The sequence below is a fragment of the Gouania willdenowi genome, chromosome 9, assembly GCF_900634775.1.
Source record: "Gouania willdenowi chromosome 9, fGouWil2.1, whole genome shotgun sequence".
Classification (NCBI taxonomy): Eukaryota; Metazoa; Chordata; class Actinopteri; order Blenniiformes; family Gobiesocidae; genus Gouania; species Gouania willdenowi.
Window position 1 is genome coordinate 16,045,684 of NC_041052.1, and position 105,108 is coordinate 16,150,791.

The 105,108-nt window shown below is 38.0% G+C and overlaps 4 protein-coding genes across 6 annotated transcripts; 1 reads left to right on the forward strand and 3 right to left on the reverse strand.

The window, feature by feature from the left end:
* Window positions 1-1,931: 1,931 nt before the first annotated feature.
* Window positions 1,932-15,801, reverse strand: abcb9 (ATP-binding cassette, sub-family B (MDR/TAP), member 9). Its single transcript, XM_028457850.1, has 11 exons — window positions 14,206-15,801; window positions 11,544-11,658; window positions 9,812-9,942; window positions 9,532-9,737; window positions 8,524-8,721; window positions 8,315-8,443; window positions 6,328-6,516; window positions 5,402-5,575; window positions 5,148-5,307; window positions 4,349-4,485; window positions 1,932-2,466 (listed from the first exon to the last, which is right to left on the reverse strand). Exons 1-11 carry the CDS (start codon window positions 14,849-14,851, stop codon window positions 2,146-2,148), a joined length of 2,406 nt encoding a protein of 801 aa, XP_028313651.1. The 5' UTR covers window positions 14,852-15,801; the 3' UTR covers window positions 1,932-2,145.
* Window positions 15,802-26,284: 10,483 nt separating this feature from the next.
* Window positions 26,285-32,769, forward strand: ogfod2 (2-oxoglutarate and iron-dependent oxygenase domain containing 2). 2 transcript variants are annotated; one of them, XM_028457555.1, is made up of 8 exons: window positions 26,285-26,511; window positions 27,830-27,886; window positions 27,967-28,077; window positions 28,145-28,244; window positions 29,195-29,319; window positions 29,923-30,180; window positions 30,309-30,452; window positions 31,299-32,769. In XM_028457555.1, exons 1-8 carry the CDS (start codon window positions 26,383-26,385, stop codon window positions 31,413-31,415), a joined length of 1,041 nt encoding a protein of 346 aa, XP_028313356.1. In that variant the 5' UTR covers window positions 26,285-26,382; the 3' UTR covers window positions 31,416-32,769. The 2 variants fall into 2 exon arrangements, with proteins under 2 accessions (XP_028313356.1, XP_028313357.1); XM_028457556.1 differs by having other exon boundaries at window positions 28,148-28,244.
* A 1,791-nt stretch (window positions 32,770-34,560) lies between these two features.
* Window positions 34,561-65,344, reverse strand: slc4a5a (solute carrier family 4 member 5a). Its single transcript, XM_028456449.1, has 25 exons — window positions 65,287-65,344; window positions 61,001-61,207; window positions 58,923-59,052; window positions 58,518-58,678; window positions 57,215-57,364; window positions 56,198-56,335; window positions 55,252-55,307; window positions 52,646-52,803; window positions 52,472-52,559; window positions 50,909-51,063; window positions 49,726-49,854; window positions 49,314-49,488; window positions 47,589-47,722; window positions 46,208-46,479; window positions 45,460-45,494; window positions 45,050-45,241; window positions 43,884-43,997; window positions 43,626-43,787; window positions 42,981-43,159; window positions 42,798-42,870; window positions 41,766-41,834; window positions 41,369-41,542; window positions 38,020-38,199; window positions 37,842-37,900; window positions 34,561-34,756 (listed from the first exon to the last, which is right to left on the reverse strand). Exons 1-25 carry the CDS (start codon window positions 65,342-65,344, stop codon window positions 34,591-34,593), a joined length of 3,414 nt encoding a protein of 1,137 aa, XP_028312250.1. The 3' UTR covers window positions 34,561-34,590.
* A 9,063-nt stretch (window positions 65,345-74,407) lies between these two features.
* LOC114470389 (tetraspanin-15) lies at window positions 74,408-101,775 on the reverse strand. 2 transcript variants are annotated; one of them, XM_028458574.1, is made up of 8 exons: window positions 101,447-101,775; window positions 95,605-95,790; window positions 91,089-91,163; window positions 90,864-90,959; window positions 88,075-88,191; window positions 82,041-82,091; window positions 81,833-81,949; window positions 74,408-75,638 (listed from the first exon to the last, which is right to left on the reverse strand). In XM_028458574.1, the coding sequence occupies exons 1-8, from the start codon at window positions 101,531-101,533 to the stop codon at window positions 75,306-75,308; spliced, it is 1,062 nt and encodes a 353-aa protein (XP_028314375.1). In that variant the 5' UTR covers window positions 101,534-101,775; the 3' UTR covers window positions 74,408-75,305. The 2 variants fall into 2 exon arrangements, with proteins under 2 accessions (XP_028314375.1, XP_028314376.1); XM_028458575.1 differs by lacking the exon at window positions 91,089-91,163.
* Between the last annotated feature and the right edge of the window lie 3,333 nt (window positions 101,776-105,108).

Sequence of the window (105,108 nt, forward strand, 5' to 3'; positions counted from 1 at the left end):
TTTTAAAAAAAAATAAATAAATAAATAAAAAATGTTTAATGTTAATTCAATGCTAACATAGTGTGTTATCTATCAGATAACACCTTTTTCTAATATAAATACAATTGAAAAAAAAAAAATCAGCCCTAATGCAAAGCATGCTAAAATCATTAGTTTCATGTATCTTTTATTGGTCAGATGAATAACAATAAATAAATGGATTCCGTCAAAAATGTTGTCTCGTCATAAGTTCCACCGTTAGACCCTGAATGCAGCATTTATCACATTTGTTTCCCTTAAAAAGAACAACATACACTTTATATCACTGTTTATTTATCATTAGCTGTGCCAGTTTACAGTTTACATTTCTTATCAGTGCAAAAAGTTGATTGATAATGTAAACACTCACTAAAAACATTTGATTGCAGATAAAAGGCACTCGTCACATCTCAGTAACTAAAAAATTACAGCTTGGTTGATGTTTCTCAGAGATGTCCAACAAAAACACACGAAATGTCAATGAACTCGTGGAGTGTCTACAGTGGTACGTAATTATAGTTTAAGCTCAAATATCCTTTCATACAATCAACATCAGAATGATTTTGCACCAAGTGAAAATCAGAGCAGGGAAAAAAAACTATTATTGCAGTTCAGACATTTGTTACAGAACATTTTGCACCTTAGTTGATTATAAAGGTGATTTTACAAAGTAAGGTTCATTATTTGTTAGCAAATTGCTAGGATTGGTAAGACTTTTACCATTTGACACATTGGGGAACACTGGTGCCATATGAAACACATCCATCACCCTGCTTTAAACTATAGAGATGGTTGTAGGAGAAATATACATTTTTTTTTTTAGGTGTGCAGAACATCAAATTCCAAAATAAATGAATCAAAAACAGCCATTTTAAAAGACAAAATCAATATAAGTAGTTTATAAAACCTTTTTATTGTTATTTTTAAAACTGAATTCCTACTTTCAGAGGTGGGAAGTGAGAAATCAAAAGAAAAGCAGAAGGTTTTTCAATATTTGTTGCTTTTTGTCTGTGACCCAACTAAAAAAGACCCGTGACCCAATTTTGGGCCCAGAACTACAAGATGAGAAGTGGTTATTTGCTTTCTTTTCTTCACTGTGATTTATTTTTCTTTGCGTCATCTCCGACGCTGTCGCCAAACAAAATGGCTCCTTTAAAGGCTTCCTCCACACTGGTGAGTAAAACTTTTGTAATGACATCATACTGACTGTATAGTACAATATCTTAGTTTTCAGAAACTGTCGTTTTTTTAACTATAGGGCAAATATTGATGAAAATGCAGTAATTTAAAGTGCACCGTGACACAGTCAGTAGGAAACCTGGATGTTAACTTTTATCAGTCTATTTTGATTTTTAGAGAAATACAGGATAAAGTGAATCTTTTATCTGTTCAATACGGAAACAATACGAGAAATGTCAAAAAATGTCTTTGAAGTTTTTATAACAACTGTTAGCCTCAAACAGACATTATCCCTTTATATGTGAGCATCGCCATTTTGGAAATGGAAGCCAATCAGCTCACATGTTGTCGTCACGTCAGGCTAACTGTTCTTATTTCCACACCAATAGAAAGTCTATTGTGAAATCAAATATAATACAATTATATTTTTATTATATTTTGATGCCTTTAACCTCATAAAACCAGTGAGAGCTACGTGAATGGAGCTCTTCTTTGAGTAATCACTACATCACAGTTGGTCAAACATGTCCACTTCCACAAGTGTGCATTTAAAGTGCTTTTGTGTTGTTGTTTGCATCTGCAGCTTCTAAATCACCTCTCATTCCTACTAGTAAAATGTACACATAATAATCTTAAAGTGAAGCAGTCTTTGTCATTTGGGTTGAGGATTCTCCTTATTTGCATATTAGTTGTTTTCTTCTGTTTTAGTCTAAAATGGTGAGATTATGTTTTTGGTCTTTTTGTCGATTTTCATCTAAAGGGTCATACACACTTTGCAGCTTGTATTAAGCTACTGTATTACACAAGCTCCTCCCCTGTGTCTACTTTCATTCATTCAACATGCCACTTCATAAGCTGATAATAAGATGTTTGCACTGCAGTACCTAAAGAACTGGACGAGTGTTGTTTGTAACTAACTATAGTACTTCAGTTCCTCCCTGTTCTCCTTCAGTAGCGCATGTTGGACTCCGGTTCACTCTCGTTGCTCACGTTGCTGCTTATCCGTCTCCGCCGACCCTTGTAGGCTCCCAACGAGGCGTTTGGCTCCGGGTTAAGGATTTCCACTCCCGTTTCGATGCCGAGGACCTGCCTCTGCACCAGTTTGCAGTAAAGTCCACCGATGCTCATAAGCTGTGTGTGAGAGCCCTGCTCGGCCACACGGCCTCTGTCCAACACAATGATGTTGTCCGCCTTCTCCACCGTGCTGAGCCGATGAGCCACCACCAGCACCGTGTGCTCCTGCATGATGTTGTTCAGAGCCTGTTGGACCTACGAGAGCAGAAGAAGAAAAGTTAAACAACCCTCAATGGATGATGGTTGTAGTGGATCCACAAGAACAGAGATATTTAGAAACAGTGCAATTCATGAATCTCTGGACTTTGGTGATTTTCACTGAACAGTTTCACATTCAAACCAGATTAAAGGTGCGGTACTATGCTATTTTTGACCCATCTCCATTTGTTCTAAGAACCCCAAAAACATATTACTTGAGGTTTATTTTCCCAAACTCGCCTGTTTTCCAGAGTTTTAGCCCTCTGAAAAGTCACTTTCTGAGCATTTCTAACAACAGGCTGTTTTGGGGCCTACTTATGCATATTCATGAGTAGGCGTGTCTGTATATGCTGACTCCACACAACAGCTGATCACTAGCAATTTTATTTTGCTATGCACACATTATTGTTATTGTTTTCAGCCAAAAAACTAAAAAAACTGCACATTACAGTAAAACACATGGCTATTTAAGCGGCTATTGTGATTGTGAGTCGGACAAACACTGTTTCAGGGTGTGTGTGCGGCAGCAGCAGCGGAGTCAATCAGCTGCTTCAAACACTCACCAGAGCTGCTACATCAGGTTCTTCTCCTCCTCACCACCACTTATTACAAGAACAGTCTATCTAAGGTAATAGTCCACTGTTTTGTACAACCACTGCGTCGCATTGGGTCACAAATACGTCAGATCATCTCAAAGGCGAAATGAGACGGATACAAAAAATGAAACCGATTGGTACTGCTCCTCAGGGAGGGGTTAAATGCAGAGAACACATTTCGTGTATGTATTTTAAATATAATGTATATTCTACATTAAACCACAGTGTTTGTTTTACCTGTGAGATAGATTGAGAGGGAGGAGCTCACAGGAGGAGCCATGATTGTTAGGGGGAGGAGTTTCCGCTCGGTGACATCACCTAGCAAGAAAAATCCAACTTGCCCGTTTGGAGTTGGGAGCTTTAATTATTACCAATGAGTTGCATTCTGTGAAAGCACTGTAATAGTTTATTTACTCAGTTAACCCTTGGTACATTTTACATTTTTGGGTTAATTTCTTTTTTTTCTTTGGTATCATTTTGATCAATATTGATCAAAATTAACTGTGATTATCATTTTGGACATAATCGTGGAAGATGAACAAATAAAGTATCAGTCTTGGTTCCACCCCAGGCGTGAGATGACTGGAAATGATAAAAAACTATAGAAATACATCTATTCAGAAACCACTAAATTAGTGTTTTTAAACCTTGGGGTCAGGACCACATGTGGTGTCACCTGGAGTTTAAATGGGGTCACTTGAAATTTCTAAAAAAAAATAAAAAAATATTTTTTAAATTAAAAAAAAACACAATCTTAAATAACTGTATTATATACTTTCACTTTGAAAGTTCAACTAAAATGCAGTAAAAAAAAAAAAAAAAAAAAAAAAAGCTGAGCTCAAACATGATCAAAAACTAAATCTAGGGGAACCACTGCACGTCTTTTTTTAATTTTATTTTTTATGTCCGGTCTCAAATTACGAGCTGCGTTTTCCCTTTTGAAACATTGGAAAGTATGACACTCCGGTCCAGTAGGTGGCAGCAGTTCACCTGATTCCAGGTATTAGAAGAAGATGCAGTCAATGTAAAAACTAAAGTGTAAATTTGGCAGATGACATACGGTAGTTACAGTTGTGCTTAATGGTGAACACATTGGGTGTTGTACTGTAATTTGGAAAAAAACACAAAAATAAAAATGACGTTATATGAATCCAAACAGGCTTCTGGGTGGCTGTACTGTATAATAAATACGTTTAAATATACATTCACTGGGGGAACCATTCCCTCCAGTCCTCCTGGCAGAGTGATGTTAGGATTTGAAATGGGAACTTGAGTTTTCTCACCGTGTGTTCACTCTCTGCATCCAGAGCACTGGTGGCCTCATCTAGGATCAAGACCCGAGGGTTACGTATGAGCGCCCGGGCGATGGCCACCCTTTGTTTTTGGCCTCCTGACAGCTGTGTGCCCTTCTCACCTACACCTGAGGAAAAACCACAGAATGAAATCCATTTAAAGGCAAGAATGATCACTATTTTACTGCACGTCATTACAAACAATATAGTGAAGTTAATGTACTTTCCCCTCTTTTTAGTTAAACTCAACATGTGTTAATAATGTTGTATTATTTAAATGAGCCAATCAGAAGTAATCGACCTTGTCATACCTATAGCAGCTAATTCACTAAGTATATTTCAGTCTAATTAAACCGTTAAATTCATCATTACGTCAAAATATTATAAAAAGTCAAAGATTAAGCATTAAACCATCTAGTTGACTACATTTTTTTTTCTAGAAAAATAGATAAATTATTGAAGAAATATTGGAATTTATTTGGCAGGTCCTAGTAATTAAGTTTGGAAACTGAAGCAACAAATTAAAAAAGTTGGTTCTGAATTTTTTATCTTTATTTTTTAATTATGATGTTTAAAAGTAATTTAAATAAAGTTAAATACCTCAGGGTAAACACTGTTTTTGTTTTTTTTTAATACTGAAGCAAGATGTTTCTATAGTCTGCTTTATAACATTAATCTGGGGTTGTTTTTGTCCAAACCTAATATTTCCCACAAACAATCACATGATTTTAAAAAACATATTTGCATTAAAAAAACATGTAAAACTCATGAAGAACTGTTAAAGCAGTACTTGTCTGGTAGCCTTTGGGGAGAGCGCTGATGAAATCATGAGCGTTGGCCTTGATGGCGGCCTGAACCACCGTTTCCATGGTAACACCGGTCATTCCGTAAGTGATGTTCTCCTCCACGGTTCGGGCGAACAGCATCGGCTCCTGTCCCACCAGAGCCACCTATGAACACAATGCTGATAAATGTCACATCTATAGATCTGAGACCCCTGAAACCTTCAAATGATGAGAACTCATTGTTTGTGGTGTTTGTGACCTTAGAGTGGAGGAACTGGTGCTGGTAGCTGTGCACAGGCTGTCCGTCCAGCAGCACTCGGCCCCCCTGAGGAAGGTAGAAGTCCTCCAGCAGACTCACACACGAGCTCTTCCCACTGCCTGAAGGACCCACCAGGGCCGTCACTTCACCGGGACGCAGCGTGAAAGACACGTCCTGCAGGAGGAGTTCATCACTGTAAACACTCAGACACCCTCACAACAACCGTGTGTGTGTGTGTGTTGGTTTTTCTACCCTGGTGGGGTCCACCTCCTGAAATATCACTCACGCCGTGGGGACCGATTTTCCCGGGAAAATTAAGGTTTCAAGTGATTTGTGTGTTCCCTTAAATTTTTCATGATTTTAGAAGTTAAAATCAGATCTGAATGACCTTCAGAAAGGGTGGATCCCATAAGACACCATTCTGTCATTGGTCCTCACGGTGTGATAAAAACGGGTATGTGTGTGTGTGTGTAATCTATAAGTAATCTGTAATCTGAAGGAAAACAAAGAAAGACCACGAAAAAAAATGTATCTTAATGAGGACTTTTCTTTTACAATAGAACCCAAAGAACTTTACTGTAAATAAGAAGGAAAATACAGAGAAAATACAGAGAAAAGAACAGCTCTTCACAAACACACACATAAGCATTATACATTAATTCCAGCAAGTCAATTGTGTCTCTTTTTTTTTTTAAAAATATGTTCAGGTTTCATTTACTGACAACTTTTTTTTTTAGGAAATTTACTTTGATCTCCAAAGTAAATTTGGAGATCAATTTGACTTTTTATGAATAAAATTCTCTTCAACTGAACAACTGACAGATCGGGTGGAAAAAACCCTGTGATCTTCATGAATTCTCCTGTTATTTCACTACCAGTTCACACTGGTATTTAGTTTAGTTCCCACACTCCGTCCCAACACACACCTTAAGAATATCGGCCTCTGGTCGTGTCGGGTAAGCAAACGTGACGCTTTTGAACTCCACCAGTCCGCTGCAAGTCTCCGGAGCCTCTGTGCCATCGGCTGGGTGAACTGGTTTCCTGTCCAGGTACTCGAACACCTTCTCAGCGGCTCCCACTCCCTGCATGAGGCCGGTGTAGACCGAGGCGATGCTCTGTGATGCAAAACAGACGGAATGTGATCAGGTCTGGTCACTGGCACATACACAGTGATTAAAGCGCCACATATACTGTGTCAGACATGTGTGTGGAGGCTCATAACACGCTCATAAAAGGGTTATAATTTAGGGTTCCTCGCTCCATTAGCTTTTAACTTTACCTTTCTGCTAGCAGCTCCAAAAAGTAATGAAGAAAAAAAATGTAGGAGAGGGAAAAACTCATTTTTCTGCCTGTTACAGCTCCTACAATGTAATCACATTACATTACAACAAGTTACTCAATGTTTGACTTCATAGGTGAAGGATATGGTTCTAGCGTTAGCATGTTCATTATCATTTAAAAAAGTAAAAAAAATAAATAAATAAATAATAATAATAATAATAATAACAATAATAATAGTAATATGTAAGCACCAGGGTTGGAGTCAATTACAATTACATCTTCAATTGTCCATCTTCAACTACAATTTGATTAATATCACAGTGACAGGCATTTTTCTCAATTACAATGAAATGACAATTACAATTACGTTCTCAATTACTAAAGTTCTATTACTATTGTTGATGTGAAATATTATTAAGACATAGCCAATATACTTATATCAAATAACCCTAATATTAATCCACCTTATATTAAATACATCCAGGTCAACTTCACTCAGGCATATTTTCAGTGACAAAAAGTTTCAATCAAAGAATTTCCATACCAATTACAAATACAAAGTCAATTTTCTGAACTCAATTACAATTCAAATATGATTACAAAAGCCACAGATTTTTTTCAATTACAATTATAATTACACCATAATTGTAATTCATTATTCATTATACAATTACAATCAGAAGTTGGGGTAAATCATAATTGTAATCTCGTAATTGGTCATTAATTACAATTGAGGCGTACTTATTATTGTAATTTGAAAAATCTGTTGCTGTCGTAATCGTCATGAAATTACAATTGAATTTGGATAAATGACTTTGTAATTGTAATTGCCATGAAAATTCTATAAAAAATGATCAATTATAATTTAACAGTTACAGTTCTTTGTACAGTTCTACACATATGTAGTTAACAATGATTAAAATATGTTTCATATCAAGCTTCACCACATTGTACCATTTAAATATAAATACATCTGGGATAATGCTGACAGATAAAAGGCTCAGACTCCCACAATAAAAATATCAATACCAATATTTTAACTGATTAGGAAGCCTAACAATAGATAGGAAATAAATTCAATGATAGATATTTGTATTTAATGTATTTTACAGCTGATTTAGGACTCATTATCATATGAGATGCTAATAGAAAGCTAACACAAGAGGAAGGTTAACTTATATTAGGTTACCATATTTATTTTCAAACTCAGTAATTGTAATTAATTGTAATTGAGAACGTAATTGACTTTCTTAGGATAAAAAATATTTGTAATTTAATTGGAAAAATTGCTGGTCACTGTAATCATAATTGAACATGGGTAATTGAAGACGTAATTGTAACTGAAAAATGTAATTGACCCCAACCCTGGTAAGCACACAAGAAAACATCTTATTTAGAATCATATTTAGTGACACTGCATGGAGGCTCCTGACTGCTGCTCTACTTATATCCTAGTTTCCAATAGTGTCACACTGTTATTCATTTCTATTCACGTACCCCCATGACAATTTGCGTACCCCACTTTGGGAACCAAGAAAATACAGCTTTAAAAGGAAGTTGTGTTTGGTATTTTAGCTGGTTTGGAAGCAATGGATGGTTACACGTGGAAAAAGACGAGGGTAGATGAAATACCGAGAGACATTCTCCCATCTCCAGCATGTAGATGAAGAATGAGATGAGAGAGCCGCTGCTCAGCTGCCCGCTGACCACCAGGTGACCTCCGTAGTAGAGGACGGCGAGCTCCAGAGCTAGCTCAGAGATCTACACGCACACACACACACACACACACACAGCGTGTGTTATATCTGTGACTGCAGTGTTGTGTGCTGTCCTGTACTTACACAGCTGGACCACATGTAGCAGGCGTAGGCTAGCGCCTGCTTTTTATTGAGCTGGAACATGAACAGCAGTTTGGCGTAGTAAGAGTCCGCCTCTCCGCTCTCGTTAGCGAAGCTGCGCACCGTCCTCATGGAAGAGATGGTTTCTTCTGCGATTTTGTTCCCTTCTGCAAGAGTGGTTTGCACCTCTTTGGTCAGTTTCTGTAGAAGAAACATATTTCAGAACAAAACAACTTTTAATTTAGGAATTCCATCTATTTGATTCAATTACTCAAGCATTTTTCATTCACCTTGTAGTAATTTCTTATCGTATTTATAGGATGGTATTGTGACATTCATGAAAAAAAGGAGAAAAAACAGAAAAATGTCCAAAAAAAAAAAAACATAAAATAAAATACAAAATGACTCTTAAAGTATTATAATATAGTATTATAATACATATAAGGTAAATAATACATCATTATTAAATATACACTGATTGTTATATTAATAATACCTCATTAGTAAATATATATTATAGTATATTTATCATTATATTATACATAATATCCCTTACAGCAGTTTTTTCTCAACCTTGGGGTCATGAACCCATGTGGGGTCGCCTGAAATGTCTAATTGATAGAATTAATTACGCATAAAAATATATTTATTATTTAATTGAAAAAAATATATATTATTCTTTTTCAAATTAAAACAGAACACACAATGTTAAACAATGTATTTTGTACTTTCACTTTCTCAAATATAAATGTAGTTTAAATAAAATGCAGTATAAAGGAAAGAAGTAATGAAATAAATTAATAAATATATCAAACAGAATTTAAATATCTGAGCTACAAATGCTGGTTACTCTGTATTAGTAGTAAAACAGTATAACAAAAACTTTGGAGTTGCTAGAATTGCGTGATATAAAAATGGGGTCACCATCCAAAAAAGGTTGGGAACCACTTCCTTACAGTATATCCTTATATTAATTCCATAATAGTATTCTAGTATAGTTATTGTGTCTACCTTGTAGTATTCCCCGTAAAGCTTGGAGACGAGGCCGATGAAGGGAAACCCCATGACTGTCACCAGTGTGAGCTTCCAGGACATTCCCATCATAAAGATGAAGAAGCCGATGCCTTTGATGGTGCTGCGCAGGAAGATGTTGACGTTCTGGGAGATGAGGTCCCCCACCTGCGTGGTGTCGGCCGAGAGCCGTGAGAGGATGTCTCCTGAGGAGGATGTGGGGCGGCGTGAGGCAGAGGGACACACTCAGCTACGCAGTGTGGGAACGGCTGTGTGTTACCTGTGTGGTTTTCATCAAAGAAGCCGATCTCCTGCATCATCAGAGTCCTGAAGAGATGATTCCTGAGCCTCAGGTTTAACCTGGCAAAGGTCAGGGTGAAGACGCCGCCTCGTACTCCCATCGCCAGAGAGCTGTGGGAGAGGGAGGGGTCACGCTGAAAATATGAATCAGACTTATTTTTTTTGGACATGTGTGTGCATTCAAACATAGAATATAACTCTGGATAATGTATCCTCTGTACAGACCAGGAAAAATGTCAATTTAGGCCAGTTTTTCTCAAACTTGTTAGGCTCAAGTCCCCCCTTTCTAGTATTTCTGACTTTGTCCAACTACAACATTTTGCATACAAAACTATTTAAAAGCAACTATAGAGCACAATGATGGAATGAACGAGTGATACCACACATTTTAAAGAATCTCATTTTGTAAATAAGAGGAAAGAAACAGTATTTAGTGCAGTGGTTCCCAACCTTTTTTGGATCGTGACCCCATTTTGATATCAAGATTTTCTAGCAACCCCAAAGATTTTTTTTTTTTTTTTTTTTTAATCATGTTTGAGCTCAGATTTTGTTTGTAACTGCAAATTAGTTGAACTAGGTTTATATTTCACACGGTGAACGTACAGAAATACAGTTGTTTAAGATTGTGTATTGTTTTAATAATCAAAACATTTCAAGAACCTATTTTAATTTTTCAGAAATTTCAGTCGACCCCACATGGGGTCCTTACCCCAAGGTTGAAAAACACTGATTTGGTGGCTCCTGAATAGATTTGTTTCTATGGTTTTATTTGTTAATGTTCCACTCTTTCTCTCTATATATCAAGTACCCCCGCACATTTAAGTCTTCTGTGATAGTGCCAGTCCCTAACAAATAGGACAACAATGAACGACCTGAGACCAGTGGCACTAACATCAGCCGCCATGAAAGGTCTGGAAAAACTGGTTTTAAATCACATCAAACTCCCTATCAGTTTGTCTATCGTTCAAACAGGTCAGTAGACGATGCTGTGGCGCTGGCACTTCACTCCACCCTCCAACACCTACGCCCGCCTTGTATTCCTAAACTACAGCTCTACCTTCAATACCATCAGGCTGCTGAAGCTGACTGTTAAACTGGCTGACCTGGGAGTTCCAACCCCCACCCATAACTGGATCCTGGACTCCCTCACGAACAGACCACAGGTGGTAAGAATAGGAAAGGTCTGTGCTCACAGTTAGCACGGGTACACCACAGGTTTGTACATATGACAGTGTCTCCCCCACATGACAACAACACCCTCATTATTAAGTATGCAGACGACACCACCGTCTTTGGCTTAATCAGAGATTAATACTCCTGTATTTTCTCTATTTACCTTTATCGTTTGTAGTTTTTTTTTTTACTTTTGTAGTTGTTTTAACAACTATTATGTGTTTTTGAGTTTTTGAAAAGTGCTTATAAACAAAATGTATTGGTATTATTGATGGTAAAGCAAGATTTCCGAGTGTGAAAAGGACAGTACGAGTTCTCACTTTGAAAAGGTAAATTCACACAATTCACTAACCAGGTCCATGATTAGTTTTATTAAAGCTAAGGAAAAGCCAGGAAAAATTTGAATTTTAAGCTTGTGTGCAGCATTAGCATTAGCAGCTAGTTTATCCCTCTTGACCTTTGACCAGAACTGAACCAGAGCGAAAGTGTGAAAAGGCTTATTCCATTTATTTATTTATTGAATTAATTCAGAAACTCACCTCACAAAAGCCAGAGCTGCCAAAGTGATGACAGGTTTAGCAAAGTACTCCATGCTCTGGTGAACCACGATGCTGTCGATGGCTTTGCCGTAGTATAAAGGAATAAAGGCTTCACCTGTAGGTAAACATATACAGTATGTGGATATAGATACACAGACATATGTGTATATACTGAAGGTGGGATGATTATTCACACTGTGGGTCACTTCGTGTTAAAGTTTACATCGTGATATCAATAAATACAAATTGTACAAAAGTGCAAAATTGTATGAAATACAATTTATTTAATTTTATTTTTTTTTTTTTACTTTCGAGAACAAGTGAATGGTAACTGTCATTCAAGTACCAATATAAAAAAGTGGTATGTACTGTATTTCAAACTTTCAAATTACGTTTTTAAAAAACAGATTCTGATTCTGTTAAGTTCTTAACTTATTAAAAAAAAAAAATAAAAAAAAAAAGTAACCAGATAAAAGTGCCCAGTATGTTTTATGAAAATAAATTAAAGATTAGTCAAATATATGCATTGGTCATCGGTTTCTTGAAATCTGAAAAAATACTATTTTTTATTTTACTTGTATTTTAATTTTATAGTATACACATTACTCTTTCTTGGGATATAACGTTTTTTTTTTTTTTTTTCATGCAACTTAGACTATAAATAAATGGGGTTTTTTTCCCTGTATTTAAGGCTTTGGAAGGACACTAAATACTAGTGCAAAAAAAACAAAAAAAACCAAAGCAATTAATATGGGTTAGACTAAAATAAAGTAGAGAAAATGACAAAAATCTGAAAAGCGCCAAAAAAAAAAAAAAAAAAAAAAAAAAAAATGGCCGTACTGTTTTTTGCCACTTATAAGGCAAAAAATGTTGCATTTCTTTTTTCCCTGGATTTAAGGATTTGGAAAGACCTTAAATACTAGTGGAAAAATGACTATTAAACAGGGTTAAACTGAAGTAAAGTAGTTAATCTCCTTTGCTTTGAACTCTGTATACCAACATTTGGACAATGCTAAATCTCACGCAAGAATGTTGTTCATTGATGACAACTCTGCATTTAACTCTCTTGTACCAGGTAAACTGGTTGAAAAACTTACGTCTCATGGTCTGAGTGATGCTATGTGTAAGTGGATTTTTAGCTTTTTAACTGGTAGATCACAGAGAGTAAAAATCTATGTGTTTGTGAGTACTGGATCTCCTCAGGGGTGCATTTTAAGTCCTTTGCTTTTTACTCCGTACGCTCATGATTGTTCTTCTGACTCCAATCTGATCATCAAATATGCTGACGATACCACCATTATTGGTCTCATCAGTGAGAATGATCATTCATCCCACAGAGCAGAAATTGAAAATGTTGCTCAGTGGAGTAAAGAAAACAACCTTCTGCTGAACACATGCAAAACATGTGACCTTGTTTTGATTTAAGTCGTGAAAATTGTTGAGGAGCACAAGTTTCTGGGTTTAACTCTGTCTAATGACCTGAGATGAGACAAAAACACTCATCGCAATTGTCAAGAAAGCTCGTCAGCGTCTCTTCTTTCTGCGGAAACTTAGGGAATTTACAAATAACTCTAAGATTCTGCTTAACTTTTATCACTGCACCATAGAAAGTCTGCTTGCTAGCTCTACGAACGTGTGGTTCGGGAACATCACAGCCAAAGAAAGGAGAGCTCCGAACAAGGTGGTCCGCTCTGCAAAAAGAACTGTGGGCTGTGAGTTGCCTGTTCTAGAGGCTCTCTATGATTGCAGACTCTTAAATCGAGCTCAGAAAATCATTAATGACTCTTTTGGTACTGGCCAGCCTGGTAAAGCCATGTTCCAGCTCCTTCCCTCTGGGAGAAGATATCGTTCATTGAGATGCAGGACATCTCACCACGTTAACAGCTTCTTCCCACAAGATGTTATCAGGCTGAACAACGGTGTATCGCTTTATTGCTGGATTGTTTTTAAGTAGGTTATAAGTGTGTTTTTATTACCTCGCCTCATAGTGTGTAATGTTTCCCTTTGAACTTTTACCTTGTTCATTTATTTTGTCTATTTTGGTGTTTGTTGTTGCTGTCTCTGCTGCATACTGGTGTATTTTTGGACATATATTCCAATGTGGTTTCGTTTCAACGCAAATGGCAAATAAATTGAACTTGAACTACAGAATAATCTTAAAAGCACTAAAAATCCTTCACATGAAGCTATTGTAGCTAGCCTCTGTGTCTTATAATCATTTATATGATGTTTATTCTCAGATAATAGGTGGAGCTGTATTACTTTACCACATTTCAGTTTCCTATATGATGTAGTCCCTGAGATATTGGAAGCTGAAAATGGAAAAAAAAAAAAAAAGACACGCAAAAATTGACACATACCCCCCTCTCTCTAAATTGGCAATATCTCAAAAAGTATTAATCTTGTCAAACTAAAAAAAATATAATGTGACTATTGAATAATAAAGAAACACTTGTGAGTTTTTAGAGTCTGAAGTGCTTGGGGCCGTGGGCCATTTGTTGAAATGACATGGAATGACTCCTGAGCAGAGAAAGATAGTGATTAATAATATTTCCATCAGCGCACAGCCATGACCCCGCCCACTGAGCTAATATGTAACTTCCTATAAAGATCTCACCTTGAGATAAAATCATGAAGGTGTGTTAAGGTTAAGGACACTCACAGACTGCAGAGATGACGAGGAAGAGCACAGCCACAAAGAGCAGACCTCCATCCTTCCTGCAGTACGTCAGCAGACGTCCCAGTGTTGCACCAGAGCTGCTCTGCTTCTCTTCCTCCTCATTTTCACTCCTCACACCTCCAGCCGCCTCCTCCTCTCCCTCACCAACCGTATCCAGAAGCTTCTCAGCATCCTCAGACTGTCCTCCTCCTTCCTCGCTGCTGCTTGGCTCCGCCCCTAACCACGTCCACAGGCCCACCACCCCTAGCGAGGCTGCACAGGTCCAGCATACCAGACTGAGCAGCCACGGCTGTTGTTTCAGTGACACAGCTTCACTCAGCATCAGCAGCTTAGTCAGAGCATAGGTCAGCACCACCAGACAGGCAAAGAGGGCCAGGTCCAAGGATCTGGACACCCTCTGGGGGCCGTCCACTTTGTTCCAGCACAGGCCGATGGAGGCTCCCAGTAAGAGGCTGGCCCTGAAGAGCACCAACACCCAAATGTCCAGAGTCGAACGCAGGATGCTGAAGTGCAGGGCGTCGCTAGTGAAGGTGGACATGTGGGATCCATGCGTGTACAGGACAGTGGTGAGGATGACGTCCAGCAAGACATAAAACACTGTGCAGCTCACTTTCACTCTAAAATCCATGAAATAATCACTAAAAGTACAGCTACAACCACTAATAACTATCTGTGCCAATAACGAGTGCAGATGGTTTGCTTTATTAGTTCCTCCTCTTCTTATTTATTTGTGTTCTCACTTAAAACTCTAAAAACAATGGCAGAAAAATGGATGAATGTATGAATTTAACGTCAACGTTTAGCTTTAGTCAATATCTGATTTATCTAATTACCTTGGTAAAGCAAAAATGTAACATATCAAAGAGAATTCCAAAATGTAATAAAGAGTATTAACTATTTTCTTTGAAGCGATTTTTTTTTTTTTTTAAGCTACTTCAATGTTTTTGTATTAAAATATGTTTTCCAACTCTTATGGAATACAGGATGACTACAATAAACCTGAGATTGTATAAAAAATTAACAATAATAACAATAAAATAAAACAGAATATATAATTGTTAAATAAATATCAGCATAGGAAATTCTAGACATTAGAATGTAAAAAAGAAAAATGGTATTGCAGTAATTTTAAATCATAATTATTTATACTTAGATTTTTTTTTATTTTTTTTTAAAAAAGTAAAACTTGGACAATTGTAAAATATAACCTAAAAAACAAAAACAAGTATAATTTAGAAGTCTATTTAATACGTATTCTATCTTTTGGTCCTATTAGGTAAATAATGACGTCATAAACACGCGCCTGCAGTCATTTGCATTTGTAACTTCGCACACACTCACCGCAGGTGGATAATTTGTCTGTTTCTATTACACACAGCTCACCTATCGTCTCTATCGATACACAGAAAACATTTAGTCTCCTACTGCGGTATTGGTCGTTAGTAAATGTGTAAACGAACACAAAGAAAGATGAAGGTTTCTTCTTACAAACACACGATATCCGCGGCGGACAAACTCACGGTTTGCTTTGACACACCGAGCAGAGAATAACCTGAGCAACCGGTACACATAGAATGTCTAAATAACAGGAGTCTCACTCTGTTTCCGTTTCAAAAAGGCGAGTTCCTATTTGGTTTGTAAATATTTCATCTCCAAAAGACTAAACAAAGGAAGATTTTATTTCTGTCCAATATCTTTGAACTGCAGCGGCTCCTCCCACCAAATGTTACAGGAGACGTTCAAGAACAACAATTAGAAACACTTTTCACTAAACGCTCCTTTAACATACAGATATTATTCCAAGTTATATAACATCTACCCGTGCAATGATTTCTTATCAAAAGTGTAATTATATATAAGTAAATGTTCTTTTTGTCATTTGTAAATGTAGATATTTAAAAACGGAGCCATTTTTGTCACATTTTTCTAATTAATTTGCCTCTTTCAATATGAAACTGTTTTTTTTTTTTTATAGTTCCAGTGGATTTATTTTCTGTTGTGTATTGTGTTCTTATCAATCTTTGTAGATTTCGTTAATGTGGTTGACTCAAAATAAAACCAAAAATGTCATTCTTATGTTTGTTCTATTAATAATTCTTAGGTATAAGATTATGTTCACAAAGGTCTTTAAATAAAATAAATGTTTTAGTTTATTTTCAGCTTTTATAGAATGAAAAATAAAAATATTAAAATGAACACCATGAAGATTCCTTTCAAAGCTGACTATACTATTCACAAGATCATTATAAAAATATATATATATCGGGGAAAAAAAACGAGCAGCACTTTTATAAAAGCTTCACAAATTAAAAATTATCCACTTATTTTAAAATGGAAAAAAAATAAATAAAATAATACTTTTCCCTCATCAAATAAAGGTAATTATTTCTAAGTAACATAAAGCACGAATGTGTTGATAGTGTCCCCAGTGCATCTTTGTACATAATCATAAAAAAATAAAATGCTTTGTAGCCAAGGGGTTTCTCAGTGTAAAAAAAGATGCATCATTTTTTATGAAATGCTTTTTTATTAGAAAAGTATTACAATAAATTAAGTGGGAACAGTTTAAAATTATGTTGTATGAAAAGTAGAAACTGGTTTGAAGAAGAATTTAAAAAAGCAGATGAAGAACACACGCATACAGACTGAGGATTTGTTTGGTCGTTAAAAAAGTCGGCAGTGGCTATCCGTACGGTTACCGTATCAATATACCGACATTCTATCCGTACACAGTGCCCCTATTTGGCCAGTTTAGATAATAGGTCAGTCATTGGCCAGTTTAGGTTGTGTGACTAAGACTAAACCTTACTCTAAACCTAACCCTAAAAATTGTTGCCATATATGGTTATAACCTAAACCTAACCCTAAGACGCTACGTACTTTTACTTCGATAAATGTACCAATAGCAACGGGGGGTTGTCTGTACGGCAACTGTACAAATACACACTTTCTAAAAAATCTGCCTGTGAAGCCTGAGACACCGTCCACACGTAGCCGGGTATCTGAAAAAACAAATCTATTGTTCTATGGTTTGGCCTGTCATCCACACAAAAACGCAGGATAAAAACATTAAAAACAGGGCTTTTGGAAAACTCTAACCAGTGTGGACACTGATGGGGTAGAGGTTCCCAGTTGGGGGAGCTTGGGTACGCCTGCTTGTCAGTTTGTAGCTGGCGGGGTGAAGATAATGGCGTCCTCTCTCGGGGGGGGGGGGGCCGGGCCACCTGTTGCATCGTGGGGCTGTGCGGGCACTGGTGTCGCTCCCATATGCAACGGGGGTCACCCCCTGGGTCGTGTGGCTGGTGCCCTGCTGTGCCTGGGGAGTGGGGGGTGCCGCCGTGCTCCATAGGGTCGGTATGGTTCAGAGGGTGCCTCGGCACGTGCCGTCTGCGCCATCTACCCTCTCCGGTAGCCCGCTGTACGGACGCGACGAGCTCACACCAGACAGGCCTCCTACATGACCCGGATCTCAAACATTGTTAGGCAGGTGTGCAAAGCTATAACGGTGCATTTGGGACCCTAATACATGAAGCTGCAACAACAGAGTGATGTCTACTCACTTGTGGATAGCACATTTATGCGGTTTTGTGTGGATGGAATTTTTGCTTTTTTATTGGAAGAGGGTGAATATACGTTCATAAAAATACCAAACTACGTGTGGACAAGGCCTGAAGCTAAGATGAATGTCAAGCTTATTTTATCAGTACGTGGAGTTCCACCTTCACTCTGTGCTCTTATTACAAACTATACTCTAGAGTTTGTTAAATGATGCATTGGCCAAGTCTTTACAAAGTCTCATGTCGTATCTTCTGCCTCGTCAGAGTCCATTACATGTTACGCTGAGTCATTACAAAGCCTCTCTCATGTCGTATCCTCAACTTCATCAGTGCAGGATGTCAGGTGTTGTTGAATTGCCTCGTCACAGTTCATTAAATGATGAACTAACCAAGAGGTTACAAAGCGTCTCTTAAATGGTCAGTGCACGTCTGAGTCTGTTAGATGATACTCTAACTGAGTGTTTACCGACTCACTGAAGGACAGATACACACTACTTCGCTCTTTCTTTGGAGACGGCGAGTCTCCTTCTACGACCTCTGGGTTGGACATCTTCAAGGTCATCTGGGTCATGTGATGAGTTCTGCGTTTGGCGTTCTTCTGCTGTTTGTAGGCTGCGTTCATGTTTGCCACCACCTGCAACAGACGCATCACAAATGATGGAACGAAGGCAAACATTCGTCATGATGTCAGGCTTTAGAACTCCGTAATAAAAGTAAATCTAATCTAGCGACAAGAGAAACCAATGGGTATGCACCAGGGTTGGGCTCAATTACAATTTTTAATTACAATTACCTCTTTAATTTTCCATGTTCAATTACAACTCAATAACGATTATCAGCATTATTATTTTTCCCTTGAAAGTCAATTATAATTACGTTCTCGACTACTAAAGTTCAATTGTAATTTAAAAAAATAAATAAATAAAATGTAACCTTTCTCGTGTTAGCGTCTCAGTTTTGACCCATGACTTAAATCAGCTGTAAAATACACTAAAAAAATTTTTCTATCATCTTATTTGTTTTTCATCTCTAGGCTTTCTAATCAATGAACATATTGGTATTAATATTTTTGGTGTGGGCATCTGAGCCTTTTTTCTGTCAGTTTACCAATCGATTTCAATTCTTTTTAAACGGTAAAATTATTATCACATGAACTGACAGGTAAACTTAATATGAAACATGTTTTAATAATTGTTACCTACGTATGTGTAAGACACAGAACTGTAACATGGTTTGATTAAAATGTAATTGACATTTCCAATTCCAAAGTCAACTAGAATATTTGTACCCTGCATGAGGGAATTCAGAAGATCCATTTCACTCTAAAAATGGGATCAGAGCTGAAAAGTCACTGCAGTTGAAAGGCTGTGGGTCAAACACAGTTAAAAATAGTGAAAAGTGAAAGAAAACAGTTGAAAGAAAACAGATAACTGGATATTTTATAGGTTGAATGGTTGAAATCTGTTAAATAATGTCCTAACAGCTGAAGTTTAAAGTTGAATGGAAAAAGTTGAAAAGGGAGATTTTCCTATGGAACATTTAAAAAAAAAAAAAAAAAAAGATAAATCATATTTGTGACCAAAGTTACACATAACAAAAGTATAGGCACCCTGTGCCAAATTTTTGACACATCTTAATTGTCAAAATCGGCCAAACTCCTGCATCGGCACTAATTATCTGAACTTAATCACAATTCAATTATGATTACATCAATAACAATTGCAATTATATCCTAATTGTAATGAATTATGAATTTCACAATTATAATTAATGACCCCAACCCTGGTATGTGCCAACACATCTCACTGACCAGCTGTTTAACACAGTTCTGCTGCTCCTGCATGATGGACATGCACGTGGTGGAACAACCATCGCAATTTGATTCATTACGACTCAGCAGATTCAGCTGCATCTAAACAAAGAGAAATGACAGAATCAGTTCCTCACAATAAAAACAAAGCAGTGAATGGTCACACCTGGTTCCTGCTGAACACCAGCGAGTACGGGGTGAACTTGGTGGTTTCGTTGACAGACGTCCTGAAGCGGTAAAGGATGGAGTCCAGGAAGTCGTCCCAGTCGGCGTTCTTCTCCCTCACCATCTGCTCCACGGCCTCCTTCAGCAGGGGGAGGGTGGAGTCATGGAGGGGGTTCAGGTGAGGCTGATCCAGAGGAGAGACGTTCTGCGTCACGCTCCACCTCTCGCTGAGGAGCTTCGTCACCTGGAAAAACACGGTGGTCAGCACGAGGAGAAAGTCCATGGTTTTGAATAACTCTCAGTTCCCTTATACAGTAAACATCTCATATATAAACTTAAAAAGGAACTTTTAAACTTAATTTATTTCCACAAAGACATCTGTATAAAATAAAAGGTTGATCACAACACACAATCATTTTTAAATAAATTCACACCAATTAAATTAATTCAAAATAATAATTAGAATTCTCAGGCTCTAAGTATACTGTAGTTACATTTATGAACTTGCAAAATGTGCCATGTGAGTAACAACATACAGTAAAAGGTAAAAACCCAAACCTCAACCAAAGATCAGAAATGGCAAAGACTAAGAACATATGGATTATGTTTAATTTGCCATGAAACGAAAACAAAAAAAAAAAATTACAAAAAATAATAATTTACTCAGTTATGGTTGGGTGTAGGAATGTAATTCATTACTTTACTTCTTTAAAAATGTACTTAAGCGCAAGTAAAATTACTGATTTAGAAATATACTTAAAAAATTACAAGAACCATAAAAACAACTCAATTGCAGTAACACGAGTACTTGTAATCCCTTACTTTTACCTCTGTATAAATGAACACATCATCAGAGGTGAATCAAAGCAAAATGAGGCATCGTATTTATCTGACTTGACACAAATATAAATCTGCTCAACTATTTAAAAAAAAAAAAAAAAAAAAAAAAAACTTTGCTTGCCCTCCTGACTCATCCTTCTGCTTTTTACTTTTGATTTAGTTAATGGGTGGGAGTGGGACACAAGTGTTTGGCCACACCCATTTCTAAGGGTTTGTGCTGCTCGTCTCCTGTAGTCATGGTAGTTAATCCTAATGATGACCACCATATACACGTTCTCACCTCCTCACAGAAGTCAGCGTTCTGATTACACACAATTGTTTTTGGAGCACCGAACCTGTAAAACACAAACAACAAAGTGTTTAACCTGATGTGGAGGGAAATGGTGAAATAAACTCTTCCCACTAAAAAGGAATTTTCACAAAATGCTTGAATAGTAGTTAGATCAAAGGTGTTCAGTGTTGGTCCTGGAGGGCCGCTGTCCTGCAAAAAGTTTGACGTACCAAGTTGACAGTATTGAGTATATGTCTCAAACAACGAGCGTACGCACATAAGCCACTTTTTTAGAGACACCCGTTTACATATAAACACATATGATGCATCAGCAAATCATGGCAGCAACTCAATGTACATGTAATAAAAAAAGCATTTAAACACAGGCATGTTTAGTTGATTTATTACGTCTTTTGGAGATGATTCTGACATCTTCAAATGTGCTCACTATCCCTTTGAAAATAAACCAGATCCTGACAGTGTAGACGTAGGACTGACTCATGATGAACTATCATACAGCTTATAATGACATACAGTAAGATATTAATGGGATTTAAAGGCATAGAGGAGCTTTTTCCAGAAGTTTAGAAAAAAAACACCCTTTCCTATTTTTGAAAAAATGCACATGCGCATCACGAGTGCGAGAGAGCGTGCACGAGCCCAGTTTTCCACGTGCACAGCTCTATTTACAAGTTGGTGTCGGCATCGCTCATACAAAATTACTTACCCAGTGAAAACGACGAGCTGCAATAAATAACTACGAGACACAAACACTTGTAAAGGTGCATTTACACCGAACGCAACTGCAGTCACTTCAATCACCCGTGATGAGTCGCTTGAACACTCCATCGCTTCATCACTCCAGTGACGTGACCACCAGGGAACAGTGTGTGTGTGTGTGTGTTTTTCTGCCACTGACGGGGGAGAGAGAGAGTTAATCACTTCTTCTCCGACCGTATCATAGACGGCGCCGCTTTTACGGTTTAAATGATCAACTTACGGGGTTACTAAAGGATGAGTTCATGCAGAATGTAGGCAGACCCCTACTGCAGCCGTCTCACTGTGCCGGGAGGGAGGGGCTGCTGCCTCGGCTCTACAGACAGTGACGGCCGGGGGAGTTGTCGCTTGAAGCCGCTTGAAAAGTTCAAACTTTTCAACTTTAAGCGACTAGGTCGTGCTTGACCAAGTTGCTCAAATCACTCAAGTCACGTCACTTGAAATGAGATAACTTGAGGTTGCATCATTTATATTGATTTGAATGTAATCTAGTCGCTTCAGTCATTCCAGTCGCGTTCGGTGTGAACGCATCTTTAGTGCGCATGTGCAGCAAGTGAAAACTAGCTGGGGACGAGCACGTACAACGGCCTTACGTCAGAATGATTGACATTGAGGAGGACCAATAGTCCAGATGATCCACCCGGAATTGGAAGCCAAAATAACATCCTCCACAATACCTTTAATAAGCACGGAGCGGGGGAAGCAGAAGCATATAATCAATGCTCGGAAATGCCTGTATTGATCATAATCGATTGTCAGAATGATGATGCATTGAACTATCAATCAAAACATGTCCAGCCAATAGAAAGTGAGTGCGTACCGACTGCTGCTGTTACCTGTAGATACATTTAGAGATGCAGCGTGCGGCCGACAGAGCGTCTGCTCTCTGCACAGGAAACGCTTCAGGCCATTTAGTGAAATAATCCAAGGCCACAAACACACTTCTGTGGCTTTGCTGCGTCTCTGGGAAAGGTCCTGATGAATGGAGCAGAAACACAATGTGAGTCACACATGGAATGAAACACGTAATATTTATTCCACACGATAAAACCGTGAAGTGGTAAAAACCTAAGAAGTCGATCCCGATGATCTCCCAGGGAGCGTCCACTTTAATGGGCCTGATGGTCCGAGCCTGGTTCTTACTCCTCTCAGCGTGCTGGCAAGTGTCACACACTTTGATCTGAAACAGAGTCGACTAAAGCGTCAGGTGTAGTCACATGACCCTCAACCATCTTCTAAAGTCCACTGCTCTAGATTTACAGTGTTGAGTGATTAGATCAGGGAGTTATACATTGAGATTTTCTCACATGCTGTACATAGAATAAAATATGATTACTCTCTGCCTCACACACTAAACTCTTCTGCCACGCCCTCACTCGTGGTTTTACTCGCTCCTGCCCCAAAATAAGCCATGCTACACAATTACTCACTCACACATGCTGTCTCTTAGAGAGACACAGGCTGTGTTTGAAATGTCATACTTAAGTACTACTCGTACTAAGTCTGGCGTCAAAATGAATATGTAGTGTGTTTACATTAGATAATATGGAAAGATTGAAAGTTAAACATCCCCTTTTCAAAACAAAAGCATATCTCCTTGTTGTCTTCCATTCGTTTTTAACACTTTTGTAAATATGGCTCTTGTTTTGAAGTTAGCCAGTAGTTTATTCAGTAGCACAATGGCGTGTCTCTGAAATGTCGGCATGAAATGTGTTTCAGCTAATTTCATGGATCAAATGATCACATGTTGATATTTTACTTTTACACTTTCTCACTTAAAATGATTTCAGAACTTTCAAAGGTGGCGAATCAACTGAGATATTTAGCTTCAGTGTGCTTTAGGTTTTTGTCACTGTATGTTTGAAGAGCATCTTGGGAAACTTGTTATTAAAAATTAATTGCAGTGGTAACGTTGACCGAAAATCCTTTTTCTCGTAAAACTTTAATAAGAAATAATTAAATGGTTATAGGATTTTATGTTCATACTGCCCCACCCTACTAGCAATGCACTGAAATTACTTTTTGTAGAATTTGTTCATAGATTTTAGGGCTGAACGATTAATTACATTTGTGATATTATCCTATTATACTGTCCTGTTAAGTTCAGAGAGTGTTTAAGAAGTGCAGTCCACCTGTTCACATGTTTCATGAAACGTGAAGTTAGTAAGATATGTTGAAGAGGTAAAGCCACAGATTTGTGCTTTATTGTTGTAATTTGTGCTTTAAAATGTACATTTTATTTTTATTTAAAGTTTAAATAAATCCAAAAATGTTTATTATGAAACAGATTGATTTGTTGCTTGTGTTCATTGAACGATACACGACAAGAGGCCCTTGAAAAAATAATCGCATATTAAATCGCAATCGCAACATCGAGGAAAAAAAAAAACGCAATGTATCATGTGTTGTTCTTAGTCTTTTTGCTTCTATGCTGTTTAAAAGGCAAGGTTTTCTTACTTTGCTATGCTGATTTGAAATGATGATGGTTTTGCTACATTAATAAATAGAAGAATATGACAGTGATTATTACACAAGTATTTTAGTGCTGTACCCAATCCACAACATCCCTGATGATGCCCAGCCAGTAGTACTTGCTCTGGATCCTGTGCACCGTCTTCTTCTGTCCCAGGTGATGGCCGATGTCGTTGAAGTGGCAGTCGAGGAAAATCTGCCTCTTCCTCTCGGCCTCAATCACCACCTCCCTCTTCTCCTCTTTCTTGGTTCCCACATAGTAAAGTTTACCCTCTGGAAGTACAGAAAATACGATGATTATTTGAAATCCGATGACTGCTTGAACACCAACAAAAAACAGCAGATTGAATTCAGCTTTAAGTTGTCAAGTAATGACGATAAAACCTCCTTAAAGTCGTTCATGACGACTGACTAGAATTATGTCATTATAATTGATGAGTAGGTTTGATTGTTAGCCACGATTCAACCAAAAATCACCCACGGTGATAACAATGATAATAAATCAGTGGTTTACAGTCTGTTACAATGATGTTCCTTATAAAAGTACTTTTAATGATGCACAGGACTAATGCAATAAAGCTCTACTGATTAGTTTCCACAGTTAATTATTTATTCACATTTAAAGCCAGTCTTCAGTGATTCATTATAAATATTTACAACCAGTAGGCTGCTAACAGCACCCAGCAATGCTGAGCAATAATGACATATGTGTAATTTAGGTCTGATTAATACATCACAATGAAATATGTAGATAGCTAGATAGAATGAAAAAGTTGCACTTTGAAAATTCCAAATATCAGTTTAATTCGTGCGTTGTCAGCACTGCATAAAAATAAAAAAAATAAAAGTATCCCCTTCAAAATAAAATCACTTAATTGGGCCCAAACAAGAGTTCGTGACCAAAAAAGTTGAGAACATGTTTCATGGACAAATTTAGGTCGCAGGCAAACATGATTAATAAAATACACAGAATAAAAAGCGTTTTATCTCTTAAGCTGGTGTTGAGCTACTTCTGTGTCAGATTTGGCTCTGTTGATATTCATGTACAGTTGAGTTATTTCAGCGATGGCTGACGGTTGTACCGTGTTTATAATCGAACTGGTCCTACCATCGATGGTGAACTTGCGGGCGAACCTGCGGAGGTTCTTCCTCCGCAAAGGACTCGCGCTCTGAGGGAAGCTGCCTTTGGACACGAAGGAGTAAATGTCTCCCAGTTTGTTGGAGCTGGACTCCACCACCTCCTCCTCCGCCACCGGCAGCGTCTCCACGTTCAACATCTCAGTCACGGAGAAACGGTAAAGAAAGACCATGAGGTGACGTTCAACGACAGCCGGAGAGAGTCCGGCATGTTTGTCCGTAGGGCGGGTTTCGGGGCGGACGTGACGTCAACAAAACGCGACCTTTGTTATTTAATCATATGTGTTTATGTATTTATTTTTGATAGTGCAACATTTTAAGTACCTAAAATGCATATGTAGTTAAAAACAAACAGGTTCAACAATTTTACTTTTTTTTTTTAGAATAATAAAAAGTCAAAAATAATTGTAGTAATAATAGTATTAACAATAATCATATCTGCTAATCCCTAATTGTATTGTCATTTAAATAGTTATATCTATTCGGTTTATGCAAAATTTACTGCCGTAACTTTTTTATTTACAGTAATTTAATACCTTGAATTACCAAAGACTGAATTACTTACTGTTATGGTTCTTAATCTGCATGATTGTATGTTGATTGTTGGGTTTATCAAATGTATTTAGTATTTTTAAAATATTTCAAAAATACAGAAAAAAAAAATATTTAGAGTCTTCAAAATGTGTAAAAAAAAATACAATTTCACACCTTTCAGATAAATGTTACAATTAATACCTTTTAAAAAAATATATGAATAATTAATTTAATTTGTACTATTTTCTAATAGTATTGCCCTTCAGATATTCAGACGTTTGTATTTAGTCTGTTCATGCAAAATTTAAAGTCATATATTTTAATATTTACCCTAACATTTTATCCAAAAAATACTATACTCTGATGATGATATTTAGGTAACAGTTTAAATATTTTTGGGGTAGTGAGACTATTGATATTTTGTTGTGTATTGGCCAAATAGAAAGGAAATAAAACAGTCTGTGAACAACTCGTGCTTTTGTTCTGAAGGGCCACGAACCGGAAAACAAATGTATCCAATAGATTGTAGTCGAATGTTAATGGTGTAATATGTTGTGAATCGCTGTTGTGTCTGTGTCAGGTTGTCAGTGTCAGTTATGACGAACTATGAGCCTCCGAAGTTCTACAGCTGTGATTGTTTCAGGACGGATAACATCTTCCTCCACGATTATCGCCTCCATGTCCGCTTCGTATCAGAGGAGCAGTTCAGACTGGACTACCAGCCAGTGAGCAGAAGCTTTAGTATACATGTTTACAATTTGTTTAGCCTAAATATACATGACAATATCCGCTTAGTAAGTGCCTGCGTCACAGACAGTGTTATGGTTGAACTCGTTACCAGTCTACCTGATGGGCGGCTTCTGACAGTGTCTCGTGTTGCAGCTGTGAAGCCTGTCAGAGATTAGTAAACATATTATGTTCATATGTCAGCTATATTTGGGGAAACTATTCATATTATAAAGGGGCTGTAATAGTCCCTCAGAGTCCCCTTAAAAAGAATAGTTTAAAAATAAAGATTGGTTTTGTGCAAGTCAGGCTTATTGTGTTAAAATAACTTTAGATGTGTGACATACAAACCTTGTTTTCTATATTTTCGAAACGTTTGGAAAATGTTTGTAGCCAGTGTTTGATTTAACTGGTGACCAGTCTATCTGATGGCCAGCGTCGAAGGTTACAGTGTTGGAAGCCTCGATACTGCCACCCAGCGGTTGTCAGAAGTTATTCAAAAGTGTTTTTGTTATTTTTGGAAAGCAAAAAAAAAAAAAGGTCAATATTAAATAATAATAAATATAATAAATTTACTAAAACTGCAAGTTAGTTTTTCTTCAACTTTTGATTTATGTTCCATTCAGCCTAATTTAAAATGTTCAAGTAACTGATTACAAGTACTCGCATTACTGTAATTGAGTTGCTTTTTTTGGGTACTTGTCCATTTTTTTTTTTTGAGTATATTTCTAAATCAGTCATTTTACCTGTACATAAGTATGTTTTTAAAGAAGTCATTAGTTACATTTCTACACCTGTTACTGAGTAAATCATTATTTTTTTGTTTTAAAATGATCAAAGACATTGTAAAAATATAGAAACTGAAATGACCAGACAACAATCAAATGCATCACATCATAGCCGACCAATCAGATTAAACGTAATGCACCGCGCCAAAACAGCAGTTTATTTTCTCAGTTTTAGAGTTCATAAATGTATCTACTGTGTAATTATTTAAATTTTGAATTGAATCGATTAGTGGTTTTTTTTATTTAGAAGAAATAATTTTACATTTTGACACTTTTTATTTTAAACAGATGCCTTTGTGGAAAATAACTTGTGCAACATTTCATCTCTTCCTTTTTAAGTTGGGAGTGAAAGTAACGAGTAACTTATCTTTAATTGAGCTACGTTTTACTTGCACTTGAGTATTTTATGCATGAATTACTCGTACTTGTACTTGAGTAGGATATACCAGTACTCTTTACACCTCTGTCCACCATCGGTTTACTGTTGTTTTAGACCTTATGTTTAATATTTCTGTCTATCGTCACACAGGTGTTACAAAGTCTTGGCTGCATCACTGAACAACAGTTTGATGAAGTGCTGGAAAAGGTAACTTAACAATGTTATTGATGATTAAATTAATAATGGCAGTAGTGGCACAGTCCGTTAAAAGTTCCGTTTCCAAACAGATCTCTGAGGAGGTGGACCGACGAAGACGTCTAAGCGTGACCTCTGCGGAGAGAACGGCCGCCATCAGAGACTCGTACCAGCCTCTCCATCCTCACGTCTACAAGCTGCAGGTACTCACCACAGCTTTACAACCCCTCTCCTCCACATCCGGGCTTTAAAACCACTGCTCTTCCACAGCAGTCCTTCTTCGCTCCCAAGTTTAAAGACATCGTGGAATACTGTCGAACACCCAACGCCACCGAGAAAGGGCTGCTGGAGCTGCTGGAGGAGGAAGCAGGTGAGCTGAGAGCGAACATGTAGCTTTAAATGATGATGGAGGAGAGATCTGTGCGACAGGAAACACTGATTCCCAAAATCACTTTATCTTCCATTATTCAACTGGTATTGGTTTGTTTTACCTTCTCACACAGCGACTACTTCTGATCATGTTCCACCACTTCACACAAAAATAGATTTGAATTCATGAAAATGCAAAGCATTATTGTTGTCTTTGCATTTCATCTAGTTTTAGTCAGGTGATAAGGAACCTTGAACCTGAGGCTGTAATTGGGTTTTCAAAGATCAATTCTGGGTGAACTTACTGTTAACTGACCTAAAATCTGGTCCTGGACGATCGCAGCCCTGCACAGTTTAGATGTTTCCCACCTGAATCTAATATTTAATTTTCTACTCAGCAGTGGTGGCATAAAGGTTGGAGAAGCAGGCTACTTTATATTGTGCCAAAAAACAACATCTCATTGGACAAATTTAATGAAAAAAAATTTAAAAAAAATGAAAAATGCTCCCACCCTAATAGACTGGCCAAAAGCATCAACACATTTCATCTACTGTATATTTGTCAAAGATTATTCTGCAGCAGCTGCTCCATGTGATCAAGTTTGTTAGAGAGTTTGAGTTCAGGACGGTAACATTCAAAGTCAGGCTTTTTTTTACATTTTGTATTTTTTTTTTTTTTTTTTTTTTTTACAATCAAACGTTTTATTTTCAATGCTTCCAGTTTTTAACAAACGTAATTCCAAACGCAGTGTGTTTTTTTTTTTCCCAGAGCAACAACAGCCTGCAGTTATGGATGAAAGAAGTGAAAGGTTTTTTAACTGGAGCTTGAAAAAAAAAAACATTATTTTTGGATCTTTCGATTTGAGTTTCTGGTTGATATAACAGAATTGATCGTCTGTCTGTGATGTTTTAAGTAACTGGTGTTTAACTCTGTCTGTTGTTCTGTGGCAGCCCCGCGGGTTTACCGCCTCCCCGTGTTCCAGAAACGCTTCTGTGATGATCTGCTGGAGGAGTTGGAGCACTTTGAACGATCGGCTGCTCCCAAAGGAAGACCTAACTCCATGAACCACTATGGGGTAACAAAACAAGTCCAATCCTCAAACATTATTAAATAACCTGTCAGTGTGTGGAAATCTGGACTTCCACATTCTCTTTATACTCACTGAGGTTTCATTTATTCAGACAACTTTTTTTCAAGAAGTTTACTTTGATATCCTGACGTGTTTCAACTGTTAACTGCCAGTCTTCTTCAGAGGTGTCTGCTGATCGCTTTTGTCCATTACTTCAGCATATTAACTCCAGCAAGTTCATTTCATCTTCTTTTTTCAGGAAGTTTAGTTCGATCTTCTGACACAGAAGTCATGGACAAAACTGTTTCCAAGCATTGGACACATCAAAGTAATCAGCAAACACCTCTGAAGAACACTGGCAGTTGACATTCATAATTGACCCCAACCCTGAAGGGCATTCACTCAGACATTTTACAATTAAAAATGCTAAATTTAAAATGTAAAGAGTGGGACTACGATCAATAAACTACATTACTTTTTCTGCTGAATACGTTGATTCAGCAGAAAAAGTGGTTTTAGGGTGCTCTTACACTTTAACGTTGGTATTTGTTGCAGCTGAAGCCTCAGCGTCTCAAAGTTCGATTGAATGACTTCTCCTTTCTGTTCCAGGTTCTTCTCAATGAGCTGGGCTTTGACGAGGGCTTCATGACGCCTCTCCGTGAGCAGTACCTGCTCCCGCTCACCTCGCTGCTGTACCCAGACTGCGGGGGGCGCTGTCTGGACAGCCACAAGGCCTTCGTGGTCAAGTACGACCTGCACGAAGACCTGGAGCTCAGCTACCACTCTGACAACTCAGAGGTCACCCTTAACGTGTCGCTGGGGAAGGAGTTCACCCAGGGAAACCTTTACTTTGGAGATATGAGACAAGTGAGCGCTCGCTGTAAAACTCTAACACAGTACACGAGGAAAAGAAGAGTAACTGTATATTAAAAAAGAAAAGAAGTGAATAACTAAAGCAGACGTGGACCTTACTGTAGGTTTGTCGCACCCTGCAGGTGCCTTTAAGTGAGACAGAGTGTTCTGAGGTGACTCACCATGTGACCGAGGGTCTCCTTCACCGAGGCCAGCAGATGCACGGAGCTCTGCCCATCGCCTCTGGTCAGCGCTGGAACCTCATCGTGTGGATGAGAGCCTCACAGGTAGGAACAAGTCCCCATCACTGCTTTAGCTTTGTGACTCCACAAGTGATGTTATTGTTTCACAAAACCATCACTAACACGTCCCCGGTTTTATTTTCAAGGACGAGACCAAATCTCTATAAGTCAGACATGGACAACTGGTTCCCACACGAGACCCTCGGTTAAAATTTCTGTAGCTCCCAAAACGACGACACAAAGTGATTCCAGAAGCACACAAAAGGACAACAAAATGTACACAATAAGTCTGAAAACAAAAAAACAACATGAATACACAAAATGAATTGTGAATAATAATAATGAATTTAAGCAATTTCCCCCTGGGATTAATAAAGGAATTCTGAATCCAATAACACACAAAACCTGAAAAAATACACAGAACAACAAAAAGAACAACACTAAAACGCAATGACAGAAAAACACACAAGGAAAAAAAACCCCACAAAATAATGACAAAAAAATGAAAACAAAAACACACTCAATAAAAAACAAAACTAAACCAACTAAACAACCCATAAAATACAACATAAACATACAAAATTGTCAAAAGCCTTAGTCTTAGCCTTTCCTGTATAGTTATTATTATTGTGTTGATATTAATGTTGGAAATGTGACGCTCAGATCAAATGATCACATTGTTGTTGCTTCCTCTGTGATAAAAGTTGTCCATCTCTGATCTAAACTCTTTGTTCTTTCTGTGTATTTTTGAAAGACCAGAGCAACAGAATTGCCTTTACAGATTAATGACAACTTTCTATTAAGTGTTAGATAAACTCTATGTTGATTTCCTGATATTTCACATTGATCAGATGGTTCAGAATTCTTGGGTTTGTCTTTCACTGCTCACAGGTTCGCAACAGGCTGTGTCCGATGTGCAACAGGAAACCATCACTGGTCGAAGGCCAAGGATTTGCCGAAGGATTCACAAAAGAGTCACAGCCAGACGTTTGGTGTGTGCTGACGTGACGCTACGATCAGAGGGCATCCAAAAAAAGCTCATGTATTTCTAAGAATATGAGTAATCACTGTCATGATGATGTCAATGAGTTTTAAGAATAATAACTGACTTTTAGCCACTTGTGGTGTTTTACAACCCCTGGCAAAAATGATGGAATCACCAGTCTTGGAGGATGGTGAATGTGGAACTGTGCACGGAAACAAGGCCGCGCGTCACAACAGCAAACAGGTAATGATTTAGGCTCTTACCTGACCCATAGACCTATATCAATGAGACCTGATGTGACCGTGTCATGTTCCACAATGTGCGTGCAGAAAGGTAGAGGCGTGGCTTCTGGTAGATTGGCGGAGGAAGTGGAGCTGTTTAGGGCGTGACATCGAGACGTTTCTCAGAAACTCCGGATATCATTTTAAATGATATTTTTGTGGCATGTCTGTAATCTATTTTTTTTTTCCTACAAAATTAAACAACTGAATAAACATCATCCAAGACTGGTGATTCCATAACTTTTGCCAGGGGTTGTATCAGTAAAAGCAGTGGAAATTGCCAGACGAGGCCTTTGATGATGACATGTTTTATGTATGACCCAGTGGTGTTAACTGATTTTTTCAATATTGTTTTCTTAATGTGGTAAAAATGTACATTTTTTAAAAGTCCTAGGAGAAAAAAAGATGATTTTCAATCAAAAATGCACAGTTGCTTGGATGTTAAGATGCTTCAAATTGACTGCATTTAAATGTGCTACTTTTGAGACAAGACACGCTATTGGCTGAGTAAAGTGTCCATAATAACTGGGGGCGGACTTTATTTCCTGAACGTATCTCTGTGATAGTAAAGGTTCACTTTGTTTTGTGAGTGCCCCACATATACCCGTCAGTCCATTTACAGCATTTTGAGGTAATTTTTTAATTTTACATGTAAATACCAGAGTCTGCTTTTAATTTAATTCAGTGTAATGGAATTGATCAGACGTGTGAATAAAAAAACATTTTTTTCACATTGTACAATCTGGCCACAATATTATATATTTTAAACTTTTATTATGCTTTTTTTTTCTTCTAAATGTATATGAGATTACAAGACTAAATCTTTTCCACGTTTGGCACATATGTTTATTTTAAGAGTGAAATGCTCTCACTCTAGAGCCCTGTATTTTTTTTTGAAATTTTGCCACTTCCTCCTGCGCATCCCACCTTCATCCGTGCTGCAGTAAACTTACATTTGTGAAGATAAAACACAAACTAAAGTGTGGAATAATTGAGGTTTTAATCAAACATTGCTTTATATATATATATATATCATCGTCTGTACAAACACATTCTGTTGGACTTTAAAAAATAAAACTGCAGCTCATCAGAAACATTGCGGCTCTTTGGTTGTTTCTTTTTGTTTCAGGTCAAATGTTTCAGTGGGAAACAGGAAGCAATAATAAGGGAGAATTTGGTCCACATCATAACAAGTTAAACACACAACAACAAAAAAACAAAAGATACAGAAGACACACCTTATGGCACATAACTGTCAAGGAAACCAATCACTGTACACACCTGAGATCACTTTACAATAATGACAGTAATTACATGTATAGTACAATATTATTACATGGGCAGCAGTGACATGCGGTCAGGGGAGAAAGGTAAGGTTTTTGTTGGTGCTCTTTCCTCCTGTAGGGGGCACTCATTAGCATAAAGTTTCTTCTTCAACTCTTCTGCCTCATTGGTAAGAACGGCAAGCTACCGTTTTATTCTTTCGTTGGTCACAAGCAGCAATATATTTATCATTATGGATGTTTGTGACGGGGTTCGAACCACGACCATCCGTATGGCAAGTCGACTTTCATTTATTTTTCCAAAAATGGTGCCAGTGCTCAATATTTACAGTGGAACACAAATATTTACATCAAGAGAAAAAAAAAAAAAAAACACACAACCTGGTCCCAGCTCTACTTCCAGCTGAGAGGCTTTCAGAAATGTCCAGGTACATTGCTCCCACATGCACCTCCAGAGAAAGACTGCCCTCTATGCAGCTTCCTACACTGCTTTTAACAGGTTAGCCCCTCCCATGGGTGTGGTTTAAATTAAACCAAAAACAATTATTAAGGAATACAAACTAAAACAATATTCACATCCTTTTCAAATGATAACCGATTTTCTAATAAACAAATGCATACTCTAGCAACAGTTGGGGAAGAAGGAGATTAGTTAAATGCATGATGTGAGGAGAAATACGGAGGGGAGAAAGAGAATGTGTGTGCGCGTGCGTGCGCTGCTGCTCGGTTAGTGACGGCGCTGCTCCGTCACAGTTTTTTTTGACGTCACGGATGTTTTTTTTTTTTTTTTTTGTTGTAATGCACATTTTCGACTTAACGGATATTTGTGATGTAATTGTGTTTTATAGTACAGTGGTTCCCAACCAGGGGTATGCATACCCTTAGTGGTACTTTTTTTTTTTTTTTTTTTTTACATTTTTCAATTTAATTTCTAACTGTTGAAGACGATTGTTTTTACATGTACACAGACATTTTCCTCATCCATCGACAATGAACTGTGGCATAAAAAAGCGACATGAGATCGTGAAGTTCAAAATCTCTAATGGTCAAAACATTAGAAATAGATGAATAAAAGCCTTAAAGCTCAGGTTAATGTTGGACGAGACACAGGACAGGGTTTAGACGAACCAGCTGACACAAATACGGTACTACGGGGATACGGGGTACATGAGACAAAAAAACGCCAGGAAACATTGTTGTAATGGAAATTTTTTACATTCCTAATGTACACGTTTGTTTTGTAAATTTTTCTTTCGTGTTATTCCCCAAAAAAAATTATATGACCAAACATTTCTCTAAAAAAATAAATGTTTTCCTAAATGGATAAAGTATTCGCAATGGCATTTTTGTCATATTGAACATTTCGCTGTAATGGACTTTTCTCTTGTAACAAACCTATTTTCCATAATTTACTTTTCAATAATAATGGACTTATTTGTCGTAAAATATATATTTTTTTCTAGAGTGGTGGTGACTGGCCTTTAATTATAAATTCCTCACTTCCCGTAAACCTCACCGCATGACACTGGCCGACAGTTGACATTACATTTCCAATATAAATATATTTTACACAGCTTTTCCTCTTATATTATACAAACATGAATAAATAGTTCTTAAGGTATATTCGTCCCGTCTCATAGTGTGGTCTCGCTGCTCATGTCCCGGGATCGATGGCGGTCGATGTCTGAATCGTAGTCTGACTCCATCTCGATCTTGACCTGCGGCACGGGGCAGGACATCCCTCGACCAATGGGCACGGCCGGAGACGACGGGCAGGAGATCTTCAGGTGGAGGGTGATGCTGAAGAAGGGCGGAGCGCCGATTACGATACAGACGACGATACAGACAAACACCGAAGGGACACGGGTGGGGGAGGTTTAAAGGGAAACCCTCAGTGACTCAGCATTTAAGGGTGATTCTCATGAAATAATTGACAATGCGTTTGTGTACACTAAATTATATGGAAGCCCTTTTCCGCTACAAAAGAAACGTCACGGCAAGTCATAATTATGAGTTAGTAAAGTCATAATTATGAGATACAAACTGAGCATTTGTAGCAATCTACCGACACTGACTGTTACCACTCCTAATTACATAATAAATAATAATAATAATTTATTCCAAACACTTATTTTGGCTGTATATTCAGTTCTTAGAATTCAACACATTGTACTGAAGTACATAAAGTGCTATGTAAAAGCACTTTGAGCTGCATTTCTTTGTATGAAAAGCGCTTCTTATAAATTCAATTCAAACTTTATTTATACAGCGCAAATTACAACAAAAGTCATCTCAAGCACTATCAAAATATAAAATTTGTAATAAAACGGAAAAAAACCCAACAATCTCCACATGAACAAGCAATAAATATTGATTCACTGATAAATAAGTCTGTATTCCAAAATTATTCCGTCACATATTTGTAAGTTTCTTTGCAAATTTAACGGTTTAAAAAATAATAATAATTAATAATACTCATAGTTATGACTATTATTTTTTTTAGTGGCAGAAACAGGCTTCCATATTAAACATGCCTCCCATGGCTCCTTTATTTTGATATTATGACATTTTAAAATGATTTTATTTATTATTATTTACCATTTAATTTTTTAAAAAATATATTTATAAAAATAATAATGATGTCTTGACAGATTTCAGTCGTGATTTTTCTTTTCGGTTTAATATAAATATTATAAAGCTGTGAAAATATTCTCACCCTATCTATGGGAATTATCATGAACTAATAAAAAATAATAAATGGTTCTGTTTTTGCTTCATTAGAATCTACCTAAAGCTCAGCCCTTTAATCTATTCCTGGAGGACCGTGGTTCTGCATGTCTACAGTAAAGGCCTGCTTTATTACACCTGAATGGTGTCTCACAGCCTGAATGTAAGCCACTCCCCTCCTTCAAGTGTATTTATATCATTTAAGAGTGTAAACCATGCCTCTTTAGAGCAATGCAGACATAGTTGAGGTGCAGTAGCTACAGTGTGCTGAGGGTCTCATGCAGCAGGAGAGGAAAAAGAAACAACCAAAAGCAAAGCAATGTTTGCAGCGCCATCATCATCATCATCACACACAGGTCATACAGACGGTACTTAAATGTTCACACACTGTATATTTATATTTACTCCTATTCCCATAAGCCGAGCTGACTCAGAGAAAAACTACCCAGCATGCACTTCATTGAATCACATCGACTACTAAGAGGAGGAGTTTACTTCTCACTTTACAAGCATCTGCATTGCTTTAAGTGCATGGAGAGAAGACGGAGGGTCGACTGACACTCATTAGTATTCATTCATTAGATTACTAAACAATATCATTAAATTCATATATATTATTAAATAATTACTATTATCAAACAAACAAATGAGCTGGCATGGCCAAAATAAGCTGATTCATTTTAAACTGATTATATTGGAGGAGTTTACATCAAAGATGTACTTAATAAAGTAGCCAGTCAACAGTCATATTTATTATGGGTCTATTCTCCCGTCTGGACTTAAGCTCTTTTGCCGTTACGCACTTCTCTCCTACGCGTATTCTCTGGTCCAGGCTGCTGACACGCCCACTGCGCGTAAGGAGCCAAAAAGCGCGTATGTGTGAATGAAGGCGGACTGAAGGAAAGGAGGCGGTGATGTCATTTTTTTGGGGGCTGTCTAGAAATCCTGGAACATGGAGTTTTCCCAACGCTTGTAAATGTCAGTGAAATCATCATCATCATCGTTGTAAAGCGTTAAATGAGCTGGAGATATGAGGAAATAACACGGCCGCAGAGCGTCCTGCTTTAATACAGAGGGATGTTTGCAGTGAAACACAACTATTGGCTTCCATAATACGCAGTTTTAAATATAAATAGTTTAAAGCGACCTGAGGTGGGACTCATTAAAATATGTGTGGGAACAGTTTGTGGTCCATCCTCATCTCCATATGACAGCTTGTTTCACTCTATAGTGGATCAAACTGTGACTTTACGTTGGACATAGTATGAGAATAGCTGAATCACTGTGGCCAGCGTGGACAGAAATCTGCGTCTGTCAGAGTTTTAATTAATCGCGCAGCAGCAGGTGTGATCACTCAGCTGCTGCTGCCCGACGCACGAGTCCGTCTGACGAGTCCATATTTCTAGTGCAACATAATGTTTCACCTTATCGGGGCATTGCACTTATTCCAAGGCTAGAAGCGCGTAAGAGGAAAAGTATTTACGCACACCAGAGAATGCGCGTCAAGCCAGATTTGAATGGGAAAACCCACATTTCAGGGCTGCTCCACCCACAGTGCATAACTGGGATGACTTAAGTACAGGGGGAGAATAGCGCACAGCCAAAACCAGCACCGCTGCGCGACTTTTTGGACATAAACACATGAGAGAATAGAGCCCCAGATGTGGAAAAGGAACAAATGAAGTAAAATAAAGGCGATAGAGGAGATTTTCACTAATTCAGCATAAAGAGTTCCAGGGGTAACTCTGCACAGACGGCAGGCTCAGGGTTTGTATTACGGTGTAAAAAATATTCAATAAACGAACACTCTGTAAAGATTCAGTTCATCTTCATAACAGTGGGAACAATGTTAAAACCATCAAAGAGGATTCATATTCTGTAAATTAGAATGTTTTCAATGGTTTGTGTGGCTCCTAACTTAATTATTAGGATCAGCATCATGTGTAATTACTGATTGACTAGTTAACATTAGCACTGGGGGTCAGTCTAATTACAGGGTTATTTGGTAAGGGTTGGTCTAATGAGTTGTGTGTGTGTGTGTGTGTGTTACGAAGATGTGTGTTTGGCTGCAGGCTGGCAGTGCACTCCCCACTGGGACTCTACCACACCGGGGTAGACCAGGTCTTTGTAGGGGATGTGCAGTTTGAGGACACAGTACCTGCGGTCCAGGTCGGACTCTGAACTTGGCGAGTTGTTGGAGTAAGCGTGATACTTCTCCTGAAAGCAAACACACACACACGACATTCATCACTCAGAGGACCAACAGGTAGGTATAGGTGCATGCTGTAAAGCACCAGGCCTGCAGGGGGCAGAAGAGCTTCAATAAAAGAACCTACCTCTTCTTCACTGTCATCTCCTTTGGACTTCTTCTTGTCTTTGTCTTTGTCCTTTCCTTTCTTCTTGTCGTCTTCTTTCTTTTTCTTCTCCTTTTCGGGCAGGAGGTCGTCCAGCCAGGCCAAGTCATGCTGGGAGAAAACCATATCCAGCATCTTCCGGACCACCATCAGACCCAGGATCTGATGTGGGACACAGAAACCCTCAGAACATCACCTAGATAGCATTTGGACTCTGATAATAACATTGTCTAACCTATTATTTACACTACTGACAGTCAGGCAGGGAATAATGCTCATGCTAACATTCAGCTTAGTCAAGCTGAAGCAGATCAAACTGCTTTATAACGTTGACTTTATTTTATTTATTCATTTAATTAATTTGAGAAGCATATCAATAAAACGAAGATTACAGAAGGAAAATATAACAACGTTGCCTCTCAAAAGGAGTAGGTGGAAGTTCAAAGAACTTATAAGAAATCCTACCCCTCTTTCTTCATTTTATAGTGCTGTATTTATACAATTCATATCCACGAAACAAAAACAAAAAAACCCAAAAAAACAAAACAAAAAAAACAAAAACGGAGAAGTTATATTATCGTTTGTGGTCTTATAAAATAAAATATTTAAAAGGAAACTTGAGAACTATAGTATAATGCATTCGCGTTTATGGTTGTACAAACCAAAAAAAAAACAAAAAAACAAAAGGAACAAGGTATGTTATCATTAAGGGTTGTGCACGTAAGGTTAAAAAGCATATGTTTGCATGATTAATTAACCACTTTCTTCTTCTGAGCATTTTTGAAGAAGGAAGTTTTTTTAACTGTACCAAATTTTTATACACTTTAAAATTATCGTCTAAACTATTCCATGTATCCACTCCACATCTAGTCATCTAGTTTTGACTAGTTCGAGAGTACTGTTTTGTTTTTTTTCAGATTCTTATTGTCTCAGGTTGTAATTTCCTTTTCTCGAACAAAACATTTTTTGAATATTTGCTGGAAGTTGATTTTGTTTCACTTTAAAAATAAATTGATTTGTGCGGAATTTTACTAGTCCCCAAAATTTTAGTATTTTTGAATGGAGAAACAGTGCATTTGTATGTTCTCGATATATGGCAAAGTTAAAAATTCTCATTGCTTTTTTTTTGTATTTTACATAATACTTCGGTGTTACTTTTATACGTGTTCTCCCACACCTCAACATAGTACGTTAAATGGGGTAAAATAACGGTACAGTAAATAGTCTATAAAGTTTTCTTATCAAGGAGATTTTTAGATTTGTTCATTAATGCTACAAACTTTATGATCAAGAGTTACACCAAGAAATATGTGTCCGTAGACTATTTAGTTTCATATACAGTGAAAATAGCTGATAATGACATGGAAAATTTGGATGACCTTTGTACAGAACAAGTATGAATACTTTTTGTACTCACTAATACCCAGTACAGATGCGAGTACTTTTTGATGCATGTACAGTTCCTATAATTCAATAAATACAACTTTATTTTGCTGATTTTTTTTTTTTTTCAAATATTGTAATCCGTTTTCTTTTTCTAACTCTCAATGACTGACACAGTTGACATTGTTCTCTAACAACACAACAATGTAATGTTTTACCAGTAAACACCGATATTGGTATTGGTGCATCCCTACTGGAAAACAGCAAAAACATCAGCATGGGAATGATTATTTTTTACTAATTATCAATTAAATGAACTAAAGTTTAACTAATATTGAAGCAAAACTATCGACGAATGTAAAGTGTTGTTAAAGGAAATGATGATGATTATATATTTGACCATAATTCAAAAGGCACAAATATCTCTTTTTTAAATAATGAATGAAGTAAACGAATCACTGTTTTTATTTACAAGTTAGAGTCATTTAAAGCTTTTATGAGAGAGCTATTTTCTCTTAGGTTTTTGTTCCTACTTACTGTTTTTATAACTGTATTTCATTTTTTTTTTTATCGTTTTATTTGGAAAAACCCACTTGCTCAGACCTCACACTGTTTCTATGATAAAGTTGTTTTTGCCTTGTTGTGAGAGACCAGTACAGTTTCAGACTGATCGGCTCACATTTGAAGACAACCGCTAATGCTGACAGTACATTTGAGCCATAAAACTTCTGATACTAGGAACTTTAAAGAAAGATAATAACAATAGGCTTGATGAGAAACAAATGCGAATGCTAACAACTGTCAACGTAGTTTATCTTAGAAATGTCGATCACTTAATGCCGCTTAATGTACTGAACGGCTCCTGACACAAGATATTGCTCATACCAAATATTTAGCAGAGAAATACAAACTGTATTGACTCAAGGTTCTCCCCACAAAATACAGCTTCTTGCAAACATTTAGCTTTCATTTCAAGTTTCTTCTCTGCTTCCAAATGTAGCATGAATACATTATCTTTAAAGTTCAATAAGAACGACACAATTTGTTACTGATAAAAATGCTTTAACCCCACTAATGCTAATGCTCATTATCAGCCTGGACAACAGAGAGTGTAACTGCGGCTAGGGTTGCCAGTACTTTTCAGAAAACAAAATAAGGGACACCCTAGGGACCTTGAACACAATCCTCAAAAATAGAAACATTTTGACATTTGCCCCATGTACCCCTGAGCTCATGTTATACATTATTTATTTGCATAATGTGCCTATTTATATTGCTTAATACTACTGTAATAATAAATGATCTTTCATTTTACTTTAAAACCTCCACATCCTAAACATGAAATCAAATCCCAATAGTCTATTTAATCAATCCAACCATGATGTGCCTTACTGTATCCACCTCAGGAGATTCTTCTCAGATTCTACAGTGTTCTTCTCCTGAAGCAGTTTGATGTCAGACAGTCCATGCACCGTGTGACACTGAAAACTCTCTAAAGTTGGACATGTTTAGGGTTTGAGCAGCGCCGGTGTGTGTCGTCTTTGTCTCTCAAACAATCCGTAAAAGCACCAGAGCACACAGCCAGGTACACAGGACACACTATGACACACCACACAGAGTGGGCATCCTATGTAGATCCCACCACGACGATGTTGCTGGCCTTGGCATTTCTTGCGTTTTTGGGTGTGACAGTCTGTGTTCTGGTCCTTTATGCAAATATGGAACAAACAGCGCTCTGTTTTGGCTCAGTACGGGATGCACCATTTAATAGCTAAATAAGGAACGATTCCGTATTTTAAGGGACGGGTGACGACCCTAACTGCAGCTACACGTAACGTTTGAGTGAGTTACTTTAACTAGTGCCGTGACTGTTAGCTTTAGCATCAGTGTAAGTCAGTGGGAAACCATCAGTTTTTCACATCTTTGCAACAAAAAACAAGAAATGTACCATGACAGGGAAGATGATGGCAAGGAAGGTGGACTTGAGGATCCACAGCACAGTCAGGCAGAGGATCTGTATGAAGGTGAAGAGGTGGACCCGCCTCAGGGGGACGTGTCGGAGGTAGGAGAAGTCTGGCTGGTGTTTGGACGGCATCATGTACAACTTAATCCTGTCCCAGAACTATGAAGGACAAGAGGCGAGCTGAGAGTGGCAGGAGTTTAGGACTAAAGCAAGAAACCTGCTCTACAAGTGCATTCTGCAGTTCAGCCATGACATTAGGACCACTGATGCATTGGAGGTGAAGAGGAGAAATGCAGTGTTAAGCCAGTTAGGCCATTTGTTTTATCAAAACCTTTCGTAGTGTCAGAAAAACAATTTGTGAGACACATTAGGCTCATCATACCTGGATTCCACTGAGGGAAGCCACACCCATGTAGAGGAAGACACCATACAGCACAGGCATGGGGATGAACTGCAAGCACAGGTTAGTTTAGACAGACTGATAACAGTCACCACTGGGCATTGATTTAAGAGTAATGACATTGAATCGAACAGAACTTCCAATGAAGGCTGCACACTCCTGCATAATAGAGCCATGACTTTGTACCACTGAGCAATAAATGACAAAAACAGCCAAATATTGCTGTGGGTCTACTATGAGTTTTGCTAAATGAATGGAATAATCCAGATGGGCTGAAAGATTGAAACACTGTTAGTGTAAAAAAAAGCGATAAAGGGTTATCTAAAGTTACACATCCATCATAATTCTTCTTGTTTGAACAGAATTTTTCCAGATCACAAAATTATGTTTTGTTTATGAACACAGTCGCTTCCACCATGTAAGCATGAACTCTATTTACAAATGGCATGGTGCATTGTAGGTCACTTCATTCCTTTGGGTTGGTCAAAAATGGCCGCCATTTGAGAGTTTGTGTCTTAAAAAGTTGTTTTTTGCTTTTAGTTGAAGATTGGCATAGAACAACATGTGAAAATGTAGTCATATAACGTTCTTATAGTAAAAAGATTGTTTTTTAGGTTTTTTGTTTTTTTTTTAAACTTTAACAGCATGCTGCATTAGCAGGTGAGCAGGCATGCTGTTCTCAGGGTCCAAAACTACTAGTGGAGTGCTTTTGACATTTAGAGTCAAAGGAAATACTCCTACATGTCAGTAGGAGGCATAATTAACACAGTAAGGCAGCAAGAACTCAAATACTGATCTATATGCCCGACATGAGACAATGAGATCAAAGAGGAATAGAAATCAAGAATAGGGTTTAACAAATATTCCTGGAAGGAACATTGTTTCACATGTTTCGTCATTTATCTTCCTTTATTGTGTGGAGAGTCATTTTAATCTGGATAGCCTCAGTCACACAAAGAGCCATCATTACAAAGCTCACACAGGCAGGACAAAGCCCTTTTGGATTTTTCATACCTTCAGAATTGGAGCGAGGAAGATGGAGACTCCAGTCAGAACGAACACCAGAATGCCCGTCAGTCTTTGTTCTCTGAACGTAATGAACACAGTGAAAGATCACCTTTCCCAGCTTCTCATTTTAAACTACAAAGGCCAAAGTCAAGTGCTTCAAAGCTATTACTGTATCTGAATTATTCCAACCTGACTCCCAGGAACTGTGGTTGCTCGCCAGGAGCACTAGATTCGCTCTCCATCTTCAGCGAGTCGATGTGTGCGATGGAGATGACGGTGGCGGCCACATACCAGGGCAGACCCATGAAGGAACATGCTGCCATCAAGATGCCCACCCAGAATAAATCCAGGTGGTAGCCACAGCCTTTCTGTTGGAAACGAGCAGACAAACATTTATAAGGTGACGGTCAATCGGTTCATGTCTTTAGGTTTCTCGATTAGGTTTTTTCGTATGTCAGCGAGAAGACAACATCTATAATATGTTCTTTTAACCACTTTCTTTCCACATTCCTGTGTGGACCGACCCGATCGGTTGAGAACTGTTGCATCATTGTGTCAGAAACCTGATGTAAAAGTCATTATCCTGCCTTTGGGTCAATTGGAATACTAGATGTTTGCATGTTCAAGGAAAGGCGTGATCTTGTATGTTTTTCTCCATTAGCTGGAAAACTGGCTCGGTTGTTGTTATTAAAGCTCAGCTAGTGTCAGTGTTTTGTTAATGACTCTTAGGTTGAAGAGAGCTTCAACTCGGTCCTTGTTCAGTCTAACTTGATAAGAACATCGTGTAGATAAAATTAGTTGATAGCAGTTGTTTTGGCGAAGAAGCACACCCACCTTCAGCTTGTTCTCCTTGCGGTTGACAATGACGGCGCTGATCTGCTGGTCCATGAAGATGAGGATTGTGACGAGGAGAGCAGGGACAAAACTGGCCAAGTACACCCACCACGGATTTTTCCCAAAAGGCATCACGATCCAGCCGCGGTCCGGCCGTGTTGGCTGGAGAGAGAGGAGAAGTATCTTATAACCACTGTTGATACAACCTTGGTCATTAAAGTAGTGTTTTAACAGAAGTACAACAAACTCTGGATCTACCTTAAACTCTGTTGGTACGATCAGCTTCGGAGTCTTGAGTCCGATCAGCATGTCAAGCCCCACGAACGTCATGATGGACATGAAGATGGAGAAGTCGCTGATGAGTTTCCTCATCTGGTAACGAAAACAGACCACAGCAGTAGTCAGCAACCACTCAAAACCTTATAAGATGGCGGCGGCTTAATCGAGTATATCAGATACACAACCACATCACACAAATGACTTTTAATTTCCCTTTGATTTTTACCATCAAAGCAACATTTTTAAGGAAGGTCTTTCTCAACATCCCCTCTGTTAATCTAATCTCAGTAGACACAATCCACTACGATTTAACTCAACTAAATATTTTGAAGATTTTGTCTTCCACAAATTACTTGCATTCAGTTTTCTATCTGTATTATGCTCCTCCATGCAGAGTAGATAAGCCTTTTATATTTACTAAAAATCACATGCCTTACACTATGTGTGTCTCCACTTGAAAATGTAAAAAGGATTATAGGATTTGTTCTGCTGATGACACAATCATTATATTTTTCACACAACAACGAGAGCCACTACAGGGTGGAAATCCAGCTCTTGGTCAGCTGATGCTTGGGCATGCCCTGGTGATGATCGTAGACTTCAGGAGAGGGAGAAAAAAATGACCCCTTCACTTGTCAGTATAAATGCAGATAAGTTCCTGGGTCTTCTACAACGTCTACAGATGCAGGATTGACAGCAATTTTTGCTACTGCACCACCGAGAACAGGAGGCAGCTTAGCCCAGATCGGAAGGACCGCGCAGTGGATTGCAGGTTCACACTTCCAAAACTGAAGTTGGTCAATGCTATGCTAGCTGGCTCAGAAGAAAGGTCAGTAGCATAGCCAGAGACTTTCGTCATAGTTTCAGTTATCTTGGATTTCTCAACACCTAGTTGAGTTTTTGCAAGATAAAACAAGAGTTGCTGACAAGAACTATTATGTAAATCTGTCTTCTGGGGTGTCCCATCATGAATGCACATCTGTCATAGACCAACTATTAAATCTATGACACCATAAATGTGACACCAATAACAGAAAAGCAGCCCAACCTGTTACTAATGCCACACTCTGTATGTAACCCTTGACCTTATATGGCTATCAGTAACTCTAGGGCAGTGTGTGCCAATAGGACAGGGACTTCCTCACCTTTGTAGGAAAGTAGCGGCTGAATTTGAACTTCTTGAGCGTGATGGTCATGGAGTAGGTACCGAAGAAGAGGATGAAGGACATGAGGGCCAGGTCAGGAACATACTTGCAGGATCTTCCCACTAGAGAGCCACCATACTTGAGACACTCCTTCTTGCTGAGCTGGCTCCAGTCCAGAGCTGTCACATTTAACTGGATGACAGGTGGAAACAGATGGGGCAAAAAGAGAGTTTTTAAACAACACATGCACAGAATGAAAAACAAATCCAACAGAGGAAAGTGAGAGGTTAATCACAGATACAGGGCAACAGAACAACTTGTTTGTCAGATAGTTTAATTTGTACAGTAATCAATTGGCCCAAAAGCAGCAAATTAATTTCAAAATGTATTAAATTCAAACCACCTCTTACCCCAGAGACAGTCGAGCTGTTATCTGGCACTGGGACTAAACCATTGAAGATCAGTGCAGCCACTGTTGAGGGTGAGAACAGAAAGAATGAGACTAGTGTGTGGACACAGAAAAGTGGAAGCAAACACTTACAGACAGATACTTACTTGCAAGAGGCAGCAGCCAAAGTGTTTATGCATGACGAAAGCAAACAGGAGACAAATCAGTTACAGAAATCATTGTTTAAACCAATGACTGCAAATCACCAGGACAAACAGAGCATCCAGATCAATTGAAATGTACTTCATTTAGTGCCGATACTATCCAATAATTTCCAATTCCAATATCAACCAATACCAATATAGTTACGCATCCTTTTTTCATCCCTAAACAAAACTGGATTGGAGTGTGGAACTTTCCAATACTTCACTTTGGTTCCTAAAGTGGTTTGAACATGGGCCGGTTTACTGAAAAATCACCAAAGATAAGAAACGTCTGAAATAGAACTGTGCTGGTTTGAAGACAGCCTGGGACATTTCAGTTAGTAAACCACAAAAGCCAGTTGGTCAACAGAAGCTTTACCCCGTGTGGCTTATTTTGGGGTCTTTGGTTTTTATCAATGCTGACTTAGAATTTTCCAAGATTGATTTGTGAAAATTAAATATGGGCTCTCACTGAAAATCACTATGGTTCTTAGGTTTTCTGAATAGCTTCAAAACTCAAACTTCAACCAGAGCCCCTTGACCCCCTGAGTCAAGGGATGAACTCACTCGGGTCTGGCGCCAAGCACTCGCACTTGTAGGCGGTGACGTAGTCGGGCTTGAAGTCTGTGTTGATGGGGTAGTATTTGAAGGAGCCCACCATCTTCTTGATGGCGTCGGAGATGAAGATGAAGGAGATGAGACTGGAGAAGCCTTCCTCGGTGAAGCGTGTCATGTACTTGATGATGTAGCTGGCATCCGTGGCGACTAAGATGAAGCACTGCAGGCAGGAGTGGATACCAATCCACAGCCGCAGCTCCATGTAGTCAATATTGTTGTTTCTGTGAAGTAGGCAGGTGGAGCATCTTGATAAGTGTCCATATCTACACCATCTATTACTTTCTGGACAACACCGACACACCACTGTGAATGGTCCCAACACTTTAAACAGCCTGCTTTGAATGATCTAAGGGTCTGTCTTAGGTTTACCGTGGTATACAAAGCCTATATTGGAATTATAAAGACAGTTTGCTGCTTTTCGTTTGTTTACACTGAAAGGAAGAAAACCTGTCTTTGTGAAGCTTATATTTTAGCCCTTTCATATTTTTAAATGATCAGAGTATGTTTGTGTCCTAAAAATGTTAATTGTTTGAGCTAATATTGTATATGATAAACAACATGGCCATGACAACACGGTTAAAATCAGCATTCGTAATCACGTACTTTTAGTTGCAATTTTTGTGTCGTTTATGTATCAAGTGTCTGTCGTTCATTGGTCCGTAGAATGTTGAGGTGGAAATTGGACTATCACAGGAGCCACCATTTAAAACATCGTAAATACAAATTAGCTGCTTTCAAGCATTTTCTCTGATAATCTCTGATGTCATAATCTGATTGATGTGGCTCATTAGGATAACTTCACTCTTGTCATTTGTAGGTTGTGGGTTAAAGTTCCAATGGATCTCTTATTCAGTTGTTCTGTTAGGTTTTAGTCTTGATTAGATTGTTTAAATTCCCTGTCTTTGTTACTGGGTCTTAAATTCCTGTTGTGTCAACAAACCCTGTCTTGTCCATGTGTGAGAGCTAATAGAGTTTCTCTTCCCTCCCATTTCCACTCAGGTGTGCCTCATTTCCTAATTGCCCTCATCCACGACTTAAAGCAGGATGGTCATTGCCCAAGTCCAGTCCTAGAGTCTGTATCCTCCATGTTTTAGCTCTTTCCCAGCTTAGCTCTAATGATGGTGTTGTCATGCAGCCAAGACATTTATAACGTGACCAGGGTGGTCTATTGTCTCTGGATTGTCTTTCCCACATGTTCCCATCTCTGTTCCACATTTGTTTTTTGTCAGTGGGTTGTTATTTGAGTTCTGTGGATTTGTCTGTGAACAGAAAATGTGGTTTTGTCCAGTACATGTACATGTGTTGTCAACTGCGTAATGATTTGACTCACTTGCTGAAATCGAAAAGGAGCTTTTCAAAGATGAGGATTGGCCCAGTGGAGCTGAGAATGATTAGCGGCTGGCCTCCAAAAAGGCAAAAGACTGAGCCAGCCAAGGCGGTGCCCAGGAAACTCTCCATCACACCCTAATGGGAGAAGAGGAACATTGTTAACAGGTTATTTAACTTTCTTTCCTACAGCAGTGAAGATACAGAAATCTCTAGTTATCACCATCATCAACCATGAACTATCTGTGACAGCAGCAATGCTCTCATGATCATCCATTTATCACATCAGACTGAACAGAAAGATCCACTTAGTAATGCTCATTATGCTGCCAGCCAGTGGCTCGCTAACGATGGACGTATGGTTGTTAAATCAGTGCTGGAACAAACTCAAAGCTTTCTACTGCAGCTTGTTAAATTAACTATAATAACATCTTATAGAGGACTGAAGGGGTGTGTGTGTGTGTGTGTGTGTGTTCAAGGTACCACTCGTGTTGACTGACAGCTCATTACACATTGCAACAACCAATGAGCAGAGGTGAAAGGAACAGATTACAAGTACTGACATTAATTGAATTGCTTTCATGGGTACTTGAACTTTGTTGAGTATATTTCTAAATCAGTCATTTTACGTTTTAAAGTAAATACTTTGATACATTTCTACACCCAACCCTTGCAGAGTAAAATATTAATTTTTATTATATTAATTATTTAAAGGCACACTGTGTCATTTCTGGCCACTAGGGGCGCTCGGCACGGCAGCCGTGGCCAGAGCAGACGGGGGACCCGGCGTGCGTGGGGTAGTGGCCGGCGCCGGGCGGAAGGCGAGTCGTTGTCGGCGGCCGAGTCTAGGAGGCTGGGTCTCGGCGGCCTCCTCAAAGGCAGTTTTAAACGTTTTGCTTGCCTTACCATGACCAAGAGTCGATCAGGCAGAAAAATAGTAGCAAAAGCCTTAGCTTAGCTCCATGAGAATATCAGAGCCTGCGGTCACGTGACTGCATCAAAGTGAAATGTTCTCCAGGCATTCTCCAGGTCACATGACCTGGTGAAAAACGGTCAGTCTCCTACAAACTTACATAGTCGGTATTTCAAGAGGGAAGCTTCGCTCGGAGCATTGATACTGTCAAGCGCTGTATATTGGCCTGAGGAATCATTTAAAATAACTCATATGAGTCAACTCTTTAGGTCAAAAAGTCCACGGCATACCTTTAAATGTAGCTATACTTAGAGCCTGAGCATTTTTTTTTTGTTTGAATTGAATTCATTGGTGTTATTTTATTTAAAAACGAATTGTACATTTTAACAAACCTTTTATTTAATACAGATGCCTTTGTGGAAAATCAATTAAGTTCAAGTTCAAATTGTGGAATATTTGGTCTGTTCCATTTCAAATTTATACATGAGATGTTTACTGTATGCAAGGGAACCGTGGCAAGATTTATTATCAAAAATAAACGTGGGGGGTGAAAGTAACTAGTAGGTACTTTGAGTAAGTGGTTACTTTGCGTACTATTTAATTGAGCCACTTTTTACTTGTACTTAAGTGTTTTATGTATGACTTGTACTTGAGCACAATTTCAATCAAGTAACAGTACTTCTACTAGAGTACAATATATCAGTAGTCTTTACACCTCTGCCGATGAGCACTTTTTCCTGTGTGTCAGTGACCTGACTGTTTCTGTTTAGACGTTATAAAATGCTGCTTTGCTGTTATCAGATCTGTCTGTGTTACCTGGTAGTTGTCCGTTGCATCTCCCAGCAGGCCGCCAAATGTGATGGCATTGGTGATGCAGCCCAGATAGATAAAGAGAACAGCGGAGATGGTCTGAATGTGAAATCCTTCATAGAAATCACTGGGCAGCCACGGCAGTTTGCGCTTTATGTCCCGGTACAGACCGCCACAGAAACTACAGCACACAAAATGGATCATCACAGTAACTGCTTCTCAGCAGTGCTTCACGTTACAGAATTACATCTGGAGGGTCACAGGTTTTATTCTGTGGGCCCATGAGCAAGGGTCTTAACCCGCAACCACCCTGAGGTTGTACACTGTGGCTACCCACCGTTCCTCAGGGATGGATAAAAATGCAGAGAACAGATTACATGAATGTAGAAGTATCTGGAAATGAAGTAAGCCTACGCACCGTCCAGTGAATGCCAGCTCCTCTCCGAGCTCGTGCTGAACCGGCATCTCCTCGTCCTCGGCCAGGCCTCCTCCTCCTCCTGCTGTACCATTCATCTGGCCAAGCTCGTTCAGCGAGAACACTGATTTCCTGCAGGAGAGACTCAGACGTTTGAGGTACATCATCCATCCATCGTAGTCTAACACACACTTTTGTTCTGTTAAAGGATACTTTAAACTTGTCAATTGCCCAGCAGAGCTTCTCAACTGTTGGTTCAGGACCCAAAAGTGGGTCACAGACCTGTTTTCAGTGGATCATGAGCCAAAACTGAAAAGCTTTTAGAAAGCACAAAGCTTCAATCCATATATACTTCTGGAATAAAGCATGATATCATATTGAATATATCGTTTCTAATCTCTACATATTTTCATTGAATTGTTTGTTATCAAGGGGTGACTGTGGTTCCTGTAGTCAAATCTGCTGAGAATCACTGGACTATCATGCAATGTACAAATAACATAACACTGGCTGACAGTTTGGGGTGACCAGTGGTTTGCGCAGCATGTCCACCTTTCAGCAAGAGGGTCCTGGGTTCATGCATTGTTGGGGAGAATTGCAGCCTTTCTGTGTGGAGTTTGCATTTTCTCCCCGTGCTTGCGTGGGTTCTCTCCGGGAGGAAACTGTAAGGTTGATTAGAGTCTCTAAATTGCCCATAGGAGTGAATGTGAGTGGTTGTCTGTCTGTTCTGTTGCCCTACAATGGACTGGCACCCTGTACTGTGTGTACCCCCGTCTAGCGTCCAAAGAAAGCTGGAGCTCAATGGGTATACCCCTGTACCTGAAAGCGAGTTGGAAAATGGATGGATGGCCAATAGTTTGCAAAAAAGTCATGATTAATGCTTGAAAACCAATGGGGAACAAATAAATGTACAAAAAAGGCAACCTTGGCAGTGTGTGTGGAAGAAGTAAAGCATTCCCAGGTCATTCAAAAGATAAAATACAATTTTTTATTATCAATTTGTTTCCAAACAAACTGGACTTATGAGTCACCTTTAGGGTTTCTGAATAACTTTATGGGGCAAATAACACTTTATTTATTGAGTATTTATTCATGAAGATGGTTTTACTATTGCAGACGAACACTGCTAACATCAGGACAGCACTCCTCCAGGCTTTTGACTGAGCTGATTTGGTGAAATGTTTACCTTTTGTCCGCTGAGGTGACTTTCTTCGGAGGCTCGATGCGGATTTTGGGATCCCACTCCCCAGGCGGAAGCACAATCACTTCATCCAAGAATTCATCGATGCCAGCGATAAGGTCTTCCCGATCTCTGGCCTTGTACGCTACATCGCTGAAGAGCTGTGTGGGAAAAAGATAAAGAAAAACCACTTAGTGGCTTCATGGGCTGATAGTGATCAGTGAATGTGGTTGTAAGCCATCCTGAGGCGACTTACTTTGTAAACTGTGCATGATTTATCCTGGCATGAGCTGAAATTAATTCCTATTTGACTGACAGTCAGTAAGCAATCAAGCTTGGAAATGTGAGGCTAAATTCTGACAAAAGTGTATGATTTTAATCATTAGGGCAGAGACTTAATAATGTGAGGCTACAACTCATTAATGTAGGCCAGCCATATTTTTTTTTTTCAAAAAAGAGGACACTTAGTCCTACTTGATGTTAACTGAAACAGTTGTAAAACAGCAATCCTCAACCAACATCTATCTTATTTCATTGTATCGTGTGTTACCTGCATCCTCACCAACCAAAGCCTTACATTACGGTTATCAGTGATTAACACCTATTGGCCACCAGAACTCCCCTTTTAAAGGTCCTATATTATACATTTTTTTCTTTTTAAAGTTTTTTTTTCTAATATGTATCTTTGTAGGCTTATTATGAGGCTCCAAGCGGGAAAATGTGTGATTCCCCCCTCTCTTGCCTGCTCCACATTTTGTGAAATGTGTGCTAAGAAAGGCGAGTTTGAGTTTGCTCCGTTTGTGATGTCATAAGAGGAAAAACTCCTCTTACTGACCCTGTCTATGCTACAGGAGGTGAGCTCCACTCTCACAAACAACTTTATGCGTAAACGGACATAATGAAGGTAGGACAATGTTGTCAGCTGCATCGAGCAACACAAAAGCTTATTTTTTCTCCCCTCATCTGGCCTGTCATGACCCAGTGTGTGGATTTTATCTTTGCTGGTTGACTACAAAAAGACATTCCCAAACATTTATGTGTATGTTCAGCATTTCATGGAGGACTGCTTTGAAAACATAGGCCTGTACTGAGCAAGCTTGGCTCAAAGACTCTGGATAGAGCACAATGAGGTACTAACACTTAGTGACTCAAGCACAAACACGTAAGATGTAAGTTAGCACAGAAGCTAACACTGCTCATTTATGCTGCCAACATTGTGTCCATTAACACGCAAAGAGCAAATAATATCAGGAGACATTCAACATAAGATGACTAAACACGGACTTGCTAATGACAGCCGCATCCTCTCCCAGAGTGCGGCCATGGACATGGAGTGGGCGGGGCTAGACAGCTCATTTGCGTACCCGGATGATAGAACTTTTTAGACCACTGAAATTCGGGACCACGGATGCGTTAAAGACAATGCACTTCAAATATTATTTTGTTGGGCTTCTGAGACCAATGTGAAATGGTACAAAAAAACAGTATAATATGGAACCTTTAAAATTGCGGTGGATAAAATCCAAAAATGTACTTTGCTTTGTAAAAAAAAAAATGTATTTCACTCACATCATCCACCATTAGAGTCGCAATAGCCCGTCCGATCTCGTTGTAGGACTTGGCCTTTCCTTGAGGTCCAAGCAGAACGAAGAGGAACCTGACGGACAGGGAACATTCTGAATGAGAACCAGCAAGATGAGGCTCATTAGATGATTAAAATTTGAGTAGAAGTCTATAGGCTACCTGGTGGGGACTGGGACCTCCGTCAGACCTCCTAGCGTCGTGGCCTGGGCCAGACGCACAAAGGCCACAAAGGGTTTGTTGAGGAAGTCCACCTCGCCTATTAAGACGTTGGACGCCTCTGCATCTCTGGGAATCTTCTTCATGAACTTGTTTTTCAGCTGCAGAGAGAAAGACTGACAATGAAAGCTTTATTCATAGGTAATTGAGATCAAATGAATAGGGCTTTTGTTCTTCTAATAACCACTTTAATCTAGATATATAACAAAGCAGTCCACCCTGACCCATGTGACCGAACATTAAGGTGTGACAGGAAATTACAGCACAATAACACTCGAGCCATGGTCAATAACCATAACCCTGAACTGCAGCTCCATGTGAGGGCCCAGCACGCGGACTGGACGCTCTGATCCATGCTTTCCCCTGCTGTCAGCTCGATATCGATGCAGACAATGTGGCACTCACATACACACAGAAGCAATTGTCACATGTGACCTACTGCCGGCCTGCGAATAAAACTGAAACATGCAGACGACCCATCGCTGACTGGAGCCTCATTTCAGCGAACAAATAGAGTTTGTTGCACAAGCTCTCAAATATATAATATATTTATTTTTAATGGTTTTTACCCACACAATGACACTGAAGTACCAAACGGTTCACATCCACACACTGCCTCTTAGAAAACCCCACAAAAACACACACATGTAATCAATCAATCATCAATCAATGATACTTTGTTTCCGTGACACACGTCATACAAACGTGTTGCAACACAAAGTGCTTTCCCTACAATTAATGACCTAATTTCCAAAGACAATTCATAACACAACTCCTCTTGCCATACTGATTCAAATATGTTAAAATTCTGATTTTCTTTTTAATTTATTATTTTTTTCTTTTAAATGCGGAATTTTTAAGTACAAAAGCAAATTTGATTTATATATACATATACATCAAACAAAAGCTGAAAATGTATGTGTTACATACATAACAATATTTTTCATTTCATGCATATATACAGGTATGTATGTAGATACAAAGATAAGATCTTATGGATAGATATTTAGGTAGGTGTGCATCCAAAAACTTACTGCACCTCTGCAGGTGAACTAAGCACACTTTCCCATGCTCATATTTAAAGAACACACCCACTATCATTAGGATGTTTATTGAGTTTGTCTATAAACCATTTAACAATGGCGAACCTCCAAACGTTTTTTGCTGATTGCAGTCTTTTTCGTTTTTTACACTCTTGCTCTGTCACACAAAGAAACACTTTTAACACTCGGGACAGAAGCTCACCGCACTCAGGAAAAACATCCATTCAACCCAACAGGACGCCGCTGTGAGGCATGTGAGAGGTAATCTGTGCCATGATGGAGAGCAACTAAGTGGAAAATGAGTATTCACCCAGGAGATCGCATGTCCTACGATACAGATGTCCCTGCCATTAGTGCAGATTGAAACATGAATTCTGTCATTATCGCTCGCTCAGGGAACAAACTAAAGGCGGGCGACCATAAAACACATTTATTTCTATTACCTTACACACCATGAATATCTCTGCTGTTCAAGTATTCAGAGCACGTGAAGGACGAGAGTTAACACATTGATGGACAATCTGTGAGCAATCAGGGAAGGAAAAACATTATTTCCTGACTTTACCTTTTATTTACAACAAAAACTAAATAATCCTACAGTTTGTTTGTTGACAACTTTTTGCAATAATTGTTGACTACTCCTTACCATCTTTTACCACTTCCAAAAACACACAAACACTTGCTGTAAACTTTCAAAGGAAACCAATACAGTATATGCATGGTAATGGGGAATATAAAAACTCCGCATGGTGAGACCAGGAGTTTAAAATCATATAATACAATATTTTGAATTGTTACTTGTTTGAACCAAACACGTAATAAGTCAAATTATTTTATCACATTTGTAATACTCCTATAATAAAAGTATACATACATCTCCTGTTGCCATTCTGTACGCTGAGTTTTAGTAGCTCATATTTTGATTTAACATAAATACCTTGTGTGTGTATATTCATTGCACCTATCTGAAGTCCAATGGGGAAATAAGTAGGTCATCCAACATTATTGACCGGAAGAGTAACATAATTATCCATAGGTGCAGTGTTATAACAACACGTCCGACCTTTATAACAAACTAAACTGTTTGAAAGTCGGTAGAAACTTGAGCAAGTCATTGTTATTTACATAGTACATGCACCACTACTACACAATATTATGGGTGAGCGAGCTGACCGAGACAAGATGGCCGCCAGTCTGGACGTGCAACTCCATTGGCCAGCAGTGCAGATGAGACATCTAGCCTATGTATATAAGTCTATGGTTCCATATGCTTGTGTTAGCTTAGCACATAGCAGCGCTGGCTACTCTGGGTCGAAGGGTAAAAAGGTGGGACTAGGTTATCAAGTGCACTTAGTGGTTGATATTGTCTAATCAAGTCGATAAATAAAAATGGAAGAATTTTAGTATTTTCGCTGATAAATTGTCGGTTTGATCAATTGATCAATCAGTTGATAATCAATGTTTATTGTTGTCAATGTGTTGCTTGTGTGTGACGCTACAACTCACCTGGTCTGTGCTGGGGGAGTCTGCAATATCGTTCATACTCCTGCTCTGAGCGTGACCTGCAAGTTAAAATGTTGAATACATCAAATGTGTCTTCTATTGAAGCAATAAATAAATAGATGCCACATCATGGTACAGGGCTTGGTTTGTCTTCCATGTCTGACTTTCATTAAAAAAAAACAACCTACATACATTACGTGAACAATCAAGCGATTTATGATCACTTAATGAATGTAAAGCGCTGTAGAAGTGAGAAGAGAAGTGAGAAGAGAGTTCTCTTAACTATGAAAATGATCATCACTGAATCGGGCGAAATGTCTTAACACGTTAGTAGGGATTCTGTGCAATAATGCCATGGTGTTGTGTTGTGTTGTGTTGTTTTGCAGTTGTTTCTTTGCATATTTCTAAAGAAAAAAAGAGCCAGTTTTAAGAAAACGTATTCCATTTTTATTCTGAAAGTGCCAGGCAGCCACACCCACTTCCTTAGTGGGTGTGTCTGGTGATGCGGCCGTCTCTGCTCACTTCCTCGCCCCAGAGTTGGTCGAGCCAATTAAGAATAAAAACAATGTGAATAATCTGCGTTAAAATATAGCGAATGCGTTAATTTAGAACGATTAATCGCATTCATTAATGCGTTAAATTTATGTTATGTTATGTTACAGTATGTTATGCTATTTTCATGCCTTTCTTATCTTGCTGTATTTTATTCTTATTTATTGTCTGCATGTTCCTAATCTCTGTAGGTCCTGTGTAAAATAGGTATGTGAAATGGATGGATGTGTTAGCAGCTTATTTTTGCAGCTTGGAATCCAAAACCAATTTCCATCCTGGGACAATAACGAGTATCTTTTCGTATCGTAATCTGTAAATTAAATAAGGATTTTTGGGGTTGAGCAGAGGTGAGCACTGTCTGGGGTTGACGTGTAATGTACATAAGATGAAGACTCACGTAGACGTCCATAGTTTGCAGCCTGCTGTTTCGCTCGCAGGTCTTCTGTGGATCTGTTAAAGTTACTCGCAGGCCCTAAAGTGGGACCCGGGCCTTGACCTTGACCTCCAGCTCCTCCTCGAGGTCCTGCGTTCCGACCTGATAGTGAGGCAGACACAGATCAAACAGATTGTGGATGAGGTTTGATTCCCTGTGGAAATGCTATGATGATGATTAACTCATCAAACATTTATAAATCTATGTTGGTTTGTTTATTCGGCAGCCGAGGTTATGAACCTTTCACAGATATTCAATCAAACATTGGACAGCAGAGACACACCGTCCACAGGGAACACCTCCAGAGTGTTATTTCACATGATGGTTTGTCCTAATGTGTGCATTCCTGGAAAGAGCATCATTCATCAAGGAAACAACAGTGCAGAGGGTTGATGAGGACGATGATGGATGGATGCCATCTATCTTCCTCAGAGGAATAACATCCATGCACTCATGCATTATTCACACTCATGTATGATATGTTACAGGCAGTGACATTCAACACAACAGACTGAATTATTCAACATTTGATTGGTACTATTTCTGAAAAACAAAAATTGTTTTTTTCATTACTGTTTTATCTTTATTTATAATTAAAGTTAATGCACCAAAAAATAAACAATAATAAAATGTATTACATTTTCAAGATTTTCTTACAAATCTGTTTATTTTTCAAATAATTTTAACAGTTTATATATATTTTTTTAAACTAATTGATAGATTTTCACATTTCTCCATCAAATCCAGTCACTAACACTTTTTGCGTAATGGACATTTTTCTCGTAACTAAACCAACATTTTTTTTTTCCCCGTTTACGGTGCATAGACTTTGATTATATGTACAAAACAAACACAAAAACAAAAAACGCTGCATTTATTTTTACCTTTTAAAAGTAAACCAATCAAATGGTAAATGAGCTAATCTGTCACTGAAATGGTCAAACGTGGTTACCGAATCTGACAGGTAACAGAGACACTCACTGGCGGAGCTTGACTTGCCGATGTCGGCCAGCGAGCGGTGGATGGGCTTCTTGGTTTGGTGCCGATGTTTCCTTAGCAGTACAAAGCTGATCTTCTCCCTCAGGTCAGGAGAGATCATCCCCTCTTCAATCTGTCGCTCGATGATGTCGTCTGTGAGGGGACACGCTCAGATCAGCGTTCGATTTTTGACAATTATTGCCTGCGTGTGTAACACCAGTGCTTTTCAACTTTTTCAACAAACATGATCAAATATTTATATAGTAATACAATGCTACATTTGTGCTTTCTACTGCCACCTACTGTCATGGAGGGGTATTAAGTTAACCTGCATTTTGAGCCCATGACATCTCTCTAACAAATCAAGAAGTTCTGCGTGTGTGTGTTTGTGGAGCGAATTTCGTAATTGTCAGTCTGCTGGCTAATTTACGTCTGTTTGTATATTAATTACTAACCTTTGATGATAATCATCCATGCACTAAGAAATGTTAAATGCTAAATAAATAGTTTTATTTGTACAAATGTATGTCTTTTATCAGATTCTACCTAAACTTTATCAATTTATCATGCACATATCCCACCATATTTTACTTTGCACCCTCAAATAAACCCCTTTAGAACACTACAGAGTACAGTATGTACAACTCTTTGTACATCCAAACTTCAAACACATTCATTTGGTTAACTGACAACTCTACTCCAGCTCCTCCCACTATTTGAATACATACTTCTGACGGGCACTGTATTAGTAAAAAAAATACATAAATAAAAAATGTGACATGAGAGGGCGGGACATGAGCCAAAAATAATTGGGATGAATAAAATTTGATTAATTTACTAAATGAAAGTCACTAGAGTGAGACTAAATTAACTTATTTTCTTTCAAAATCCATAATTATCTCAATTATATTTTGTTTAGGAAGTAGGAAAAGTAATTTTAGTCAATTAAATAAGTGATGCTTCAATTCAACTGGGGCCGAGTGAGTCTGGGTGTTAGCTGGTTGTGCTCAAAAAGTTGAAATCAATACCATGTTTACTGTAACACCATTACAGCATTGACCTGCTCACTGTGAAAATTACAGAGCAAAAAATAAAAAAATAACAGTATGCCATACAACTGTTATAAGGTGCATCGCAATATATATAACAGATAAGTTATAACAGATTTATTTTACATCCAGTGTTAATGCAAACATTTCCATTTCATTTATATGTATTTTTTAAGTGATCATTTGTGTTAAATGTGGATAAAATAAGTGAATGCAGTCGTGAACAGCTGACTTGAGATGCTGAGCAAACATCTCACCGACTATTTGTGGCAGCGAGTATCCGTCCAGATCCAGCAGCACCGTCCCAGTCTGCAGACAAGTCCTCAGCTCAAAGAGGCTGTGCAGGGACAGCGTGGACACGTGTGGTTTGCTCCACCGCTCTCCTCCCTCCTCCACCTTCTCCTCGAACTTCACCCACCTGAAGGCAACACGGCACAGAAAGTCCTTATAAATAAACCAGACTTCAGACGAGCTCCTACAGGCTGCTAAACAGCAATCATGTGTTGGATATTATTACATATATTATGAATTCAATATAAATAATTTTCAACATGCATAATGATGTACTGTATTGCTCGCCAGGTAATCAGTCTCTTATTTGTGTGTGTGTTGTTTTTATTGATAAGTATACTGTTTGGTGGACGTGAAAGTGAGTTCTTCACCTGGCCGACTCCTTCCACTCCAGCTCGTCTCCTTCCCTCTGAAGTGTGTCCATCTCAGTAAAGAGCGTTGGTGTTGGCATGTCGTCGTCCTCATTCAGGATGTAACGCAGTCGCTCGGCCGCAGGAGACACTTCAGGAGATTCAAAAGCAGACTCGTGATTGAATGGATGTCATTGCTCACATTTGGGGGACTTTGCCGTGTCACAAATTCAACATTTCATTTGCTAATAATGGGGCGCACGGTGGCCTCACATCAAGTTGGTGCTGGGTTCAAGCCCTGGGGTGGACACCTGGGTCCTTTTTGTGTGGAGTTTGCATGTACTCCCCCCGTGCTGCGTGGGTTTTCTCCTGGTACTCCGGCTTCCTCCCACAATTCAAAAAACATGACCGTTAGGTTGATTGGACTCTACAAATCGCTCACTCGTGTGAGTGAGTAATTGTCTGTGTGTTGCCCTGCAATGGACTGGCGCCATGTTAAGGGTGTACCCCCACCTAGCGCCCAGTGTGAGCCAGATATAGGCACCCCGCGACCCTGAAATAGGATGGATGGATTTGCTAATTATAGTATTTGGTTACACTTTACGTAAAGTTTTATACATAAATGCTGTCATTATTTTGACATGACACATTTCATTAGCATGAATAAGGTGTCATGAAGGCTGTCATTAGGTGTCGTTTGTTACCCTAACCCATAACTCTTCATTACCTAACTATATCTAACCCCCTCCCTCCACCTAACCCAAAAAATGCCAAAATAGCACCAAAGGTCTAATAATTCAGCACACCACACTTAATGGAAGCCTTTATGACACATTATTCATGGTAATGAATCAATGACATAATGACAGCGTAATGTCAGCCTTATGTATAAAACTTCGAGTGAAGTGTTATCTAAAAAATGCTAATCCTCCTAATACTTTGGTCCAATTCTTCAAATTTCCTTATAAGCGGAATTAATTCACATCAAATTGAGGTCAGTGTCTCACAGTGGACTGAGTTTTTAATATTTTACTCATTCTTTACACAGGTTTTATTCTCAAAAGCCCTAAAATGTGTCCTGCTAGTTTCACTGAAACCACACTCAGTCCTGGGGGGTCACTGTCCTGCAGCTTTAAGCTATCTGCTCCTGCATTTGATGATATTAAACAGGAACTCAACTGTTGGGTCAGGACCAGCTCACATTAGATCACTGATTCTTATTGAGATCCATAGGAAGAGTCTGCAGAGGCTTCAATGCATCCCAAGCTCTGCTCCCAGATTCCTGATGATAGAGTGGAAATATGAGCTCATCACACCATTCTCCGCTCGCTTCTTTGGCTTCCCGTTTCCTCCAGGATTGAATATGACATTTCCCTGCTCACTCATCAATGCATCTATGGAAATTCTCCATTATAGCTCAAAGAACTGCACACCCCGCATGACACAGAACATATTTCCTTTAATGTAAAGTGCATTATAAAACAAGTGTATTATTATTTTTTATTCCATTGGGCGGAAGGCAGGGTACACGCTTTATGACCTTATAGACAAACAACCATTACGATTACAGAGAAAGGAGGAGTACCAGTACAGAACCCACTAAAGCATCGAGAGAACATCTAAACTACCAATAAAGGTGCCAGGACAGCTTCTGAACCCTGAAACGCTCAACACAAAAAACAAGAGGCTGGCTGTGGCCAAATGTATCAATTCAATCTAATATTTTAGCGCTTAGTTCAGTGTCTTCTAGTTCCTTAGATGTTATGACGATATTACTAAGAAGACCAGGAACTTTAGGGGGGAAGCATTTTTACGTTGCACTTACCAGGAAATGAGAACTCGAACTTTGAAAATGCCAATCGGTGCAGCATGTAGATGCTACTATCAGCTATCTTACTACAGATCCATGCATGCCTTCCTGAACAAGGATGACACCTTAAAACGAGTACGTCTAAGCTACCATGGGCACCATCAGATCCCTTTAACCTCATCAAACCAGTTGGAGTTACGTGAATGAAGCACTTCCTTGAGTAACCACTGTTTGTTAAACATGTCGACCTCCACAATGAATCTCTTCATGTGACTAAAGTCTGACTCACTTGTGCGGCTGATGTCCTGGAGACTCTGGTCTGCGGAGTCCACCATTCCCTCCTCCATGTCCATGTCTCTGTAGCGCTCGTGTTCATGGTGTCTTTGCTGGTTGTAGCGTCGCTCCACGTCCGAGGCCTCCCGACTCGAACGCCTTCGTCTTCTCTTGCGTCGGTACCCTTGAGGTACCGGGACGCCGATGTAGATGGACTGATGGTCTGTGGACACACACACAGATGTGTGAACGTGCACTAGTCTGCAGACGTGTAAAGATGAGGAAGACCCTGGCACTCATGGGAGAATATAATCAGTTGGACGTCGAGGAAAAAGTTTGAATAACCTTCTACGCTAAAGCTTTCTCACCCCATTTCAGGATGGAGAGCATGATGTGAGGTTTTCAGGCCAGGTTTGGGTTTTTATTGTTGAATGGATCGATAAATAATGGATGGAGGTAACAGACCGTAACACCAGCAGATTGTCTAATGAGGCCGTTTATTAATCGACAGCTCACAGAGGAGTGCTTCTGTGACCATCAGCACCCTGTGTTGAACACTAACCATAATGCAGCTCAATTATTTAGACAAAGGAAAGACAGCCAGGCACTGAATCACAATGTCCTGTTGTTTCCTTCTTAAAGAGATGATTGTACACACCATGTATCACGATCTGGTTTACATCTTAATCTGTTTGGTTTTACTTCTATTCATCTTTTGATGTATTTTACTAATCTGTCTTGTTCTGTTTTCTTGGTCTGTCTCCAGAGCTGCGACCAAATATTCCCTCCTATCTCCTTTCCTATCCACTTCTCCAGAACCCCGTGGATGACGTCACGGGGTTAAGGAAAGGTGTTAGGAGAGGAGTTAGGAAAAGGCGATCACGTTTGTTGTGATGATCAGACACACACCGTGTATCCTTTCCTCAGTTTAAAGAAAATTTGAACGCTCTTTTATCGTGGCCACCACTTAAACACTTCTAGGGGTTAAAGAACAGTGGATAGGAAAGGAGATAGGAGGGACTATTTGGACGCAGCCCAGGTCTCTGTTGTCTCATCCCTCCTGAGGTCTTCTTCTTCATTTTGTTTTATGACAGATGGCACCTAGCTTTACAGGTGCATTACTGCCACCTACTATACTGGAGCGTGAAGCAGAGAACTACAGTACTTCCCTTAAACTTCTTCCTACTTCCTCATAATGGTTTAAAAAATTGAACAGTGCTTTATATTCCCCTTCCTCAATGTTACACATATTCTTAATATTAAAAACTCTGGTCCTGTAAGTCTTTCTCTCTGTCATACTTCAACATGTTCAGCAGTTTCTTCTGACGCACAGTCACAAAGTCCTGTTGGATGTTAAAATAAAATGAAACCAGTGTGTCCTAACCTCAGTCTAGATATGATCATGTGCTCTCTGGAGCCTCTTCCTGCTGATTCCCTTCCTCCCACTTTTTTTGTGCTTTACTTTATACAAGTGACGACCTTTTGTTCCTTCCTCCCAATATTTCTGCCACTCTTTCATCATATCTTGGTCCGAAATATTGATTTAGCTTCACTTTTACTGAGCACTTCCTCATTTATCATTCTGTTTGAGATAGTGTCTGCCATCTGTCATCTAATTTCCGCTTCAATGCCTCTATGAGCTGGGATCCGCGTAAATCTACCTTCTGTTCCCCTGTGTTGTAGTCTGAAAAGTGCTTAAAAAATGTCATACACCATCTCCGGTCTGTTTTGAGATGACATGGTCTGCAATGATATCATGGAGGGTAATGTGTCTGAGCATATTATGACCTTATTTAACTGATTTTATTCTATCCTATCAATTCATTTCTACTTTATTTGTATAGCGTAATTTACAACAAAGTCATCACAATGCGCTTATCAAAAATATAAAATTCATAATGAGAAAAAAATAAAAAATAAATCCACTGCAATGCCTAAACAATAACTACCATTTCCACTGAATATGCTGTTAAGTGATCTGATGTTATTTTATTAATATTTACATTTAAACTTGAGATACTAAAAACAAACCCAGTACGTCCCTTGCTGTGCCTTTACCTATGTCTTCCTTTATTTTTTCTTGAATGTATAAATTTAAATATACAGCAGGAAATAACCATGGAGGAGTCAACGAGTAAGGTGCTGTAACTATATATATATATATATATGTGTGTGTGACTATATCTTTCCCTATGCAATCCCAGTTTGAGACAGTTTGTGATGCACTTTTGAACTTTAAGACCTTTAAATAATCATATTGGATATTAATTATTATTATTATTATTATTATTATTATTATTATTATTATTATCAGCGTATCTAAACCCATTAACATGTGGTGTTTTTAATGACCCCTTTTTTTTTTAAAGAAAATTCAAAGCAAAACATACTGTATACATATTAACACATTTTTTTAACCAAATTAATGTTGGCCTTAACTACGTCAAAAAAGCAGATAAGCTAGCTTCTATAGTGAGGAATACAGATACTGTGTTAAAAAAAAACACACACACACACAAAATTGATTTACAAAAGAAAGGCGCATTTCAGTTCAGGGTGTCTGAATATTGAACAATCTAAATGATGACATCAATTATTAAGCCCCCTTAAATACACAGACAACTTCATTCAAACAATTTCACAAAATAACAACAAAAACACAGAAAATGACTCCAAAAACACACAAAAATAACAACAAATGCACTGAAAATAACTCAAAAAACACATACAAATAAGGAAATACCACATAAACAGACAAAATGACTCACAATTTAAAGAAAATTCAAAGCAATACATACTATATATAATACATATTAACAAATTTTTTAACCAAATTAATGTTGGCCTTAAGCAGGTAAGTCAGCTGTTTACACTAATCATTAATACGAATTGACGTTAGGGGAAAAACTATTTATGGAACTACATAAACATATATTTTATATACACATACATATGACAGTGTACTGTATAAATATTGTCAATCAATGCAGTTATTGACGAAAAATTACCAAAAAATCCCAGTTATGTCGCTAGGAATCAACGGATTCAAATGACTTGCTAAACTAACTTCTGGGACAAAATTCAGGCTTACATGAATCACGTGACGGTCAAGCGTTTTGGACCTCCACTCTTTATACGGTTCTGCTCTCGTCCATTGATTTAATAAACCAACTGTTTGTACCTCAGGTCGTCCTGGCCTCGTCAGTGCAGTGCAGTGTCTGTGCTGTGATTGGTTAGGCTCACACACCTGTGCCACTCAGGTGTGTCTCATTACCTAATCAGAATGCTTGATGGTTCGGTGTCGTCTGTTTGTCCCATCAAGTCTGTCAGTAAGTCATACTTGTTGGTCTGTCAGCCCGTCAGTTTGTTTTGAGTTATCTTTGATCATTTTTTTTTTTTTCAAGTTTAATTATTAAACAGACTGGTTTTATGTGTGTTACTGCCTCCTCTCTCTGCATCTGGAATCAGATCTATTCTTTACACATCTGTAGGGATGTAACGATTAATCGTAAGGCAGTTAAAAATCGATTCATAGGTATCACGGTTGATATCGATTTTCTGAAAATTGAATCGCAGTACTTTTTTTATCCACAAGTGTAGGCGGCGGGCGGTGTCTGCTAATAGTTTCTTTCTGGCTGCCTTCTACTCTTAAATATGTTAATAAATGATTCATTACCTCTTTAGCACCGAAAGAATATCTGTAATATTACATGAATATCTGCAAAAGTCACATTTTTCTATTAGCTCTGTCTGCTAGCATAGCTTCTCTTCTTCACTGCAAGATATCTGCATGCCAACCGACCACTGTGTTACCAGCGCTAGTGTTAAGGCACAAAATACATTTTCAGTTGCACTTTTAAAAAGAAAAAAAAACTATTATGCAGTTTTGCATTGTTTATTATAGAACCAGAATTTAAATTAATATCCTTCATTTTCATTTGTATTATTCCTTTATTTATTTCCTTAAATATTTATTTTTAGTTAAATTGCATTGTTTTGAATAGTTTATCAAGGAATTCTTTTGACAATGAAAAATAAAAGGAAAATAGTACAGTATTTTCTAGTTTTTTTCCCAAAAAAAAAATTTGTCTACAGTCCCATTTTGTAAAATAAATCGTGAGAGAATCGTATCGTGAACCCAGTATCGTGAATCAAATCGTATCGGGAGTTGAGTGAATCGTTACATCCCTATACATCTGTCAACAAAGGACAGGAAAAGTGGTTTTTACGGAGCTTCACATGCAGCGTGCACTCACTCACACAGGAGCGCAGAGACGAACACGCACGCTTGCAATGACTCACCTTCCTCCTCCTCGTAACGCAGGTGAGAGACGCCCATCCCTCGATCTCCATGGTCCATCCTGCTGAAGAGGGAGATCCATTAGAGAGGCACATGTGATTGAATACATTCTACTAGTTTTCAACTTATTTGCTTATCTAAAAAAAAAATTTTTGCTTTTGGTTTAGATAACACAAACATTCCAAAAGTTTGTTGAAAAGCATCAAGAAACTCCTGAAAATGTTTCTAGAGTTAGGGTTCCTGGCATGCTTTTATTATGAAGCTGAAATAGCTTTTTGCTGCAACTTCCTGTTACTTCATACATCTTTACACCTATGTTTAAATCTTGCCCCCTTCGTTTATCGGAACTCTATTCTCCCAAAAGGAGAATCGAGTTCCTGCCATTGGGTTGAATATTGAAATACAAGATGCAAACAAATCTTCAAATACAGGTAAGGATGAGGAACGGTGATAGACAAGGGTGAACTGGCCATCTGGGCATACCGGGCATTGTCCTGGTGGGCCATCAACCCAAAGAGGGACTTTTCCAGTACACTACGTTTTTTTGTTTTTTTTTGACAAGCTAGTGAAGGCAGACATGGTGGCCAAAAATGGTCCAAATGTGGCAAAAACGTGGCAAGAAAAGAGTGAAAAATGACTAAAAAAGGCCCAAAAATGGGTAAATAGAGGAACCAAATAGTATGTAATGGCAAAAGGTAGCTTTAAAGGGCAAAATCTGGCAAATAATAGTAATAAAGGGCAAAATGTGGAACGAAAAGAGGCAAAACGTAGTTGGGAAAAGGAAACAAGTGGTATTTATTGGGAAAAAGTTAGCCTATTTGGATGAAAAGTGGCCAAACAAATTAAAGAAAGGACAAAAAAGTGTCAAAAAGAACTTGCAAAAAGGAGAAAAACATTTGGAAAAAAGGCATATTTATTGGCGAAAGGTACTGTCGCTAAAGTGTCAGAACTTTTTGAAAAAGAGCAAAAATGGCCAAAGGAATTGTGTAAAAAGGGGTTTAAAGTTTCCCCATTTTAAGGTTTTCTGGGGGAATAATAATTAAAATGAAGACATTAAAGAGCCACATGTTGAGCATCGCTGACTCAATAACGGCTTCTACGTGGTGTCCGCTGATAATGTAGTGTCTGCACAGAAAATGCCAGGGTTGAGTTTTTATACCAGTTCACCCATGGTGTGGTGATAGATCACCTTCATGGTCACATTATGTAAAGCTACATATATGTAATGTGTTCTTTGCATTGAACTCATTCCTCAGGAGCAGTGGGCTGCCGCTGTGGAGCACCCGTGGAGCAGAGTGACGAGAACATAAAATGAGTGTCTGTTTAATCTGCCAGGCATTAGTTAATAAAGTTACGTCTTCTTATTTTGTCTTATTTTACACCAATTAAAGATGACTTTGAATGGGTTCATTATATCCCGCCTCCTCCCACTCATTTTCCTCATGACTTTCAAACCTCTCGCCTTCTTTAAAATTTGCCAAAAATTGAACAAAATTTGTTCTAATTAATTCTTCTTGTCTTTGAATGCCGTTTGGTTTTTAGAATGTGGTTAATTATTATAGAGTTGTTTATTTGGTTTGTACTTTTCATGGTTAATTTCATAATTTCTTGGAGTGTCTCATCCTTCTGATAATACACATAGCCGTGATATAGTCATCTCGGCTAAAACTTAAAATAATTTAAATGACTAAATGACGAAAAAAAAAAATCCTCACACAGTAGCATTTGTGATGTTTCAATCAACCAGTTTACTGGTGCCATGTCGGTGCATGTTAATAAGTGACAGCGCTCTGCTGTACGAGGCCTCCAGCTGCAGCAGCTCCTGTTCATTGACCTGCATGCTGTGTAGATCAATGGGGAAATAATTAAAATGACACCCAGGTCAATGGAAATGTGCATAATTAAAACTAATGAGCGGGAAACTCTGAGTCCAACCAGCAGAGTTTAAGGCCAACCTGTTACTGTGCTGGTGGGAGGGACATGCTGTTTCCCCTGGACACGTTCCTGCTGCTAACAGCCACGTAGCTGCAGGCTACATCCATCTAACGGTATGTGTGAGTGAAAGGAAACCTACATCAACTGTTTTCATTACAAAACATCGCTGTGGTAAAAACAGTGAACTCTACGAACAGCTGTAGAGAGTTACGAGAGTTAAGAGAGTTTTTTGTTAATCTTTCTTTCATTTTATTTATTCGTTCTTCGGTTCACTCATTGATAGTTGTTTTTCTTTGTTTTCTTAGCTAGTTTATTTCCACGATTTAACGATTTGTTGTCATGGTTAACTTGTTGTTTGTTCGTTTGCACACTTGTTTGTTGGTTGTTTTTCATGTGTCTTGTATTATTGTTTTTTTGTATTGTTGCTTTGTTTGTTGGTTGATTCTTTTGTGGTTTTGTTTGTTTGTTATTTTTGTTGTTTGTAAATCTTCTTTGTTTGTTGTTGATTCTTTTGTTGTTTTGTTTGTTTGTTATTTTTGTTGTTTGTTAATCTTCTTTGTTTGTTGTTTATTCTTTCATTGGTTTGTTAAAAAAAACATGTAGCTTTTTTCTTTTGTTTGTTTGTCGTTTTCTCGATTCCTTTTTTTTTTTTTTTTTTTTTTTTTTTTAAATGTAATCCTTTCTGCAGAGCCATCAAAATATTTGACCCATCTGAGATGTAGATTTTGTACTTTTTGATCCTACGTCATTGTTTATTAACCTTTTACTGACTTGTGTGTTTTTCCCTCTGCCAATAATGATATATTTTCACTGGCTTCTAACTTAACCAGCTGCTCTTGTGAGATTGAATCAAACGTGAAGTGTTGAGGTCATGACGGGGAATGTTCTAGATTTATCATCTGAAGCTTCTTTTGTCACAGCAGAGAAAGCAATGACGTTATACAAGCTGCACTCTCATCACACACTAAATCTGTTGTGTATCCAGACACTTTGTCACACATTTGACCATGTTTTTCTGTACGAGCTCCAAACAAGCTTTAAATATTGCAACGGCTGATATTCGGCGGTGACTCAAATGTTTGTTGTTTTATGGATGACATTATTCTGAGCGTTTGAGAAAGGTCAGTGATATTTCAGTGGCTGGATGTGTGAGTAGTTGTATTAGACACTAAAGCGGGAGGAAACAAAGCTTCAGGCGGGTAATGAGTGTCGGACAGATTTCAACTGTTGCCTAATTTATCATCTTGTGGGCCGTTTGTGACGAAACAACTATGAAGATTTGTGTTTTTCTGTCAGCCCATTTGTGATGCACTGCGTTAGCATCGTTTCACACCATCAGCGGGGAGCCACTCTGTTTGTTTAGTCACCGAACACGTAGAGACACTTCTTCAACATCTTTTGGAGGAAAGGAGAACTCAGAGGCCATAAAAATCAAATACTGTGAACGAAAAGTGGTTGTTTACAGCTCGGAAAACACATTCGGGCACAAGTGACTTTATGGAATGGAAATCTAACCACAAATCACATGAATATGGACCAAACCACAAAAACGTGTTACTCCAATGTGAAAAAGTTTACTTAAAATAAAAATGTGACTTCAAAATCAAGATATTCATAAAAACTATTTTTCTACAGCAAATGTGACTTCTTTCTAAACTGAAAAGCTTTAGTTGAACTTAAAACATAAGATGAGATGACACGACTAAACGAGGAAATAAAATGAGACGACAATAATAGGAGCAACACAAGATGAGACAAAACAAAACAAGACATAAAAAAAAGACAAATCGAGACGAACTGGGTCAAGACAAAATGAGTCAAGATAAGTCGAGATACAACAAGAAGAGACATGACATGACAGCAAAATGAGACAAACACAATAAGACACTAGGGGCCTATACTACAAAGCTGGATTTACTCTTATCGCGCTAACTTCCAAGATTTATTCCACGTGTGCTGTACTGCGATGCTGGTTAACTCATCAAAGTTGTGTGACCATGGTAACTTATGCTGAACGGCTAACCTGGTCGGGACCAGTATACGAAATGGGAAAGTACAAAAGCCCCGCCTCCTGACCAAACGTTTTTGGAAAAATGCAGACTCTCGTTGGGCGCAGATCTGTGAGTATTAATGGATAAATTAGGATGACCATACGTCCGGTTTCATCTGCACATGTCCTCTTTCCTTGTCTTGTCCGTTGTTAAAAACTCGTGAAAATGTCCGCTTTGCCCAGGAACCCTGAACGCATTTCGAGAACGTGTTATTTCAGAAGTCTGTAACTCCACCAATATTTGCTCAGTCTGAGAAAGTCCAGGAGTTTCTGAAAGCTACGGAGTTGCTTCTTACAACCAGCATCAAGTCTAAACGGCAACTTTTACGCACATGTGACGGAATCCATAAAGATGCCGATTTGTTTTGATTAAATCGTCACACACGAGGCAGAGAGAAGAGAAAGATTAAAGTCTAAGATGGATTGAAAGAGACTAATTACTGGTTGAATAAATGAAAATTATTTATCAGGAAGACCTTCCAGGATGATAAAACCCTCCATGGAGGTTCAGAGAGAAGTTTAAAAACAAAGGAACAACTGGCAAAAACTTAGAATGTAGGAAGTTAGGGGTAAAATAAGTTCAATTTCTAGATGAATAAATGTTGCTCATCTTTTCTGTAGCTAGTCTTTACGTGTGTACAAAAATGTGTATGCTTACCTTACCTTGCTTACCTTACGGACAATAACAAGTTATCTGCTATTGTATTTTGCCGTTACAAGGTTGATTCAAGAAAACGACGAGTACTTTTTGAGTATGCCGAGGTGGGCCCAAGAGGAAGTCAAAATATGGTCACCCTAGATAAATGCAGTTCTTTCATTAGCCCAATGACATCCTTGAGGAAAGGTTGAAGGTTGAAACCTTGATGTGAAGCTTGAGGCTTTCTACATAGTTAACGCTAACGCTACATGCGCTGCTGCTGCTGCTGCTGTGAATGCTGTCAGATGGTCCTGGACGGTCGATGGTTGACACAGTAAACGACTCCTTTAGAACATCTCCATCTGTGCAGAAGCCAAAGTGTTTCCACCCCAAAGGTGGAAGGTTTCTCGTTTGCCGACTTCTCGACCATATTTTGTTTTGTTGTCACCCGTAACGTCTTTATTATTAAAAGCACTTTAACAATCATCCATTTAAAGCCGTGTTTAAATCCAATGCGTTATTTCTTTTTTTCGATACAATCGATTGATTACCTTTTAAAATGATTTTAGATCAATTAATGTGATCCGGAAGACCAGCTGAGCACAGATCGATGTAGTTGGATCGTAGGAATATAAATCAATTAATCGATCTAGTAAATGAATTGTTACACCCTTAATATAAATCTATATATAACACAAGTTCATATATGTGTATATATTATATATAATAGTAATAATTATAATACAGCAGAGATGAAGTTCAGATACATCTTTTTAGAGGCGTCCGTTGGAATGGTTTCTATAATTAGTGCTGTCACATCAGTGTCCTTCACACCCAGTAAACAGCTGGAGCGCAGGATCAATGGTACACGCACACACACACACACACACACACACACACACACACACACACACACACGTTCACTCGTGTGTAAACCTGTGCATAGGTTGCTCGTGGTGTGCCTCAGTGTTGTGCAGATGTGCACAAGCATCTGTTAAGACCTTTTACCTACTTTTTTTGGCTGCATTTGATTAGAAAAAACTTTTACATTTTGGCCTTTTTTTTTATTTTTCACGACTTTGCATACATGCCAAAAGTAACAAGTTACACCTGCAGATAAAATAAAGCGATATGACCTCTTTTATTAATTTCAAGCATAAAATAACCCATAAAACATGAACAAAACACGACATATTGAACTACTTTTTTGGTGCTTTATATTATTGTCTTTTTTAGAAGAAACAGTTGGTCAAGATTAGAAAAAAATTGAGTGAAAATTCTATTTAAAAAAATTGCTATACTTTGTTTTGATTGTCAATGAGGTTTCTGTTTAAATTATTTCGCTCGTGCACTTTTCATGCATGAATTACTGAACTTTCCAGGTTTAGTTAAATCACAATCATGAGCAAAATGATACATACTTATTTATATTATGATTTTTTAGCTGGACTACTACTTAGGACTTTAGTATCTCATATTTAGGACTGTTTTATGCCATAATGAGCTTTAAATATGTTCTTTCTCCCAGTGGCAGAAATGAAACTCAATAGAAACAACTAGAAATGCACAGATAAAGGTTAAAACAGACAGATTCTGACATTTTTCATCATTTAGAAGCATTAACAACCTCCCAGACAGGCAATATTTCTGCTTCATTCTTCTGTGTTTGGACTCTGATACTTGGATTTCGTGGAAGCATCGTTTTCTTTGCGAGGAGCTACGGAAAAGCAGAGAAGCGTCCTACCTGGATCAGACGTTTGCTGAAAGGTGAGAGTGGAGATGATTCCTCAGTTGCTCGGTGGGCTTCTGCATCAATGGAAACGTTGCAGTGGAGCTTCAAACCAGTTAAGCCAACACAGGCCGTCCTGTTCCCTCATGGTTCAGTCAATACTCACCCAACTAGGGCTGCAGGCAGGAAGTGGATTCACTCCACCAGAAAATCTCTCAACAGGTCAATACATGGGATCTGTGCAAAAAGTCGTGCACGAGCTGGAACGCAAACGAAAACCAGACCTGAAGACGGTTTACTGAGTCAATGAGGACACAATTAATGAATGATGCATTACACGAGTGTGTTAGAAATAAGTATACACTGATTTATTACAAATGAACCATAACAGATCATTTTGAGTTTCTCTGGTTGATAAAAGAAAAAAATAAATGTATCTCCCAGCCATCTATTTAGTGCATTAGTCTCTGATGAAGGGTTGTGCTCCTTTTTGATGCAACTAATTTTGTGTATTTTTCTTGTGGTTTTATTTCTGTTGGTTTTTGTGCGTTTTTCTGTGACTTAGTTTATTTTTTGTCATGGTTTTGTGTTTTTCAGGTAATTTTCCGATTTGTTTTGCGTGCCACATTGTTTACAGCAATTTTTGTTTTCCATTTTATGTTCTGAATAGTGCCGAGGACTGTCTCCTCACTGTTGATGATACCTGGGGCTGAAATGACTGTTTGTTGTAATTTCATCCAATTTCCCAGGAACACTGCACATCATAATGGGAGCCGTGCACAGGTGCTCTGTACCACATGATGATAAGGAGGAGGAAAAGGCAGATGACAATGGGAGGAAAATGTTTCCCCTGCTTGATAACGCAAACAAAAGCCAGGCTCACAACAATAATATTTCACGTTTGTGTATCATTTGTTTGGGTTGTGCTGTGTTTCTGTAACTATTCCAAACATAGATGGAGTCAATTAAGGAAGTGAAGAACAGGTAAAGATGTGTGTGTAAAGACCATTGAATCTACTGTGTATGTGTGTGTGTGGGCCTACATGTGGCATAACACCACTGAAGCTACAGCCAAGCTTAAAGTATTGAATTAAAAGTGTCCATATTTCATATATTTAAAGCAGAGTGATAACATTAACCTTGTTACCCAGGGTATCAATTTTTAGTTGATTGACATGATTTATTATCAAATTAGAAATATACATAAAAAAAAAAAAATCAAAAATACATAAATACAAATGCATTCATACATTTTACGTCTTTTTCTTTGTTTTGATTTTTCTTTTTTTTAAAAAATTGTTATGAAAAAATGTGTTTAGTGGGCCACATGCGGCCCTCTGGCTAAGTCTGTGTGCCCCCACGCCCCCCCCAATGAACGCTCTAAAAACACCCACACACAAAAAAAACTCAAAATACCACCAAAATGACAACAAAAATGGCAACACACATAAAAAAATTCACAAAATCAGAATACACAAAACAAATTATGAAGAAAAAAAAAAAAAAAAACAGAAAAATGCACAAAATAATCACACACACACACTAAAAATGTTTGTTCTTTCCCATATTAAAGCTCATCAGGTTGGTCATTATTCTACAAGCTGAAACGTTGTACATGTGGCCTTCGGATCATTAAACCACGTTTGTGTCCCCCGCTGTCATAAAAGTTGCCCATCTTTTTATTTTAACTATACATTTACAGGCTGAGCCTTAATATTAGCCTTGTTAGTCCATTAGAAAAAATGAAACAGAAAACAAACTGTTTCCTGTCTTTTTATTTGTTATAAAACACAAAAAACGAAAAAACAAATAGTTTTTTATTTGATGATGGAAAAAAAAATATAATGAAAAACTGAAAATGGATCCGTCACCCATTTTTTTTCTAAACACAAAGTGCACGGACCCTTGTTCCCTTACGACATGTATGCTGTGATGTAGCGCCGCTGTGATCTGTGTATGTGACACTCCTGATCTACGTTATTGAACAGATTGGAGACATTTTGAATTTTTAAATTAATATTTATTTACAAAGAAATCACCCTGCAATTAAATAAATAAAAACAAAAACAAACCAGTAGACAAATTCAGCTTCATGGATGAGAACAGCAGTGCTGATACAAAGGCAGGAGCCGGGATTGCTCGAAAACTCAGATACAAAAACCTTTACAAAGTCGCCCTCGACCGGAAGTCAGTTTGATCTTTTAAAAGACAAGAACGATTCCAAAGCTTGATTTTAAAAATGAAAAAAAAAAAAAACAAAGTTAGCAGCTCAGACGGCTGAGCGCTTTGATTTTTAAACTCACTTCATATACAGTACAAAACATGCATCCCATGTTATTCCACCACGAGGTACACAGACGGCACAACTCAAACAGGAATCATCACAAACTGTACACACCCGCCACAGACGCTACACGCACTTGGCTAATCCTATTTCTCATACACTGAAAAAAAACTGTATCTTCCAGCTACTGATACTGTACACATTGAATGGTACCGCCCTCTGTGTCCGGAGCTGCGTTTTAACACAGCCTGAGGTAAAGTTCAGCACAAGAGCCGAGTACGGATGACGTTCAGAGTCACGCTGACAGGAGCAGATAGGTGAATATTTACCTGTTTGTTTAATCTGGGTTATAGATACTTTGTACCAAGCAATGAGTCATAACTTTCTGTAAAGAACTATTCTGTTCTCCTTTTACGTTACGTAAAAAAATTTGCGTTCCATTTTCAGTCAGTTATAAAAACAATGGAGAAATACATTTGTTCTGGTCATTTGTCTTATTTTCTATTGGAATCTTTTAGAAAATAAGAAAAATACAGTAGGATTTTTTTTTTTTTTTTAAATACAATTGAAAAACATGTCAAACCTTTAAAGAAAAATCTACATTTATTGGACAAAATGTTAAGTGTTTGTTTCACTGATGAAGGCCAACCTAGGCTCATTTAACCTGGGTGTGTGTCCTGTAAGTATCTATTTCAGGAAAAAAACAAAACATAAATTTAGAAACACGTTTGTATTTAGAGAACAATTACAGAACAGGATTTTATTTCTGATACTTATCGAAGGTTTAAAAATGTACTAATTTTGTCAATACATATGTTTTGATATCATGTAATTGACTCATTTCAACTAGTTTCTCAATACTTTAAAAATTTTTGTGTGTGTAAAAGTTAACCTAAATGATTTTAAAGAATCATTAACACGTCGTTAAGATGGGCTCGGTTTTAAACCGTGAAAACTTGAATAATCAAAATGATAAAATCTTTAAAAAAATTAGCGTCAGAGCAACAAAAACGAGACAAAAAAAAAATTCATTGAATATCAAAAAACTTGTCCAGTTATAAATTAGCTGCAAACAAATGAACCAAAGTGCTAAAATAAGGTTGATCCCGTTCCCTGAAACACTTTCTCTAGATCCAGTGACTTAACCAGTTCATCCGATACGTAGTGCAACCAAACACTAACATTGGATACAGTGAGAGACGTATGGTGTTACATTTGTGCCACAAATACTGCACGGGCAAAACTAATTCTGCACTCTTAAAGTCTATTGCATGCTGCTCAGAAGTTTATCAGCAACTCACACAGACTTTGTCTTTGCTCGTGCAGATTGTGGCACAAATATAACTCCATAGAGAACAAAAAGGCAAAAACCAAAAAGGCGCTGAGTCAGTAGTCCCGTTTCAGCTTGCGGCTGTCGACCTCATCCAGCCCCGTGGCCGACCTGGACTGCTGCAGCTCACGGAGCTGCGCGTGCGTGCGCGGCGGCTGCTTCTTCAGCTTCCGCAGGTGAAGGTCGATGGGGTCGAGCTCGGGCTCCGCCTCGGGCACGGGCAGGTAGCCGCCGTCCCTGGGCAGACACATGCACCAGCCGGCGCCTGCCAGGTCCAGCTCACTGTAGCTGAACTCCATCTTCTTCAGCCTGAAGTCCACCATGTCGGCCGACTGGCTCATGTCCACCAGAAGGTTCCAGAAGACACAGCTCAGGATGATTCCCAGCAGCTGTAGGAAGACAGTTTTACATGAACCCCATTCTGGAGACTGTCTACATTAGGGATTCCTAACCAGGGTAGTTAAAGAGTAATTAAACCCCAAAAACACTTTTTTTCTGCTGGATACAAATGTGTTTGGGTATGAAGTAGAATGGAAGTATTTAATAATCCATTTCAAGTTAATAGGAATATTTCTTTCTGTCTTTTTTTTACAATTATTGGATAATTTTTCTAAAATCTTTGACTTTCAGAAGAAGCACTGTTTAAGTCACTATTTTTTCATTGAAAATTGAGGAAGCCACTTATAAGGCAGCGTGACCTATCTGTTGTTTAGACAGTGGCATCTTAGAAAGTGAGTCACTTTGTATGAAAGTGGAAGCGTAATGACTTCTCACTAAGCTGGGAACCCAGTAAAAGATTGTTTACAATAGGTTTATACAGTGCATTAGTTATTTTTTTTATGTGTGATTGTGCTCTGGGGCAAAACAAAAACACAAACTCTAGTGTCTACCCAGTAAACCTGAGCTGAGTTAGCATAGCAGGCTAGCAGCAGCCTGATCGTCGTAAACAGTGACTATAATAAGCTGTAAATGGACTGATACTACATGCAGACATGGAGCAGTGAGGAGGAGAAGGTGTTTGTAGAAACTAACGGGAAACCATTTAAACTGATTCAGGAGGAATAAGAACCTTTTTCAGCCAAAAGCAAATAGAATCATTTTAATCATTCTCTAAACCCTAGGTTACCAAAGTGGGGTACGGGTACCCCATGGGGTAAGCAAATTGTCATAGGGGTATGTGAATAAACATATAAAACACTGACAACATTGGAAACTAGAATATAAATAGAGCAGTTAATGTTAATGCTAGGAATCGGAATTGTTTTTTGTTGCCAAGTACATTTACATACGAGGAATTTATCTTGGTTTATTGGTGTGAAATAAAAAAACAAAGCTAAAATAACAAGTACTTAAAAAAAATAAAATAAAATATGAGAAGCAATTACCAATATATAAAGTAGAATAATAAAAAAAAGGTTCATGTTATTGCTAACAAATGCTAGGTTAATGCTATTGCTAAGTTATGCTATTGCTAGGCTAATGATAATGCTCGGTTAAAGCTAATACTAGGTCAATATTAATGGCAGGCTAATGTTAATGCTAGGTTAATGTTATTGCTATGCCAATGTTAATGATGATGCTAGGTTAAAGCTATTGCTAGGCTAATGCTAGATAATGCTAATGATAAACTAATGCAGTGTGACGCGGGCCAGTGTCTGCATCCTCATTTGTATTTTTTTCAGGAAATGCAAATACTGTAGTTATTATTATTATTATTATTATTATTATTATACATTATTCCTCAACAGGATAGGTGAAATTCACTGTAGGGCTACATTGTTTATTATGACATTGCATTATTATGTTTTTTTTACGTTTGCAGGAGTAGGGGGTACATGGCTGCAGGTTAAACGTCAGAAGGGGAACCACTGGTCTAGACACTGCAGAGGGATGAGAACTGCATACAACAATAATAAGGATCATTTAGATATGATAAGGAGGTACTTAGAAACCACTGCTTGATACCAACCATGGGCACATGCAGCTCTTTGTCTTTGTCTGTGCGGCTCCTAAAAGAAACCCCAGTTGCAGCAGTTCATGGAACTACCTCAACATATCCTGCTGTTACACTATCAGTCCACCAGGGGTGCTCATCTACTGCTCAGTTAACGGACCATGAGAGAGCTGCAGAGGAAACTCATGGCATTAATTACACTGTCAACCTCATTTAAAAGCTATTACTTTATCACTGCTGTTATAATGTGTGTGATATCACATATTGTGTTTTTTTTTACTTTTAAAAAACACTAATCTCAGTTTTTTTTAACCTTTTTGAATAAAGGTTAAATATTTGATGTGACTTAAAAAGAAACAATTACCATTTCGTAGAGGCCAGTCAATTATTCATTAAAATCTGTTTTTTATCTGTGAAAACGAGAACATTTTTTGTAGAATAGTTTGACTTTAATGTATTATGTCAAAAACATTCTGTAAAAACGTTTCTTGGATTTGTTTTAAAAGTTAAAATTGGGGGAAAACAGTTTTTTATTGGATTTGTTTTTCTTTTAGAAAACTTGAAACAAAAATATATACAGTATATATATTTGCTGTCAAAATGTATATTGATGTACAGAAAAGTAAAAACATGTTAATAAAAATAAATTGGAAACCTCAGAGTCCATTTTTTTCCAGAATGCCAAGATTTAAAAATAAAAATCCTGATAATGAAATGACTAAAATTCCAATATTAGAAGAAATGTTTTTTTCCTCCACACGTTGTAAACAAAAAGACGATGAAATTCAAACATCTTGGATCATAAAATGTACCCAATATGAGGCGCTCACATGAACTCTGAGATATATAAACTTAATGATTACTGCCGTTTCCTGCTCTATTGATCAAGCTTTTTATTGCACTGAAAGCCCTCATGAGGAGAGACAGAAACAAGGCTAACACTGGACAATAAAGCTGCTTCTGTTCTGAGCTGATCCTTCTCGTCACTACTGCAGACTGACACATTCATAAATCCCTGTTACATCCAAACCAATGGTGCTGAAACATGTCGGCATGTTTTTACGATTCTGTGGCCCTCATGGAATAAAGGCTTTTTATCAGCAGTCCCTCTGAGTTTAAGATGGTGCTCAATGTTGACCCCATTACCATTATTACAGAGCATTGGTTCCTGAATAAGCAGTTGACCACAACTTTCCCTTTTTGTTTTGCAATGGAACATTTTTTAATCTGACAATTACAACATTCCTAAATCCTCTGAAACTGAAAACATGTCATATAAAAAATACAACTTTTATAAGTTAAAATACAAACAAACTTATTAAACTGTCGAGATTTTTGCTCCTTGAGTAGGGCCCTTTAAATCCATTACATTTTTTTTCCAAATTCTGTGTTTTGCACATGCATTTTTTTTATTCTGTTTTTTTAAGGAAAGAATTATACATTTTTCAGAACATATTAGTTTTTAACTGCTGTGAGGAGAAAAAAAAAAAAAAAAAAAAAAAAAAAAAAAAAAAAATATATATATATATATATATATATACACATACATATATAATTAAAAAAGAACTATAATTTTAAAAATGTAAGTCAAAATAAAAATGAAATGTAAAACTATGCAGAAGCTACAATTAAAAGTTAGATGTAAGGAACTGTGATGACCTCCAGCCCCCATAGACCCTATAGTATCACTACATTTATGTATACATACAGTTGTGTGCGAAAGTCAGGGCACCCCTTTAAAAACAGCATATTTTATATATTTAAAAAGTTATATTCATATTTACTGTCTCTCTGGTATATGGGAAAAAAAGACAATATTGTCAGGAAACATTAATGCATAGTTACATTTTATTTTATAAATTGAACAAAATTACAAAAATGAAAAACATAATTTTGGCATGTGCAAAAGTCGGGGCACCCTACAGCATCAGTACCTTCAGTACTTAGTAACACCCCCTCTGGCAGATATCACAGCTTGTACACGCTTCTTATAGCCAACAACAAGTCTCTGGATTCTATTATTTGGGATTTTTCCCCATTCTTCCTTGCAAAAGGCTTCCAGTTCTGCAATATTCCTAGGACGTCTTGCATGCACAGCTCTTTTAAGATCTACCCACAGATTTTCGATAATGTTTAAGTCGGGAGACTGTGAAGGCCATTCCAAAACCTTCAGCTTTTAGTTTCCACAGTGCGAGGCATATTTAAGAGATGGCAGGTGAGGGGAACTGTGGAGGTCAAGAAGAGATCTGGAAGACCAAGGAAACTCTCGGAGAGAACAGCTCGTAGTCTGGTCAGAAAGGTAAACCAAAACCCACATTTGACTTCAAAAGACCTCCAGGAAGATTTAGCAGACTCAGGAGTGGTGGTGCACCCTTCCACTGTGCGCCGATACTTGCACAAACAAGACCTTCATGGAAGAGTCTGTAGAAAAAAACCTTATCTACGACCTCATCATAAAATACAACGTCAAAAATATGCAACAGAACATCTACAGAAGCCTGATGACTTTTGGAAACAAGTGCTGTGGACTGATGAAGTTAAAATAGAACTCTTTGGCCACAATAAGCAAAGGTATGTTTGGAGAAAAAAAGGAGCAGCATTTCATGAAAAGAACACCTTGCCAACTGTTAAATATGGGGGTGGATCCATCATGCTTTGGGGTTGTGTTGCAGCCAGTGGGACAGGAAACATTGCTCGGGTGGAGGAAGAATGGATTCAATTAAATACCAGCAAATTCTGGAGGCAAATATCACAGCATCTGTAAAAAAGCTATAGCTGAAAAGAGGATGGCTTCTACAACAGGATAATGATCCTAAACATATCTCCAAATCCACCATGGACTACTTCAAGAAACGCAAGCTGAAGGTTTTGGAATGGCCTTCACAGTCTCCCGACTTAAACATTATCGAAAATCTGTGGGTAGATCTTAAAAGAGCTGTGCATGCAAGACGTCCTAGGAATATTGCAGAACTGGAAGCCTTTTGCAAGGAAGAATGGGGAAAAATCCCAAATAATAGAATCCAGAGACTTGTTGTTGGCTATAAGAAGCGTTTACAAGCTGTGATATCTGCCAGAGGGGGTGTTACTAAGTACTGAAGGTACTGATACTGTAGGGTGCCCCAACTTTTGCACATGCCAAAATTATGCTTTTCATTTTTGTAATTTTGTTCAATTTATAAAATAAAATTTAACTATGCATTAATCTTTTTTTCCCATATACCAGAGAGACAGTAAATATGAATATAACTTTTTAAATATATAAAATATGCTGTTTTTAAAGGGGTGCCCTGACTTTCGCACACAACTGTAAATAGTCTCTATGTATGTTTTTGTATAACCGGATGCATATGTGTGTGTGTATATGGATATATGTAAAATCATGTACATAATTTTTTCCCCTTTTATAACACTAATAACATAATTATTATTGTTGTTCTCCATACAGTGTGTATATATATATATATATTGTGAAACTGTTTTTATTCTATTTTATTGTTTTGCACAACAGAAACGTTGCTATTTTTAACATGTATTCTTTTTGTGTGCACATGGTTCTATGTCACACTTGTTCCTCATGCTAATAAAGCTGTTATGAATTTAATTTAATGAAATATGAGTCGTACTGACAGATTATTCTGACTTGATTAAACAACTTGTTGCTGCCGTTTGTTGTGTCAAAAAACGCACGTTTAGCTAACGGTCGCAAAAAAAGCTTCATCCTGAGACAGGGTTGGGGTCAATTACATTTTTCAATTACAAATGCGACTTCAATTATCCATGTTTAAATACAACTCAATTATGAATACGGTGACCAGCATTTTTTCCAAATACAATTATTTTCCCCCTGAAAATCAATTATAATTATGTTCTCAATTACTAAAGTTCAAATTTAATTAACCACAATTACTAAACCTGAAATAAATAGTCCCATAAAACATTTTTATGCTTTATGATAGCCTTATCTCAGAAAAAAAAATCTACATTTTTTTCCATTTCTTTGAAATTTCTGTTTTTCACATTTTTCATGCCTTACTGGATTTGCAACCCCGTTTAAGAGTACTCATGATATTTAACTAGTTTTTAAGTTCTTATGAGAGCTTTAACTCAGAAAAAAAATCCAGATTTTTATTTCATTTTTATGCTTTACTATGGCCTTATTTAAAACAAAAAAAATCTAATTCTTTTCAATTTTCATGTCTTGGTATTCATGCCAGTTTTTATAAAATTTCCATGACAATTACAAATACAGAGTCAATTTAACTGAACTCATTTACAAATGAACTACGTTGTAATTGTAATTACTTATCAATTACATGATTACAATTATAACTGACCCCGACCTTTTTGCAACACATGAGGGGAAAGTCCGTTCAGAAGTCATTATAATGCAGTTACTTAAATATCAATCAAAGTTCAATGAGCACATTGAAGCTTTCAGCTAATGATCATTGGTGCTAATGACCATGTGCAGAACGTTCAGCAGCCTTGAGGAGCCACTGGTTTATATTAAAGCAGCTGCAGGGACGTGATTACACTCATTATTTGTGTGTGAAGTGAATGTTGAACGAATGTACAGTAAAAGCCTTCAGCTTCCAGAACTCAGGCTTATTGAGTGGGGTTTAAAATCACCTGTGGCAGCCCGACGGCGCAGCAGAGTGCGACGGTGATGCCAATGTTGTCGCCCATCCACAGGTTGACGGCGTGGATGCAGCCGCGCACGTGGATCAACTCGTGCAGTGTTTCACGCTGACGCACAGGAGGAGAGGTTTGCAGTCAGAGGAGGAAAATAACAACTCACTGTAGTCGGAGTTCTCAGCGTCACATGTGCTGCTCTCACCTGTTTGTCCAGAGTCTGATATCCACACAGGGTGTTGATCACTTCCCCCACCTGAACAAAAACACACATTAGATAATACGTTTATATACAAACTCCTCTAGATTACAAGGTTCCTACAGCTTCAGTCAAATGCAATTCAAGTATTTAAATTTAATACTAACTTCACAGTAAACACAATTGGGAAAAAAACGTCACATCAATTACATTAGGAGTGTGATGATATCTTGATACGGCAAAATATCGTGATACTTTTCCAGAAGATCGATTATTGATATTTAATTTTTTTTTTTAATTTAATTTAATTTTTTTAAACCTTTTCTGCTTTTTCACTAAAATGTGCAGGTACGTCTTCACAGAAATTTGTCACTATTTGTTGAAGGAATCAATATATTGTTTACTGGATTATTGCACTATAATGGTGTCACTGGTAAGAAAGGCCCTATTTTTTTTGTTTACAGAAAGCACTATTGGAGATACTTCGTTTACATTGATATGTTTACTAGGGATGTAACGATTCACTCAACTCCCGATACGATTCGATTCACGATACTGGGTTCACGATACGATTCTCTCACGATTTATTTTACAAAATGGGACTGTAGGCAATTTTTTTTTTTGTGAAAAAAAATAGAAAATGCTGTACTATTTTCCTTTTATTTTTCATTGTCAAAAGAATTCCTTGATAAACTATTCAAAACAATGCAATTTAACTAAAAATAAATCTTGAATGAAATAAATAAAGGAATAATACAAATGAAAATGAAGCTAAAATGAAATTAATTTAAATTCTGGTTCTATAATAAACAATGCAAAACTGCATAATAGTTCTTTTTCTTTTAAAAGTGCAACTGAAAATGTATTTTGTGCCTTAACAATTGGACTTTACGTCATATTTGTTTGGACCAGCAGAGGGCGCTGGTAATACAGTGGTCGGTTGGCATGCAGATATCTTGCAGTGAAGAAGAGAAGCTATGCTAGCAGACAGAGCTAATAGAAAAGCGTGACTTTTACAGATATTCAAGTAATATAACAGATATTCTTTGGTGCTAAAGGGGCAATGAATCATTTATTAACATATTTAAGAGTAGAAGGCAGCCAGAAAGAAAGTATTAGCAGACTCCGCCCGCCGCCTACACTTGTGGATAGCGCCCTCTGTTGGTTAAAAAAAGTACTGCGATTCAATTTTCAGAAAATCGATATCAACCGTGATACCTATGAATCGATTTTTAACTGCCTTACGATTAATCGTTACATCCCTAATGTTTACACTTATTTACAGAAATGTTTTTTCACTGAATCTTTTTTTTTTCCTTGTTATGTCACAGATTATCGCAGATTGACTTCTGACCAATATATCGATAATCGCAGTATCGTCACATCGTGAGATAATCGTTATCGTGAGCTTTGTATTGTATCGTATCGCATCGTGAGGTACCCAGAGCTTCCCACCCCTAAATTAAATAGGGTTAGGGTCGATTTTTCCCAGTTTCTTGTGCAGAAGTGCGACTGACGGCCCCCAAAGTAAACACACAAAAATATACAAAATGTTAGTAAAATGCACACAAAAAACAGACTAAAATAAACAAAATCACTCCATAAACACAGATTACTACAAAAATAGTTAGAAATAAAGAACAACAAAAACCATTAAGAAAAGCCATTAAGAGGAATCTGTTGTGGAAAGTTGATACAAGCATGATGCACATCTGCATAGAATTCCCCCTGCAACCTACGTCACTGTTTTGTAGTTGGTGGTTCCTCTATCATGACTGCACGATGTTACGGTAAATTATATACATTTTTTAAAAACCAAATGAGACTAATTACAATCATATAATCATACTTCTAATGTGTTAAAATTGAAGACTTTTGAAAAATTGATTTAGGACATTTTAATGAAATTATGGCCTTATTTTTAGATTCATGAATTTATTGCCTTTTAAGACTTTCTAAGGATCCGCGGGAACCCTGTATTATGTATCAAAAGGTAAAAAAGAAAAGATAAAGACATGTTGTGTAAAATTAAACGTTGTATGATAAAAAAATATTGTGATTTTTGGAGAAATTAACAAACTGTCGTTGAAAGTAAACTTTCCATTGGAGGTGATGCATGGCAGGGTTGGGGTCAATTCTAATTCTAATTGCGTAATTGATAATGAATTACAATTATAACATAATTATAATTGTAATGGTAATTGAAAAGGATCTGTTGCTGTTGTAATCATACTTGAATTATAATTGGATTCAGATAATTGACTTTGTAATTGGAATGGAAATTCTGTAAAAATGGTAACAGTATTTTACACCTATTTTAAGACATGGATTAAAACCGACCCTTTAGCATAATAGATGCTAACAGAAAGCTAACACAAGAGGAAGGTTAAGTTTTATGGGGTTATTTGTGAAATGCTCAATAAATGTAATTGAACTTCAGTCATAGAGGATGTAATTGTAATTGACTTCCAGGGGAAAAATAATAAATGTAATTGGAAAAAAATCCAGTCATCATAATCATAATTGAGTTGTAATTGAACATGGATAATTGAACCCAACACTGCTGCACAGACTTGTGGGAATCAAACCTTGTTGGAATGTTGCTCAGTCTGTGCACTTTTAAAAAAAAACTCTTAAAAAACTAAAATAAATGAGTATTCAGGACGAGCAGCAAGAAACTCATCTTAGCTTCAATTATTAACGAGAGCTAGAAAAACCCATTTCATTTTCAGATAGTGATTTGCTCCAGTTTTGCATTTCTTTCAGACAGTGGATACATTTCAGTCTGAAGATTAATTTATCTGATCTTATTGTAATCATTATTAAAAATGGATGTTCCTGACAGAGCGAATATAACGGAAACAAACTGAGGCAGGATTTAGAGAAAATACTCAAATTGATTAAATAATTTCGTGGAACTTTTAAAAAAATAAGTTTTTGTCAAAGTCACCAAACACGTCCGTTCCATGTCAAAAAAGTGCTGATTCACGCGAGAAAAGTAGTTTGTGCTTCTGTAGCAGCAGATTTGAGAAGTTGTAACCGCAGAGTTGTGGTTGTAAAGAAAAATAGACACGAGTACTAAAAAAAAAAACATGAGGTTTTTTTTCTTTTTTTTTTTCTGTGATCACATTCAGATCACACGTGTGTGAATATTTTCTCTGGGTTTGAATTTGAACTCTACAGGTTCACATTTTTTCCCATCATGTATGACATGAAATTCATTTCACGTGTGTGTCGATCTTTTATACATATAAAAGTAAATAGGGATTCACTCAACTCCCGATACGATTCGATTCACAATACTGGGTTCACAATACGATTCTCTCACTATTTTATTTTACAAAATGAGACTGAAAAAATATTCATTTTTTTCCCTCGAAAATAAAAATACAGTACTATTTTCTTCTATCTTTCATTGTCAAAAGAATCCCTTGATAAACTATGCAAAACAATGCAATTTAATAAATAACAAAATAAGCCCTGAATGAAATAAAGAGTACAAATGAAGAAGAAGCCTATTCATTTAAATTCTGGCTCTACAGTAAACTATGCAAAACTGCAAAAAAGTTCCTTTTCTTTTTAAAAGTGCAACTGAAAATGTATTTTGTGCCTTAACAATTGGACTTTAAAACAAATCCCATATCAAAAAAAAATATGAATAAACTATGGCTTTCATTCTCTCTCTCTTGTTTCTCTCTTTCCTCTCTGTGCTCCTCTTACCTTGGATTTCACATGTTCTGTCTTTCTCGCGTCTTTCATTTTGTCTTGGGGAAGCCAAGATGCTTCCACACTTCTGATTTAAAACACGGTGGTGCGTCCTGAATTGAAATTATAAATAGATTGTGCCCTCTGCTGTAAAATAAATAAATGTAAAAGTACTGCGATTCACTTTCAGAGTATCAATGTGAACCGTGACACCTTTGAATCAATTTTTACCTGCCTCACGATTAATCTTTACGTCCCTACAAGTAAACATTTTTACATACAAGTTCACAGTTTTTTCCTTCAAGTTCTCACATCACCTTCACATCTCCTAACCAGATGGACACGGACTCCCAGGGGTACTTAAACATTGTGTACGTCGTCAAACATTCTTTCAAGATTATTTGTCATTTTTGAGACACTGTAGATATTTACCAGACATTATATCTACTATATATTCAAAAATAAATGAATATAAAACTACAAAAAGGCCACAATTATAAGCAAAGACACATAAAAATAAAGATAGAACTCTAAACTCTGCAGCACTGCAGCAATACACTAGTTCAATTGAAAATTACCAAAAGACACATGAAAATAAAATGCATTTAATTTCCTAAAACTTTCTTTGTGGCCCGGCACCAAGTGGTCCACAGACCAGCATCGGTCCATGCCCCAATGTTTGGGGACCACTGACATGAACAACTTAGAGAGCATGTACTTAAATAAGTTATCAAAGAAAAGATGTGACCATAATATCAACAGTCGCACCTCAAGAAATTAGGTGAAAACACTTAAACAATATAAAAAGCAGGACAAACGACACAAATCTAACGTCTACGTGTCATCTAATTCCCAATTTTGGCAACTCAGAAATAAGACAGCTCTGAGGGGAAATTAAAAAAATGGCGGGTGATTGTGTGTGTGTGTGCGTGTGTGTGTGCGTGTGTGTGGGGAAAAAGTTTGAGACAGATGAGTGAACCCTATCCTGCAGTGTAGAGCAGAGACTGAAGAATAGTATCGCCTTCACTGAAGAAAGTGGAACCAGTGTTCAAAGTAACTAATGAACTCCATTATCTACTGGAGTGAGAGAGAGTGTGTGTGTGTGTGTGTGTGTGTGTGTGTGTGTGTGTGTGTGTGTGTGTGTGTGTGTGTGTGTGTGTGTGTGTCCTTCTCCCCCAGTAGAGGTACTTAGTAAAGATAAAAGAGACAAAACAACAAATGTTCTCCATGCCTTTATCACTGGGTTTTTTTGTGAAACAGAAATCACTCCATTAATCTAATCAGGACTTTGTGAAACAAATGGTGCCATAATATCACCTGAACTCCAACAGAAAAAAAAAAAAAAAAAAACTGTATTTTCCGTAGAAAATGTTTACTAACATATAAGAATTTCTTTTTTCTATTCGAACTTCCTTGTATTTATTTACCTTACATTTATTTTAATTATCACTATTTTATATCATAAATATACATATATTTAACATATACTGTTAACATAACAAGTGTCTATTTGTACGGTTGCCATGCGGACAACCCTTGGTGCTATTGGTAAAGTTACCAGAGTACAAGTACGTTGTGTCTTAGGTTTAGGTTATAACCCAATATCGCAACAATTTTTAGAGTTAGGGATAGGGTTAGAATTAGGTTTAGTCTTAGTCACGCGACCTAAACTGACCAATGACTGACCTATCACGTGACCAAACTGGCCAAATAGGGGCGCTGCGTACGGATAGAATGTCGATATATTGATATGGCAACCATACGGATAGCCACTGCCTAAAAATAATGATTGTACCTTTGATTTCAGTGGAATGACAGCTTGGTTTACAACTTTTCATTTGTTATTGGCACAAATTCTCACAAAACCCCTCCTAACCTTGATGGTACCGTCATTGACTGCCAAGACGGTGACAGTAAGTCATCAATAAGTACGGTAAATGAAAAACATTTGGGGACAACAAAAGGAGTTTGTCTTCATCCTCCATTTCAGTGTCCTCATATATCTTCTTCTGCCAGACAAAAGCCTCAAAGTCACAAGTAGATCAGTTACTGATGTTGATGTTTTCTTGACAAGGCAGACAGAAGCCCAACCCTGCACTCACCCGATGATAAACACACATTTTAAGTGACGTGTGTCTCTCATAAAGAGGCAGAGGGAGTGTTTTATTTAAGCTAAAATATTCAAAATTCAAAGCTTTGTTGTTACAACCTGTTCCTGGAAAGTTGCAGTTCTATGTTTTAGGGCGTTTTCCACCCATGTCACACTAAGCAGGTCAATAGCTGTGTAATTATTCATTAGTAAAGCTGTTTTAATGTTCTGCTTGTATTCTCTCACCTTACGGCGAACACAACAGGTGTAAGGAACCCCACAGGCGAGCGGACCGGTGCCGTTGCAGAAATGGTACTGGTTGACCCCCCAGTCTTTGTACTCGTCCCCTCCACAGCAGGAAAACTGAAACACACACAGGACAAAGAATAATATGATGTGAAGAAAACAACTGACTATGGGAGAAGCGCCAAAAGGCTCATCATTTTTGGATTATTATTGATTTGTAATAAACACAAAAGGACAATCCAATATTAAATAAAAGTCAAGCTGGCACATTGTTCTTGTATTAAATCTGATCTCCTACGTAGATATAATTACCTTAGCACAGTGGTTCTTATCTTTTGAGTCACAACTCTCAAGATACATTTTTGCTTGTGCACAATTCAATTCATACAAACTTAATTGATAAAATGAATTCTGCGTGAATTTTGGTGTAAAATAAAACTGAAATTGGGAGCTAACCACGCAGTTGTGCGGACCTTTTTTCATAACATCTTTGGATCTTTTTGATCAGCACACTGCCTCCAAAAAAAGGGAAGTGAGTGTTTTTTGATTGTGCTAAAATGAATTCTGGACTCACACGTGCTGTCTCTAATAGGAGAAAAAGCCAAAAGTGGCACATATTGTGCAACTTTTTGTTAATAAATGTGCCTGTGTGGCCTTTTTTTGTCAGCAAATTTAACCAAGAAGTGTTTTTCTGGTCTGACTTTATTTGAATTAAAAATATCGAGATTTATATCGTATATCGCCATTTTGAGAAAAAATATCGAGAAAGCGTTTTGTGCCACATCGCCCAGCCCTACTAAATAGTGCGTCTACAAAATATTTTACATTATGTCCATGTTAACTCTAAATGTTGTATTTTACCGTTGCAAGTGTGACGCGATAAAGAGGAACCTGTGAAGCTTCCCTACAGTGTTAGAGCATCATCATCATTATTAACATTACACCAACTGGGCGGGGGCCTTTGCTCCGCTGCTGGGGTCTCAGGCGGGGGGGCTCTCTGGGCCCTCCCCTCGGGGGTTGGGTGCTTGGGTGTGGGTGGGTGGGGGGGCGGGATGCTGGCGGGGGGCCTTGGGATTGAGGGTTGGGGTCGGTGACGGGATGCGCTGGGTGCTTGGCTGCTTGGCGCTTCCTCGGATGTGTGTGTGGGGGGCGGTGGCTGCCTCTCAGCCTGGGATCTTGGGGGCGTCTGGGGGGTTGCTCAGCTGTGGGGGGGTGGCCTGGGGCTCCCTGGCCCGGGGCTCCCTGGCCCCTACTCTTTCTGCTGGCCTGGCTGTATCTGCAGGCCCGGGGCAGTTCCTGGGTTTGCGGTAGCGGTTTTTTGCACATATACTGGTATACGATGCACTGGCACGCCTTGGGATGTGGGATAAAACTCAGACTGGGCTTAACTTTAGACACGTTAATCCCAAGTACTTGCTTTAGGTACTACCATTCACTCATTCTCCCTGTTCACAGCCACCACCAATATAGCTAAGCTTCACACCTGTCACTATACTGGCTTGATTACACAACATAATAAGCACAATATATTCTACAACTTCACATCTCACCCTCACTGTAAAACAATCTATTCTCCCCACCCTTTCTATTTCCTACCTTGAGTCTCTCCTCCCTGCTCCCTTTCCCCTCCCCCTCCCTCTCCACTTAATTGTAACACTGCTCTCCCTTTTTATATCGTCCCTCTAATAAAAGATTTCTTACCCTTCCATAGGGAGGGCTGGTGATGGTCACAATTAAGCAATAAAATAAAGCAATTTATTTTATTGCAATAGCAAAACATGCATTGCTGTCTCATAATGATTGCACTTCTTGTAGTGTTGACCTTTGACAGCATGTGCACACAAGATTAAAAAAAAAAAAAAAAAAAAAACATTACACCAACTACTCTCAAAGATGCCTCCATACTGTGTAGCAGCTCATTATAGAAAGACTTCTGTGAATGGAGACAGACGTCACTACAGTGTAAACGACAAAGCCAGCATGCTGTTGAGCACAGGATGTGGAGTGTGTGTGTTGCCAGGTTGGAAAGACTTCAGCAGCCACAGAACGCTCTGCCTTATTACTGAGGAGACGGGAGTCAGCATCCTTCCTCTAGTTCACATGTCTAACTCAAATCTGGCCCTTCAGAGCATTTGATTTGGCCCTCAGGAGAAAGTGAAAATGACAGCGAAAACATAAATCTTGCAAATGACCAAATACTGTAATTCAGTTGTAAATTGTTACATTTTTCCAAAATCCAGCAATTTTTCTGAAATCATTCCACAAAATCTCCCCAAATGAAATTAAAAAATCTTAGTATTTGTCACTTATTGCTAAGATATTGTAAATGCCTTCCATACTTTAAGTCTAATTTACAACTGGCAGTGCAAACTAGGGCACATTAATGTTAAAAATGTCCGTTTTCCCACCCAAAATCGACCTGCCCACTTGTGATTGAACTGGTCCGTATTTGGCCCTTGAACTTAAATAAGTTTGACACCCCTGCTCTAGGTTATATCGATAAGGCTGAAAGAATACTTCAAAAATGTTTATCTGCAACTCACGTTTAAAGTTGATTTATCTGAGCATTTTTTTTCTACAGAATTAGATGGTGTTAAAAACAATAAGATGTCAAAATTGGTGTCATGTGCCCCACACTTAAATATACTATTAAATTTAATAACAGAAAATAAATAAACGAATGCTTATTTCATTGTACATGACAAAAAACCAAACAAAACTTGAACTTGTGAAACATAATTGATTCTGGTTCCATATTTCACATCATGCCAAAGTTAAGTGCCATATACCTTTTGCTGCACGTAATCAAGAATGTTTTTAAAATCAAGGTCGTCGTAGTAGTGTTTAATTCCTTCTCGTATACTGCTCTGGAACAAAGAGGCCGTCTGTGCAGAAAAAAGAGAAGAGAAAATGATTAATAGGTCACTATAATAAGCCCTAATCACAGTTGATTCCTGTAAATTAAACAAATATTTATCTAACTGCAGCCAATCCAGCAGATAAAGCATGTTTACCTTCTTCTCAAAGATCAGAGCAGTGGTGAGTGCGATCATCTGAAGAAGCAGCAGCACACACAGCACACACAGGAACTGGGGAAAGGACAGCGCAACAAGATTCATAACAGCACAATCTCTAAAAAAGATAACAACAGGTCTCGACTTTTTACCAAAAGCAAAGCTAAAATATCTGTTACCAAAAGGAGCTTAGGAGGTTGTTTAAATCAGTGTTTCTCAAATTGGGGTACACTTGATGGCACTACAGCGGATACTTGAGAGAAAGAGAGTGAGTGGAAAATTAACAAATCATGTTCCAGTCTTGGTCCCACTTCCGGCGTGAGATGACTGGAAAAAGATAAAAACTATAGAACTAAATTCATTCAGGAGCCACTAAATCAGTGTTTTTCAACCTTGGGGTCAGGACCCAATGTGGGGTAGTCAAAAAGGAGGTACTTGGATTCAGAAATAAGAAAAAGGGGGTTCTTGAGCCAAAACACTTTGAGAACCACTGGTTTAAATAACGCTGCCACTGCCAAGGCTTTCATTCAAATATTCAGTAACTGCCAAGGATACAAAGAAGACATTCAACAAATAACCTCCACACACACACACACACACGCACGCACGCACGCACACACGCACACACGCACACACGCACACACACACTGTTTACAGATCTATTATTCAAAAACAAGTAAACCTTTACTGACAAACCTAAATTTCATCAATACATTTAGATAAACAATTCAGCTTCCTGAGCTTTTTAAAGTATTTATGTCTTCCCTGCAGCTCTCCAAGAGCATATTAGATGTAAACAAAGAGTCAATGTCCACAAACTGCATCAAAACATTACAATCTCACTGTTTGTGTCTTGTAACACTGGTTGGAAAGAAATGGATGAATGCACACCTGTCTGATGGTTTAGTTGCCATCCCCAAATTGTCTGGGTAAGATGGTTCAGAGCGTTCAGCTATAAGGCTCAATTTGAGCCTCTGACAACTACTGACTGAGTTACTGCCTATCTTTCTTTCCTACTCTCTCTGCATCCAACCACTTTGGTGAGTTTGACCACGCCTATTTCATCATCTATTTCTGTTCCATTCACTGACTCGTCTCCTTAGATTAGACTAGATTGGTTCATTTATACTTCATTTCCCTTTCTTTTGAGGACTTGGAGTGGAGTGTGTCCTGAGCCGTTAGATGGACTCTCTACCAGGACCCCATCTTAGTGTCCAGCTCTCGTCTTCCCTCTCTCCCTTTGAGATTCTTTTAATAACCTGGCCAACCTATATAGTTCCTTTAGGGCACGTAGCATTCTAAAGATCATTTGGTTCCAGTTTGCAAAGAAATAATTAAGTTTTAAATATTTATGCATTTATTTCCCAGTGTTTAATTTTGATAACTTCTAACTTTCATGCACATCACTCCTGCTTGATTCTTTTCCAATTCTGTTGCTCTAGGTTTAGCAGCTGGGGAACCTTTGCTGCTGCATCGAGCAGCTCTTCATCTTTACTCCAAATTATATTAAGTGTTGATATTATGTTCTGTCCTTTTCCTTTTCTTTATAGGTTTCCTAGCGTAGGAGCCAACAGTTCCTGACCTGTGGTTCCCAGTATACCCAACTTGCGATACTCCATCTCTCTGTCCTGTTCTTCTCTTTCTGTCCACTGACCCCAACCAGTCTAACAGATGGCTGCCACCTCTGAGTGTGGTTCTGATGGAGGTTTTTTTTCCTGTTAAAAGGGAGCTTTTCGTCTCTATCATTGCCCGCCCCCTCAAGCTCAAATGTTGGCTTTTTTCTTCTTTTTTAAAACACGTCTTTATTCTTCATAAGTGCCATGAGTTGACACTGCTGTATTTGGCACTAGATAAATGAAACATTGTGACATAAAATTAACCTGTAGTAAAAGTGCATATCTTTAATCAATAATGACCAATGCCTCTTTAATTTAACATGGTGCTTACATTAAATTATACTCCAAGCAATATAAACCTCTACCCTCCAGGTGTACCAGTTCAACTGGTGTGCCTCGTGTAATTTACCCGGTCGAGACTAGATATGTAGTAAACAAGAAGATAGTCATCAACATCCCCCGCCAGATTGGTTGTCATTATAACTCACAACCTTTTCCTGAAAAACGAAACAAGGGCAAAACCTCCAGAAAAAAATAATTGTGTGCTTCTCATTTTCAAACTCCATCAAGGTATTGATACCCTGAAGCCACACACCGAATTCAATTATCCTATCTTAAACAGTTTCTGAGAAAAGCTGTCCCCTTTAACTCGGACAGACATATGGATGGAGCTCAAACCTATATACCCCTTCCACACTTTGTGGTGGGGGATAATAAAGATTTCAAAACCTTACTGAAGAAAGGTCGAAAGGCTCAAGTGTGATTTATCAACTTTCTTTTCGAGTGTTCAACAGTTTTTTTTTAGTTTATATCAAATGGACACCAAGTTATCCCAAACACCATTCGCCAAATGCCAATAATTGTTCCTGGGCAGGAACTTTTGGCGTTATAATCAGATCAGGTTTGAAGTGAGGTTTATCGTACTTCTATCAGTAAAATGTAGCTTTTTTTTTTACTTTGGCTTCACAATCCCTCATCAGTTGGAAATAGCATTAGTTAATGTTTGAGGACATTAGGGCAGGCATTTATCAATATATAAAAACTATAAATTACTGATATCAGCAAAGTGAAAGAAGACTGAGTTTTGATTAAGCAAAAGTAACATTATGCTCAGAGGAAGTTTTTAGACCGACCTAAGAGTGAATCTGACAGTGGCGCCTTTCTCCCCGGTGAAGCTGTAATAAACAGATAAGCAGATGCATGAATGGTTTCTTTCCTCGACCTCTGCTGCTGTTTAACTCCACTGTTTGACTTTAGTGTGAGTGTGTGTGTGTATTCACGCAGCAGCTGTGTCATTGGCAGTTGGAAATATACACTGCATTCGAAGGCAGATAACTCGGTTACCGTAATTGGAAAAAGAAGCCAGACGTCATGGATAATTGGCTTTTTACATTCGAAGAAAATTAGGTGAACTCGTATTTCCTTTTTTCTAATTAACCTTTTTGGTTTCCTTTAAATGAAACAGACTTCCTGTCCTCCTCAAAGCAAGACACATCACCTACTGTTTTACTGCTAACTTTTAATCCTCCCTTTTCTCCGCTCAGGTTATTTAACCATGTCTTCTTAGGCGGTTGCTTGGCAACCACAATTACATATTCCTGCACACTTCCAAGTCGTTTCATTGTGTTCTGGCTTCTTATACCAGCAGCTGCACTTTTGTATTGACAATAAATGCATAATATCAGTGATTAATCATCGAAGGGATTGGAGAAATGCTGCTTGGGTGAATGTTATTAAACGTGCCAATATATTGGTATACAAATACACTGATGTACCCACACAATGTATGTGTTGATTGCAGTATAGCAGATGTTTAATTACTCCTAACAACGACTACCTCCTAAAGAAAATAATGGAATTCTAAGACATTTTGAAGCACATAATAGCTAGCAACCAATAAAGCGTTTCAACGAGACCGGTGAGTGTCAGTTGTTGGAAAACCACCAATGCCTTCACCTATCTTGGCAACACAAAGAACTCTGCTGACCTTGAAGTGGAACGTAGGATACTTCCAGCTCTAAAAGCTTTTGGGTCCATGAAGAAACAACTATGGAATCAAAATGACTTCAGCCGCAGGATGAAAGTCCAAGCCTATAAGGCTGCCGTTGTTCCTCATGTCTATACCAGACGGATCTAAGCGTGACAGCTCTACACACTCTGTCCTCAGAGTTTAAGCTTGTTTTCTTCAAACATGTATCTGTTCTTGCACACTCTCGAATGGTTTATGTATTGAAACTTTAGGGGTTTGCTATTGATGGGAGAAGAAAGCAGCAACAAGATTGGTCAGTATTTCTTAAGTCAACATTACTCTCCGTCTCAGTTTTGCAACTACGGTGTTTAACGGCATCATTATAATCTGTAGCTTTTGCTCTTAACTTGTTAGCTTCGAAATGTAAAACCTCAAGGAACACTAGCTTGAAGGTCAACTCTGATCAGCAATCTCTGCTCTGTAAAGTATCCCTCTTCTTCAGGGTCCAGGGACTGAAGGACACTGAAAAAATGAAATAAAATAAAATATATATCTTGTCATTAAAATGAAAATTGGGTGGTACAAATTTGCGTCTAGATTGGTCATTGTTTTTTATGTTAAGTTGGCCCTTAAGTTATGTTTTTCAGCAATTCTCCTTTGGCCGTTAAAGAGTTAACCACTAATGTAGTGTGAAGCATTTATTAGCTTCGACCTTTTTCTGTAATGTTGTTTTCACTGTCTGGAATAAACTAATCCTGCCTGAGGATGAAAGCCATTTAGAGTTTGAGACTTATGCTGTAAAGCACTGGGAAAACTGTGGATACAATTATTCAAATGTAGTCCATGGAACTAAAGAAACCACATTTGGTTTTTTATTTGTAATTACAGGTGGGTGCAGTGGTAGGGGAAACACTGAGATAACCACCCTCACCATGTGCAGCAGGGTCTTGTTGTCTCGGAGGGATCCCACCATTCCCACCACCGACACGGTGAACATCACCAAACCGAGCAGGATGAGCACCACGGCAGGAGCCAGGAAGAGGCCCTCTAGGGTTCGATTCCTCTGCCGCTCCACCTCTGCGTAGATTCCCACACACAGCACGCAGAGACCCATCAGCTGGAGGCGAGAGCAACACACAGAAAGAGGCGGGAAATGAAACAAAGCCCACAGAAACATTCACATCAAACGCTGGAATTTTATTGCTAAATTGTTATTTGCCTTTCAGGAATTACATCGGCTTTGAAAATAAAAACATTACCAAATGATTTAGTCACAAAGATTTATCATGCAAACCCTTCAGCAGCTACACAGTTTTCATTTGAAACAAGGATCTTTATTTGGAAGTGGATATAGGTGGTGATTATGCTGAACAAGCTAAAAAGAATCAGATTTCCTGCCACAGCTTGAGGACATACATGCTAGGGATGCACAATGATTATTGGTCTGATTTCTAAATACATATTTCTTCTTGTTTATGTTTTTTTAGATCGACCAAATAAAATAATTTTAACCAATGTCATACATAGCCCCGCCCCTTTACAATGGTCATAAAGTGCCCATACATGGTAAGCTAACCAAAACATCACTGGTATGTAGTTTCTTTACAATCTCATAGGAAGACGGCACATTTGCAGTCTGCAATACATGGACACAATTGAACTTTAAGAGGAACACATCTATTCTTTATATCAGTGATGAAAAGCTGGTTTCACTTAAATAACTAAAGAATAGAGTAGAATAGAAAATAATAGACCTTTATTGATCCCTACAGGGGAGATTCACATTTGCAGCAACAAAGTTTAAGAACAAAAATAAATACTAACGTAGGATAGTAGTGCAAAATGTAAAATGTAGGACATAAATAAATTAGAAACAACAAAAAACAGCAGAAAGAAAATCAACCTATGTGCAAATGACAATAGAGAACTGGGTTGGGGGGTTGTCAGTGAGGTACAGTTATTAGCCCTTTGAGATGACTTTGTTGTAATTTGCGCTATATAAATAAAGTTGAATTGAATTCACTTTGACAGTCTCAAAAACAGGAAGTCAAAGCCTATTGGCTGGGCGTACTCAGCAATCGTTTCCATTTGTATAGGGGTCTATAGGACGAAGGAGGGACTTATATATATTAATGTATATGAATGACCACCGGCAGTAGACCATAGTAAAAGACTAGTTGGGTATTTTGTCACATTTCAAAAGAATCATAGACACACATAGATTTCTCAGGAACTCCGGATATCAGCTTTAACGTACTGATTAAAGAAGTTATACAAAAGATCTCCCTTGGGCAAGATTCATTTAAGATGCAGATGATTTTGACTCTGAGTGTGTGAGGTTAATAATTGTGGATAAGTTTCAGGGCCGACTTTGACCAGCTGAGTCAGCCTGACAGCAGCTTTCCATGAGCCACAGACCTCCTCCTCTTCAGTTATCTTGCTTTCTGTGTGTTTTGTTATTATTTGATAAAATCAAACTAGAGCAGATTACATTTCTACAGCAGCGACACATGGCAGGCAGTGTGATGTCCAGATATTCCAGGGCTTAATTCTCTGGTCGAACTGGTGAATGTGACTCTGGGGTCACTTTTCTCAAATATTTATGAACCCGGTTTGTGCTCTAACATCAGATGTTTCAGTGTCTCTTGAGGAAACCTGAAGACGAGCTGAAGCTGCACTGGTGACATGTTGGATGAGTTCTACAGAGGAATAGGAAAACATAGGTGTCACCTCTGAGGTTTTAGAGATTTCTGGCTACAACTAAGCAGACAGGGGGTCCAAGATAACACCATTAGATTCAGACATGCAGGGTTTTCAGTCCTTCAGGACTAAGTTTGGACACCTTTCCCTAGCTTTACACTTTTGCATCAGATCAGGTTAATAAAAATCCAAATTGGATAGTGTTTTCTGTATTGTGAGCATAGAAACTGAAACAGAATACAACCTCACCTCCATGTTTTGCGAGAACATCACATTTTCACCATATTGTCCCTTAAGACAGGTGGTTGAATGTGTAGCAAAGGTTTTAATGAGTTGAACAGACGTGTCAAATCTTGCATTGCAAAGACGTAGCATGAGATGTACTGCAGGGGAAATAACCGTGGAAGAAAGGCCTCAGATTTTCCATGATCAAGAAAAACAGACAGAATTAACTAAATCAACTTCCTGAAACAGGAAGTTATATCCTCACTTATGTTTTCGGAGAATGTCACGCCTTTTCACCATTATTTTCTCCATAAATCAGATGGTCAAATGTGCAGCAAGGGCTTTGTGGAGCATCGAAAAATGAAATTAATCTTTATAAATTCCTATTAAGCATTTTTGCTTGATTTTGGGAGGTTTAGTATGTCAGTAACTACATCAAATAAAGGAAAGCTTATAAAACCCTAAAATGGAATTTGAGATAATTTTAAATGGAATGCCTGATGTCTGAGGCCCCATTATTGGTTGTTTGTCTAAAAATGCAGTGTAAACGTGAAAAGTCAAGCGCATTTACTGGAAAATATCCACTGGTTGGGAGTGGGACAAATAACTTCCAGCGGAGATAAGCAGATTTATTCTCACTAAATCCTTTCTAAATTACATTAACCAAACTTTCTCTCCCACTTCAGAGGATGGATTTCATTGTGTATAGAGCCAAGCGTGAGGCTGAAGGCTTTTGTGTGTCGGCTGGAGCTGAGCTGGCTAACACTGTCCTGTAAATCACGACAGTGAAAAGAGAGAAAACACAGAGGATGAAAATGTGCCGTATCAAAGGATTCCATTCTGGAGTGTGAGAGCGATAATGGAATCCAAACACATACGTTTGGGAGATACTCGGTAATGTGCTCAATGTGTGTGCGATTGATAGACGAGCGGCTTATTTACACTAGTGCATATTTTGCATTAGTTCTTCTCACACACACGCACACGCACGGTGTAGGACAGTGATAAAATGTAGGCAAACCAAAGCTTAGGATTTAAAACAAATCACCTGCTATAAAAGCAGAATTAAAAAAGTGTATTTCTAAAAATGATCTTCATGCAATGAACTGGAGCTTTTCCTTATACATCACCTGAAGAGAAGCCATACAAATGACAGCATTGAGTTAACTAATATTGGGCCTTTTCATGAAAAACGAACAGAAAATACAGAATTTCATACCTAAAACAAAAACATTGTTTACATTTGTATTTATTAATTTTAAGCAAAAGTGAGCAGAAATAGCCATATGACAGGGCCTATACCCGGTCGCTCACTGACATATTTGGGACAATCATATGCAATTTTCAACCACGGACAGGTGATATAACGCAGAGGTGGGCAACTCCAGTCATCGAGGGCCAGATTCCTGACACTTTTAGATGTGTCCCTGCTCCAACAAACCTGAATCAAATGAATGGCTCGTTATCATTGTTCTGCAGAGCTTTATGGCAACACATTGGCTTCAACCAGGTTTGTTGAAGCAGGGACACATCTAAAAGTCTCAGGAATCCGGCCCTGGTCTAATTTGGCGCAAATATTAAATAAACAATAACTCCATTAACTTAATTAATCATGTTTAGAATGTTTTCGTAAAATCTAAAAGCCAGTAATGACATCTGATTAGAGAAAGCCTATGAAACGAAAACAAAATAAAAAAAAAAAGGGTAAACTGATGTGGAAAATGGTAAACTACTCTAAAACACAATGTGAAAATTTTTCAATGAAAAATTGGAGACTCTTATTAGGGTTCTTGCTCAATAACCCACAGTGGTGGCTAGCATGTTGCTCTTCCCAAAACCCTCCAAATGCCGAATTCGAACCCTCAACCCACCGGACCAAACTACTTCTCTGAAACACTAAGGAACCAATTCTCCTGCCTACAACACATTTAAGGCGATAAGTGCACTTAAATTGTGTCTAAACCAGTAACTTAAAATATAATACCGTAATTAAAAAGTGCAATTTAAGGGAAAAAATTATTGCTCCGAAGTAGTATTAAAAAATAATAATAATAATCACTGGTTGATTTCAGTTATTAAAACATCTAAAATCATTATTGTTATTGACTTGTGTAGTTTTTTTTTTCCTATTTCCATTTCTATTTGGCAGAGAAATGGTTAATAAAATGTCCAGATAAAACTAGTGATGTTTTCAGCTGAAACACTTTTCTCATACCTTACAAACCAGGATGTTGTAATGACGCAAGCAAACATCACGGTCAGAACACACGTTTGTCTGGAAACGGACCAACTTGTGCGTCAACTTGTGGAGCGGCTATATTTCAATACATCTGAGCGCTAAAGCGTCTTTTGAGCAGAAGATGAGGTGCAGCACATATGTGATTTATGAATAATAATTAATTCATACAATTGCAATGTTTTCATTTTAGTGAGGTTAGTGGACATTTACACCCATAAATGCAACGGTGCTAATAATTTGCATAACTTATTTGGGTGTTTCCGTTTTCGGCCAAGAATTTTCATATCGGTGCATCTCGACGTAAAACAAGACAACAGTTTATGGCGACCATGGCTCAGTGGTAGAGTGGGTCGTCCAATAAAGGGTTGGGAGTTCAAATCCTGCACTGTCGTCGTGTCCTTGGGCAAGGCACTTCACCCACAGTGCCTTGTATGAATGTGGTGTGTTGGTGGTGGTTGGAGGGACTGATGGCACACAATGGCAGCCTCGTTGTCAGTCTGCTTCAGGGCAGCTGTGGCTACAACAGTAGCTTATCAACGACGCGTGCGGTGTGAAAAAATATTGCACATCAATGTAAAGCGTTATGCTTTTTTCTATGAAAAACACCACAGAAAATCCAACGCATTATTATAATGGTAAACAAAGTGCATTTGTTTATTTGAAATGACCTGTCTGGCTGTTTTAACCTTTTAGTATGTCTGAGCATTTTTTTTCTCCTTTAATTATTGTCTTTGTATTGTGTGTAGTAGCTATCTCTGTATATATTACTGTACGTTATTGGATTTTGTTGTGATTTGTTAGTATGCGATTTAAATTTAGGGCTAATAAACTGGTTGGTGCCTTGTGTTATCCATCGGCAGACGATATATTCCCGTCATCATCCCCTTTAAATGGATCCAACGCCCTGCACCACCGGTCTGTAGTGAGCCGGTCATTGTTTTCATGTGTACTAACTTCTCACTTGGATGAATTTCTATGCTATTTGATTGGTATTTATTAAACGTGCCAAAATCATTTAAAAACAGAAAGAAATTCCAACAATTTCAGCTAAAAAGTCCTTTTACGAAAGATAACGTGAACCGGCCAGCATCTAGCTAGCAATCACAGAAACGCCATTAACAAAACGGCAGATTTTTATACTCGGCAGCTAAACCTCTTAAATACAAAGTTTGAAATAAATTATATCGATTTATTATTTTTGCTTGGTGCCTTACTGCTATTCTGTTATGTTTAAATATTAGTACTTGCAATTGATAAGAGCAAAATCCTATATTCATCTCCTGTTACAGGACGCGGTAGCAGAAACGAGTTCCTTGGATTTGAAGCACCTACCTGATCTAAATTGAAACTATCACCGAAAACTACAAACCTTTGCATTAATGATGAATGCCGATATGCTAAATCAAATACATGTAATCCAAAAATGTTCTTCAAAGTTGACCCAAAGGAATATATGAGCGTGGACTAAGTAATTTATTTAAGACGCTGTTTTTAAAATAGAGTCTGGAGAGCAGCCACAGTGATGCTACTGGGCGGCTCACACCATCCATTGCAGCTCCTACGACTATCTTGTAAATGTTACTATCAACAAACATGTCTCAAAACTCACCGAAAAGAGCATGGAGTAGACATTTAGCGTGAATTTGATGAAGTAGTAGAAGTGGTTGGTTTTCCTCAGCTCTGTGTAAGACGGCATGTCTGCTTGTGATAATGGAGCTAGCTCACCAGCTAGCTGGCTAGCTCTCCGGCGTTTACTCCAGACTCTCTTAAAATGAGATCGGCGGTCGTTTAAACCAACCCTTAGAAACAGTAAACTCTTGTTTAGAGAGCTAACACGATTTTAAATGCACATTAGCTCTCATATTGCACACATTATCCAAGGTTTTCACCGCAAACACCACTTCCGTGCGGCTAACCAGTCCACGCTTTGTTTTGGCTTCATCCTTAAAGGGACAGAGCACGCACAGTTCAGCAGGAATTATCCATGGTAAACATCCACACACTATTCATTTATGTTTTTATTTTATTCATTTGCTTAAGACATATTATATAATATTTATTACTATATACTATTCATAATTTTAATAATGAACATAATAAACAACACAGTACACCTATGGGCCCATACCTATAGTTTCTCATATGCAATAGAATTTAACCTCTTTTCGACCAACCTGATGCTGCTGCTAATGCTAACTGGTTAGGGTTAGCACCAGTTCTGACCAGAAAAAACCCCAAAGGCTCAGTTATTTGGATAGAGTTTGGATTTTAACTATTAAGATGTGCAGCAGAAAACTGAACTCTGCAAAGAGTAGCGAAAAACTAGTTCTTCCTAAAGGTTAAAGCACGACTGATGTCTTCAACCTTCTCCAAAAACAGGTACAATAAGAAGACACACTGAGCAAACCATGCCATGCACAGATGCGATCACCTAATGCAGGGTTCTACAACCTGCGGCTCTGGGCCCTCATGTGGCTCTTTGGCTCTTTTCAATGGCTCCCTCTAGCTTTAAAAAAAAAACTATTGAAATTGTTTTTTTTTTTGTTTTTTTTGCAGAGGCTATTAATGATTAATGACAAATAACCACCAATGTGCTGGTTAAATATGCATTTTATGTGTGGCAAGAAATGAGCAATTACACATGATCATGTGTAATCAAATTCAAGTTACTTTTTGTAGCCTTTCAAATACATTAACTAAAAAAAAACTTCTTTATTTAACATTGTGTTCATGTAAACTAAAATGTGTAAGAATGTGAAGATGCAAGATTCTGTTTCATTTCTTGATGTCAATTTATTTTATTTTATTTTAAACTGTTTTAAGTTGCCATTTACATGATCAATATAAATCAAACATTATTCTATATCATTTTAACTGTATAGAATTTAATACACTGTATTGTCTTCATTGAGAAGGTATTTTTCGGCTCCAAGAGGACTTTAATCCAGGTTAGATGAGGTTAAATGGCTCCTTGTAGAGTGACGGTTGCAGACCCCTGACCTAATGTCATGATTAGGCTGCTGTTCCACAGTCTCTTTATCAACTTACCCCGCCCACTCTACCTAATTGCTGACGAGAATCAGGTGTTCAGCTGGGGGTGTGGCAAACCCATGGGCTGTATCCGAATAGTCCCTCCTATCTCCTTTCCTATCCACTGTTTCTTCACAAGTGTTTAAGTGGTGGCCATTAGAAAGAGCGTTCGAGTTCTCTTTAAGCTGAAGAAAGGAGGCTCAATGCTTCCTTTATAACCACCTTTCACCTAGAAAACACTGATGCATCCTTTAGCAAAGGAGACCACATAATGCTGGCCCACAATTCCTTGCGGTACAACATTTAAAGGGACACGCACACCTGAGCGCTTACGGAAACTCATGATGATCGACAAGGGACGGAGATCGTGCAAGTTACCAACACAATAATACTCCTTGAACAACTTTAAATAATCTAATACCCATATTTTATGATATGCAGCCATATTATCAGATTATAACTGACATATAATCAGAGACATTTTTAGCCAAGTTATGTTTTATTCAACATAATTCATATTTCTGAGTGGAAAGTGAGTGTCAGCAACCATTCTCAACGTGACGTTCTTTTAGTTTCCCTTTTGTTCCTCGTAGCCTGGTAGCGTCTTTTCCTTTGGTTTACATTCAAACCTTGTGATATTTGAGATTATCACAAACACCTTTCCTTAACCCTGTGATGTCATCCATGGGGTTTTGGAAAAAGTGGATAGGAAAGGAGATAGGAGGGAATATTCGGACACAGCCATGGATGACTACATGTAAGTTTGTTGTCTTGTTTGGTTGCAATAATTTCACAACCACTGCGTCGGTTACATATTTAAATTTTGTCTTTAACTAATTTGTTTACGTACGTTATGCCTATAGATGTCATTTGACTAGTGTTTGGTTGTATAAACTTTCATACTGTTTTATTATTATTTCTATACAGTTTTATTTATTTTTGCCTTATTGTTTCCGCTTTGTTAAACTGCTTCTAGATTATTCTAAAATGTATGTTTTGGAGAACATTTTGACTTGTCTTTTGAATATCTTTGGTTAACTAAATATTTGTTGAATCAATCTGAATCCTGTACACTTTGATGACCCTGTGTGTTTGGATGAGCACGATTGCACCTGAAGCTAATTAGAATAATTACAGTTATCACATGCTCCACTGCGCATGTCCTTTGTTAGGTCATGGCTTCAAGCTGGCCATGACAAAAGATAGAGAGGCTATAATTAACATGATCATAAACCTAATTTATTGAAAATAATCTTGCTTCAAAATGAAATAACTTGATAGACTAAAGTGCAATAATCCCACAAAAAACAAGTGTAGAAAATGGGGAAGTAATGAAATAAAATTTGTACAGTAGCTGGCAATATTCACTTGTTCAAGTTGGTTGCAACGCGCCAATACCCAAGGAAAAAGAAGAAGAAGAAGAAGAAAGAAGAAGAAGAAAAGAAGAAGAAGAAGAAGAATAAAAAAGAAGAAGAAGAAGAAAAAAAAGAAGAAGAAGAAGAAGAAGAAGAAAAAGAAAAAAGAAAAAAGAAAAAAGAAAAAAGAAAAAGGAAGAAGAAGAAGAAGAAGAAGAAGAAGAAGAAGAAGAAGAAGAAGAAGAAAAAAGAAGAAGAAGAAAAAGAAAAAGAAAAAAGAAGAAGAAAAAAGAAAAAAGAAAAAGCAGAAGAAGACAGCAAATGCAGACAAAGGAGGAAAGAAGACCTCGGTGCTGCAGCGCTAATAGGTCTGTATTTTAATTTTCATAAACAATAACACTTTAATTTACGGTTTAAATGATCAACTTACGGAGTTACTAAAGGATGAGTTCACTCAAAATATATTTAGAATTTAAAAAGTCTTATTCAAAGAGTATGCCACTTTCATTTCTAACCCCAGTTAGTTTGTCTACAGAGCTGGAGGCTTCGCTTTCAGGGCCAGAAAATTATATACCTAATGTTTTCAAAGATTTAATTCACCCAAATAGTACTTATTAATATTGTAATATCATACCTTAGTTGCTGAGACTGGCATTTAGACAAATTGTGTAATTTCCAGGTAAAATGATAATGGAAGCATATGTGATGGCCTTAGTGGTTAATTTCAAACATGACAGTTTGAAATACAGGAAAGAGGCAATACACAAGAACAACTCTGGAGGCAGGTATATATTTATTTTATACATTAATTTAAAAAAAAAAAAAAAGCTGAACATGCACAAAAGTATAACTTTGTATGTGACTTTTGCTGTAAAAAAAACATGAT

Coding starts and splice junctions, on each gene's coding strand:
- slc4a5a (XM_028456449.1), bottom strand. CDS start 65,344: ATGGACCATGGAGATCGAGGGATGGGCGTCTCTCACCTGCGTTACGAG. Junction 57,365..58,517: donor CTCGCTGCCACAAATAGTCG/GTGAGATGTTTG, acceptor GTCCCCTCACAG/ACGACATCATCGAGCGACAG. Junction 52,560..52,645: donor GAGGTCCCAGTCCCCACCAG/GTAGCCTATAGA, acceptor CCTGTCCGTCAG/GTTCCTCTTCGTTCTGCTTG.
- ogfod2 (XM_028457555.1), top strand. CDS start 26,383: ATGACGAACTATGAGCCTCCGAAGTTCTACAGCTGTGATTGTTTCAGG. Junction 26,512..27,829: donor TCAGACTGGACTACCAGCCA/GTGAGCAGAAGC, acceptor ATCGTCACACAG/GTGTTACAAAGTCTTGGCTG. Junction 28,078..28,144: donor CTCACGTCTACAAGCTGCAG/GTACTCACCACA, acceptor GCTCTTCCACAG/CAGTCCTTCTTCGCTCCCAA.
- LOC114470389 (XM_028458574.1), bottom strand. CDS start 101,533: ATGCCGTCTTACACAGAGCTGAGGAAAACCAACCACTTCTACTACTTC. Junction 90,960..91,088: donor CTCTGATCTTTGAGAAGAAG/GTAAACATGCTT, acceptor TTTTCTGCACAG/ACGGCCTCTTTGTTCCAGAG. Junction 75,639..81,832: donor GCGCCGTCGGGCTGCCACAG/GTGATTTTAAAC, acceptor GTCTTCCTACAG/CTGCTGGGAATCATCCTGAG.
- abcb9 (XM_028457850.1), bottom strand. CDS start 14,851: ATGGATTTTAGAGTGAAAGTGAGCTGCACAGTGTTTTATGTCTTGCTG. Junction 5,576..6,327: donor CAGAGGCCGATATTCTTAAG/GTGTGTGTTGGG, acceptor CTCCTCCTGCAG/GACGTGTCTTTCACGCTGCG. Junction 2,467..4,348: donor ATGCAGAGAGTGAACACACG/GTGAGAAAACTC, acceptor CTGCTCTCGTAG/GTCCAACAGGCTCTGAACAA.